Consider the following 144,179-nt stretch of genomic DNA (forward strand, 5'->3'; position numbering starts at 1 on the left):
ATTTGACAAAGGATAAAGGCATTTGAAGCAGGAGCTAATTTTACTTTTCCATTGTCTTAAGAACATCAAGGAGAAAATGTACAGGAAAAGAATTTGCTGCCAAGGAAATTCAGAATAGCCATAGTCCCTGGTACATTCTTCTGGCTCTTCTTCCATGAAGATGGTAGCAAGTCATAGAGAATTAACTGTGAGGTGATTAGGTGTGAGAAGAAGAGAGTGAAATGGGAAATGTATGAACCAATGTTAATAAAATAATTAAGGGACTCCATTTTAACATAAAGCGTGGGAATACCTTTAGGAGCCTCCTGCAGTTTTGGTATGTTTTCTGCCACTTTGAACAGAATGGATATTGGTCCTTGCTTCCATTCTAATCCAATCTAGCCCTTCGAGACTCATTTTTTAATTCTAACCTCCATAACTATAAGACAACAAATTTGTTCTTTTAAGGTACCAAGTTTTTGGTAACCATTAAGTCTGTGGTAATTTATTATAGTAGCAATTGAAAACTGACCAGTTAGGTCATTCAAGAAATGCAGATGAAAACAACGCTGAGATTCCACCTCACTCCAGAAAGAATGGCTGCTATCATGAAATCAACCAATAACAAATGCTGGCAGGGGGTGTGGGGAGAAAGGAGCCCTTCTCTATTGCTGGTCGGAGTGCAGACTGGTGCAACCACTGTGGAAATCAGTGTGGAGATACCTCAAAGAACTAGGATTGAAAGTCCCAGCTATTCCTCTACTGGGTATCTTCCCAAAAGAGTTAAAAGAATCATACCACAGTGATATATGCACACCCATGTTTATAGTGGCACAGTTTGTAATAGCTAAAACTTGGAAACAGCCCAATTGCCCATCAACTGGAGACTGGATAAAAAAGATGTGGTTTTTATTATATAAAATGGAGTACTACTCAGCCATAAAGAATGAGAAACTAGAGACTTATAGCTAAGTGGATGCACATTGAAGCCATACTCTTAAGTGAAATAAATAGGATACACATGTAAATACCGAATACTTTTGTGTGAAAAACTAAAAGTGTAAATAAGAATCAAAATGTATAATTGATACTGTGAAATAGGAAGAAAATGTCTAAAGGAACAGGGGAGTGGGAGGGGAAGGGAAAAGAAAAAATACGAGAAAAGGAAAAACATGGAAACAAAGTCTTTCTAAATAGGGAAGGGTGGAGGGGGTGAAGGGAGGGCAGGGGAATGGGGAAAAAATAAGAGTCACGATACATCATGTAAAGGTACGAGATCCCAATGATTAATGTAACTGTATTGTATAGCTAAAATATACGAATAAACTAAATGGAAAAAACCCAAAAATCTATAAAGTAAAAAAAAAAAAGAAAACTAACCAGTTAGCTAAGCTTAAAGGAGACTGACTGCTCATAAAGTGACACAATAGTAATTGTGTGTACTGCCTAAACAAAATATTGTCTGGGGAAAAAACCAGTCCCAGCATAGAAATATGATGCATGTCTGGACCAATGAGTACATCAGATTCCAATACCTGGAGTGATTGATTGAACGGTGGTCACATGATCAAGCCCTGCAATCAGAGTAACTCTCAAAACTTCCATAGAAGCTACTGAACAAAAGATCACTTTTTTCCATTGGACTTGAAGTTGGAAGAATATAGTCATTTTCATATACTTATGAATCTCCTGTTAGAATTTTACCAACAGAGATGAAGCAGAACTAAAAGTCAAAGAAAAGGCAAATCTCAATGTAACTGTTTGAAGTTCCTGTGCTCAAATTTTTCAGTTTTGTTACATCAGTTGTCTGTTGCTGTGAAAAAATAACCTCAAAATTCAATTGTTTAAAATAATAGTCACTTATGAGCTTATGAGTCCCCTCGGTTCTTTTGCTAGTCTGGTCAGGATGGCTTGTTTCAACTGGGCTTACTTACAGGTTTGTGGTCATCTGGGCACTAACTGGGCTAGGATAGCTTCATTTATAGACCTAGTAGTTAGCTGCCTGTAGCCTAGAAAAAAGAACAATACAACTAGTCTGTTGTCATTTAGCAAAGCTACTCTATGCCTGTATTCCAAGAGAATGTCAATGACAATGCCAGTCTTTCAGGAAAAGTAACAAAAATATGTGAGGACTCTATGCTTAGAGATAGAGCATCACTTCTGCTAAATTCTCTTGGCCAAACCAATTCATAACAGAAACCCAGATTCAAGTGAGACTAAAATAGATTCTGTGTCTTCATGGAAGGTACTTCTGGTCACATTGGAAAGGAAATAGACACAGGGAGGGATAAAGAATAGGGTGAGTTTTTAAATCAACTTACCATATGGGCCTAAAGTGAGTTTTACTCTTACATGTCTCTGTTATATGAACAAACGAATTCACTTTTTAATTGAGTTTAAGTCTACTTTCTGATCTTTCATATAGTTATAGAATTCTAACTAGTGAAATGATTGTCTGACCTTTGTAGCCAGAGTTTGTTCTCCTACAGGGTGACAATTACACATACATTTATGTCTTTCAAAGTTACTGGTGGTCAGTGCTTTGGAAATTTCACTATTTTAAACTACTACATTTGAGGAAATATCATATCAGAATTGCTAAATAGTGGCTACTAGTTACATGTGACTATTAAGTACTGAAATATGGCTGATTTGTACAACGTAATGCCTGAAAATTTTAAGATTTAAATAGACACATGTGACTAATAGGTGGCATAGGTCCAGACTGAAAATCTCTCCAATGTCCCTAACAGAATGACGAAAGCATGAAACATGAATGAGCCTTTTAATATCAGGTCCCCAATCCTTTAGATGAGGAGGTTAGGCAAACTGTTACCTAGAAATCCTCTTGTCTTTAAAACTCTGATTCTATATATCCATCCAATAATTTTTGCTAAAAGTTTGCAAACTTACGTAGGAAGTTTGATGTTTTGTTAGGATATACAAATAGTATGAAGGGTTTTATTTTGTTGTTTCATTTTGTTTTGTTTCTTTTTTAAAGTAATCTTTGTGGCCTGGGATGTAGCTCAGTAGCGCCCTGCCTGCCTGGCAAGCTCAAGGTCCTGAGTCCTGAGGTCATCCCCCATACAGAAAAAAAGTAACTTTTGTTACTTTTTCTGAATTAAATAGTATGTAAGAGTCTTAGTCACTTTCCAGCGGCTAAAATACAATACCAGATACCCACAGTTTGAAGGAGGAAAAGTTTATTTTGGCTCACAGTTTGTAGAGGTTTCAGTCCATATGGGCTGGCTCCAAGGCAGAGGGACATAGAAGAGGCTTGCTTATGGTAAGGCTGCAAAACTGAGAGAGCTCAAGGGAGGAATGGAGAAGAGATACATCCAGGCCACACCCTAGTGACCCACCTCTTCCAACAAGATCCCACCTCCTAACTACAAGTCAGCCATAATCCCCCGTAATCCAGTAACCTTCAAAAGCCTTGCCTGTGTGTGCATGAGGCTTTGGGGAACATTTTAGATATAAACCACAACAGTAAGCATGCTCTAGATTGACTACCATCCCCATATTTATATGTTAACCCTGGGGCCAGGGATTTAGCTCAGTGGCACCATGCCTGCCTCGAAAGCCCAAGGTCCTGAGTTCGATCCCCGGTACAAGAGAAGGAAAAAAAAAAAAAAGATGGCTATGTTAACCCTAACTCCCAATGTGATGGGACAGTAGTTGGCAGTTGAGCCTTTGGGAGGTGATGAAGTCATGGAGGCTAAGCTTTCATGAATGTGATAAGTGCCTTTGTGAAAGAAGTATCAGAGAGCTCCTTCACCTCTTCTTCCATGCGAGAACACAGTGAGGAGGTGCCTTCTATCAACCAGAAAGCAGGACCTCAGAAACCAACTCTTCCAGCACCTTGATCTTGGATTTTCCACCCTTCAAACTGTGAAAAATAATCTCCTGTGGTTTATAAGCCACCCAGTCCATAGTATTTTATTATAGAAGTTCCAACAGTCTAAGACAGAACAGGAGAAAAAATCGACAATACAGGAAAGAAAAATATAAAGCTCACCTAAAACCAGGGTGATCATAATTTATTGTCTAAATGAGACATTTCTGAGAGTGAAAAGGACACTAATGACAATCATAATGGGACAACAAGTAGAAACCAAAACTGTCCCAAACTCTGTGGACAGCCCACAATGTGCAAGAATGCAAACTAACAGCAGAAAATGAGGCCAACATGATATGGTCTGGAGTATATGCTCTTTGATGTCATATTACAGAGATAGATTTTTTAGTACGTAAAAAAAAAAAGATGAATGGCACTGCTTTCAATTAACTCTTCAAAAATAACTGTTTCCTCTAGAAAGAGCTGTGAAAGCTATGAATTGTGAGTAACAATCAATTGAAGATTAGGACATAGGAGCATACTTCTATTGGTTATTATAGATTAAAAAGAGACCCATGAGTTTTTGTAGTCAAAGTAAGGGTAAGATTTGCATCGTCAGCTCCTAAAATTCAGTGTCTATGAAGTTATTTACTATCACTTTAATTCAAGAAAAATAGAAAAAATAATCTATTTTTTATGTGAATAATAATTTTCTTACAAAATCGGAAATCAGTTTAGCTACAACTTAATGGTATTTTATACCACTGCAGTAAAACATTGGCAAGTAATTTTACTTCGAAAATGAAATAGATTTTAAAAGATAAAATATTATCATTTTAATGGCATTTGAATCAATATTATTTCTTTTTCTTTTCCTGCTGAACCTAACTATGTCTCCACATTGTTTTTGGTGGACAGTGTTGAATTGGTTCTGCTTTTTGTCAAAGCTAATACCATATGTTTATTTGTAGTGTTTATACCATTAATATTTATCATCTTTTATATAATTGGATTTACCACCTAGTTTTTTCCTTTATTATCCTGTTTCTTTACTTCCTTTTTATTTTCTTACCTTCTTTTGAATTAATTGATATTTTTATAGCACCATTGTATCTTCCCTATTGGCCTCATGATTATTACCCTTTGCTGTATTTTTATAGTGATAACTGTAGATTTTAGAGTAAGCATCTTTGCCTGATTATAATATCCCTTTAAATAATATTATAACACTTCCTGTGTAATATAAGAAACTTACATGTATCTTTTTCTTAATCTCCTTCTCTCCAACAGGTTATCATTGTCATATATTTACTTCTACACATATTATTCATATTTTTTCACTACAACATTGGGAAATAATTTTATTCTGAAAATAAAGGCAATACAAAAACATCAAGAATCATTTTCTTAGAGTATTTCAAACAATATTAATCACTTTCTTTTAATACATATTAAATTTATAACTTCCATTTTAGTCAACTGTATTTTGAAGCAATAAAAATGAAAAATGGTATTAAATTAACCTATATTTGCTTTTCCAGCCCTCTTCATTGTTTTATGAAGATTCAATTTCCCATCTAGTACAATATAATTTTCCTTTTACCCAAAGAACATTTCTTATAGCTTTTGTTCTTCTGAAAAATAATTTTTTCCTTTATTTTGGAAAGATATTTTCTCTGAATATAGAATTTTTATGCCCGCCATATTGCATTTTTTCCTTATGAGAAGTCCATGACCAATTTTATCTTTATTTCCTTTGACTGCTTTTAAAATTTTCTCTTTATCACTGGTTCTCAGCAATTTGATTATAATGTGGCCTCACATGATTTTGTGTATGTGTTTATCATGTTAGTTGAGTCCTTATATCTGTGGCTTTATAATTTTCATCAAATCTAGTGGAAAACATCTTTTATTTTGTAGTGTACAAACTCCATTAAATTCATTCAGTATTTTTTTCATTTCTGATATTATCTTTTTTACCCTTAAAAATCTTGTTACTTTAAAAAATATATCTTGTTGTGTACATAATACCATTTAGTATAATAGTATATCATTTATATCTTTTATGTTTTTCTTTAAATTTTGGAATATATATATATATATCTATATGTATCTGCTAAAACCCATGATGCCTATAATTTGGGGGTATATTCCTATTCATTGACACTACTTGTGGATGTGTGTCTCATTTTGTTTTTTTACTTCTTTGGATGTTGTATGATTTTATGTTGAGTTATTGTATGTTTTTGTATGTTCTTGTGTGTTTTCTTCTTCCTTCTTTCCTCCTACCCGCTGCTGCCTCCCAGTACTAGGGATAGAACTCAGAGGCACTCTACCACTGAGTTGCAATTTCAGCCCTTTGTTTTATGTTTTATTTTGAGACAGGATCTAAATTACACAGGCTGGCCTCAAATATGTGATGTTTAGTTTAAGGACCAGTGTAAGAAGATAGCAATCTTAGAAGAAAAAAAGATGTAAAGCAGCCTGCTCCCTGCAGCCATTATTTTTGCTGTAACTCAAGGACCTTGTTTCTGGTCCAACTGGGCAAAATGTCCAGAGTGTGGCAAACCTTATGCTACCAGAAACTCACTCAGGATCTTGGCCATTATTTCTCAACCCAGGTGGTATTAATTTAATTGATATTCTTTATACTATTTATGAACATGTATGTACAATATGTATAAAATATTTCACAATAAAATTGAGTATTGCTTAGAGTAAGATTGAAACTTTATAATTATGAAATTCATGTTTTATATTTTAGCTTTTGTGAAGTGGACACATTTCTGGATGCAATATTACCAGAAAACAACAAGCCAGAACACAAACCAGAGATTAAAAACACACTTGCCAATGGACCATCAACTCTAAAGATAAGCTATTTAAAGAAAAACATTTTAATTGTATAAGGAACTTAGTTAAAGTTAAGTATATGCCAGTATTGCAGTACCATAAAAATTGGTTTATCAAGCTGAATAAATGCAGTTTTTACTATCAAGGAACTAAGAGATGTGTAGCAATGAAATGGGGGAAGCATAGGCTTAAGTAGATAAGTAGAAAATAATTAGAGAATGGCTGACAGAGAATCAAAGGATATTATTAAAGCACAAAGGGAAATATTTTTAGGTGAACTGACACAGTACTTGACTCCAATAAAGTAAGAATTAATTAAAGAAAGCATATGTATGATATGATGTGGTGTAGCATAGTATGCAAAAATGGGAAGATCTTAGACATAAACAAGGGCTCTAAAGCAAGAAGTGATATGGAGGATGCTGGAACTATTAACATTATATTTATCTACAACATAAACTGGGAGACCAGGGAATGAGGTTCAACAGGGAATGAGGTTCAACACTGAAGAGCTTACATATGGTATGATTTGGATTTGAGATGTCCTCCAAAAGCTCATGTGTTGAAGACTTGATCTTCAGTGCAGCCATGTTCAGAATTGGGGCCTTTGGAATGTGAATGGAACATAAGGGCTCTGACTTCATTAGTGGATTGATGCATTTATGGAGTGATAACTTAATGAACTTTTAGAAGGTGGTGGAAACTTTGGGAGTGGGACCAACTGGAGGAAGTCTGTCATTGGCCATGTGTCCATGAAGGATATATTTTGCCCCCAGCCACTTCCACTTTATCTGAATTATTCAATAGGTAAGAGATCTGCAAGTTAATAGACTTTGTACCTCAGAGCTTCAGTGTTCTCAATGAAGGTGGCAATGAATTTGATAGAGATTTGTGTGGATTTAGAATAGTAGTTGAAGGAGAAGAGCCGAAGTACAAGGCAAAGGATTAATAGCAGAAGCTGAAAATCTAGCTGAGGTTTAGAAATATGATTTATGGATGGTAGCAGCATCAATAAGACTGGAAGATTTTTCGCTAGTGGCACAAAATTGCTTAAGTGTAGGAAAGAGAAGAAGACAGATTAGAGCCCTGATTGAGGGTTTGTTAGGCTAGGTTGGAAGGATAGGGTTTCAGAGTTTTTCTGAGTAGGAGTCAAAAGTTTTGTTAGGTAATAAAAACCTGTATTTTTCCCAGTACTGCAAGTAAACAAATAGCCTATATTTTAAAACTTCTGGGGGGGAGTTGTATTTATCATATTTTTTTCTTGGGAAAAACCATGTACAGTGTTATTTGAAGGCATTATTTCTTAGAGTTGAGGGTGAAAACCTCTAACAGCATTTATCACTAAAATGATATATATAAGAAAGGAGAGAAATTTTTTTTCTTCAACAGAGAGAGGAGAAATTACAAAAACAAAAAGGACAAAGGAAGAGAAAGAGACTGCAGAAGTTCAATGCCTGTACAACTTCATCCATCATTGTCAACCCTAAGAATCAGAATAGACTCTGAATATTTGGTAGGAATTTATTTATCACGTAAACTAAGCAAGGAACTGAGTTTTATATACAGGTTAACTCAAAATATACAGATGTAGATCCATAGATACAAAAATTGGAGAAAGAGTGGTTCATGAGAATTTAAGCCCCTGAAGTAGACACTAAGGATCACACCAAGTTTTCCAAGTGTCAAGACAATCCCTCACTACAGCTTTTCAAGGACAGTATTCAAACTGCTTCTGCTCCATATCTTCTGACTCCTAGATATGCCTAACACATAGGAAGCATTCAATACATAAACTGCTTTGAGGCATCCCTCTCAAGGGCACACACTACTTTTTGAAAGAGGAACAAAAGAAAAAGAATGACCGGATCTCTGACCTTTTATTACTTTCAAATAAACAACTCAAAGCACAGCTCACTACTGTCATTTTCATATAACAAGGGCATGACATTTTCAAACGTCAGGGTACTGTGATAGCACCTGAAAATTTTCTGAGAAAGCTCTATAACCAGAAGCATACGTGCATTCAGTAACTACTGTTCTCTGCTGTTGGCTGGGCTACAAAGTAAGGCCATTCAATGCCAAAAGCCATACACTTCTCTTCCTAAATGTAAGTATTGGTTCTCAGGTCTCTTCTAGCTACCCTAAGGCATTGTCTAGGAAAAGCTTGTCAGGTTGGTCAGTTATCACTGTAAACGCCGGACTGACCAATAATCAGAACAAATGTGGGCTCAGTATGCTAGCAAAAAGGCTCTCATTTGGGTTTTTTTTTTGTAATGAAACCCTTCCAAATGTTATGATAGGAAAATGTGTTGGGCAAGGTTTACCATTCTTTTGATTTGGGATTATATCGAGAACTAGATAGATAGAAACCATAGTTTGTCAGCAATTATATCTTCAAAAATTATTCTACTTCTTCTGTTGATGGAAATAGTCAGCACACATAGTGGCATTGGATTCTAAATAAAGAGGTATCAAACAGGTTGAGATAATCATTGTATTGGTCAGCTTTCTATCACCACAACAAAACACCTGGGATAAACAACTTAAAAGAAGAAAGGATTATTTTGGCTCACTGTTTTAGAGGTTTCAGTCTACGATCACTTGGCCCCATCACTTTGGGCCCGGTGATGAGTGAGAATATCATGGTGGGGAGCAAGTGGTGGAGCAAAACTGCTCAGCTTAGTGGCTGGGAAGGAGAGAAACAGAGGAAGGACCAGGGTCCTACTATCTCTTCAAGGAAATGTTGCCAATGACCTAATTTCCTTCCATTAGGTCCTACCTCTTAAAGGTTACCCCAACTCTCAATACCACTACCCTGAGGAACAAGTCTTCAAGATATGGTTCTTTGGAGGCCACTCTAGAGCCAAAATATAGCAGTCACTGAAGAGGAAAGGGAAAATATCCACGTTCATTTGACAACAACAATACTCATTCAGTTATCAAGTCTTAACCAACTCAAACTCTTAGACATGTTGCATAATAAAAGTTCTTAGGAGACTGACTTAAAGCATTGATAATAACTATTCATAAGTTAATCATAGTGCCATAAAAATCATATGTAAATTCAAATCATATGTAAATTCAGTAACTGTATTACTTGAAGGCGAGGAAGGTGCTTACAGTGTGTAGTGTATATTATTCTAAACATTCTGCTTACAAGTAAGTCCTACTGTTAGGAAAGAATTATTTTGGCAAAGATTTATTTCCTTCAAGTCTAGTTCAAGCCCAAGAATTCTAAATTACTATAAAATTTGAATATTTTGGACTTATTAGAAAAGATTTTATTGTGGTTTTCAAATTTTTTTTATCTCCTTTTTCTAATTCTTTTTCTTTTCTTAGGGAAGGAGACTGAGAAGATATGCCTACATTTGACATGAAAGACAAAAGATCTAAAGATAACTTATACAATTATAAAACATTTAAAATTATCTTAAAATATAGCATAATTAGTCTTTTTGCCTTCTGCAGTACATATAACATCAGAGAATCCAAGCTGGTTATCTCTTCTTTAACTATTGCTATGTAAACAATGGGACAAGGCTTTTTGTTGTCAAAACCCAAAAAGCCTCTCTCTGTGTTCATGGAAAATATTAGAAAGGGTTAGCTTTCGATGACTTATTAATAACCTGTGTTTCTTACTAATTTCAAAAGAGTAATCTATTATTTTACCCAAGGTAAAGTTATCATTAATATTAATATCATTGGGAAAATATCTTATTTGTCTAATGAAGCTTCAAATCAGAGAAAGTTTCCAGGTCAAGCAAAGTATCCTTGAGAAGAAACTAAAATTAGGATCTTAGAACTTACATATTTTTATTCTTGTCAATATGGAAACTATAAATGACTTATGATGGCTTTTTGCTCATCTTCTAAGAAGTCAAGTATCTGAAGTGGCCAAGTATTTCATGACATTGTCTTGTAACTTCAAAAAAAGTTAAATTCCAACCATCTACTTTGAATCTCTACCTAAATTTCTCACCTACCTCATCCTTCTTTAGCTTAAAATCTTCCAACAATTTCCTACTGTGTTGCCTTTAAATACAATTTAAATTCATTACCATGGCATATTCAGACTTTCCAGGATTAAGTTTCCTCTATTTTTTAAACTCATATCCTCCACACCAGTGTCATATTTCTTTCTCTCTCTTTTTTTTTTTTTTGGTACCAGGGATCAAACTTAGGACCTTGCGCTTGCAAGGCAGGTAGTGGAACCACTGAGCTAAATCCCTGGCCTAGTGTTATATTTCTATTTATGGGTTCTAAGCATTTCATTTTCTCTCAGGACTCCTTGTTTTGCATATTCATCTGTCTTTAGTGTTCTCTCCTGCTGCACCTACTGGCGATTTGGTGTTTGAAGCTAACCACTCATAAAAGCTGATCATGCACCCCCGTCCACTGCGGTTTGAACGTGCTCCACGAAAGTCCACATGCACAGAACAACCCCCAAACCATGTTCTGGGCATGTGGAGGTTTGTCCTTTAAAGGGCAACTAGGATAAAATGAGGTCAACAGGGTGGTGGCTTCCTGATGGAACTGGTGGCTTTGTAAGAAAAGAGACTTGAACTTGGATATGGTGAAGAAGGCCATCACTGGATGCTAGGTCCTTCATTGATATTGGGCCTCCCAGGCTCCAGAACTGTGAGAAATGAAATTCTTTTCTTTGTACTTTAGTCTGTGTTTTTCTGTCAAAGGAAGAGAGAAACAGAATAAGATACCAAATCTCTTCAACTTGCATCCTAAAAACATTGCATAGGTGCTCTCCCTTGTGCTTCTCTAGGTCTCACTGATACTAAATTACCTCTAAAAGAACACAAACTATTAACACTCCCCAAAAGTGAGTGAGATATAATAATGGCTTTAAGGTACCCAAATCGAAGTCCATAATATATTTGTGAAATCCTAAAACACTCAACATCATAAAACTATTATAATAATTGTTAGAATAATGTGTCAGGTATTAACATGATAATGGTAATGATGACAAAGGGGAAGAGAAAGAGAACTGAGTGAGGAGGAAAAGGAAAAAACACAGAAGGGGGAGAGGGAGAGCAAAAGAGAGGGAGGAAAGGGGGGATTTAAGGATAAGAATACCTAACTGGATCTTGGGAAAGACTGGGATTACGAATTGGGAATCCATTATAGGCAGTCAGGCAGTATGGTCCTTGTCGTTTAAGTCTCTGCAGCTTAGTTTTGTTCTCTTTTTACATAAATTTCATTCTTTTACTCCTTCTTTAGACCCTCTTTGTGCACATGGTGAGAAATATCTGGCCATTACTTCTATATTAAAATATTCTCTTTCTAATCCCGTAAGAAGACCACTTGAGTCTTTTCTTTAAATTTGTGGGTGGAAAAATCTGACTGGCACACTCTGATAAGCTACCTGTTTCTGATCTAATCAGCTACAGGCAAGGAGCATTCAGTCACAAAGTTCAGGCAGGGCTACAGAAAGCCCATCTATGTGAAGAAGGGAAGGAATTAGGAAAAGCATGAATTGGAGAGAAAGATGATTTTGTTCATGGGATAAGTAGCCAAGTGCCCAAATCCACATACTTCATAACAGATTCTAGAAGAGAACGAGACCCAAAAATCACCAAGTCTGATTCATTGCCAAGTGCAAGAATCTCTTCCATCCCTAACAGACACATTCAGCTTCAGCTTGCCCACTCATAAGAGGAAGCTGACTATAGTGGCAGGCAGTTCATTCCAGCACAAGGCAGCTTTATTGTTTGAAGGTTCATTCTTATGCTGAGCTGAAATTTGTCTTTCTATATAACTTTAATCCATTCTGTTTTGTAGAACAAAAAAAATATATGCCCAGCCCATCTTTTTATATGATAGCTCTTCATTTATTGTAGGATAACTAACATGTTTTCCACCAGTTTTCCCCTGGTAAATATCTCTAACTCCTTCAAACATTGTTTCTCTGATATAGATACCTCACCCTTCCTTATTTTAGTAGTTTGCTTTCAATTGTCCAAAAAAGATATTCCTACTGCAAATGTATTAACAATAAGGGAATCACCTTGGCTCCCATCCAGCTAAGTATTTAAAACATGTATGATCCAGCTGCTCATTTATTAATTCATCCTTCCACAATTGTTTAGGCCATACCTACTAAGTACTAGACACTTGTACTAGGCCTTTGAAATACATGAGGGGCAAAACAAACTTCCACTCTGCAGCATTCCACTGAAGAAAGATAGATGGTAAACAATGAATGTTTAAAAATAAATATATAAATGCATATATATATATATATATATATATATAGCATGTTAAATATAATACAGGCTTTGAAAAAAAAAAGTAGAGCACAAGAAAGGAGGGCTTGTTAGGAGATATCACAGGTGGCAGTGCTAATAGTATGATCAGGATGCCCTTATTTAGAAGAGGAGATTTGAATAAATACTTAGAAATGAAGGATTACCTGAGTAGGCGAGAGTCAGGAGAGGCAGAGGGTATTTGAAGGAAGAGAAGAGAGCATCTTAGGCAAAAGGCCCTAAAAGGAGACAGTGTCTGGCATGTTCTGGGAACAGTAAGGGAGGCCAGTACTTTGGGGAGGAGTGAGTGGCAAGGAGAGTTGACAGGGATGTGAAGACAGGGATGGGAAGTCAAGAGAGGACAGAAGGCAGATCATATGGGACTTTTATATCTTTGTAAGGATTTTAGCTTTTCTGCAGAATAAAATCGGGTTTCCTTTCAGGATTCTGAGCAGAGGAGTGACATGGTCTTACATTTTAAAGGACCATCCTGGTTTCTATTAAGAATAGATTGTTGGGACACAAGATTTTCCTTCTTTCTGTAGGTTTTGTGCTTAGGTGAGCTTCTTAGTGTTGAGTGTGGCTGCCAGCACTGATCAGAGCTATGTGCTCCCATTGAATACCACCTTCAAACATAAATATCATGCTCATTGACTCACTTCTGAAACAATTGCTGACTTCAAGGTAATGCCATACTTTGATTGACTTCAAGACTAAGTGGAAATGGAGCAGTTACTTTGATTAGCTTAACGGGAGCTGGGAAAGAGGGTCATACCTACCCTTCGCATGGCTATTCCATAAGGGGAGAATAGAGTGAACATTAAGATGCCAATCATAACACCCTCCACAACCATCCTGACGGAAATATTATTGCTTTCTTAATAATTGTTCTAACTCAACATAATCAGTGAGCAAACTTTGTGTAGAGCACATTGGTACTATGACATCCTTAAATGAATAATAAACTGTCTTGGGTCAATGCCTTATGATTTCTTTATAGGAACTGTTATCAAGCTATGAATCTCCATATACGTATACAGTTATATGCAGGCTGGCCTTAAACTCACTGCAGTCCTCCTGCCTCAGCCTCTCCAGTGCTGGGTTTACAGGCATGTGCCACCCCACCTGGTATGCAATTAAATTTTTAATTAATGAAGGACTTTATATTTGTGTTGTAGCCCTATACTATTATTTTGAATGCAGATTTTTAAATCTTCTCTATATTACATCTCTGTCATTTGCAAATTTGCTAAACATACTTTTTTGTAAATAATAAGTAGAACAAATTATATTTTATTCCCTTTCTTAAAAATATATTTTATTTGTATAGTCAAAAATGGATATAGAGAGTGAAAGGAATCACAGATTGAAATAAAAATACTCCAACAGAGACATCTATTACAAAACAATTAAAAGACAACCAAATTGGAACTATTTTTGGCTCTCATTTTTCAGTTCATCATTGCCATTGTTAAGGATTCAAACTACTCTGAAAACTAAAAATATTAAAGATTTTGAAGTGGCTTCTATTTGTTATGTGGTTCTTTTTTTATAAAGTTATCAAAGTACTTAGTTTGGAAGAGTTACTTGCTCTAGGTGTAAACTTACACCTGTATGTTGACTTAATACTACAGTATTTCTATATGCAAATCACTTGTCCTCAGTTTTAATTTATGTGGCTATTTACATAAAGCCTCATACAATGTGAATTTTATAATATTTCATGGTTTATAATGATATAAAGCAAGATGTTGTTGTTTCCTTTGTATTTAATGCCTCCCCCACTTTATTTTTCTTTGTGTTTACTTTTCTCATTTTCTCCCCTGGTTTAGGTTTTTATGTATGATCATTCTAAAAACTGCTGATCCATTCAAAACTATTGTCCTCTCTCCCAGGAATAATCTTTATTATGTGAACAATATAGGAAGGACAGGCAGTTATGCTGAGCTTTTTTTCAGTGAGCACGTAGATAAGCAGTCACTATTGCTGAATACAAAAGAGGCAATGTTTGTGTTCAAACAGTTCTTTGCTCTCTGCCATCTAATCCCTTCTTTTTTAATGTAAAATTTATTGCTATCAAAGTAAAACATGCACATAACTTAAAAAGTAGTTGTAGAAGATTTACCACAAAATAAACAAAAATCCAAACTATATTCTTCTATTTCACACTTCCTCATCCTCAAGCTCCATGTTCCAGAAGCAACCACTTCCAGTTCTCCCTGATTCTCCTGGAATTGACCTGCATGCCTCTGAATGGTGCTCATTTGCCATTTTCTCACCTATCAATTCTAGACATGAATTATTGACTTCATCCTTCGGAAGATGAGAATTTATAACTCCATCTGCACATATTCATACTTCCATATGCCTACAAAATTATTTCACACATTTATTTTTATTTATAATTACTGGTTATATTATTATAATGATACAGTTTTTTAACAACTGAGCCACAGCGTGTTCTATGACTATATGTCTCTTTGTTGTTTTTTGATTTTATTTGTCGGAATTCCTTCACCCCCTCAGATCCCTTTTTAACAGTAAGAACTGCTAATATTTTTCTCCCAAAGACTCAAGCCCCATGTAAGGTAATGTGATAACATCTTTTAAAATGAAAAGTGTACTCTTCTCAAGAATTTTATTTATTGTATTTATCCGCACATATGTTTACACATATGGACATGACTTAGAAACAAGCATATTCAATGCAAAATTGTTCATAAGAACCAAGATTAGAGGCAATCTAAATGTCCACCAATAAGTTATGATTTACTTATTATGTAGCCATATATAAAGAATGAGCAGTTCTAAATATACTGATAAAGAAAAATTCCTAAGATACATACGAAGTTACAAAATAAGTTGCAGAATAGCATGCATAGTAGTTATCATTTTTTAATAAAAAGAACAAGAATACATGCTATTAGTATGTATGCTGATAAGCTCATAAGATGGATTGCCTCTGGAAAGTGAAACCTGGAAGTTGGAGAGTGAGAACAATGTATATGCTTTTTATTTCTAATAGCTTTATTGATACGTAATTTTAGTGTTTAATACAATGAATTTGAATATATTTACAAAGTTGTACACCCTACCACAATCTAGTTTTGGAATATTTCCATCATTGTAAAAAGAGACTTTATTTATATTTTGGGTTTCTCATATAAGAGAATATTTGAGATATTTAAACTTGTGCCTGATTTATTTCACTTAACATTATGATCTCAAGGTGCATCCATTTATCTACACATGCCTCAAGTTTATCCTTCCTTATAGCAGAGCAGTATGTACTTCATTGTGTATAAATACCACACCTTCTTTATCTATGCATCTGTTGCTGAGCATTAGGCTATTTCCAAGATTTAGCTATTACAAATTGTGCCGCTATAAACATGGGTATGCATGTATCACTGTAATATGATGACTTTAACTCTTTAGGGAAGATTCCTAGAAGAAGAATAGCTGAGCCAAATTAAATTTCCATTTTTAGCTTTTTGAGGAATCTCATGCTGATCTCCATAGTGGTTGTACTAGTTTACATTCCTACCAACAATTTAGAAGGGTTCCTTTTTTCCCCTGCAATCTTGCCAGCATTTGTTACTACTTGAGCAAAATGGAGGATAGCTAACAGGAAGTAGGCAGATCTTTTCCAAATGGAGAGGAGAACAAGAGTTGTAGGGATTAAGTAGGGTTGGGAGAGGAATTAAAATGTGCTACGCACATGTACAAACTCCCCACAATAAATGTAACCATGTTCTGCAGACATGTACTAACAAAAAATTAAATTAAAAAGAGACTTTGTGCTCCTTTACATTTATTAGCATCCCCACTTCCAGCCCTAGGCAGCTACTTATCTATATTCTGTCTCCAAATTTTAGCCTTTTCTGAATATTTTGTACATATTCATATTTCTTTCAATTTGTTTTCCTTTTATATTGAATTTATATAATCTACTTGAAATTAAATATTGAATTTATATAATCTATTTGGAATTATCTAACTGTTTGTATTATTATTCCTCTTTTCATAAAAAGAAACTGCACCATGAAAAAGTGAAGTGATATCTTTAGTACTATAAGTAGACAAGAGGTAGGACTAGAAATTAAATCAAGACTGTAAACATGATTCCATTTCCTATTTTTATTCTGTCAGTATTAGACCTCATTTTGGCTTAGCATACCCTGAAATTTAGATTTAATCATTGTTCACATAAGTGTAAATCTCTTTAAAAGGTCAAAACATTTACCATTCAGATGGGAAAGAACAAATCATTACACTGAAAAAAAATATGGGTATGAAAATAATACTGTACAGGCACCTCACTTTTTATGGCCTTATTTTGTTAGGATTCCATAAACACTGATATAATCTTGTCATGTATTACAAAGGTTTGCCATCTGCTAATGTTGAAATTAATAATCTATTCCATGGTTAATTCATAAAATCATACAAATTTAGATTGGGATGGGGCATTAGAAATTTATCTATGATATTTACCTGGATTTATTCCTCTGGATACCAGCCAATCTAATTACTTTAGTGACATGTTTAACCTTTGTGAAAATTTCTATATAGATTTATTTATATGAATATTGGCAGCTGTTAAAATCTAGGAGCCAAATTTGTGGCCTGTTTCTTCTCTAATAAGTATTAATAGTAATAACAGAAACAGTCAGGATGATGATAGCACTCTTAATTATTTATTGTAGTCAGTCACTGAGCCCAGGGCATGGGGGTGTGTTATATACTTTATGTCATTTAGACCTCACAACCATTTATGATGAAGACTCCATTTTCAGTGAAGTATACTTTTTCCTGCAGAGGTTAATGAACATGCCTAATGTCTCGTAGCACTAAATGAAAGAGCTCAAATGTGAATCCAGGCTCTCATCAATATGCTTTTGTGGCAGATAGCAGTGCCCCATGCAAAGGCAATATACGACTTACAGTGGATGCCTGAAGCTGCAGATAGTACCGAACCCTGCATATATTGTTTCTGTCTACACATCCATATTTATGATAAAGTTTAACTTATGAATTAGGCATAGTAAGAGATTAACATCAATAATAAATAAAAAATAGCACAAGGTTGGGGATATAGCTCAGCAGTAGAGTGCTTGCTTAGTATGCACCAGGCCCTGGGTTTAGTTCCCACCACTGGAAAGAAAAAGGAAAAAAGAACAATTGTTCTCTAAGTAAAGTAAGGGTTACTTATGTTATGGTTTGGATCTGAAATGTTCCCCAAAGGCTCAAATGTTAAAAGCTTGGCTCCCAATGTAGCAATGTTCAGAGGTGGAGCTTTTGAAAGATTGCAGCATGAGGGCTCTAACTTCATTAGTGGATTAATCTATTAATGGGTTCATTATTTGGTGTCATTATTGTGAGATGATGAACACGTAGAAGGTGAAACCTAGTAGAAAGGAGTGGATCAGGAGGTTGTGCCTTTGGGAACCCTATCTTTTCTCTGGCCCTTTCCTCTCTAGTCTTTTTCTTTTCTCTGTTTCCTGGCTGCCATGAGGTTAGCAGCTTTCCTCTGCCACTTTCTTCTGCCCTGGTATTTCTGCCGTACCACAACACTAAAAGCATCAGAGTCAGCCAACCATGAGCTAAAACCTCTGAAACCATGAGCCAAAATAAAGCTTTCCTCTCTCAAGTTGCTTTTCTAAGGTCTTTTGTCACAGTAATGGCAAGTTGACTAACATTTCTCAACATAAAAACATTGAGATACCATGACAGGCGAATTGATAAGACACAGCTACTGAGTGACTAACTGGAGGATAGTATATATACACTAAATATGCTGGAAAAAAGTATGATTTCACTATATTTCACTCAGAACAGTGTGGGGTTTAACTTAAAAATTTTTTATTTCTAAATTTTCTATTTAATATTTCCAGCCCATGGTTGACTGCTTGCTGCAAAATACAAAAAGCAAAACCTTCCATAAGCAGGGAAGGGAGCCTACTGCTGTACATTGTTGCATTGGCCTCATTCCTTATTCATGTTATGTTTTGTCCACCTATGTAATTCTCAGCTCCCCTGATTTTTAACCTATTATTTTATGTGCCTTGATTCATAAACTAACTTGTCTCTAAAAAGTGTTTAAATAAGCAAGCTTATTGACTATTGTATGTTTGCACTTTTTTAGGAGGAAAAAATAAGGAAAAATGTGTGTGAACACCACAATTTCTTCTGCTACCTCACAGAAGATATTCTATACCCCCTCGTGGTACAGTTTGCTTTTGCCATGATCAAACAAGAAACAATCAATATTGATTGAGCCAATGTGAGGGAATATAGAGGATTAGGTAGTTTCTGTCCTTTGAAGCTTACATATTAAACTGTTGAGTGAAAATACATGTATAAAACCACAAATATATAAAATTAATGGTACTAATAGTAGATCCTTTATATATCTTAAATCAATGTTTAAAGAGGAGAGACATTATAGGAAATTGGATGTTATTTTATTTTTTTAAGGATTGACAATCCCTAGGGCAAATCAAGAATATTTAAACATTTGGGTGCTTTGAAGAGCTCCATGACAAAGTTTTGTACCGTTATTTGTTTTTGAGGTAGGGTCTCACTAAAGCTGGCCTCCAACTCTTGGGGTCAAGTCAACCCCTGCTAACCTCCCCAGAAGCTAGGACTTACAGGCACGCACCACCCTGAGTAGCTAATAACAAAATATTGGGCCAAGATACTCTTTGTTTTTTTGGTACTGGGGATCAAACTCAGGACTTTGCGATTGCGAGGCAGACAGGGTCCCCCAAGACACTCTTTAAGGTTCTGTCCTATTTAAAAGTAATATTTTAAAAATTATACAGAAACTACCATCTTCTATGGTGAAATTCCAATTAATAAAGAGTAAGAGGTTTGCCAGAAGGGAGATACAGGAAAATATAGAGTCCTCATTGAGAGTAACTGGAGAAATGTGGCAATATTAGTTATTTCCCAAAACCGCTGGTGTGTGTTGGGAGTAGTGATGGAGGACGGTGGAGAGAGAAGGATGCTGGTAAAGGAGTAACATATTGAGATTTTCCAAAAGTGAGTGCCTTGTGAAACTTTGTCAAGCCTCTACTAAAAAACACGTTAAAGTCAGCTATGCTGTTAAATTTGAGACCCTGAGGCATATGGAAAAGGGAGTCAATTTGGGTAGCCCAATTTAATGTTTCTAGCCTAACCAAAGGTGCAGATTCAACTGTCCCCACTCCCATCCACACTTTCTCTTTCACATCCCCAAATGTTAGACACTAGCTATAGGTGGTATTTTTTTTGTATAAACTCAAAGGCTTCAATCATTCCACCCAGGGTATTGTAAATATTTTCCACAGCCGTCCACTATTAACTGAAATGAGGATCGTGTTTTCTCCTACTTTGCCTGATTGAGTTCAGCCTTGGAAACCAAAGTCTTATCTTTCAGTGATGAGTTTTTACTTGCTTTAGAAAGTACTGTTTCTACTAAGCAGTGGTCTTGTTCAAGGGTAATCGTTTGAGGCTGGAGAAGGTCTGTAATAAAAAATGGCACACGGGGCAAGCTATAAAATTTTCCTTGGTCCGCACCCGGGGAGGTAGCGCAGCTGGGAAGTGGACTGGAGGGAAAAGTGGAGAGTGCCTGGGGGTGTCCTGCAGTCCGGGGCCCATCCAGAGGCAGAAGGCGCGGGGGTTGGGGCGGGCGGCGAGTGTCTCACTCACACCGCCCCGGGTGGGAACGCGGGAGGCCAGGTCCAGCAGTCCCGACAGATTGGGTACCCAAGGGCGGCGGAGGAAGGCACTCAGCGTGAGGTGTCGCCCACTCCCCTTAGTCTCAGCGTTTAGCCGCTCGTCTTCGGCGGCTGGGAGCCAGCGCGCTCGGCTCTTTCCGTCGCTGCCGTTGCCGCGCGCTGCCCCTTGCGCTCCGGCACCTTCGGTAATTTCCGTCTGGCCCTGGCCGCCATTTTCTCGCCGCTTGTGTGGCTGCGTGGCTCGGTTCTTGAGAGCGAAGCTTTGTCCGGTTCGGCAATGGACGGGTATGTAATCGAGCCAGAGAGAAGATGTGTGTGAGAGAGGAGTTGGGGCGTCCTTCGGCTAGGTCCGGGGTCGAGGAGAAGCCCTCCGCGGCCCCTCCCAGGGCTGGGCTGCCGTTACCCAACCCCCGCCCCATCGCACACACCCCTCCCTTGGCTTCCCCCGGCGGGCTCCGGGCGAGAAAAGGCGAAGAAAGCGGGCTCCGAGGCCGGGGAGCCCCCCCTGGGGGGGGGCGGTAGCGAGGGGAGCACCCTCTGGGAGGAGAGACGGGTACCCTTCGGCGGCGGGGACCCCAGAATGTCTCTCCCGTCCCTGCCCCCTCCAGAAGCCATTTCGATCGGTTTTCTGGGACCCGAACCCTAGGGTGGCGGCGGCGCGCGGCGGGGGGCCGAGGACCGGGCTGCTGGACTGGGGGCCCGTCGGGGCCGGCGTTCGTGGCGAGCCCGCCCGACCCCCCCAAGCCGGTGGCGGGAGCGCCCGGGAAAGCCGAGAGGGAGCCGCGGGGAAGGCGGGAGGAGGGGGAGGGCAGATGTCACACTCCTTTGTTTTCATCCTAGTCTGGTCGTGGGGGCGGGAGGCATTAAAAAAATGCCATTTTGTGAGGCCTAAGAACATCCAAGAGGCTTGGCAAAAAGGCCGAGAAATTAAATCATCAAAAAAACAAAGTATTTGAGGTCGGCGTCAGTCACATGGGTAAAGGCCAACAGCCATGGCAGAAACAAGAGCAGATAGTATAGGGCCATCGTTTTAGCCACTTTGGTCAGTTTCTGGGAACAAACCAAGAGCTACAAAGAGGTAGAACCGTGCTGCATGTTTGAGAGCCTGGGGAAAGATGGAATTGCTGAGTGAGGTGAGACACGGCCTCTGGGAAATGATACGGACCAGTCTCTCTGGTACTAATGCTCCACATCTGAAATGACTCAGTTTAACTCATTGTTAGGAGGTGGGCCACACCAAAGGGTGAGGATTGAGAAGTACACAGCCAGTTTAGGGAGACAGAGAACTGTTAACAAGTACGGTTACTGAAATCAGTGACAGTTTTTGAAGAATCAAAAGTAAAACTGGAGTCTAGTGTTTCGTATTTTTTAAAGACACTAAATGACTAAAGGATCATGTAAAATTAACAGAACTATAAAAGTTAAAGCATCCTAGAAGTTATCTTAGAGATTATTTTCCGGATGAAACATAGATTCAAAGTTCAGTATTCCCCTAGATCAGTACTGGAAATTAATGGCAAAACTTGGCCTTGAATTCGTGTTTTCTGGTTCCTACATTTTATCTCATTACTAGAATAGTACAAGAGTTAAATTATTCTAGCATTGCAGAAATGGCATTATGGTGATTTGGACTTTTATCTTTTTATGAAAAATGTTTAAAAAATACTTTTAAGTTTACTGCATTTCGTTTTATGTTTGAAAGTTATTTCTAGGAAACCAGATTGATGATAGTACAAAGAAGTATCATTGACTATCTGTGTATTCCTTTCCCATGATTACTGTGGGTGTCTGGAAGAATTATGAATTTTCAACAATTTTAGAAAGTTTTTAGAGTCAGGCAGTAATCATTAGAAGAACAAGAGGTTGAAACCGTTTTTTTTTTCTTTGCAGAATTGTCACTGAGGTTGCTGTTGGTGTGAAGGTAAGAAAGATTGTACAGTATTTGAAAGAAATAAAACTGGGCTTGTTGGATCTACTATCATAATAAGTGGAAAGTTTCAGTTTTGAAAACTAATATAGATAATAACAAAGCTCAAGCATATAATATTTCATTTGTAAAATCGAGTTACATAAACAACCATAAAGTTGGGTAATATAAATCAACAGCAGTCATAAGCTGTTCTGGAACTGACAGCCTGTAAGAATAACATTTTGAAGTAATTCTAAATGGTGTTCAAAGAATTAATGCTTTGCACACATGACTTGTAATACAAAATTATATCACAGTTTTTTGAGGTTAAATAATAGTTCCAAATGGAAATGCAATTTTTTACTTAAATCATGTAATTTTGTTAATGTAAGTTATTTTTACTCTTTGGTCTTATGAAAATGTAAATATTTTTGTAGGTAAGAAGGCACACTAGAAAAAGTTATTCTGGTCCTTGAAAAAGAAAGTTTAGGCAATTAGCTTTAAATTCAAGCCAGAAGTTAAGAGCTGTTTTAAGCCAGAAGTTAAGAGCTGTTTTGTCTGGTAAGGAAAATACCTTTCTCACTTCTTCCACTCATCCTTTAAACTTTAAATCTAATGCTTAGGTCTTTGCTTTCCTTTACTTAATACCTTTTAACTTTGTGATATACTATCATTTTTTATTTGCAAACCTGTCTGCCCTGTGGGATGTCCTTGTCTTTTAATTTTTAAATTCTAAACATGCCCAAAACAATGAGATCCTCACCTCCACCTCTTTCAACCTTTCCCCTTTCAAATGTGAGTAGTCTTGGGAAGGCTGTATGCTTATTCTCAGTGAGGCTGACAGTTCACTGTGCTTTTGGAATTCTTAAAATTGCATCAGTGGTGATGTGTGAATAATTTTTTAGAATACCTTTGAAGATGTGTTGTTTTCCTATCAGATGGTGAAGTAGATAATTGTCTTGAGTTTGTGTTACAGAAATTAGGGGAGGAAAAAATTGGGAGAGGGCGTATTTAACATTATTTTGTGTGATAATGAGATTAGAAGTTGAGAATAGCTCAAGAGTGCAAAATGTTGATGCTATCCAAATAGACTTTTGTCTCTGAATTTTCTAAAAAGAATAAATGATACAAGATTTCTTTTGTAAAAGAAGAAATGATGCAAGTCTGAGTTGTGTACTGTTGGTGCATGAAAAGTTCATAGACCTAGAATGAGTAGGCAAAAAAAAAGTGAGGAGACTTGGAAGAGGTGTCCAGAAATGATATATTGCTTGTATCAGTTTTCTGTTAGTTTCAAGATAAAACATTAGAAAATGTTTAAAAATATAACTAACCCTTTTAAAAACCATTAAAAGTTTGAGTAGCTAAAGTTAATTTTACACAGTTTTTTTTTAGGATAATTAAGAATTTTTGCCTTGGTGTCAGAACTGTGTACAAGTAATGTAATTTTCTTTAAAAAATGAAAAAAAATTTTAAGGAAATAATAAAACAATGTGTTTTAAAAATTCGAAGTGAAATATTTCTCCTTTTCAGTTCTTAGATGTAAATAATTGCTGTAAAATATTTTGTGCATTTGTCTGAAATTATCTTACCATATATGAATATTTTTATTTACACAAAAGGATTAAAGCTATGTTGTGCCTCACATCTTGACCTTTTAAAAAAAATAACTATTGAGATATAATTTCACATTACCCATATTTAAGGTACGCAATGTTTTTACATCTGTATACGCCTTTGAAAAACATCACCAGGATCAAAATAGTATAAGTATCTGTCACTTTGAAAAATATCATGTTGCCCCCGGTAATTTTCCTTCTGCCTTTCTTCTTCCAAGCAGCCACCAGTCTCTTGTAACTAGATCAGTTTACATTTTTTTAGAAGTTCAAGTAACTGAAATCATACATTACAAGCTCTTCTTTTGTATGGTTTGTTGTGTAATTTTTTTTGAGATTTGTTTATTAGTAGTCCTTTTCTGTTGATGAGTAACATTACATTATATGGTTGTGTGGCAGTTTATTTATTCACCTCTTAATTTGTGTTGCCAGTTTATGGCTATTATAAATAAGTTTGCTGTGAACATTTCTGTTCTCTTAGGGGGCATATGACTAGAAACTGGAAACTTTTCCACAGTGGTTGTACCATTGTACATTGACATTAGTGGAGTATGAAATGTTCAGTTCCTCCATATCCTCTAATGCCTATATCTAATGTCTATGTGAATTTTTTGATCATCAACATTTTAGTGGGTATGAAACAATCCTTAGTGTAATTTTAATTGGTATTTCTACAGTGTCTGTTGAACATCTTTCGTGTGCTTTTCGTCAACACTTTTCATGTTTATTTTGTGAAGTGTCTGATTAAATCTTTTGCCTACTTAATTGGGTTATTTTTTATTGAATTTTGAGGGAATGTTTATTCTGGATATAGCCTTTTTCACATACATAACTTGCAAATGTTTTCTGTACTTGTCCTTTTAAACAGTGTCTTTTGAAGAACAGTTACTCTGATGAACTCCATCTGGCTTACCTTTTTTTTTTTCTTTTATAGATGATACTTGGTGGCATATCATTGTTGCCTAGTCTAAAGTAGAAGAAAAACTTTTAAAATTTTATATTTTGGCTCAATACAGTACTTGGATCTGTGTTTCATTTAAAGATTTTGAATATAGTTTAGTTTTCAGTGTATAGGTTTTTTACATCTTTTGTTAGAATCATCCCTCTTATTTCATATCTTTTGATTTTAACAAAGATAGTTTTAAAAATTCAGCTTCCAATTCTTTGGTGCTCATGTTTAGAACTACAATTTTTTGGGCCGGGGATTTAGCTCAGTGGTTCCGCCGCCTGCCTTGCAAGCGCAAGGTCCCCAGTTCGATCCAAGAACTACAATTTTTTTCATTTTACTCTTGTGTACTGTACCCTTACTAAGCCTATTTCATAGATCAGATAGCTTTTTTGTAGATTCCATCAGATTTTCCCCTTAGACCATTTATACCCAGTTGTCTTTAGAGCATTTTCTTCTTTCCTATTGGGGTGCCATTTTTTTCTTTCTTGCATGTGCCTTCTAGTATAGTGTTAAAATTGTGAGAATGCACAGGCAGCTTTACCTTTTCTTTTTTTTTGGTACTGGGGATCAAACTCAGGACCTTGCCCCTGCGAGGCAGGTGGCGGAACCGCTGAACTAAATCCCCGGCCCACTTCTTTCTGATACTAAGGTGAACACACTATAAATTGTGTTCTTTTTATCTCTCTTAACCATGAATTGTGAATTCATGAAGTTAAGAAAGGAATAATACTGTTATTAAGTAATTTGAAAACAAAGCTGTGTAGGCTTGATATTTGTTTTCTTTGTGAGAAAGTTTTATGCAATGTGTTTAATCTTTTTGATAAAATATAGTACAGGGCTATTTGGGTTACCTGTTATTTCTTGGTGATCTTTGTGTCTTACGTAGAATTAGTCCATTTCCTCTTAAGTTGCTGGATTTATTTGCATAGAGGAGTTCATGATAAAGTATTCACTTTTAATACTTTTGATTTCTTTAGAGGAGGTAGTGACATCAACCCAAACCTGATACTGAAAATTTTTTAGTATCTTGTCAGTCTTGATAGAAGTTTTTTTCTTATTAATCTTTTCCAAAAGATCAGCTTTTGGCTTCATGTTGTTTTTCTTTTCCTATTTTATTGATTTGTTTTTATTTTCTTTTACTTTTGTTTAGTTTGTACTTTTTGATACTTAGTTTACATTGAAACTGATGTCATTAATGTGATCCTTTTGTACTAGGGAATTAGTGCTGTGTGTTTCCTTATTAGTGCTTCCATGACATCTCTCAGATTTTAACATGTACTTATTTTCATTCAATTCAGATTTTTAATACTTATTTATTTCTTTGGTTTATGCTATTCTAGTAAAATAGTAATATTTTTAGGTGCAGATTTTAAGTGGTAAATTTTGTAGCAGTTTTTTTAGTAAGTTAACTAAATGAAAATGTTTTAACTGGACAGTTAATAATATTTACCTATTTTTAAATTTAAGCTAGATTTTTTTCAAGTTGGGTTTTATTATTCTGTTATGTGCCCACTAAGTGACAGCATTATATTAGTAACTGGTGATTGAGAAACACTGGAAATAGAATATATGCTACTTGAGAGACCTTATTGGTTTTATTTACTGTTCCTCTATTAATCATGCAAATAGTAAATACTCAGTATTTAATTACTCTAGAAGTATCTCAGACTTCAGTCTGTTCATACTGTGTGAACCATTTATCAATAAAAAGATAAATGCCACTTTCTGTACTATATTCCTTTTTACTGGAGCTCCAAAAGAGACTGTGTTTTTAGGGGGTCTTCATCTGATTGGAGAGAGAGTTATTTCAACTTTTCAGTAAATGCCATGTTGCTACAGCAAGAGAGATTACTTTTAGTTGATTGGGTCAGAGTAGGTTTCATCAGAGTAGTAGAGTGTGACATGTGCATTATAGATAGGTTGAGAGATGGAGAAAGGGATGAAGAGCAGTACATACTGAGGGATTAACAAAAATTAAGTTGTGTTTGTGCTCTGGTATAAATTTATAGCCATTGAACAGTAAGTTGAACAGTTTTGCCTTTGCTTTTCTTTAATATGGATAGGCAGGTGCTTCGGCGCACAAACTATGCTTAGCACAAACAAGGTGAAACAAAACATGTAAGAAATAGCATCTGTCAGCTTTCTGTCACTGACACAGTACCTGAGAAAACACAGAGGAGGAAAGATTTATTTTGGCTTATGATTTTAGAGATTTTGATCTTCAGTCCGTGGTTGGTTGGCTCAATTGCTTTTAGGTCTGTGGCAAGGCAGAAACATAGCAAAAGGGCATGGTGGAAGAAAGATGCTCACCTCATGGCAGCTAGGAAGTAGAGAGAGAAAGAGACTGGGGACAGGATATAGACCCAAAGGCACACCCCATGCATGACCCTCTCCCTTCAAGTAAACCCTAGTTTCTAAATTCCATCACCTTCTAAGATTGCTGTCAAACTGTCTTTGATTAATCCACTGATGAAGTTAGAGACCTCATGAACAAGTCACCTTCCAAAAACCTTACCTCTAAACACATGAGCCTTTTGCGGGAAATTTTTATATTTAAAACATAACAAATACTCTTGGGAACATAGCTTTTCTAGTGGAAAAGCACACCTGGAAATACAGACAGCCTATTAAAATTACATCATCAGAATAGAATCAGATGGAAGAGCTAGAAGTTGCATGGTGCCAGACTCTGAGCAACTCTATAAAACCAAAAGCCAGTTGTCTGCAACAAATAAATTGTAATTTTAAAAAAGGATAGAGAACTTACAAAGAAACTGTGAAATGCTGTCTGGAATTTGTCACAGTAAAGGGACAAGTTATTTTTAGCTGTGGACTGTTGATGTTTATTGACATTGATCATAGATACATTATGGTTTGTGAGGCTTTTGTGTCTGAAATTCACTGTAATATAAAAGGAATTGTTACTGGAAACTCTTACTTTTTGAGATACTCTATTGCTTTTAAAGTAAAAATATTACTTAACCATTTTATCCTCTAACATAGTATGCCTAAAAGTAAATTACGAGTATTTCTGGAATTTAGTCATACAAATAGACCAGTGCTTTTTTCCACTTTAAATAGATCTTTGTTTTGTGACAAGGTCTCACAATGTAGCCTAGGCTGACCTCAAACTTGCAGCAGTCCTCCTCAAGAGGACCGCCTCAAGAGCTGGGATTACAGGCCTACCACGCCCTCAGTAGATCTTGAACTTTTTTCTATTGTGCAGAAATGCTTTCAGATTTAAAGATGATCTCTTGTAGCAGTTATTTTTGACTTTATAGAGTTCTGTTTTTATTTTTAAAATTTCATTATAAAAGTTCAAGAGATAGAAGAGGGAATGTTATAATACTTTTTTAAAACTTTCTGTTGGAGAATTTTAAAGTTATGGAATTTTAAAGTTATTTCCTATCATCCCCAGATATTTTAGTAGGTACAAGATGGGATCAGAAAATACCATGAATGTTTAAATTTTAAAATTTTTATTGTAATAAAAGATACATTGCCATTATCCCCTTCAGGACACTTTGTTTCCTTTCATACACTTTTATCTCACTATTCTTGCCTCTTACTGAAGCAGGTTTGGAAGTCCTCTTTCCTGGATGTTTTTAGTTACATTGTGATGACTGTTTTGATGTCCTGAACAGATTCAAAATGTGTACCTTTCATGGCCATTTTGACTTTGTGGAAGAGCCAGAAGTTTCATGGTGCCAGATCCAGTGGATGAGGACACACCATAATGATTTTATGAGCCTGTCTTTCCATTGAATGATAATTCAACAGCGTTATTCACTATTTTCAGTCATACCTCATAAAGGTACTTGAGAAAGAGAACTTCCAGAACTGCTTCAGAAAGTGGCGAGAACAGTGGGATAAGCATATTTGTAGGGAGAAGGAGTTTTTTGAGGGGGATTAGTGGCAGTCTTTTACTTTAATAAATTTTTATTTTGATCACCTATTATATCTCTAACAGATGTACTCTCGCCTAAAGGTGACATTGATAGCATCACTATACCCACTAAAATTTAAGGTAATTAATTTCATGTACAACAGTAAATAACTTTCTTTTCCTTTTATGTCAGGGACCAAGGAAATCAGCGTGTTAATTTGGTTAATGTCTCTTAGTCTCTTTTATCAATAAACCACTTTACCTTCTCCTTTTATTTACTTTTCTTTGTTAGCAAACCTGAGTCATCAGTATAGTTTCCACTTTACTGGATTCTGCTTATTGTACTTCATTTCATTTCGTATATTCCTCATATCCTTTGGGTTTCTGTAAATTTATAGTTAGATGAAGGTTTGTTCAGATGCAGGTTTAATTTTTAGCAAGGGTATTTTGTAAGTGTAGTCAGTGTAATTCTTGTATCACTGCAAGAGAAACAATAATTATCTCTGTAATGTTAACATTTATGAATAGGTTGAGGTGATTTTTGCTGATGTATCCATTCTAGAATGTTCTATTCTTTCAATTAATAGTTTGTAGTAGCTAGTGATTACATAATTTTATGGGTTATAGCAAAGATATTTTAAATCAATATATATTAGTTAGGATTCCTCCCTTAAGAAAGAAAATTTCCATGAACTAATCACACTGAAGTACTTTTTTTTCATCAGAGAAGCAAGACATTGTGAGTTTTTAAAAAAAATTTCCTGATAAGTTGATCTCTTACCCATCTCCAGTGTAACTAGTATGGCTTTCTTACTGTGGTTGTTAGTGTTGTGAAAGCAAGGGTTTTAAAGTTTATTTTCTAGTTGAATACAGTGATCATTTCTTTCAGAATGCTTAAATTATTTCATCTTAGGCCAACTGGAACATAAAATACCAGTTAATTTGTTCCTTCTTGAAGTGTTCTTTCTTGTTCCAGACCTTACATCAGCCATTTTTTTTTTAAAAAAAGTTTTGGTTTCTTTGATTTGGAAAAAAAAATGGTTCTTAGAGACCACAATAATGTGAGTTCCAAGGTGCTGATTGCTTTTAGTGTTATTGCTTACAGGCCCTCTCCATGGACAGATAGCATTTCTTTTTTTGATAGAAATACATTATGAGCTCATTTGTTTACAATTCACATTTAAGGTTCCACAGTTTTGGCTTTGATTTTTATATTTACATCTCTTGTACACTGAAAATCTTGTTGGCTAACATTGAGTATGTATAAACGCTTAGTTTTTCAAAAAGCAATATCAGTATTGCACTGATGATTATTAGTGAATGAAGTTTGTTTACTTTAGACTCATTTTTGTCTTCAACATATATCCCACAAATAATGTATATAGTACAGTCATGAAACTTGAAAGTTTATTGAAAATTCCTTGTGTAGTTCTGACACCAAAGTGATTAAGTTTGTTTCATTTTTGGTTTCAAATTTTTAGGGATTACTTTTTTCACTTTTAAGTAAGTTTTCCAAAGTCAAACCTGTTAAGCTAGATTCAGAAAAGTCTAGTCAGCCTATTCCTGTCAGCTATACTTTCTTTCCTTATAGTGCCTCATTTAATTAATTTTAAATTTATCCCTCATTGAGTCAATATAAGCAAATGGGAATTTCTTCCTACCATCTCATTCCCACCATAGATTAAAGGTAGGACAGTATATAGAGTATTTTGTAGCTTTACATTTTAGTTAATGATAAATCCTTAAAATCATTTCATGATTGTATATGGAAGCTTTTTTTGTTACTTTCTACTGCTGCATAGTTCTTTGTAGGCAAATCTGCACTTGAATCTTTTATTACTACAGATCATGTTTTAGTGAATAAATAGCCTAGTATGTATGCACTGGTCAGTATATTTAACAAATGGCAGTATTTCTTTAGAATAGCTGCCAGTTTGAAATTACTGATTAATATATAAATATAAATGTAATTTTGCTGTATATAAGTTGCTAAATTCTTGTTAGTGTAGGGATTGTATTTTGCTATCTAGAAAACATGGGTCTGTTTTCTATAGCTTACCCAACTTGACACAGGTTTGGAGTTTAGTCAGTCTGTAGGTAAGATAGTATCCAAACTTAGTATTGATTTGGATTTGTCCTACTATACGCAAAATTAAAGAGATTTTCAGTTTAAGGATAGTTTCTGACAAACTATTAATCATTTGCTTTGTTTTCCATAGAGTAACTGGTTTTAGAAAAATATTTTTATATGCTTGTATTTGAAATTTAGTTTAGATTACCTTTTTCATCTAGTGACTTAAAAATTATTTCAAAATTTCATCTGCTAAAACTAGAACAATTGAACTTTGTTGTTTTTCTTTTCCGTTTCATTGAAATTGTCTCACTGCATTTGACCAAATACTGTATAGTGGAATTTATTACAGCGTTCATCATTTAGATTTTCTTATTTTTTATGATTTTCATGGACATTTAAGTATAGTGAGTAACATGCTGTAATAGGGGATTTAAAAACCTGGCACATGGATAGTAGAACTAGGTACAGCTGTTGAAAGAATGAAAAAGATTTTCATGTACTGATTTTAAAGTCTCTAAACTATAGTAAATGAAGAGAGGATAATACCTGTTTCCTTGTCATTTGGTAGGAATATTTAAAACATACCTGCAAATTTTAGGGAAAAGAATTGTATGAAACTTAATGAGTTTTGGAGTGAGAGAACTTACGCTTTTTTTCTGTTTTTTTGTAGTTGAAGTTTTCTAATTTTTTTTTTTTTTTTTTGAATTGGGGTCACACTGTGTAGTTCTGGCTGGCCTTGAACTCATTATGAAGCCCAGGCTGGGCTTAAACTTGTAATGATCCTTCTGCCTCAGCCTCCCAAGTGCTCCCAACCTAACTTAATGTTTGATTTTTTTTTTTTTTTCATTTTGCAATACCAACAAGGGTTATCTGGCCAGAAAGATTATCACCCATGTTTTCTTTCTCTATATGTTTGTATTAAAATATGTAGAATATATTATTTTAAAAGACAAGGCTATGAGACAGAATTCTTTGATTGATTCTTCTGGTCTCATATCCTAGTCACTGAAGATTAGAAAGCAGAACAAGTACATCTAGGTAAAACTTTTGATTGAAGGAGATGTCGTGTTGTAGGCTCGATTTCAGTAAATGGTAAAAGTCACATTTATATGTGTAATAAAGTCACATTTATATGTGTAATGTTTCTAAGTTAAGTTATCCTTATTATTTGTGAACATTGCTTTTGAGATAATTTATGTGATAATCTTAATGTATCGTACATTTGATAAATAAGATTCTAACAATACATATATTGGTTTTTTTATTTTTTTGGTACCGCGGATCGAACTCAGGACCCTGTGCTTGCTAGGCAGGCAGTGACACCACTGAGCTAAATCCCTGGCAATACATATATTCTTTTACTTGATGGTTTTAAACTTTGATCTTGTTACTTCTTGGGTTTAATGATAAGGTTCTTTTACAGAAGTGTTTCATTTTTGGTTATATTTTGCCAACCTGGCCTTATTGTTTTCTCCTTAAAATCTTGTGATATGTTTTTCAAGATGTGTGAAAATATTGTTAATTCCATAAATCTGCCTCTCTAATAAAAAACTTGAATGTTACTAATATTGTCACATGTACCTTTGTACTTTATATTCTGTTCCTTACCCTGTCACAGGTATCTAATGCCATGAGTTTTTTCTTACTCTTTCCATTATGATTTTTTCATGTAAATAGAAAGACATTTAGCTTCCTATATCCATAGGTTTTGTCTACATTGGCATTTCTGTTTTGAAATTATGAATTTGAAATTTGAAATTATGAAATGTCTATGTTTTTCATTTAATACAAATTTACATTAACTAATTTTGTAATTTTAAATAAATTTTTAATTTTTTTTTTTTATACTGGGGATGGAATTCGGGTCCTTGCGCTTGCGAGTCAGGCGGCGGAACCACTGAGCTAAATCCTTGGCAATTTTAAATAAATTGTGGTTACTGGTTCTTTATTGTCTGCTTGTGTTGCCAGTGTTTTTCCAGTTTGTAGCTAGTCTTATTTTTTTTTTTTTTTAAACCAGTGGTAGACAATATTTATTCAGGCAATGAAACATGGAAAAAATATATTAGTAATCATTATAATAATTTCATTTGTGTGAGTATAACTTTTACAAATATTTACATGACATATAAAAAGGGAAATTACTATGTATATAAAATTTATGTAGATGGTTATTCCACACAACACAATCCTGAAAGCAGTAAGTAGTCAATGCGGCACTCACCCCTCTAGATGAGGGGCTCCTCACATGACCTGGGGTGCTGTAGCTAGTCTTACTACTTTATGCTATTTTTTGATGAGAGATTACTTTACAAGTATACTTTTAATATGGCCACAAGTTCTCTTTGCATCCTAGTTAAAAATCATTTGTGATCTCATTCCTTAAATATTTTAATGTTTTCAATGTTTTTCTGGACATCTTTGTTAATTGTTGGAAGACTTAGTTTAAAGCAGTCTGTGTTGGAGTAACAAACTGCTTTTCCTTTCTTTTCACACACTATAGCAGTCAACATCGAAAACTTCGGTGACCCCAAAAGATGTGGAGATTTCTCCCCATCAGCAAGCAGGCAGTTGATTCTGCAGTAGCAGACACCAACTATTGGTCTCTAATTCAGTTTGATTCTTACATTCATTATTTACCTGGAGATAGCCTCAGATTCCACAAGACTTCCCTCCAGATGGGTGATGAGGGCAAGAAGTGTACATAGTTAAGCACTCTTGGTCTAGCTGTGGTCTGGTTGATCATTATATGTGGCCTATAGGATCCTGCTGGCTCTGGGGAAGTCTTTATCCCTGGAGGTTCCCATCATGAGATGATTGCTCTTACCTGTGGTCTTTGTTTCTATCATGGGACAATTGCTCCTACTTAGGTAGACAGTTCAAATCATGAAGTGATCTACGTGTAAGGGACCTGGTTTCCTTTTCTTAATTTCATTAATTTCTTAATGTTTTATCTTGGTGTCTTTAGTCTTGAAGCAGGGAGAGGAGGTTAGATAAATGTAGGGCTAATCAAATCACCTTAATATTGGGAATTTTTAGACAGATACTCCTTAATTAATTCATATGTCTATATACAGAGCTGAATAGGAATCTGACCCAAAGTTTAAGGTAATAAGGAGATAGATACTGTACAAAATGAATGGAAAAGAGGCCAAGCCTTTGTCTTTGCCTTTAGTTACCCCTAAGATGTCTGTAGGCACAAATAAAGAATCATTGCTTACCAAAAGCAGCCTCTAAGTCCCTATTACAGAACCTCTACAAAGCTATTCAGAAGCTTTCCAAACCCCATCTTTTTGGATTTTTACAGAGGCTTTAGGACGGGCACGACTGGTGAAATTATTGGCCATTGCTGACCAATTTAAACTTTCTCCCTTCCCTTCCCTGGATCTTGGACTGTGAGACTGAAAGTTGCATCCCTCTTACCTTGCTTGATTTTCTTCCAGTGACCAACCCCCACTCTGAAGTTAATCTAGACTCTCAGTTATAAGTCAACTCATTAGCATATAAAAAGGTTCTGTCAGTTTGGATTTTAGGAGTTAAATGTCAGAAAACAGGGATAAGGACCAAATATATATTTCAAAATATCACAGATCTTAATAGTTTTCAGTTATTGTTGAGATAGTTTCTTACATAGACATTTGTGACTGCTTTGTAGAATTTATCAGTATTTCCCTTTATGAGAAGTTTCCTTGGTTTTTTGTCTGTTTGTTGTTTTGAGACAGGGTCTCACTATGTAGTTTAGGCTGGCCTTGAACTCACTCTGTAGCCCAGGTTGGCCTCTCACTCACTGGGATCCTCCTGCCTCAATCTCCTGGAAGTGATTACAGGTGTTTGTCGCCATGCCTAGCCTTCCTTGTGTTTTAAAAGTCGACATACAAATAATTTTAAAGTATTTTATATATTTTTTGGGGAAAAGTTTTAAAAGTTTTCCTGTTTATATTAATCTCTATTGTAAAATTCTATTTTGTCAATTTCATAGCAATCCATTTTCCTTTTGCTGACCCTATAGAGTTAACCAATTAAGTTAAAATCACCAGTGCCATTTTCTCCCCATGTTACAAGTACACATATCTTAGAATAAAGGCTAAGCTACAAAATTCAGAGCACATTGGCATAAGTAGACTAGACGTTGATTTCTCACTTACAAGCAAAAATCCTGCTGATGTAAGAAAATGGCATTAATCTACTCCATAATACTATGCCTAGTTTCTTTCATCTTGTTGCTTCACTGGTCCCTAAGCTTTTGTTCTTGGCTGCCTGGGCTGATGTATAATTGTGTGATCACCCCCTCTTTTTTTTCTTCCAGGGAGGGGGTTAGTCTCCCTAGAGGTTTTTTTGTTTTTTTGTTTTTTGTTTTTTGTTTGTTTTGCTTTTTTATGTCACCTTGGTTTTATTGCTCCTCTTCAGCATATCATTTGTGTGTGTCTTTTGTGTTTATTGTATATGTTTGCAATATGGAGACTTGACACCATGGTCTTTGCACTGAGCTACGTCCCTAGCCCTTTTTCAAATTTTTTATTTTGAGACAGGGTCTTGCCAAGTTGCTCAGGTTGCCTCAGCCTCCCAGATTGCTGGGATTATAGGCATGTGCCAATATGTTCTTAAGCTTTGTTTTGTATATTTTGATTGGTCCTATGAGTTAGTGCTTTCCTGTTTCCCAGTAGGTAGGTGGTACTCAGGTGTACCTATTCACATCCTTGGTCTGTTTCATAGATCACAGATACTCCCATGGCTTTGTATCTTCTCTTTGTATTTTCCTCAGAAACTTGATATTTGTGTCTTTGCCCCATGTCTGTTATGATTTCCTAGATTTCTTCAGAGAAGAAAGTTTATGACAAGATCTCAGTCTGGAATTCTAGAGCAATCCAGGGACTCATCATCTTCAGTGCAACAGTTCTTGGTTGCCTGCTAGATAGCTCTAGCAACTTTCTACCCGGGAATAACAGCTGGATGGTAGTTGTATTGAACAAGTACAATGAAAAGAAAATGTAGTAAATATGACAAAAACAGTATTGAAATACCTCTAATCTGTACTTTTACACATCTGCACATGTGATCTCCTTAACTTTCTTTAGATTTATAAATTGTGTCATCCTTTGTGGACATTTTCCTAATTATTTCTTTGGGATGCTAGTTTTTTTTGAAACAGTTATTGATACTACATGGGAGGAAAAGTTTCTGTGGTCAGAGTTAGCAAGAGACATGCCAGTCTTAATATTTAATTTTTTTTCTCAGTTGAATATAAGATGAATTAATTTTTTTAAAGAATACATACTCTTTGTAAAGATTTTCTTTTTAAATTTAAGTACTGCTAATATGATTTGTATCCACAGGCACTAATGTGGTACAGCCATCAATTACCATTAACTCATTCATTTCATGTGTACTCTAATTTAAACAAATAGGCATTAATATTTCCTGTAAAATTTTTCCATTGGTCAATGTGGTCAGTAGTGTTTGGGTATAGTAGTTGTGAACTTTTTAATGCAGTAAAGAGGCAAACATAATTGCTTTTTTTATAAAAATGTAGTTGATAAAAAATATTCTTCAGTAATCCTTGAAAATTCTCCAAATTATAAATAAATAATTAGATACTAATTTTTCTGACTCAGTTGTACTGGCAATTAAATGTACTCTCAGCAGATATGAAATAATTTAAAGAACAGAATAGACCACATATGCAAAAAAAGTAAGACTTTGCCACACATATAGATTCATTGTAGGAAGGAGAATGTCTTATACCTTAAGTCACATTTCCCACCCATCATCTTTCAGAATTACTTATGATCTACTGGAGTGCAAAGATTGATTCATAACAAAGCAAAAAGCTAGAGAATATCTGGGTGATATACACTTCAAAAGAGGTCAAATATGCTTTTGAAAACTGGTCAGGGAGGAGTCAGATTGGTTTTGGCAAACTAAGGTGGTGTAAGATGTTGGATATCAAGGGGTTATGACTTTGGTGCAAGTGAGTAAAGAATGAATGGTCATTGTTTTTTCTTTTAACTTTACAATATCTTGATTTGTAGTTCTATTGATTTATAGATGGGCTGATTTTATTCACTCTGTTTAAGAAACTTTTCCATTCTATGCTGCGTACAAAGTGATTTTGTAGTTATTTGATAGAAAAACAAAAGCCAAAAAATATACAGTAATCTTCCCTTGCCTGTGGTTTTATTTTCTGTGGTTTATTTACCCGTGGTCATTCTTAGTTTGAAAATACAAAATGAATATTCTAGAAATAAACAGTTCATCAGTTTTAATGTGGTGAAGTCTCTTGGTGCTCTGCTTTATCCTGCCTATGGACATGAGTCATCCCTTTGTCTAGACTATCTACAATGTATATGATACCTACTTAATAGTCACTTAGTATCTATTTTAGATGACAGACATCGGGTGGACAGTTGTGGCATTGCCACAGGTTTATTTTACTTAAAATGGCTCCAAAGAATAGTGATGCAGAGGAGGTGCCAGGGTATAAAACATGAAGGGACAGATTACTTTTAGTATTACATGGCAATACTATGGAGTATATAGGAAAAAAACATAGTATGTGCGGGGTTTGGTATCTCTTGAGTTTTCAAGAATCTACTGAAGATCTGGAACACACTCCTGTTTAAGGGGCATGTAATATGTACCTGAGGTAACACAGTACTTAATAACCGTGGCAGAGGCCTGTTCATGTCATGGCTGGGAAGCAGAAGAGAGAAGAGAAAGGGTGTGAAGTCCTAGTATCCCCTGTAAGTGCAAGCCCCCAGAGATTAGAAGACTTCCCACAAGTCTCCCCCTTTTAAAATTCCACCACCTCCCAGTAGTGCCATAGGCTGGGGATCAAAGCTTTACCACATGGGGGCACTTACCCAAACCATAGCATTTACTGACAAGTATGTGTGGACTTCGTGTTATATTTCAGTGAACTCTAGTAATGTGGGCCAGGCACTTTGGTAATCGCTGTACATACATTATCACATTTAATTCTAAGGACTGTGATACAGATATTATCAATATTTTACAAATGAAGAATTTAAGGCTTAGAATGCTTAAATATAGTTACACAGTTGATAAATGAAAAGTGAACTACAGAGCTTTTTTTTTTTTTTACACCATATTAAGTACTTAACATGAAAACAAAAAATAGCTAGAATAAGATTTTTTATTGATAGTGAACCAGTAATACAGATCAGTGGTTCCTAAATTTTAGCATGTTAAAATTGGATTGCTGGGCCCACTCTCAGAATTTCTTATTTAGTAGGTCTGGGTTACATCTAAGAATAAATTGCCTACAGATTTCCAGGTCTGATGTTAGACTAAGAGGCAACACTTTGAAAAAAATCTATAAAATATTCAGTTACATCCCTGAATATGTCACACCAAACCTTCCATACCTTGATTACAAATTAGACTTGGTGTATTATATTAATGTGGCTTGAAACATTTTTATTTTCTTGTAGTTCTCTGAATATTTGAGGCTAAGGAAGAGAAAGCTTTAAAAACATTTAAGGGAGATGACCTATGAGTTTTGTTTGCCATTTTCATATTGGGAGCTTAAACACAGCAGATAATTTAAATGCAAATCAGCATACATTTTAGGGTTAACTTGGATTTTTGGACTTCTTTAAATGTTTTGATAAATTATCTTTAATATATATTTTTCACTTTAATAGTTACATTTCCTTCTTTATACTGATAAGTTGTTTAGATCAGCTAGTATAAATATATTTTCAAAATATTGGTAGCTAAAACATGAATGGCTGGTTTGAATAACTGCAGTTTGTAAACATAAGAATTTATTATAACTGTCTCTAAAGGATTTTAGGACATGATTCAGTCATTTTATTTTTGCAAAAACTTCTCATTCCATACATTTTCTTCTTTTTTTTTTTGGCACTGGGGATTGAACTCGGGACCTTGTGCTTGTGAGGCAGGCGGTGGAACCTCTGAGCTAAATCCCCGGCCCTAATTTCCCTCTTTCAATTTTTTAAATCACTGGTGGATATACCTGTTTAATTTTGGTGGTGATGACACTCATCTGTATGAATTTCAAATTTTAAAGACCTGAGTTATCTGGATAAAGGCTACTGGGATGGAAAACAACAAAATATTTTTTGAGAAAATCTTGGTGCTGTGTTTTGAGTTTTTTGTAAAAAATTGAGGTAGCTTTCCAAAACATTTTGATTATGGGATCTAATAATTTTTTCTTACATATATTGCCAGAAGTGTAACATTTAACATTTATTTTAAAGTAAATATTTGAAAAGTTACATGTAAGTGACAAGTTTTTAGATTAATATTTTTAAATTTAAAGATGACTTAATGCTTATGTTTTTGTGTGTTTATAGAGAGGATCTGACGAACTACTCTCAGGCAGTGTTCTCAGTAGTCCAAACTCTAATATGAGCGGCATGGTAGTTACAGGTAAGCATTGTTCTCTTAACAACCTATCATTTGCTCTCTTATGGGGCAGAAAATTAAGACTAAAATTAATCTATACCACTATAGTCTTTACTTTTAAATGCTGTATTGAAACATTGTACAGGAAATTAAATATATGTCCGGTGACCTCACGCATGGCTACACAAGCATTCTACCACTGAGCTATGCCCTTAACCCTAAAATTTTGTATTTTTGTTTTTTGACTGCATGATTATTTAATCTTTTTAAATTAAAATATATTTGACACATAATTTTATATATTTATGGGGTATAGTGTAACAGTTCAATAAAGCTGTAATGTATAATAATCAGATGGGGGTAATTGGCATATCTGTCACCCCAGACATTACATTTATTACTCCATTGTATTTAAAATACATTCAAAATCCTTGATTTTTTTTTTTTTTTGTGGTACCGGGGATCGAACTTGGGACCTTGCGCTTTCAAGGCAGGCAGCGGAATTGCTGAGCTAAATCCCCCCCACTTTTTTTTTGAGATAAAGTCTCACAGTGATGTCCAGGTTGTCCTTAACTCCTGGCTCAAGTGATCTCCTTTGTCAGCCTCTAAATAGCTGGGACTGTAGGCCCATTCTGCCATGGGGAGCTCTTGATTGCTTTCTTTAACCACAAAAAATACTACTTTCTTTCATGTTAAAATCTCTTCTTGTTCCTGTTGTGTTTGTGCGTCATGTATTTTTAAGTATTCTTTATGTCATAAACTTTAAAGTATAAACTTATCTAAAGTATTAAAGTATATAGTTGTTTCATCCATTTTTCTTTGCTGTGACAATATTATAATTGTTTCAGTTTATTTCATTTATGTTATCTACTATAAATTAAAGGTGATTTGTTTAGTCTTTAAAGTTCATAGTTTCTTTGAATTCTATATATATACACACACACATATATCTGAAATGTCAATTGTTTTAACATCTGATAACAATTTATCAAGCTTTAGACTTTAGTTTATGACTGATCGACCAAATCTTTAGTCTGATTATTAATTGATAAATTTACCTTATAAATCCTACATTTCACACTGTTTACCTGAAGCCAAAGTTCTTTTTTTTCTATATGCTTTTTTGAATTACTTGCTTAAGGAACTAACTATATTATGTAGTAGAAGGATCATGAAAGACTAGAAGACATTTTAGTTTCCCTCAGGTAGCCATTGCTGTATATGTGTACATCTTGGAATACACGTATACATTTCTGTTAAATAAAAATTACAATGAAGTACTTACCAGATAGGTATAATGATGTAAAGATGAATTTGTTAATACATATTACTAAGTATTAGTTTTTCTGTGTAGGGATTACAAAGCAAAAATGACAAGGATGTGATTTTGATAATCAGGGTATCATGTTCAAGTAATTGAGAAAATAGGCTTAAACGTCTACAACTCAGCTTTGTTTCTTCTGCTTTTTTGTTAGTACATAATAGTAGATATTTGAAATGTTTTTAAAAATTACATTCAGATTTTTGAGAATAACTGGTCCAGCCTTGGTCCCTTTTCCAGTTTCTTCCCCTAAACCCAAAAACTGTATAATTAAATAAAGCACACATTACAGCTCATGTCTGGAATTGATGAGCAGAAACTATGAGATGATTATCCTTGAGTGAAGGGAAGCATGAGGTGAATTTCCTAATTATTCATTGGGATACCGTACTGTTGTAGCTCAGGGTGGCGGAGCTCAAGCAAAGTGTAGAGGTCTCACTGAACTGAAGAGACTTGAGATAGGGATTTAGACCACTTTAAACATCTTTGTTTTGTGGAGAAGGATCCTGGAGAAAAGGAAACTGTCCAGAAGTTTGGGTATTGTGCAAAGGGCAGAGTTTGGTTTGGATAATGACTAGATTACGTGTGCAGATTAAGACTTTTTGCAAGATCTGTCAGAAATCACCTTCTCTGTGGCTGAGGTAAATGGTGATTGGATAGGTTGAACAGTGCTGAGACATTTGAGTTCTGGGCAGTCAAAATGCAGACATCTTGATGTGTACCTCAGGCTATAAAGATAGACTACAGAAAGCTCAAGACTTAAAGTAATTATAAAAGAAATTTTTTTTAAAGAATCTTTTTAATGAGTCCCACTTATCAAAGAAACCGAAAGTCTAGAGTCAGAAGATGTGAGGTCTTTATCAGTAATTGCCTGCCAGAACTAAAGAACAACCCTTAAAGAAGTCAGCATGATTCAGTCTTCCTACAGCTATTATCCATAATATCAATAGTCTGCCATCAAAAATCGCAAGTCATATGAAAAAGTTGGAAAATACAATCCATAAACTATAGAAGCAGCATGCAATACTCATTTTCCACAGTACCCTATACATTAGAATTAGACAGGACTATATATATTTTCATACTCTTAGGGAAAAGATGAAATAATGAGGAAATAGATGGAAGAATGTGTTTGGAAATTTTAAAAATATAAAACATATAGAAACATAACAGAAAAGTAGGATATTTGAAATAAAACACTGAAATTACAGCAAAATGAGGACAACAGAAGAAGTTTGATGAACTTGAATACAGATTACTATATATATTTAGTCTGCTAGAGGGAACAAAATATATTTAAAGGATAATCAAGCAGTCTAAAGAGTTCCAAAGTGAATAGAGAATGAGTTGAGGAAAAATTGTATGTGTGTATATTTGTAGTTGGGATGACTGAAAATTTCTAAAATTTGGAAGAAATACAAACATACAGTTCCAAGAAGCTCAGTTAAACCTCCCATGTAGGCTATATTTTAAAACCATGTTTAGGCACACAATAAAATACTGAAAACTAATGATAAAGAGTAAATCTTAAAAAAGGGTAAAAGAAGAATAACTAAAAGCCAGTAGTAAAAAAGTCAGAACATTCTTGCCTAGTTTCAAGAATTATTGTAAAGCTGCAGTAATCAGACAGCATGATATTGGTATAAAGAAATACAACTTGATCAGTTAAAGACTTTAGAAGTTAATCCAGGGCTGGGGATTTAGCTCAGTGGTTCCACTGCCTGCCTCCCAAGGGCAAGGTCCCGAGTTTGATCCCCATTACCAAAAAAAGAAAAAGTTTATCCACACAGTTATGGACCACTGAATTTTGATAAAGGTGAAAAGTTCATTCAGTGGCAGACTTTGTAACAGTGCTATAAATATTGGATATGATGCCAGAAAAAAAATTTTGGCACTGTATCTCCCAATGCATACAAAACTTAGTCCTAAATGGATCATAACCTAAAATGTATAATCAAAAATTTTAACACTTTCAGAAAAAAATGCAGTGTAAAAATCTTTGTGACTTTGAATTAGGCAGACATTTCTTAGAAATGTACAATCTATATGACTTGCTTTCATAAGTAAATATTTCTGCTCTTCAAGCAAAATTTAATAAAACAGGCCATTGAGGGGCAGAACATGTTTATAAAGCATATAGCTGATAAAGTATTTATATTCAAAATGTATATAACATCAGAATATATAAAAAACTCAGCAACAAGGTACTAACAAGTATAAATTGGCCAAAATACTTAAACTGATAGTTCAGCGGAAAAGATAATTATATGGCATATAAGCATGAAAAAGATGCTTAGCATCTAATTATTTATTAAATGTAAATTGAAACTGGGAGATGGCATGCATACATACCCATTAGAAAGACTGAAATGTAAAAAGGCTATACTAGGTTTTGGAGAGAATGTGGAAGAACTGTGACACTCAAGCACTTTTGGGAATGTGAAATTATAGGAGTACTTTGGAAAACAGTTTGGCAGTTTCTTAAAAAAATTAATATACTTACTGTGGGACCTTGCTGTTTGTCTCCTAGACTTTTATTTACCTAATAAAAATGAAGACATTTGTTTATTTAAAAACTCTTATATGAATGTTCTTAGCAGCTTTATTTGTAATAACTCAAAACTGGACAAACCCAAAGGTCCATCAACAGATGAATAAATAGTTTGCTGTTTTGACATGTGGTATTTACATACAATGGAATACATGCAGTCATAGAATGAGTTATTGATTACAACAACAAAATTATGTGAAAGATGGGTAGAAAAAGAGTCCTTTGTGATTCTATTAAATGTAAAACTCCAGGAAATTAAAACTAATCTAAAGCACATTGGTGGTTACTAGGAGTTTTGAGGGTAAGAACAGTGGAGTGTGGAGTAGCAAGGGGCACAGGGAAACTTTGGGAGTGATAGATACATATATATACACAGCCATCCCTTGCGATCAGAGGGTTTGGTTATAGGAGTCCTCTTCACCAAGAATGCCAAAATTTGAGAATGCGCGAGTCCTTTTATATAAAATGGCACAGTATTTACACATAAACTATGCACATCCTCCTATATATATTATTTCATTTATTCATGATACCTATTTCATTGCCCACACAACAGTTCATTTTCATGAATTCAATGTAGTACTCAGGGCATGTCAAATTCAAGTTTTGCTTTTTGGAATTTACTTAAATAGTCTTTCAGAAACTTTAAATCAGGGATAAATTGCATACACAGTTAAGAGCCCTGCTGATCCAGAGGATCATCTGTGCTCTTTTTTGGAGTTGGTTTTATAGATATATATACATATGTCAAATTCTGTCAAGTTGTACAAATTAAATATATACATCTTAAAGAGACCAAGATTCAGTACGCTGTCATCAAATGTTGACAGTAAATGTAGATCAACTCATTTGTTGGTAGGAATGCTAAACCTAATTTAGCAGACTCTTTCATCTTTTCTTGCAAAACTAATTATACTCTTACTATACAGTGTCAGCAGTTGTGCTCTGTGGTATTTATTGAAAGGAGTTGAAAACTTAAGCTCATAAAAAAATTCTGCAAAATGTTCACAGCAGTTTTCTTCATAATTTCGAAAACTTGGGGAAAGAACCGAGATGTCCTGCAGTAGGTAAATGGATGAACAACTCTGGTACATGTGGACAGTGGACTGTATTATTCTGTGTTAAAAAGAAATGGGCTAAGAAGCCAATGAAGAGATAAGGAAGAACCTTAAATGCCTACTAAGTGAAAGAAGCCAATCTGAAAAGTCTACATACCATATGAGTCCAGCTACAGTATGTAACATTCTGGAAAAGGCAAAAATACAGAGATGGTAAAAAAGATCAGTAGTTGCTAGGGATTGGGGTGGAGTGGAACCACAGAATTTCTAGGGCAGTGACAATACTTTGTATGATGCTATAATGATAAACACTCATTATACAAATCCAAGAATGTATGACAATAGTAGTGAACTCACTGTAAACTATGAGCTTTGTGTGCTTCTGATGTGTCAACATTAGTTCATCATTTATAATAAATTTGCCACTCTGGTGGTAAATATTGATGATGTGGGAGAGTCTATGCATTTGTGGGGGCAAGGAGTACATATATGAAAAACCTTCTCAGTTTTGCTTTGAATTTAAAATTATTCTGAAAAATGAAGTTTTATATTAGGTGGCTTTATGTTACCTTTTTTTGGATATTATGGTCTAGACAATTGAGTTAAAAGGCAGAGATTTCAGACTGGAAAAAAAAGGATCTAACTACACCATCTCTGCCTTAGGTTAAAATATAAAGACAAGTAAAAGGAAAATTTTATTCCATGAAAACAGAAAGCGCAAGAAAATTGTCATTATATTAACGTGAAATAGTAACAGTCAAGACAAAGGGGTATTACTGATGTAAAAACATATTTCATAATGCTGAAAGTGTCAGTTTATTAAACAACTAACATCCTTAATTTGCATGCTAGTAATAACCCAGCTTTGAAATACATGAAGAGAAACATCCCAGCTAAAGAGACATCCAGGAAGTTGATTATTTTTCACGTTCTTCATAGTAATAGAAGATTTGAACACCGCTTAGTCATCTTGACTTAACTCACATTTAGGAAACTACATCCAGAAACTGGAAACTGGAAATTACACCCAGAAACTCGAAAGTATCAAGTATACATACGATACTCATCATGATATAGCCTATATTGGATCATAAGCTAACTCAAATGGTTGAAAACTCACATGATTATACTGGAATTAAATTAGAAAATAAAAAATGTAAGAAAGCACAAGATATTTAGAAATCAAAATACATCGTTCTGAACAGTTAAGGAATCGGAGGCTATCACAAGGGACATATTTCTCACTGGATGAAAATACTGTATGTGTCAAAATTTGGTAGGTACAACCCTAGAGGTATGTGTGTGTGGAGGGGTGGATAGTGTCTTCAGATTGCTATATTAGGAAAAAAAATACAGATGAAGTGTGTGAAGTTTTGAAGTGTTTGACTTCATGTTTGTATTCAGTTGAAAATACATGTGATGGTAAATGAGTGGGGTTAAAATAAAAGATTTACAAATTAAATGAGGTTATTGTTGAAACTCAGGTACTGAATCAAGTAAATATAGGAAGAACCTTAAGGTCAGAACAGCTTAGGAAATTCCAACAGTGTTCAGGAATAAATAGATTCCAAGGAGATACTGAGTCAAGGAAGTTGAGAATGTAAAAGTGGAACTTGTTGGGGGTTTTATGAGAATAGAGAACTTCAGTAAGGAAGAGGAAGATAATAGTTCTGGATCACTGATGGATATGATTTAACAAAGTACTTAGGATTTTAGCAAGATCCATTTATGTGAAAAACTGCAAGAAAAACCTGTGAAGAGCAAAGATCACTCAGGAAATGAAAAGTGATAAACTGATCAAAGGTAAAGGTGATAATTTTAGAGTTGAGACAGAAAACTGGATTTTGAGTTTGGAAGATAAGTACTTGAGTAGAAACAGTTTTTAAGTTTTGTGTTTAATTTGTAAGTAGATGAACATCCTCCATAACTAAAAGGCTTTAAAAGGACTGATTAATAGAGAAAATGGTGTAAAGATTTTTGCTATGTGTATGGAACTTGTATGCATAAGTAAAAGCATTACTATATATCTTGTTAATTGAGCTGAAGTCCTAAAATCATTTGAATTATTACTAGTTTTATATATACTAACAAAAGTTTCTGGGTTTAAATGAAGGGAAAGAAACATGGGGAGAAGTCCAGATTTCTCTGGACTACTAAATAATCATAGATCATTTAAGTAAGATAGACCTAATTCGACTTACTTCTCTGCTGGAGTAATAAGTAGCCTAAACAGTAAGTTGAGGTCTACACTCCCCCTGCCTCAGATTCAGATTTTTTAATATGTGAAAATAGACTTCATTGTATGATTGAAAAAGTCCCCATTTCCCATTTTCATAGTACTGGTTATTGAAAATGAAGATTTTCATAGAATTAAGGATGAATACTTAGTAGTTACTCTCTTGAGGCTCTTAACTGAGTGAAGAGAGGATATAAATTTTGATGGTTACTTGATAGCTGGCTTGGTCTTTGGGGGGAAAAAGGAAGATCTCATACATTTTGATGGTTAAACTGTAGGTGGCTGGTCTTTGGGAGAAAAGGAAAGATCTCTTCAGGCCATCATATGAAAGGTGAAGTTTGTCTTTGGGATCTTCCTATAGAGTAGTGATTGAAGAACAGAGATGATGGAGTCATACTACTCTTACTCCATGAGTTTTAATCCCATTTCTATTATTTCTTATTTTTACCAGTTAGTAACTGTCTGACCTTGAACATTTAGCCACCCACCATCCACTGTCCAAAGAGCATCTGACATCTAAGATAAATTCTCTTAACATAGGTGTAGTCAGGCTTTTGTTTTTTGGTAGGGCTTATATTCTGAAAATCATTTGAAAGGGGAAGCCTTTTTTCTGTATAGGTACAATGGTAATGTCTTTATTGTGGGATATTTTTTCCTCCTTGCCTTTCTCCCAGAAGGGAAAGGACAAACCAAAATAAGAGAAACTGAAATTTGCTGAATTGAGTATCCTAAAATTGTAACTCATGGGGTGTTGATTGTGATGTATTTGTCCTTGTTATTCAAACAAATTAATGAATAATAACTTACCAACTTTCTGTACTCAAAACTGCTTTTCTGAGAAGAGGCCTCAGTCCTACATTAGAAGAATATGTCTGTAAATGCCAGTTATATGTTTTAAAAGGTATATGTATATATTGTAGATTATTTGGTTTAATTTACACAGACTCGATTTTTGTTAGAAGCTATTACAAAATAGAAAGTTTAGGTGCCTATGTATGTAAAATCTTCCTCGGTAATGAAAGGCAGTAGATAGTTTCCCATAGGGTTATATGGTTTTTGTTGTTGTAGTTGTTTGTTTGTTATAAATTTCTGGCGAGTAGAAGAGCTAGTTAGCCAAAATTGGCAGGCTAATTATTCAAAAGCTGCAGCTTAATGTTTTGCTGTACAAAGTCAACATAAGGGAATGATGCATTGTGTGATCCTTCAATTGTATATGTCTATTTGACTCTCTCAAAGTAAGATATGACTTACATATAGTTTAACAAATAAATTATCAGTAAGTTTACATATTATCTTTTAGATATATCTTCTCTGGTCATCTAATAAAATCATTGCTAACACTCTCTTAAAGCCCTTCACTAAATCATTTTTAATCACATCATTCTACTTTCTTAACAGCACTTATAAGAAATTATCTGGTTCATGTATTAGCCTTCCTCTTCCACTAGACTGTAGAGCCTCAGGCATCAGACTCATAATGTTCATTCTGTATTTCCATAGCCTAAAACAGTCCGAGACAAATCCCTGAGTCTCAATAAATATATCAAGAATCAGTATGTGGATGATGGCACTTAAGAGATCAAGTTTTATAGATAATGTTGAGTGTTTTAGGGGTATCATAAAGTACTTAAAATTTTATATAAAATGAAGTATACATGTGTATTCTTGGTTGTATAACAATTCGTCATTTTAGCATTTAAAAAATATCCTTGAGTGTATAGACTATTGTGATTGATCTGGCATTGTGTCTTTCAAACAGTTCTGCATAAAAGATTCCTTTTTTTACAGACATCCTTAATAAGATTATTTTAGGTCAGCTGAGAAATGAAGGCAAATAAATAATCTGTTGATTGAAATATATTTACTTTAAGGCTCAGAGTGATAATACCTTAATGAGTAATTTAGAGGATGGTGATACTAATAGCTACAAAATATTTAAATAGATTATGTAGTAATGTAGGGAACAGGGGAAGGGGACGTTACTAGAACCTCTGCAGTAAGTCCTAGTCTCCTGTGAGCCATGGCAGCACAGGGCGAATTACAGGAAAGGTAGAAAAATGAGACTGAGAAGAAGCTGAGCTTTGGGTCTGATCAGTGCTGCTCTGGGCAGCAAAGACAAAGACCCCCTAGCTTGCAGCACCTTTTATTCAGTACATGGGAAAACAAATGTAACAAGTGAAATGCAGAGTTCAGTACTTCACTTTGGGATAAACAAGGTGTAACAAAAGACTGGGGGGGCAGTGGAAATCTAAGAACCATGAGAAACTACGCAGATGAAGATTTGGTTCCTCCCTGGCTCCCGGAGGTGTGGTCTTGTCCTGGAGCTTTACAGCATTGCAGGATCACTGAGATCTCAGTTGTGACCCGAGGCCAAAATGCATTTTTTTCTGGAATGTCATAGCTGGCCTGTAGGCTGGAGAACTAGGCCTACTCAAATTATTTTTCCCTAGAATTATGTAGCATTGCTCCCAACATAGTAATACTAACAAATTAAGAGATTCATTTGTAGATAAGCTGTAGTGTGGATTGGCCACATAATCTTTTTTATGGTATTGCAGCATGACAACATTTTCCAAATTGAACAATTTATAATTTCTTAGGTAAAATTTATAATCTAATTTTTGCCAAACCAGTTTTTTCAGAAAAAAATTCTATATAGTAGACCTGCCTTATGCATCATTTTGCTTTTTGTAGCTTCATTTACCTTCGATAAACCTCAGCTGAAAATATTTCATCGGAAATGCCAGGTCTTGCTGTGGCTAATACTCTTTCCCTTGTCTGGTAGATAGATTCTGTATAAGCTAGCCCTGTCAGTTTACACGCGTAGTAGTTTTAAGATTGACTGTCATGGTATTGAAATGCTTGTGTTGAAGTAACCCTTAATTTTACTTAATAGTATTCTCAAAGTACAAGCTTTTATTTCAGTATACTGTTTTAGTTCTATTTTACCATTTTATCATTTTATCTATTTTGTCAGTTTTTATTAACCTCTTACTATGCCTAGGTTATAAATTAAGCTATCATATATATATGTATAGGAAAAGAAAATGTATATGTAGGATTTGGTGTACTATCCATGGTTTCTGGATCTTTGGATGTATCGCCTTTGGATAAGAAGAAATCTGTATTTCCATTAGTCTGAATAGATGATTAATTTACAATGTAATTATATTATTTAGTGATTGGATAGTTTTTTAATGATACTGCATTTTAATGTTTTTCCAAATCACTTATTACTCTCTGCATATACTGTTCAGAAATATATTTCACAGCAATTTTAAGTGATAACTTAATTTTACTTAATAATTAATGGTATTCTCCATTACTTTGAAAACTTAGTTTTGAACTTTTAGGAGTTGATGGTCAACTATATATATATATTCCCCCCCCATTAAGTTTATTGATACATTTTCAGTATAAAATACAGTTACATTCATCATTAGGATCTTGTACCATTACATGAGTCTCTTGGTTCTTATTTTTTTTCCCCTTCTCTTGCTCTCCCTTCACCCCCTCCACCCTTCCCTATTTTCAAAGACCTTGTTTCCATTTTTTTCCTCTTCTCATATTTTTTCCTTACCCTTTTTTCCCTTCCCCTACCCCCTCCCAATTCCCCTGCTCTTTTAGACCTTTTCTTCCTTCAACTATATTTTTAAGCTTTGTTTTGTAGCTCTTATATAAATGACAAGAATTAATTTATTCTTAACATAATAAAGACTATTTTTAAAATGTCTTTCAGCCAATGGTAATGACAGCAAGAAATTTAAAGGAGAAGATAAAATGGACGGTGCTCCTTCTCGTGTACTTCACATTCGAAAATTACCTGGTGAAGTGACAGAAACTGAAGTTATTGCTTTAGGCTTACCTTTTGGTAAGGTGACCAACATCCTTATGCTGAAAGGAAAAAACCAGGTACAGTTCTTTCAAAGCTTATAAAATGATAAACCCCAAATTGTACTATATGTATGAGTTGTAATAAAAGTATTAATTTTCTGAAAAAACTTGAAGACTTTTCTTAGTAGGTGAGTGTAGGAAACTAATCCTAGTTACCCAAAACAAATGAGTTGCCATAGTTCAAATTTTATCTTTTGTATTCACTTTAGGACTTTTAATGATTTTTGAAAAGTAGTAGTGGAAAATACAAATGAAGTGTTCTTTTATGGTGGCTCTGTTGTTTGTGGTATCAGAGATCAGTAGAGGCACTATTAGCATCTTATTCTTAAGTTTATTTCAGGTAAATACTGATCTGGTAGCAGAAATTAATCATTGAGTCTGAATATCTTTTATTCAGTAGGTATAACTATACCGGAAAAGCATAGGTATATTGAGTATGCAATATTGTTTTAAAATTTCTAATGATACTATTTAACAGAATATATGAAATTTAACATAATAGTGTTGTAGTTAATCTGACAGTTAATGTTTAAATTTTTTTCTGTGTGTTGTATTACTTTTTAAATTCTCTAGAGTAATCATGGTAAAATTCTGATGCTAGAAAATGTTTATTTTTTCTAGCTTTTGTTGAGGGAAATATATTTGTGGGGTATAGGAAATCATAGGTGGAATGCAGAAGCACTGTTATTCAAAAAGTTTTTTTGAAGTTAGCTTTAATTGCATACTTAAATTCCAGTAAGAGATTTCTAATTCTACTTACTAGAACATTTAAATGTAATTTGAAGTTTATATTCTGAGTAATTGATTTTTTAAAACTAGATGAATAGATTATACAGATAGTTACAATTCCTAATTTGTTTATTTGATTTTAATGCATAGTATTAAAATTTGCTATTTAAAATTTCAGGCATTTTTGGAACTAGCAACAGAGGAAGCCGCTATTACTATGGTTAATTACTATTCTGCTGTGACACCTCATCTTCGTAACCAACCAATTTATATCCAGTACTCTAATCACAAAGAACTAAAGACAGATAATACATTAAACCAAGTGAGTATGTATAGCTATGTACAGTGACATAGAACATATTAAGAGTTTCATAAATATATTAACAGAAAGAAAATGTTTAACCACTCGGTATGCATTTTCTTTTTTAAAAGGTATCTTTGTGTATTATATACTATTAAATATTGCCTTCATTTACTGAAACTATATGTAGTTTATTATTTTCATGTTCTAAAATAGTACTGGATGAATTAATTTTAAAAGCCCTGGTCAGAAGTTTTTTTTCCTGATGCAAGTTAAAATTTGTATATAGAATCTTTATAGGAGTAGAACTTATTGCATAAATTGTACAACTTTGCTGTTTAGACTTTAGATTTTGAAATGCACTGCTGTTAGTTGACTCTTTATAGGTCTTAATTTCTTTTGAAAGTACTCCTTTTGAGAATGTGTTAATGATTTCCCAGGGGAAAGAAATCTTAAGAATAAAGAGTATATAAGTATAATTGATGTTTTAAACATGTAATATAAAAAAATTGTTTAAATTTAATGTGTTAAAAAATAATACAAGCATGTTTTTAAAACTAAATATTTAAGATTACCGTGTGGTCTAAAACTATCTCTTTTAAAATACTATTTAAGCTAATTATTTCTGATAGTTTTAGTGAAACATACACATCACCTGGTTCTTTTTTGTTTTTAATGGAGATAATCAGATTTTCATTACTTTTTTTTTTCTTTTAAAGAAAAGGTCACCTGAAATGATTGTTTGTGAAAAATACAGTTGTAAAACTTTTTGTCCAGAAGATGGGGGTTAGCATTTCAGCTGTCTTTGTTGGTTGAATTTGATAATAAAGTTCAATCCTTTTGAACAAGAAAATTACTTTTTTCATTAAGTGCTGGGTGTGGTGGCCTACCGTTGTAGTCCCAGCACTTGGGAGACTGAGGCAAAAGAGTCACTTGTGAGTTTGAGGCCAGCCTGGGGTACATAGTTCAAGACTGGCCTGAATTACGAAACAAGACCCTGTCTCAGGAAAAAGAATTTATCATGAAGTATACCAAAAGAAATTTTATTCTCTATTTTTCCTTTAATAAAAAATATATACATTTATGTGTAGGTACATTGTGATGTTTTGATACACTTAAAATATTGTCAAATCAAATTAATTACTGTATCTACCACCTCCAGTACTTAGCATTTCTCTGTGGTGAGAACATTTAACACATTCATGATGGGCCATAATTTGTCTGGCTGCTGGGCAGCTGTGATTTGAACATGTTTCATTCCTGCCAGCTCGAACCACCAAATGGTACAAGAGGCCTGATGAAACAGTCAGCAGTCAATGCATGTACCACCAGTGGTTCAAGCTAACGGGAACGTGTTAAAATCTGTTGTTTTAGCTGTTTTGAAATATATAATAAATTATTTTAACTGTAACTCCCCTGTTGTACAGTAGATCACAGAAAACTGTCCCTTCTCTTAGGACCCCTCCCCCCCAGTCCCCTACTTCCTACTCCCATAGCCACAATCGTGTCTAGTTTCATGAGTTCCATGTTTTTTAGAGTGTACATTTAAGGTAGATTATGTGGTATTTGACTTTGTTTCTTTGTGCCTGATTCATTTAGCTTACCATACTGTTCAATTAAAATGGCATTTTATATCCTGATTGTATTTTTTTTCTTTTTTTACTAATTCATGAGTACATTCTCATTTTATTCTGCTTTAGTGGTACTGGGGATCAAACCTAGGGTCTCACACATACTAGGCAAGTGCTATATCCTGAGCTGAATCACCAGCCCCATATTCTCATTTTAGATTCAAAAGAAAGTAACATAAAAATAAAAATAGGTAATCTGTGAGGAGATGTAAGTTGGAGAGAGGAACTTGTAATTTTAAATTTGGATAGCCCCTGGAAACCCTATTGAGAAGGAACATTAGAATAATAATTTCAAAGTGGTTAGAGAATAAGCCACACCATCTAATTTGGGTTATTCCAGACAGAGAAAACAATCAATGCAAATTTCCTTCTGTTGCAAAGTTTTTTTGAAGTCAGATTTTTAATTTTCAAATGCCATTCAGTATTCTTTAATCATCCTTTTTACGTTATAGTTGATCATGTCTTTCGATTTCATAGTTCAAGGATTGTAATTATAGTATTTTATTTTTTTATTTTTATTTTTACTTTTTTTCCCCCATTAAGTTTATTGGTACATTTTCGGTATAAAATACAGTTACATTCATCATTGGGATCTTGTACCTTTACATGAGTATCTTGGTTCTTATTTTTTTCCCCTTCCCTTGCCCTCCCTTCACCCCCTCCACCCTTCCCTATTTGCAGACTTTGTTTCCATTTTTTTCCTTTTCTCATATTTTTTATTTTCCCTTTGTAATTATAGTATTTTAAAACTACCTCAGTGTACTATAAATTGTCAGTTTTTCTCACTATTAACTTTTGTGTTTATCTTGTTCTCACTTCCCTCTCTGCCCATATGAGTTGTCTGTTGTACATAGGTCAGAATGTACAATGGTGGATTCTTCTACAGTATTGTGGAGTTGGATGCTGATCTGGTCCTCCCAGCCAGTGCCAAAGATAAATTTATTTACATTTATTCTGAGCCCCCCCAAAAAACGCCCTTTAGAACTTGTTTTAAGGGAGGGATTTTGTGCTTGCTTGTTTTTTTTATGGTGAAAGTGGTTTGTCAGTCCTTTAGAGAAGAAAGAGGAGAGATGTTTAGCCGTTTGTTCATCAGCTATACTTTCTTTTTAATCCTTTATTTTCACTCTCCTTTCTGTGAACTTGCCAGTTCCTTACCTGGTTCCTGTGACTTCCACCGATACAGCCCATTTGCTGTGTATTTACTGAGTCTTCTTTCCATTTGGTTCCATTTATTTTCTCCATTTCAGGAATTTGATAATATTATTCTCAACTAAAGATGACTACCTGTCCAGTGTTTGAGTTGATTCTATTTTGTATTCTATTTTGTACACATTTTCATAAGATTTCATTATAGGAGACAAATAAGTGAATGTATTTTATCCAAAAATAGTAACCCTTATATTGTTATCAATTCATTCTTCCTAACTAGCTACCTCATTTTCTCTATCTGTGCTACTTGTGTTGCTCAGAAATATTCATTTTTTGTCTCTATTATTGTGATAGCTCCTCCACTAACCTACTTATTTTCTGTCTTGAATTCTTTTACCCTACTAGAGCCAAGTATGTATCTTGCTAAAGTACACAAGTCCAACTAAATTACTCCCATGAAAGCCCATTTGAAGATGACTGCTGCTAGTTTTTGTCTTACGATCATCTATTTGCCTATGCTTCCGTCTTTAAAAGTAGGGCTAGATTCTCTAATCTGATTTCTCTTGATTTCAATCTTTTGCTGCCACTTCCTTCTTATTTACTGATGGAATATTCTGTCCTGCCTGCTTTTGCACCACTGTTCTACTCATACTTCTCATGGCCAGTTGTTAAATAATACCAAGTGTTGGTGTTAATGTAGGGAAGCTTGAACTCTTATATACAAGTGAATGGAATGTAAATTGAAAGAATAATTTTTCAGAACTTAGAAGAAGTATCTACTAAAGTGGAGCATATGCATTTTCCTTAACTTAGTCCATTCATTCCTAGTTTTGTACTTGGAAAAGCATACGTGTATGTTCATGAAAAGATACATATAAGAAAGTTCACAGGAGACTATATGTATTATCCCAAAGCTGGAAATGATCTAAGTATTCAGTAGCCGTTGAATAAGTTGTGATGTATTCATTCAGTGGAATGCTGTATGACAATAATAATGAACAAGCTACTTGATAGCTGTGAAACACTACTGTATATCATAAAATAATGTTCATTGACAGAAACCAGACCAAAGAAGAACACGTAAGACAAAATTACATTTAATAATTGGGAGGATACAATTCCATTAATATAACTGAAAGGAAACATGAGTATAGGTTCTAGAGCACTGATAATGTTTTTATGGGAGAGAAATAATTTCATAGAGATGTCCAGTTTGTGGTATTTTATTGAGCTCTATTCACAGAATTTGTTTTCTCTGTGTATATGTAATTATTTTGATATGAGGTTCAGTTAAAATGTAGGTTGGCAGGCCAGTAATATGGTGAACAAAGTATGGAATAGATATGTGTACATAGGTTTCATATTTAGATGGTGACTCTGGAAGGGTACCCAAAATTAATATCTGTGCTGAGTCAGTAAGGAAAAGCAAACTTGGGTGACTAAGATTTACGGGAAGAACTTTCTTCTTTGTATTGATTAGATTGGATATCATGATCAAGTGATTCCTGTTTTTTAAAGACATCATTTCTTTGGGGGGTGGGGTACCGATGATTGAACTCAGGACCTTGCACGTGGGAGACAGGTGTGGTGCCCCTGAGCCAAATTCCCAGCCCCTTAAAGACATCATTTCTAACAGTAGCCTTGTTAGTGTTTTTCTAAGTTGTGATTGTTATTGTGGATGAATATATGTAAGAAAATCCAAAATCCAAATCAGGTAGAAAGGAGTATGGAAAACTCAGCCGATGTTTTCTGATCTCTGGGTTGTGCTCCAGACATGGCACAACCCAAGAAGGCACAATACCTACCCAAGGCCCAGCCTAACTGCTGGCCACCACAGTCTATACTATGAGTACTGCACCTAGTTCCTTACCCCCAAACATCTGAGATGGAAGCCTGAGCCAGGTGGATACAACCATGCCGTGGCTGAGGTGTGTTTGCTTGGCTTATAGTGCTACCCGAACCCGCACAAGGCAGGCTTAGCTGTTAAGGGAGGCTGAGGGTCATAAACCTACGTAGCATTGCTTTGCCAAGTGAGTTGTGCAGCTCAGCTTGGAGGAATTAAAAGAGTTTCTGTTGACCTTGGGCCATAATGAAGTCCAGGTTCACTACAAAGAAAATTCTACTAAATATTTTCAAACATTTAGGTAGATAAATGTTGCTCTAGAAATCTTTTTTTACCTATTTTGTTTGCAACTATTTTTTCAATAGTACTAAATTGCCTTATATTGTTTCTCTGTTGGGTTTAAATGATGAGATTTGTTTAAATGCAAATGTGGATTTTTGAGTCTCAAGCGACATGATCCCTGGCTATATTTTAATATAATGACCATTCTTTTTTCTTCTCATAAGTGTCCTAATTCTTTTCTATTCTTTCATTTGTCATTGTACTATGTATATATTCTTACTTATCTGCAAATACAGATATTTCAGACTCTAAACTAATGTCAAGATATATGTTATTGTTGTATTTCACACACACACACTACACACACACACACACACACACACACATACACATATAGTTATCCTTACATTTGTTTTCTGGCCCCAGAAGAGGTAGAAAGAAGTGTATCAGAGTCTGTCATAGTAAGAAAGGCACAGTAATGATGAGGGCAGTCTTTTGGAGCATTTAACATTTGATAGGCAAAATTCTTAGAAAATACTATAAATTCTTTCAATTTTGTGTGTTGATTTTTTTTCACCTTTAAAGATATAAGAAATCAAGGTGTCTTATAATATTTACAATAATTTAATTGGTAACATCTTATTACTAATATAAAATAAAACTGCATTTTATAATTGTTGGTGTATTAAATACCATAAATGTGTGCAAAATATCATTCATATTGCAGCTTGAAAATTTCCTGGAAAATTTAAACTTTATGGTAGTTTTTTTTTTTTGATAATCCATATCTTGTTGAGATTTGCCATGTGCCTATTTTTGGAGAAAATAGTGGTAGTTTAAAGTTTCATTCTCTAAAAGTTTTTGTTTAAAACATTTTTTGGTTATATAGATCTGTCAGACTATGCCTTGTTCTTTCAAGCATAAGTCACATTGCCTGTCTTTGCTCTGTCAGTATTCATGCCAAATCCTAGTTCACTTTTTTGAATAATATCAGTAGAATACTTGAATTACAAACCAACAATATTATAACATATAGCAAAGTATGTGATGAGTGTGTTTTTCAACTCTTTTTCCTTTTAATTTTCAGCGTGCTCAAGCAGTTCTTCAAGCTGTGACTGCTGTCCAGACAGCAAATACTCCTCTTAGTGGCACCACAGTTAGTGAGAGTGCAGTGACTCCAGCCCAGAGTCCAGTACTTAGAATAATTATTGACAATATGTACTACCCTGTAACACTTGATGTTCTTCACCAAGTAAGTTTTAATTTAATTTGCATACTCACATGTAAATTGAATAAATAATACAGTAAATAATACTTTGGTCTCATGTTTTAACAGATATTTTCTAAGTTTGGTGCTGTATTGAAGATAATCACATTTACAAAAAATAACCAGTTTCAAGCTTTGCTCCAGTATGGTGATCCAGTAAATGCTCAACAAGCAAAACTAGTAAGTCTAGAGTGTCTTTTGAGATAGTAATATTTTTTCGTGGAGATGTAACTTAATCTGGATTTAAGTTAGTAATGCCATGTAGCATTGTAGATGGTGGAAATTCATGTCATTAAGATAATTTTAGGAAACCATTTTAATTGTCAGAAAAAAATGTTTATTTTTAAAGAACAGTGATGCCTATAGTTATCTGTAACATAAGCTTGTATTTTACACTTTAAATTTAGGTGCAAAGTTTTGTACTTTTGAGAAGATAGTGGAATTTTAAGAAGCTTGCAGGGAGTCTCAAAGTAATTTATTGGTTTGGTTGAAAGAACATCAACATAGATGGTAGAAATATGTCAGTGAGATAATTTTAGGAAACAGTAATTGTCATGAAAAAGGAATGTGTATTTTTTAAGAATAATCATGACTTTGCCAGAGATTTAGCTCAGTGGCACCATGTCTCCTTTGCAAGCACAAGGTCCTGAGTTCAATCCCCCGTACCACACACACAAAATTAATAATAATCATCATGATGTAGCTGTCTATAGCATAGGCTTGTATTAGTTTACATTTTTGTTAATTTGGGAAATTTTGTGCTTTTGAGAAGATAGCTGAATAGTATATTGTCCATGGATATCTTTATAAGATTTTTAAATAGCTTGAAATGGGAATCAAAGTAATCTGTTTTTGAGATAGTATGGTTGAATATATCAATACAGATAATAGCTCAAATGCTGTGACAAGCGCTAGTGTAAAACTACCTTTTATTCTTTTTTTAAAGGCATGTTTTCTGAATAGGTTTGTGATCTGTTTTTTATTCAGATCATTCACATTTTTTGTCATTGCTATATATGGAAGTTAAGAGACTTTTAGAAGAAGAAAAATTTTCCCATGTCATGACCACTACTGAAAATTATATACCAAAGCTTTGCTTCAAAATGTCTTCCAGTGCCTAAGTTAATGTATCTTAATTCTGTTTTCACTGTCTCTTTTACTTGTACCATATTCTTATTATTCCATTATATAGTAAACATTCATTATTAAACCATTATTATTAAATCTGCTGTTTTTACTTACCTTTGTCTTACCTCTTGGTTTTTTCTTTTTTATTTTTTTTTAACTTTCAGACTAATTGTAGTTTCTAGCCCGTTAGTGCTTCCTCTAGATCAAGATTCCTTATGGAATGCCGACCATTTTTCATTATTGCTTAATAGCATTTCTTTCCTCACTATCTCATTTGGAGATTACTGAAATCTTTAAGTAGCAGAAAGGCTATACTGGTTGTAACAACATAATTGTTAATAGTTTACCAGGTACCCTTATCTCACTTTTATTTATTGACTAGTACTCTGTCTTGTAAAGAGAACAGGTTGTTTTTTTTTTTTTGGTGTTGTTTTTTTTGGTACCGGGGATTGAACTCGGGTCCTTGCACTTGCAAGGCAGGCGGCAGAACCACTGAGCTAAATCCCCGGCCCAAGAGAACAGGTTTTTTTCTCCCTTTGTTAAAAAGGATGCCAAGATTTAAAGAGGTAAATTACTTATAATGCATAGTCTGTGAGATAGACATTTTTTTCAGTCTGCCTTTTATATAGTCTATTTCTCTAGTGTATTGCTATTCATTACTTCTCAGGTGATATAATCTCATTGTGTGTTATTTTTCCAGTGTAGGTAAATAATTGGAGTTCTTTTTTTTCTAAAAATAATTATTCTTCACAGTTTTTGGCCTCCCAGCTTTGGAAATACAAACTTTATGGAGTTTCCAAAAATTAATGTGGTATGAGATTTTATCATTATATAGTATCTAGAAGTCATGGTTTGTATGACATTTTTCACAACTTCAAACGTATTTTAAAATGATACACATTTTTCTTGATGTATGATATTTTCTTTATTCTTATTCCCTAGAAGAAAAGGGCTTGGTAAAGGACCAGTGAAATGGAGTATACTGCTAATTCTTACATGGGAAATAGCTTATGTGTACATCTTATTTGAAATAATTTATAGGTACATTTAATCTCATAAAATAAAAGATGTAATACTTCAATTACACTGTATACTTGAGAATTTCATTTTACCAGCCTGTGTACTGATAATGAGCATCAAGCTATAAGTGTTCATGAATGTTTAATATACAATTATCACTCGTTCAGGTCCTCTCAACAAAGAGGTAAAATTCTAAGAGAATAGATAATTGTTTTATCATATATATATATATATATATATATATTTTTTTTTTTTTTTTTTTTTTTTTTTTTTCCTAATAGTTGAGCACAACTTTATTTCACTTACTACTTCCCAGACTTGCTCTGCCATTATCTTGTAATCTAGACTGCTTGGTAGAACTTTTTTTTTTTTTTTTGGATACCGGGGATCAAACTCGGGATCAAACCTTGTGCTTCCGAGGCAGGCGCAGAACCACTGAGGTAAATCCCCGGCCCCATTGGTAGAACTTTTGATGACTCCAGTAATCTGCATTCTTCATGTCACTATGTTGTACCTAGAGATTATCAAAAAGTCTGACAATTGGTAACAGTTTTAAATTCATGAGCATTGCCTACAAGTAGCCCCCTCCACTTGAAAAATTTCTTTGCTATTTTTTCAGTCAGCATGTTCTGCTTTTCACAGTGACTGTCAGAAATTTCCCCTTCCACCATGTCTTTCTTCATTCTTGCTTAATTGCAGGAAAATATCAGATGGACTCTCCATTAGTTTTTCTTGCAAAGCGTATAATCCAAGTCCTTTTCCTCTAATAAAAGTCACATTTTTTTTTTTTAGTCTAAGAGCAGTAAACAACAGATCCCATCCTCTGTTGCTTCCTAAGAGTTGGCACTGTCATCTCTACTTTCTTTTATTTTTCTCTTACATTCACTACCTCTCATTAATACTTCAAGTGTGCTCAAGCCTCCGATGTCTCTCAACTCCATCTGTAACTATAATCTTCCCATCTCTCACTCTACCTCTCTTTTGCCCTTTAAAATTTATAACCTGATTTGTTAATTACGGTGTCTTTATTTTTTATTATCTTTTAGAGCTTGCTTATTTATCTTCTGTAATTTGATTTCAGCCCTGTTTACACAGATTATTCTTCAGAATTTCACCAATGATTAATAATGAAGTGCCAGTAGTATTATTTAGTCTTAACCTTACTTAACATATAGGTAACATTTGGCACTGTGGAATACTCTAAAAAATTTTCATTTGATCTCTTGACATTTCTCATCTAGATTTATCTCGCTTTGATGGTTTCTTCCTTGCTACACATTCTTCCCCTACTACCTGGGAAACCTCACCTACTGCCATGTTCAGTTACACTTAGTGTTCTTACCACTTTTTATAGCTCAGACCCAGACCAAGAGTCCAGTAGAATATTGGACACCTTCAAACTTAGGTTTAGTTCAGCTTGTTTCAGGTGTTTCTTGTGTGTCTCTGCAAGGTACCAATGTCAGTCTCATTAGCAAGCCAGAAAACATGAAATTATTATTCTATCAAATATTCATTCTAGCAGCTAAATTGCTATGGAATATATCCTTTTTTGACTCCATCTCTCTTGCTACCATCCTGAATAGATATTGTTAAAAAATACTGACCTCTGAGACCTTAAAGTTGTTGTGCCAAACTACAGATCAGCATATTTCTAACTGCAATATGTTAGTCTTGATGCAGATACAAATTCTGACATAAAGTTTTTATCTTCATGCATAGTGACCCAAGAATGCTGGTCTGTGAACAACTGTTTTGAGCAAATCTGTACTTCGTTGGTCTTCTGACTAAACTCCCCACTCTGACATCTTCCCTTACCCCTATTATTTATCCACAAAGTACTAAGAATGATTTCAGTTTAAAGCAACATTATTTCCATTCTACTCAGTGTCTGACTTTTGTTCAAATAAAGTCCACCAGTCATTAATATGGCTTAGGAAACTATCTCTGCTGTATTGAAATTATTTAAATAGCTTGCATATACTGTGGCTTCTTTGATCTCTCAGGCTTCCAGCTTGCTGTTCCAATTGTTAATACTGTGTTTTCTCTTCATCTTCTTATGTCATACTTCTTGCTATCTTCCTCTTTTTTTTTTTGGTTCCAGGGATCAAACTGAGGACCTTGTGCTTGCAAGGCAGGCAGCAGCACAACTGAGCTAAATCCTCGGCCCCATATCGTCCTCTTTTAAGTATCCATTTAGAAGTACCCTTTCAGAGATCTTCCTTTTCCTTTCAACTAGATTAAAATTTTTGTGATTATTTGTTAATTTTTCTAGACTCACTTATATGAGAGTGAATACCATGTCTGCTTTGTTCTTTGCTGCAGTTTTTGAGTATTGACATTTATGGTGATAATCAAAAGTATTTGTAACAATTCTGATTATCAAAACGTAAATGATTCTCATGTTTATGAAAGGAAACGCCCCAATATCTTTTAGAAAATCTTGTTGATATTTATTGGCACACAGTGTATCAGGCACATAAAGATGTTTTCCTTTGGCATTTTAATACATCTTTTATATTTTTAAGGAAAAAATTGGTACATAGAAATAGCCACCTCTTCTTAATAGTAGGACACAGTAATTATTCACTGGGCCTTTAAAAGACTTTGTTTTGTTTTAGGGTTTTTGTTCTTGTTGTGTGTGATACTGGGGATTGGACATAGGGCTTTGGCACTGAATACACACAACCCTTTTTAAGTTTTAAGTTTTAGACATAGTCTTGAGTTGCCCATGTTGGTTTGGAGATCCTCTTGTCTTACCCTCCTAGAGTGCTGGGATTACAGGCAAGCACCGCTATACCCAGTTGAAAGTTGTTTCATACAGCTAAATTTTAATATATGTATATAAGTTGGAAATGACACTTTTTCTGTTTTTATTATTAGAAACAGCATTTCATGAACATTATCTCCTGCTAGGAATATCTATAATAGACACAGGATACTGATAGTTTGTGTTTAGAATTATGTCATTTTAATTTAGTGTACATGTGGATTGTTTTTAATTTCTTTTAGATTTTATATCATGTTAAAAAATGAGGTAAAACAAATATTTTGCAGCAGTAAGATCTTCTCATATATTATTTTTTACAGCCTACTTACTACTTTATGGAGAATTTTGAGAGATCTAATGTAATCACTGTTTACTACTTTTTTGTACATTCTCTTTGCAATCTGCTTAATTGTACTTACCTTTCAGCATTTGTAATTTTTGTATTCCACATTAATATGAATAGGGGATTTATGGTGAAACCAGTGGTGTTAGAATGTTTTACAAAAATCCTGCATAATCTAACGTGAAGTTTTATGTTGGTTAATAATTTCTAAAGTATTTTATTAGTGTTACAAACCTAATTTATGTTCTTGGTTTTGATGTGTTTTCCTGACTTGCTAAATATTAGACAGTAAGATACTTAAAGAATTTGGAGCTTTCAGGTTTCTCTACGCACCTGTTAAATCAGATCCCCAACCATCTCTTCAAAAAAGTAAGTCATGGAAAGAAATAGTAAACATTGACATAAAAATAGAAATACTATTGTGACTTTTATCTTTTTAATCTATATAGGATACGTCATTGTGCATTTTGTGTTTAAACATCTTTCCTACTTTTTTTTTATTCATTAAGTTTATTGGTACATTTTAGGTATACAATATGATGACATTCATCATTGGGAATATGTACCTTTCATGATATATCTTGGTTCTTATTTTTTTCCCCATTCCCCTGCCCTCCCTTTGTCCCTTCCACCCCTCCCTATTTACAAAGACTTTGTTTCCACTTTTTCCTTTTCTCATATTTATTCCTTTCCCTTCTTTCCTTTCCCCTACCCCTCCCACTTCCTCTTTCTTGATGATGATATTTTAGCCATAAATTTTAAATTACTGTTTACAGTTTTTTTTCTGATTGTTTTTGCTTGCTATGGAAATAAGCACATTCAAAAGGTCTTGGTGCAAATTATATGGAGCTTTTGTTATCAGAAATCTTTGCTTCAGTATGATCACTGCATTCCTGATTACCAAACCACAGTTTGTGTGCTGTTCTTATCTCCTGAGATTGTATAAATACATGAATTTAATTTGATTTTTATCCCTACTTTACTTGCAGTGATGTTATTTCAGCCAACTATTGAAAATGCCTGGATTTCTGTTTTCATGTATATTTAGCTCTTATTTTTTGTGTTCTCTGTTGTTAAACTATTTTAATTGACATCTTGTTTGCTCATTTCTCCAGCTCTTGTACCTTACATGTAATTGTATATCTTCCACTTACATGAAGCTGTTTTTCTAAAAGTTAAAAAGGAAAATGGCAAATGTCTCTATAGGACTTTTTTATTGTGTATAATTTGACAGTCTGCTTGAGTATTGTTTGGAAATAACTCAGCTTAGAAAAGACTATTTATTGAGGAGTTAGTAGTTTCTTGTCAATACTTTTAGCCTTAACCTGGATACTATTTTCAGACCCATGTCTTCTTTTACAAGATAGCATTTTCTTTTTGATGTTACCCAAAATATAATGAAATAAAAGGTTGATAACTGGGAAGGGCACCAAGAAATGGAGCCGGGTTGTTTAAAAAAGAATTAAGATCTATTATGTACATATACCAACTGACTATGGGGAATGTAATCATGTTCTACAAACATGTACAATTGAAAAAATACTAAAACAATTAATAATAAATTTTGCTTTTCATCTTTTGACATTTCATATAGTGTGTTGAAACAGATTGTTTCTTGACTCATGTTTTCCCTATAGGAATGTTACATGAGTAAATGGATGCCTATTTTCAGTGTTTTGTTTGCCTTTAAAACTGAGTATTGACTTAGTTTCTGTCAGTGGTGGCAAACCTGTGGCACATGTGCCACAGTGGGCTGTTTATATCATTGAAAGCTCTAAAAGGTTCACCATCACTGGTTTATATTATATAGGCTGATAAAATTGATACTTGGCTTCTACTTTTGTGTGATGATAAGTACCTTGCTTAACCCAAATGTAATTCAGATCCTGATATCTATGAAGTCCTGTGAGTTTTTGCAAACACTGTGTTATAATGGATGAACTTCTGTTGAGTTATTTTTAGGTTAGTTTTCAACTTGGTAAGTATAATCAAAGAAAATAATTTTTTATATTAAGGAAAGATATATTTTTCCAGAGAATGAGATTATTGTATTATAAACTTTGTATACTTATGTAACTATAAAGGTTTATTTTTTCCCTAACAGGACGTGTTTATTTTCCTGATGAAAAATTAACCTTGGTTTCCCTGTTTTATAGTTTGTTCCTAGCTTATATCCAGACGGACTAATGATGATGATACAGCAGCAGAAAAACATGATAACCATAACAGCAGTATAGTTTTTTTATAATTCATGGTGTACTTTCACATATGCTGTCCTTTATTTAATCCTCATAATAACCTTGTACATGGTAGCCATTATTATTTGTTTTCCATATTAAGAAATTGAGTATTAGAGAGTTATATAACTTCCTTAGAATGACCTAACTAATCCTAGGCTTTCAGCTCTAGGGCTGAAACTCTTCTATTCCAGAAATTTCCTGGAGTTGAGTTTGCTAATTTCATGAAGGGATTCTGATTCAGGCTGAATATTTCATCTTAAGATACTAGTTTTTACCACATTTCGTGGGAATTGCTGTTACACATTATGATGATACATTTTGGTCTGAGCCAACTTCATTACAATGTGACACCCAACAACAATTACCTTATAAAGCTGTCAATTCATAAAAGTGCTGTCATCCAGCATATGAATAATAAGGTTATCTTTTTTATGTAAATTAGTAAATACTAGCTTTGTAGACATACTGTACTTGTGACCCTTACAAGTTTTTTAAAGATTACACATTTATATCTTTTTAATTAAAATTATGAGCATGAATTATTAAATTTTTAAGAGTTAAGTAACATTTTCTCTTTAAAGAAGATCATATTTATTGGAAACTTATGCATTTATAGCAGGAACAGTACAGTATGATGTATGAATTTGAAACCTTTTCCCATTTTTGCTAATTCTCATGCCTTAACATTGCTAATACACTTCATTCACTTTTACAGGCCCTAGATGGTCAGAATATTTATAATGCTTGCTGTACTCTAAGGATTGATTTTTCCAAACTTGTGAATTTGAATGTAAAATACAACAATGATAAGAGTAGGGATTATACTCGACCTGATCTCCCATCTGGAGATGGACAACCTGCATTGGACCCAGCTATTGCTGCAGCATTTGCCAAGGAGACATCCCTTTTAGGTATGATTTTTATTGTCTAATACCACTTTTCTCCCATTTTTGCTAAATGGGAAAGTGCTTGTTTAACTTTAGTAAGTATGATGAATCCTTCATTTTGGACCTTAACAAGCTTTTCAGTTTCATGAGTTTTGTTCTTCTCAGGTGAAAAAGCATATGAATGCTATTAAAAACCAAAAGTGTTCTTCGTAAATGTAATCAATTAGTTTTGTCCTTTTCACTACTTCACCTTGTTTTGTATACCGCTGTCCCAAAACAAAGTAAGAAAAGCTGTAGTGAAAAAATACTTTTTGAGTTTTGAGTGAAATATTTTCATTTCAGATTTGTTGTCATACCTAAGTCTGGTCCTGAGGCCCTTGTGCCTTTTCATTAGGGTTAACGTGATTGCTTTAATTTAGCACTGCATACAAACAGGGAAGTGTTAACAGACAAAACAGGTAATGGGAGTTAGATAATGGTTTTTTTCAAAGCCCATATTATATCCTCTTTTAAGTAATTTCAATTAGAAATTTTCTATAAAATTTATTTTGCTATTCATGTATTATCTTTTTATTTATATTTTACTTTGTCCTATGGTGGAGTTGAGCCACCTGATAAAAATACAATGTGAAGGGCTGGTGATTTATAGCTCAGTGATGCTGCCTGCCTCGCAAGCACAGGGTTCTAAGTTCAATCCCCAGTACCAAAAAAAAAAAATACAGTGTAAAAATATACAATTGATTGTTGATAAAGATGAAGAAAATATAAGGGAAAATGGTATTTTATAAGTAAAATGAGCAAAGGTATGTACAAGTTCAGGTGGAATTTTACAGGGTCTTTTTATTTGATGTGTTTGAGAAATTATTTCTTGTTTACTGGTATTGATAGTGTAAGATTTTCTTTAAATCAGGGTTTCTATCCATATAGAATCCAAGATTGATGGTTGACAAACTAGTTCTTTAAGTTTATGTCCAAAATTTTTTTTTAGAAAGCATTATAATGCAGTAATTCGTGGAAATACTTGCTTTGAATATTTAACAATCACTATTCATTTGTAAGTATTTAATCATTTCATTCCATATATATATATATATACACACACACACACACACACACAGTATGAAACAACTGTGCAAGAGCAGTTGGTATTTGAAATTACAGTGATAACTCCTTTCATGAACTCAATTCTTTCCACAGTTATGGTCACAAACCGAATTGGATGAGAACTGAATGAAATTCAATGGTTATAATGCTTCAGTGTTGACCTCGTGGGGAAATTTGATTTGGTTTTCATCCAGTTCAGTTTACAACCAGAATCATGGAGAGAATTGAGTTCGTGAACCGAGGTACCACTGTAACCGACCCTTTATTCTAATTTTCTAGTATATTTGGCACCAATCATAGCTGTTTGTTGTTGCTGTAATAGATGCTTTAGGTTGCTAATACTTTCTTCTGACAGAATGTCTGTTGGTCTATAGTTGAAACTTTAATTCCCTCAATTCACCTTGCAATTAGTAACATTGACTGTTTCTTAGTGTACAAATTTTTAAGGCAAAGTTAAGATTGAAAGAATAATGATACATGTTTTTTGCTTTTAATTCTTGCTATAGATTATTAAACTCTTTACTGAGAAAATTTATATTACAGAAGAGAGTAACAGTGAGTAGTTTCTAGGTCTTTGACATATTCCTAAACAACTTGGCAGATACATTATTGAACCTTTTAAATAACCAAATCAAGTAGATGATGTGTCAAGATTTTATACTTGCTGAAAAGTTTAAAACTTAATTTGCAGCTCATTAAAAAAACAATTTAAAAACAAAATACCGAAACTATTAGGCATCAAACAACAGACCTTTGTAATTACTTCCTTTGACCTTAGGCAGTTGTGTGTGTTTGCTCATCTATTTATACTTGAATGTGTTTGGGTCCTTGCAGAGGCATATTTAGAATTCCTGTAGGGAATTCATCACTATTTTTTATTGTGGTCTTAAGGCTTTGGTGAAACTTTTAAAGACATAGTAATAAAATATTCTTCATAAAAGATTATGAAGCCCTAGCTATGCTTTTTTTTCTTTTCAGTGTATTACATTTTTCCATTGAAAGCTTGTATGTTGCTCAGTTTTTCTGTTTTGCATGTGCTGTAGATAAAAGCCAAGGACTTGAGAATGCTAGGCAGTCACTCTGACACTGAGCTAAGCCTTCAGCCCTTGCTCGGTTCTTAATTTATCTAATGTATTCTTCCAAATCTGTGTTAAACTTTTTAATGTAATGTATTTTATATCTGGATTTCTGCCTGTTAAGTAAAAGGAAAATACTTAGGAAAATATGGTGAATTCATATTTGTTTACTAAATAATTTCATCTTTTACATGTTTTAAATGGTTGAGCATCTTGTTAAAACTGGCTTTTTATTTTAAACATCCTCATATAGTTTTTGAAAATAAGTGAGCTGTAACTGAAAAATCAAATAGGGTTTGGAGCTGTAGCTCAGTCAAAGAACACTTGCCTGGCATGTCTAAGGGTCTGGTTCAATCCCTAGCACCATAACTTAAAATAAAATAAATAAAATAAAATACTCTCTAGTTTTGATATCCAGTCATATATTTTGATGCAATTCTTCTTTTCTATGTACACTTTTTGTACTAAGTTAAAATCATACTGTATTTGTAATTTTGTTATGATGAATTGCCGTTGTCTTTTACTTAGAGCTTTTTTGAAAAAATGCTAATGAATATATATTTGAAAGTGGATATTTAGTCTCATGAATTTTTATTTAAATTCCTGTGGATTAGATTGTTGAAACTAGAAATTTTGAGTCAAAGAAAATGTTAGACTGTTGATATTGCCAACTTTATCCTAGAAAGATGGTAGTTATTAATTTAAACTAATATAAATTAAATTGGCCAATTTTCATAGGATTGTAAGTTGATAGGAAAGTGTTAATTTCTGTTAGGAGGTACTTTGTAGTTTTTAAAAGGTTGTTTGATGTTACAATTTCTGAATTAGTTGTGTAGATTCTTTTAATTGGAATGTATAATGCTTTTAAAAGATTTATGTTCATATTTGATATGAGCTGAGCCTTCAGCTTTATTCACTTTAAAATAACTTTCAGAAAAGTATTTTTAAGTAATTCATCTCTTTAAATTCATCTTAATCCCTTTAAAATATCCATTTGTAAGGCATGAAGTTTTTTTCCTACAAATTTGCTGCATATTATTTTTGAGTAACTACTTAATGCTTTGGTTTTAAAGTTGAGTTCAGAGACCCTTTACGGGACATCCAGTATTGCATTAGTGAAGTCATGTCTTTTGAAATAAAAACTAAATCTTTTCTTTGCTTCTAATTGATAATAGGTGATTTCAAAGTACAACCAATCTAGTATTGATAGCATTCATTTTTTGCTCAGTCTTTCTCAAACAGTACTTGTTCAGAATGAAATAATTGATAATGCACCCCTTTATTTCAAAGATTTTTATAAAAACACAAAAAATACTACTCTCCTCAATATTGGGAGAGGGGGTTCATTTTACCTTTTTTTAAACTAGCCATTTGGTTAAAATTCATTACTTTAGAATCAGTATTACAAATTTTATTTGAACAGTAATTTTTTAAGACTATCATTCATAACTTGACTTCTCTGCTGCTTTCTTAAAAGTTCTAGGAATCATAGTGTTTCAGGATATGTAATTTATTCAAAGAAAAGAGATCAAATGCTTTGTAATTAGTTAGAAATCTGACATTGAAATACATAATCACAAACCTGGCAGACTATTAATCGTTCACATAGTCTATTTCAAAGAACAAGGTGGTCATAAATTCTTGAGATTATAAATTGAGACATAATGATCACTTTGTCATGTTAAAAAGTGTAGTTAATTAAGGGGTGTATTAGAGAAAAATTGCTAGAAATAATTTTTCATGATCGTGATCATGAATCGAAGGTGGTTTTACTGTATAGTGAGATTTGGAAATCACTACTAAAGAAAAAGTTCGTAAGTTTTTATATGCTAAATTTTAGCCTTTTAGTAAAGTTATTAGTGGTAGCCTCAAAAAGACATTCATTATAGTCATTGAGCTATATTTTAATGTTTTCTTCACATTTAAATGTGTATAATTCTGTTGAGCTCAGTTTACTTTTACTTTCCTCCCTACATGTGCTGCATATGATTAGCAAAACCTAAGTGAGTTTTTTTTTGTTACTTATGAATGGTAATTTAGATTTTTTTTTACCGCAGATTTCAGCTACTGTATACTGATAGAATAAATCTCACATACTCATCATTTTGGTTCAGCAGTGTTCACACTCACTAGTTGTTTTCTATTTTTTTTGTTGTTGTTGTTTTTGTTTTTGGTACTGGGGATTGAACTCTGATCCTTGCACTTTCGAGGCAGGAGGTGGAACAACTGAGCTAAATCACTGGCCCTCTGTTGTATTTTAAAGTATATCCTTGACATTATGACATGTCATCTCAAATATTACCGTAAGATCTCTAAAACACATTTTCTTACAAAAGTTATATGATTATTGCACTGAATCAAAAATGATTAGTTAAGGTCATCAAAAAACCCAATCCATTTTAAAATTCCCCATTACTGAAAGATGTTTTTTAAGGGTTGATTTGTTCAGAAGAGAATCCTATCAAGGGTAATGCTAAATCTTTTTTAATCTTTAACTTCTTCTCCCTCTACCCCACACCTCAGTTCCATTCTTAATGGAGACACTTAGTTACACTTTTAGAAAATTCTGAAGTTTAGCTTGGTTTGATTGCTTTCTTGTAGTCATGTTAATTGGTTTTTCTATTCACTACATTAAAAAAAATGTAGACTAGAAATTAGCTCCAAAGGTTTAATAAGCATCCTAGTTACTCCTGACATTGCTGAGACAAAATACCTGATATCCAAAGTAAAAAGAGGAGAGGTTTATTGTAGCTTACAGTTTGTAGATTTCAGTACATAATTGGCTGACTGCAAGGCATGGTGGCATGCCAGAGGGAAATCGAAGAGGAGAAAACAGTTCATGGTGGACAGAAGACAGCAAAGCAGCAAAGAAGCAGAAAGCAACTAAGCAGTGAACAGCAGGTTGCAGTGGCTGGCTGTATCTCCCTTTATCCTTTCCAGACTACCCCCCTTTTGAGTGGGATTATCCACACCCAGAACTATCCAGACCAATCAGTGGACTAAGTTAGCAATCATGTACCCTTAATCCTAGCACAAGCATTGCACACCCTAGATCCAACCTCCACTAAAAAGCCCCACCTATGACCCTGTGAGGCTTTAGGGGGACAGGTAGACACAAGCCATAACAATTAGTTTCAGATGGTTATGTTTTTACCTGCTTAACAGTTTACCCCAAGCATCACTCTGGTATCACCTTTAGGTATGATATTAATTGTTTTTGTAGATACCCTTCATTAGTTTAAGAAAGTTCTCTATCATTCTTAATTTGGTAAGTATATGTGTGTGTTTATGTGTGTATATTATGAAGGAGTTTTCATTGCTTGGGGCAGGTGTCATTTCAACCCATCAATTCTTGTATTGAATTAATTTGATAAATTGTCATTTTTGTATTTCCTGTTACAAATCTTATAAAAATTAATGAAAAAGATGTAATTTTTGGTCATCCTATGTTTAAATAACTGGACTAGTAAGTAGTTAAAACATTTTATGTGTTCTTTGTAGTTTCTCAGTGAATAAGGATAGATGATAGAGGGCTGGGGATTTAAGCTCAGTGGTTCTGCCACCTGCCTTGCAAGCATAAGGTCCCAAGTTCAATCCCCGGTACCAAAAAAAAAAATTGCAAAAAAAAAAAAGAATAGATGATATACTCCTCTCATGGCTATTTGTGAAGAGAAAAGAAAGTATGACTGAGTTATTGAGTCACTTCAGGTGTTCTTCTTGTACAAATAAATCTGTAGTCTGTGCCTGTTTAGTCTTTTTGACCATTCTATAAGATATGGGGTAAACCCAAATACCTTTTGTGAAATATTATAAATGCTGTTATATTTCATTACGGTGGAGTATGTGAGAAAAAACTATAAGTCCATATAAACTTGAAATTAGCATTATAGCAGTGAGATAGTAAAGCAGTACCCTTCTATTTTTAAAATAAATGTAGGTGATACCTATGTATTTTCATTTTTGTGTGTGTTCAGAAAACATTATTCATTATTGTCCTTTAGATATTATTTAATAAACTAGGGTTGTTCAGAATTTCGATATCCTAAAAAGATAAGTGCCATTTCTTAAGTTTTCTTTTTTCCCTGAACCACTCAGTAACCTGAGAGCTTAGAAAGAAAAGCAATGATGTTTAGTTATTTTCAAGAGTAGTAAGGCTACTTTGATTTAATGTTATGTGGGCAATTGAGTACTTTTCCAAAAAGAAACCCCAGTTAAAAAGTTATGAAGATGCAAAAATACCAGTTTCTAAGAAATGGTATCTTGTTGGATCATTGGTAATGATAGAAGGGATTAGCTGATCTTCATATAAATGACTCCACTATCAAAATTCCTAGATAGATTCCTTTTGGAATAGTTTCCACCCTCAGAATAACTAGAAAACTACTAGTTTAAAAGTAATTACTTAGATTCCACATCTGTTTCTTAAAGTTGTTTATGTCATTTATTTTGTGCAGAAAGTCTGAATTCAGCAAGTCAACAGTGTTTCAGTCACTACTTGACATGTATGTAAGTCCTTAAATTGTAATGGTGATAAGAAATTCCTATCCTCTAGTAACTGTAGCACAGTGCATTACTCATATTGTGATGATGCTGAAATAAATAAACTTTCTATGTGTCTTTTACTATAATTTTAAAAATTTGAATGTTCATTGTTTCTTTAAATTATACCTCATGTTCTGTATCCAGAATCTTAGTTATTTAGCAAAACCCTAGTCTATAATATTCCATTACTAAGACGAATTACAGCAAAAAAAAAAAATAATAATAATGGCTGTGTGGTCAGACCAAATAACTATTCTGCTGCAGACATATTTGAAAGCTGTCCTCTACAAAAAGCAAGAATAATCACACATCCAAACATATTATAAATATTTCCCAGAAATTTTAAACTACATATATTTTAGAACACATCACTGAATGCCATAGTAGCTTCAAAATATATACACACATAATATTCATCATACATATATAACGTTAAAAGCTGTTATTGTCATGTTCATCATAAATCACATATTTGGTTAGAAGTAACATGAAAATATCTGTCCTGATTCATTGTTTAATAACTTAAGAAACTATATTAATATACCTCCTTCTCCATGTCCACAGGCTTAGAAAATGATGTTGAGTTCTTTGGATTATTAAACTGTCTTGTACTTTGGCTGAATTTTTAGAATGTTAATTTTTAAGTTGTAAAATTTTTTTTTAGAAAAGTTATAAGAGCTCAGCAGATAGAATTGTCCACTTTAAAAGAGTTTATTCAACTGGTTTCAAATAATTGAATGAATGGTTTTAAATTTTTTTTCTCTTCTGATTGAAGGAAATATGTTTTGTGGTAGTTGAGTACTTGAAATGTTATGGGCTACAGACAGGACTTAAAACAAGGGAAAAAAAGCTTAAAGACATTCCTAATTTAACAACTGAGTTATATGCCTGCAGCTAGGTAATTAAATTAATTGATTGGAATAGAATATAGTGTGTACATTACAATACTGTATTCAGCACAAAAAAATTGTCAACGGAAACTCCAGCTTGATAACTTTGCTTTTATTTGTATAATAACAGTGTAAAACTATAGTACTGTACAGTACAATCAACAAAAATTACAGTACAGTACAGACAAGGTGTACTGTCCAAAGAAAGACATTTAGGCTTTATAAACAAGCTGTTGTAAGGCACTGCACGCACAAAGAAAGGGTTATAAGTCTCAATAGTCAGTAAACAGGTCATTAAACAAGGAATATCTATGTCAGTACAAGAGTTTATAATTACTCATTCTCTATAAAGTAAGGTTGTTAGGATAGAACAATGATGGCAAACCTTTTAGAGCATTCAATGATATAAACAACCCACTGTGGCATATGTGCCATAGGTTCACCATCACTGGCTATAGAACCTAAATGTTCTTCATAAGTCCTTAGCTATCTAGGACAGAAGTTTTGTAAAGTTCTGATCATATGGTCTTGATCACACCAGATTTATTATTTTTACTTGTTAAATTGTTCTTAACTGTAGTTTTAAGAAATTTGCTGTTTATTAATTTTGTATTACTTTACCCCTTCCCCTTTTCTGACAGTTACTTGAAGACCCTCTCTTATATTTACCCAACACTTCTTATTTTTTAGGCCAAGCAGTCTTAATTCTGTAACTCTAACTTTTCAATAGAAGATAATCAAATCGTAGATTTTACTCAGAAGAAATTTTGTGTTTTTAAGAGTTAACAGTTATATGTGGTATGGATAATATAAAGAAAAGCTTTCTAAAGAAGACCATTCCTGTTATTTCCTTAATAATAGACTTTGGATGCAGGAACTTTTATACTACAGTTAAATATGTACATAGTTTTCCTCCTAACTGAAGAGAATAGAATAGAGGGTGAGATATGGTTTCAGAAAACAGTAGCAGTTGTCTTCTTTGTAAAAGTAAATTTTTTACCTTCAAATCAGTAGATAAAATGTAAGGACTGTGTCTGTCACCTTGGACCCCCATGCTTTTTAAGAATTAGAAAGACCTTGGAATCCCACCACAGGCCTTCTGTGTAGAAGTAATGCATAAGATTATTAACTACTACATGTTTTGAACAGTGAAGTGAAAAAAGACCAAAAGAAATCATGTAATTGACTTGGAAGAAACTTTCAGAATAGGAAATAAAGGGATTAAACAAATTGTACATCTTTCAGAATCACAGTAAACTTTTACATTGAAGAGTTCCCTGAGGAGTTATGGTGACTAAATAGAATTTAAGATCCTAGAATCCAAAAAAAGAAACATTAAGTGTGCTCTAAAGAAATGTGTGAATGGTGGACTTTAGTTAATACGTCTGTATTGGTTGGTTAATCGTAACAGCTATACTATGCTAATGTATAATGTTAATAATGAAATGGAGAATAGAGTGCTTAATTTATATAAGAACTCTTCAGTTTTCTTATAAATCTAAAACTTTCAAAAAGTTAATTAGAAACCATAAGTGGTAAGATAAATTAAGAAAAATAGTTTCATTCTTCAGTTGAAATGTGCAAGGTTTGGTATGCCTGTAGTTTCAGTGAAACATGGCCTGAAGGGAAGAAGGATAGATAAATAATTTATATAATTTCTCTCTACGTGAGTGGATGTCTATCATCAGTTTCAGTGGAGAAAGAGTTAATAATAATATTGTGTCAGAACTAATAGTGAAAATTTAACAGAATTGCTGTATTACTCAAAATGTCTGGGTGGCCCAGCTGATGAGAATGTTTTCATATGGGAAAGATTCGTGTGACATTTTCCTTCTCTTAAGCGTATGTCTGTTTATGAAGAAGCTGTTTTACATCACTTTATTGTTACACTGATTCTGGAATAGAACAAGTACTTATGTACCTGATCATCCATATTCATAAGTACTATTTTTTCCTAGCGTATCTGCTGCCTTAGTGATGGTTTGGATGTGGTTTTTCCCCAAGGGTTAGTGTGTTGAAAAGTTAGTCCTCATTATGGCAATGTTCAGAGGTGGAGACTGGTGGGAGATTGTTGGGTTTTTGAGAGTACTGTCCTCTGAAAGAACGGATGTATTTCTCATGGGATCTTTGATTGGTTCTTGAAAGAAGGTTGTTGTAAAAGATTAGGACTGATCCTTCCCCACAGGGCTTCCTGTCTCACCCTGTGATCTCTCCCTCTTCCATGGACTTCCACCCTGATGCCATCAGATGCCAAACAAATGAGGCCATCCAGTTTTGGACTTTTCAGTTTCCAAAACTGAGCTAAACTTCTTTTGTTTGTAAGTTTGCGGGTTTTGGTATTTTGTTATAGTAACAGAAAATGGACACTTACCTAAAGATATAAATAATTAAATTTACTATTTTTTAGGTAAAAATAACCTATTGGGGATGATATATATATATTATACATATATAATATATATCATATGTATATATGTGTATATGTGTGTATATATACACATATACACATATATATCACATATAGTAAGTTTCACAAAGGGACAATGATAAAATTATTTTACAGTGGAGAATTATATCATGTAAAAATTATAATACAGAAGTATTACAGAATTTATGGTAAAAATGGTGCATTTTGAAATATTTCAGGTATTTATATTCAAATTTTTTACTTTATATAATTTTTCAAAGAAGACTATATTGAAGGATAATTTTGGAACTTAATCTCAGAGGCTTTGAGAAGTCCAATAAAAACTTACAATACTTCAATGATTTAGAACTATGTAAAGGCAATATAGGTTTTTTCTAAGTTATGAGTCCAAGGGAAGAAATAATGGAAGAAAAAAACACCAGCAGCATTAAGGACAGATGATGACTGCCCCATGTCTGTCTCTCCCTCTCCCTCTCCCTCTCCCTCTCCCTCTCTCTCTGTCTCTCTCTCTGTCTCTCTCTCTGTCTGCCCCCCCCCTTTCCTGGGGATTGAAACCAGGGCTTTCACACTAAACTAACACCCTGACCCTTATTTTGAGACAAGGTCTTGATTAGTTGTAGGCTTGAATTTGGGATAATCCTGCCTCAGCTTCCTAGATTTCTGAAATTCCCAGCAAAGTGTGTTTACATTATGTTACACACTGTTGAAAATGTAGAAAGATCCTTTGTCATATGGATCACCTGACTTAGTAACATAGTAGTCTAGAATGGTGGTAACAAATGGAAAAATGATGGGATTTTGGGTTAGCATTTTTATCCAATTGTACAGACACTGGAGGCTGCACAATTTATGTTCCATTTTCTGGTAAGATTTTTATTATCTTTTTTTTTTTTGGTACCAGGGATCGAACTCGGGACCTTGCGCTTGCAAGGCAGGTGGTGGCACCACTGAGCTAAATCCCTGGCCCTTATTATCTCCTTAATATAAGGAAATAAATTGCATGTGTTTTGAGTCTACCGTATAGCAAAGTTAGGGATCTTTTTACTAAAGGACAGTATCATTTATTAAAATACAGCTTTTTCTGGCATTTGGGGGCTTTACACTAAGGTTTAACCTAGACTACTTTAACCCAGTGAAGGAAAAACATGGTATTTTTAAAACAATTGTGCCTTAAATATTTAAAGTATTTTTTTAACAAGTTTTCCACTACCTTTGAATTTTCTGGTAAGTAGTTTTCATTAGATTATTTAACTGAATATTGATAATGTAGAAATGTATGTTATAAAAAAATAGATGTTTACATAAATAAGCTGTGTTAACCTGAGGCTGGTATATTTAGATCGATACTAAATTTAAATAGATAATTTTGTAGGTGTTTAATGAATTAGTAACTTTATGAGAGGTGAACAGGAAATAAATTAGTAATAGATAACTTAGAACTGTAAATTTTAGAAGTTTCACTAATATATAACTTAAGCACATACTTTAAAAAAAGTATCACATATTACAGTATTTTTTGAGCAATCTACATGTGCAAAGCATCACTCGTGAACTCTATAAAGTCAGTTATTTTCTTCTCAATGATATTAAAATATACTTTGCCTTTCTTACTCTTATTTATCATACAGTGGAGTTTCTTTGTTACTCTGAAAGCTAGTAGAATGTGTGATTGTTTGTTCTTGTGCTTTATAAAAGTTCTTCATTTTTTCAATTATGGCAAATACCAGTAGATACAACCAGAAAAGCCCTTTTGGTTCTTAGAAAAGAGTATTATAAAAGGATTCCTTATGCCAAAACGTTTTAGAACTTCTTTACTGTGGGATACAAAGTTCATACAAAAACATGAAATACTGACTATTTTACTAGATGGTAAGAGCCAAGAGATACACAGAGAAAATGCTAGTGATTTGGTGATTTGCAAGATTGTTTTAATTTTGTACTTAGCTATAATTCTTCAGGTACTTATTTTGTGTTAGTGGACCTTGAGTATCATTTCTTTTTTTTTTGGTATTGGGGATTGAACTCTGGTCCTTGTGCTTACGCAGCAGGCGCTGAAACCACTGAGCTAAATCCCCGGCCCTGAGTATCATTTCTTAACTGTTAGAATCGAAAAATAGAAGCAATAGTAAAATTGACTTAATCTTTCTGTTGTGGGAAAATGCTGATGATCAAATATCTGTTTTTTTTAAAAAAAAATTTTTTTTGTAAAATGCGCTTTTCAGGCTTGGAACTGAAGTCTTTTGCATATCATGTATTGTAGTTGGTGCTTTTGCTTTTTGTTTGGTTTTTGCCATCAACTCTGGATCTTATAAAGGCCATGGAGTTTAACTGAATTTTAAGTTACTTTTTTCTGCTTAAGAGATAGCCAATTAAAGGCAAGGCAGGAAAACAAATTTGACTACATCTGAAATTTCCCCTATTAAATAATTGTGTTGTCAACTTAAATTGAATGCCATGTGCATTCAGCCAAAGCTGTCTAAAAATGCTGCAATACATTTAAAACAAAAAGTATAAGGTTACTTTCCAAGAGAATGCAAGAAAAAAATTAGTGAGTGCTCTCCTAGGAATTAAACATGTATCTTTACTTGTGTGCAAAATAATGGAAATACCCATTGAATGTGAAATGGAAGTAAGCTATGAAGTATAATGAGGACTACAGTATTTAACATGGAGAGGCTAGTAATGTGATTGAATCATTGGTTGAGATATCCACAGAAATAGATCTAAAAAGGCACCAAAGACTTCTGCACATTAATAAACACTAGACATAAGATTTCCTATTTTAAAATAAGATCCTTAATCCTGTGATTTACTTTAAAAATACGTAAAATGGGTGAGTAGATGAGATGGTCCATGAGGTGATCCTTGTTACCCCTGATTAATAGTACATGAAAGTTTGTCATTCAGTCTCTTACTTTTGTTTATTTTTAAGGTTTTCCAAAACTAAAATTAAAAAAAAAGAAAAGAAAAATGGGAAAATAGAGAATGTGTCCTAAAAATGCCATAGGCAAAGAGCTGTACAGTGAACTCATTCAGAGCAAGAATCTAAACAAGAAGCATCATTCCACTGATGGTGTCTGAGAGAACAGATAAAGGCTGAATTAAGTAGAGATTGGAGGGAAAATTTTTATGTCAAAAATTTTAAGAATTATGAATCTTAGACTTCTTCAGACTGCCAGTGAAAGGTCCTAATAGTTTTTGTGAAACTTGACAAAAAGACTGTCTCTGAAACTAAAGGTAACTGTAGATCCTTATGAATGAAAACTAAAAAGAGAGAAAGAATAAAATGTGAACTTACTGAATAACAGGGCTAATGGCCAGCTCTACCCAGTATGTCAGGAAGGTCAGTGTCATTTAAGCTGGCTGTTTTTCCCTTTTTCATAAGTGCCAGAAAAATTACCATATAATTAATTTCTCTAGTGGACTAATATTTATTGAGAAATAACCTAGTATGTAAGAATGTAAGAGATGAGAGTATTCTGATTTCATTGGTAATTGAAAAGTAGATAAAGGATGAAAAGAGTTCTCTTTGGAATGAATGATTGAAGATAGGGGGACTTAATGAAAAAGGACAACTGAAAGGATGGGAACCAAGGCAGTAGAAATAAGGAAATGATAAGGCACATTGTAAACAAAGTCTGTGATAAGAGTGACTTTTTTTGTTCTTTCTCCTGGAGATGGTTGAGTTTCAGGAACTTGTGTTTATTAAGAAGGCAAACATTTTGTTAAATTATTTAGGTCACTTGAATGAATTAAAGATTGAAGGTGATTTGTATCTGGAAAAGGACTTTTAACTGTATTTGTTTCGTAAGCAGTAACTGATTTCAGGTGTGAGCTTCTGAAGAAGATGATGGCACTAGTAGAAAAAGGATGGTTTACCGTTATATCAAAGGCAACATTTTTGATGCTTGACTTTTCATATATGACTTCTCAGTGTAAACCATGGAAATGAATTTGTCAAGTCTTTTGACTTGGAAATACATTCTTCATGCTTTGTTTGCTTTTCCATAGGAGATGGAGTATTGCATATTTAATTTTTTAACATACCATAGGTAAGTATATTAGTTCAAATAATTAATAACTTTGTTCAAATCAGTTACTTTCCTTTAACTGCTGCACATCAGCAAACCATTTTTCTAAAAATTATAAAAATTAATTTTCAGGAACCTTTTGGAGTGGTCAGCCGTATGCCACGTGGCCATCGCACTTAAATTGGTTTTTGTAAACGACTTGTGTGTGTTTCGTAAAATATGCTTTATTTTAAAATTAGGGCTTCCTGTTGCAGCTGTTCCAGGAGCTCTCAGTCCTTTGGCTATTCCAAATGCTGCTGCAGCCGCTGCTGCAGCCGCTGCTGGCCGAGTGGGTATGCCCGGAGTCTCAGCTGGTGGCAATACAGTCCTGTTGGTTAGCAATTTAAATGAAGAGGTTAGTAAAATCATTTTCTAATGTTATTCTTTAACTCCATTTCATTTGTGGAAGTTTTTCATGTTTATTTCATTTTGCACTTGCCTTTTATTTTTTATGTACATTCATTAGCCAAAGTATTTTCTGTATGTTTATTTCTGAATAAAATCTGTGTACTTGTTTAGGTAATATTTTGTTTCCTTAGACAGTCATATCTCTTTATGTATGTATATATATTTTAACCTAGCTACCTATTTTTCCTAAGAAAAATATGGTGAAGTACTATAGTTTGGCTTTGTATCATTTTGTTGTTCACAAAGGCAAATGTTATCTAATTTGCAAATTTAACTGTAAAACAATTTTGCTCTTTGCCTTTTCTAATTATTTGCTTGTTCATTTCATGCTTATGTGTCATTGCATTTTTTTTTAAATCTTATTTTATGTGAACTACTCTAATACATTTTTCTTTGAAGGTTCTTCCAAAGATCTTGACGAGGCACTCTTCCAGTCTTTCTTAGTAATTTTTTCTTTGCAGTTATTAGTCATTGTCTTCTAAAAATATTTTTCAACTTTTTATCTCCCTCCCTTTCTTGTTAAATAAAATTGCTGTTATTTTCTTTAGTTGTACATTTTATGTCTGATATATTTTATTTTGATTGCTATGAAAGCTGGTATGAAATGTGGTAAGCTCAATGTATTAGTTAATGATGTCTAATTTAAATGTTTTATTTTTAATTGGCCTTTGTTGATATGAACATTAAGCATATTTTATCATTTAATACTATTATCATTCACAGTTCTGCATGCTAAAATGATTGGATCAGAGTTTAATTTTTAAGACTTGCCTGCATTTCATAACCAGCCATGCTTATGCAGTTAAAGTTCAAAGTTTAAAATTCCTATGCATGCTTTCCTTCCCTATGTTGAGATGAAATGCTGTAATTTACTCTTTGATATAGATGTACTTTACCCATATTTGTCTTGGATGACTACATTTTACTCAGTTTTTCTTGTACAGTACATAAACCAACCATTTTTCTGACCAAATTCCTGCATTTCCTATGTACTGACCTATATTTTATTTTTTTTTTGTTTCCCCAATTCCTTATTTTTTTCTTCTGCATTGCTGTTTCCCTTCCCCATTTCATCCTTTTCCCTGTGTGTTCACCTTCCCTTTCCTTGTCTTTTCCCAAATGCCCATTCCCTTCCCTGTCTTATCCTTTATTTTCCTTGTCCTTGTCTTCATTCCCCGTCTCCATTCCCTATGTTCATGCTTCTGTGCTTGAACAAATGTTCCTCGGACCAACTTGCCCCAATTAACCGCCTTGAACCATGATCCATGACCACCTCACCATTCTGCGGGAACCACCCTTCGTTATGGATGATCTGTTCATCTCCGCTCTTCCTCGACTCTTCTCTCTTCTTGTCTTACGCTGCTTGCTCTTCTCTCCTTCTAAAGATGGTTACGCCCCAAAGTCTGTTTACCCTCTTCGGTATGTTATTGTTAGCACTATACTTTTATTATTGATTTGATTTTTGTTTCACCTTAATTCTTATTTGTAGCTAGCACTTTGGCTTAAAGTTGAATAGTAAATCTTTTGCTATTTTTCTTTGCTATTTAAAACTCTCCATAGACACAAAATTTGTTTTAATGCATGCTGATTTATTTTGCATGGTCTTTAATTTAATATCATTCACATAGCTTTGAGGGTTTATCAGAAATTATTCTTTTCAAAATTCACTGTTCAAAATCTTGATCTTCTTTATTCATTTGTGAGAATGATGAGATTGAATGAATGATCATGTTGGTGTCTGAATGTTTCATTGATATGTCAGAAAGATAGTTTTCAGCTTTCACATAAAATTAATTCCATTTTTGGATTACCTCTCTGTGACTCCAAAAAAGGTGTTTATGGAGATGTGCAGCGCGTGAAGATTTTGTACAATAAGAAAGACAGTGCTCTAATACAGATGGCTGATGGAAACCAATCACAACTTGGTAAGATTAAGCTTCATGTACCTATACATTTTCAGTTCTCAATTCAAACATAGCATAAACCTTGAATAAAAATAAGCCAGTTTATTTATATGAGTAAGAAATCATTTATTAATGGCCAGTGCTCAAAATCTCATTTTAATTTTACGGGTTTTTTTGTTTTGGTACCAGGGATTGAACTCAGGATCTTGCGCTTGTGAGGCAGGCGTAGTGCCACTGAGTTAAATCCCTGGCCTCATTTTTACGTTTTTTGGTTTGGTTTGGTTTGGTTTTTAGTTTTCTTGAGATAAAGTCCAGCTATGTAATATAGGCTGGCCAACATCCTGCCTCAGCCACCACGGTGCTGAGATTACAGGTGTCCACCACCATGCCCAGCTTTTAATTTTCATATTTTAATGTCAGTGATTGGCCATGATGAATGCATTTGGTTTTTCTGCTTTCATTTGTGTTTAGTGTATCTCTTCAATTTGTGTACACAGAATTCTGTGCTCTGGTGAGCATAGTCCTTACTCTTGTTTTCATGTACACTGTAAGTAGCATTTGTCATAGTCAACAAAGTGGTCTCAACCGTTTGACTTTTTTCCACATCATTGTTGAGGTATGGGTGGCCTTACCTTTTTATAAATTAGGGATGCTGAATCATCATGATGGAGAATTACCTGAGGTAAAATTTCAAAAGTTGTTGGTTTTGTTTTATGTAAAAACTATTTTAAGTGAGTGATACTTTGATTTTTATCATAACAGTATACTTGTACTGCCCATAACAAAATATTGTGGGGCTTACACAGTAGAAATTAAAGCTTTAGATGCTAGAGTCCCAGAGGTTACAAGCAGATTTGTATTTTGGAGAAGCTTCTAGTCTCTTCTTCCTTTTCCCCTTTTCCTTGCTTGGCTCTCTGCTGTGTAAGCATAATGAAAAAGATTCCTTCCTCTTGTAAGGACACTTCTTTTAGATTGTGACATCACCACTATGAACTCATTTTACCTTCATTATCTCCTTAAAGGTCTGGCTTTGCATAGAATCACTACAATTTTTATATGTGTAAATCCTGTATCCTCAATTTCATAAGATATTGTCACCAAATTTCACTTAATTTTTGTACTGTGTAGTGTTGTTTTTATCACTGCTCCTAGGATTTTGTTTTCTTGGAAATGCCTTTAAAAAATACACTCTGATCCTACACAAAACTAGGATTAGGTTGGGGATTTAGCTCAGTGGTTCTGTCGCTTGCCTTGCAAGCACAAGGACCCGAGTTCGATCCCCGCTACCAAAAAAAAAAAAGGGCCGAGGGTTTAGCTCAGTGTTTCCACCACCTGCCTCGCAAGCTAGGGACCTGAGTTTGATCCCCGGTACCAAAAAACAAACAAAAAAACCTAGGATTTGCTATGGAGGAAAATAAATGAGACTTACAGAATTAAATATACTTTGCTTCTGTGCTCTGTTCTTACCCTTTTTGGTTTTTATGGAACTGTATTTAGAAATACTTACTATTTTATAGGCAGATATCTTCATTAAGAAATAACCAGCAAAAGAAATTAAGACATAGAGTTGGTAATTTTTAAATTATGAATGGGATTATTTTATGTTAGAAGTTATGCTAAATTGTTTTACAGTTTGCAAACATTAAGATATTTCTCTGATGAACTTTATACCATAAACCTATTTAACTGATCAGTATTTTTAATTGGATATTTTAAGAACATTATTTGTAAATTCTCACTCTTTAGAAATAGTGCACTGATTTCCAAAGATTAAGTGAATTCTAGTAAAATATGAGAGTAGTTCCTTTATGGTAGTTGCCTAGTTTCCCATTCATGTTTTCAAGAATTACTTTTTAAAACATCCATTTTTATTTAATGTACAACTGTCATCTAAAAAGTTACTTAGTTCTTGATTATAACACACCTTTATGTACTAAATTATATCAAAAAATGCTGTAAAGTAAGTGGAAATTACTCTTGTGTTTATGATATGTGAGCAATTTTAAAGTATGTGTATGTATTGGCTTTCATTTCCACTGTTAAAAGTATTGGCAGCTCTAAGTTACACTTTAAGGTACTATTGCTGGTCCCTTACGAGAGGCTCAAGAGACCTTTTTCCCCAAAACAAATAAGGAAAGGAAGGGAAAAAAAAGCAAATGATTGGGATAGAAATATAGTATAATAATTATGATAAAATAAATTGCAAATGCATCAAGAATAATAGCAAATATTAAAAAGCAAGTTTTATCAGTTAAAAAGTTTATCAGGTTTGACTTTTTAACACATTCCCACTGACTTCAGCCACTGGTGGTACATGTGTGACTATCCCATTGGGCAGCTTGAACCACCAATGGGACTGTCCCACGTGCCCAATGGCCTAGTCTTGCCTGTATTACTGGTAGTTTGAGCCAGCGAGAACATAACACTTCCAAATCAGAGCCACCTGGTAGTGAGGCATATGAATTATGATCCCGTCGTGAAGATATTTAAAAGCTACTTGTATGATATTTATAGGAAGCACATGCACAAAGATGTGGAAAGATTAAAAGTGATGTAGATATTAGACAAATAGTGATCTAGATATTGTGATAAGTGGTACAGATATTGGGCAAATAGTAATCTAAAGAAACTTAAATTTAGCATGAAAAATATTAAAAGCTTTAGTTCACTAGGAAGATAGAACAGTTTTATATATGTGTGTGCCTGGTGAAATACACTTAAACTACATACTGTAAATCATAAGTGGTAGAACTGTAGGTAGACTTCAGCAACTCTGTCTTAGTGGTGGCTTTCATCCTACCTTTTTCTTATGTGGAGCAGATCAAAACAACAAAGATACCAGTGATTAAACAATTGTGCAGTTTTTTTTTAAGCAAATATGGCACATTTTAAAATTTGATCACTTAAACTATCGAGTAAGCTTCAATTAATATCAGTATCATAGTCTCTTTCACAAATTAGAATTAATACCATATTTAAAATCTCCATGGTCCAAAGAAGTTATTTTAATAATAGCTTAAAAATACTTAAAAGTATATGGCAATGAATGTAGCATACACAAACTAGGTATGTGTGGCGCAGTGAAAATAGTGTTTGATGGAAAGATTTTACTTTATAGCAATTGAAACCCCAAAGAATGGAGAAATTAAAGACAAGACTAGAAATCAGTAGTACATGTGACAAATAATTGAGAGGGAAAAACAAATCCAAAAGTTGGGTCCCTTGAAAAGACTAATAAAAAATAGAACTGTCCTTACGGATTGATATTGTTTAAAAAATGAGAGCAGCAGTACAGTATTTTGATATATAACACAGTGAACTATAAACTCCTTTTCCTTATTATCTGAAATAATGTGTAAACATTATAAACATTAAATTTTCTTAAATTTCCTGTCTTTTGAATTTTCATTATTGATTAACATCTTCTTAAAGTTGGATTAAAGGAAAGGCAAAAATAATATTTAGCCAAAACTGCCATTTCTACTCTGTAACACTTTTTCCTTATCATTGCTTTATCCATTTATGCCATATTTTTGGAACAGTAGACTTCAAAGTATAAGATTCTCATCCCCCCCATTAAGTTTATTGGTACATTTTAGGTATAAAATACAGTTACATACATCATTAGGATCTTGTACCATTACATGAGTGTCTTGGTTCTTATTTTTTTCCCCTTCCCCTGCCCTCCCTTCACTCCCTCCACCCTTCCCTATTTGCAAAGACTTGTTTCCATTGTTTTCCTTTTCTCATATTTTTTCTTTTCTCTTCTTTCCTTTCCCCTACCCCTCCCACTTCCCCTACTCCTTTAGACCTTTTCTTCCTGTTACACAATATCAATTATACATTTTTAAAATTACAGTATCAAGATCTAGGAGACATTACCACAGATTTTACAGAATTTAAAAGGATATATAGAAAGCATATTACAAAAATCTGTCTTGAAATAAATTTAACAACTTCTCTAAGAAGTACCTTGGAAGACAAATTAATGAAACTAACTCTGGAGGAAATATAAAATTTGAATAGCACCTATTAAAGTATATTCCTAGCTTGAAAACCTACCTATAGGACAACAACAGGCTCATATACATTTTTACTGATAAATTATGTCAAACATTTAAAGCAGAAAAGAAAGGAACACTTCTCCCCTCATTTTAGGAAATCAACATTGTGCTAATCCTAAAATTGGATAAAGATAATAGAAGAAAAAAATATGAACATAGATAGAATTTGTTTAACAAAATAAACTGTTAGAAGTCAGATCTGGCAGAATGTAGAAAGTGGTTTCATTATAGGGCTGCCAGTGTTGGTTCAGCTTTGGAAGATCCACCCCAAAAAGTCATCATTTTAACAGAGGAAAGAAGCCATATGATCCTGTCACTAGTTGAAGAAAAAGTATCAGACTAAATTCTACAGGTGTTCATGGTAAAAGGTATCAGGAGACTAGAAGTAGAACAGAACCTTCTCAACAGATTAAAGACATGAACTCCATGCTTCCAGCAAAAATGCCTTATATGAATGGAGAAGATACAATGCTTTCTCCCTAAGGTGGGGAGCAAGGACAGATATGCTTACTGTTCATCTGTCCATTAAACTTTGAAACATAGGCCCCAACCAAAATAGTCTGGCAATAAAATGACACAATTAGGATAGGATTGGCAAGGTAGAAGCAAAATCTTTATATGTAGATGAAATGATCTTCTACAGAGAAAATACTAGAAATCTCTAGGAGCCCCGAGAACTTGTATTTGAATTTAGCAGGATTAGAAAACACAAGATATATGTAAAAATTCAGGTCTGTGTATACTTGCTATAAATGAAGAATTGGAAATTGAAATTTGAAAGCTATGTAGCAGTACAAAGGACCTAGAAAAGTAAAAAGAAAATAAAAAACAGCATTGAAAGATGTTTAGTACCTAATTTTAAGACTTCCTCTAAAGCTACAGTAATCAAGGCAGTGTTGGTGTAAGGAAAGACATATAGATCATTGGAACAAAACAGAATCTAGAAATAGTTTTGCAGGGTACATCAATCTGGGTTGGAGGCTGTTTTCCTTTAGGGCTTGAAATACATCACTCCAAGCTCTTCTTGCCTTGAGGGTTTGCACTGAGAAGTCTGCTGTGATTCTGATGGGCTTTCCTTTGTATGTGATTTGTTTCTTTCCTCTCACTGCTTGTCGAATTTTGTTCTTATGTCAGGTTTCTGGAATCCTATTATATGCCTATGTGTAGATTTTTTTTTTTTTGATCATGGCTAGTTGGAGTCCTATATGCCTCCCTCATCTGTATGTCAGGTTCTTTTCCCCTGCTTGGAAAGTTTTCTGCCATCACTTCTGTGAACAGTTTTTTTATGTCATCTGCACTCTCTCTTGTTTCTCTTCATTGAGAATCAGTCTTATGTTATTCTTCTTTGTATTGTCTAGCAGCTACTGGATTGCTTTCTTGTGGTCTCTTACAATTTTAAAGCAATTTTTCTTTTCCTGTTTACTACTTGCAGTCTTATCTTCTATATCTGAAATTCTGTCCTCACATTGGCTCATTCTGCTGCATAAGCTTTCAATGGAGTTTTTCATCTCCTGGAAATCTGTTTGCATCTGTTTTATGGATTCCATTTGTTTCCTATGTTGGGATTCCATCATGTTCCTCCAATTTTTTATCTTCATCCTCTCTAGTTGTATTAATCATGTGTTGCACAATGGGCACAATCTCTGGTGTTATCTGAGAACTTATTTCTGATTTCATTTTTTCCAGTTCCTCTTGTGTTGCCAGTTCTGGGCGTCCAAGTGGTTGAGTATCAGAATGTTCCATCTCGTTTCCCTGTGGTGTTACTGTAGGTGATCTGGAAGTCTGTTTTTGAGGCTTCTTTATGTTTCTTCTCATTTCCACAGGGGAGGTATACTGCTGGTGCCAGCGTGGCTCACCACCTCTGCCCAGCTCACCTCCTCTAGCCCTGGGAGCGGTGGAATGTCGGCGGGGGAGCCTCTTCCTGGGCACTGGGATTGGCTCACCTCTGCCCTAGGAGGGATGGAATGGCCGCGGTGAGCCTCCTCCTGGGTGCTGGGATTGGCTCACCACCTCTGCCCTAGGAGCGGTGGAATGACGGCCAAAATTCTCTATGAAAAACCTGATTCATTTGAAATTACTAATTTTGATAATTCTTTGTTTAATCATTGTCTTTTAAACTTCGCTATTCTCATTATCCCTCTTCAGTGTCCCCTATTAGATCACTTTAGATTTGGAGAGTGTTTTTTTTTTTTTTGGTCAACAGTCACCTGACCAGAATTTGTTGCAGTACTTCTGAGGTAGCTCTTTGGTTATTTTGCTTTATTTTACTCTTTTTCTTCTATTACCATCTCTCCTTTCCATGCTTACTATACCTGGAATTTTTATTCTTTTCTTATTCTTGCCTTTCATATCTCAAAGTTCAGTTATTTATACAGTCTTCTCATTTAGATACCTTTCTTATGACAACTTTAATCAAAACATAATGCTTTTTATCTGATGTAAAACATTTAGAACTTTAAAAACATTTTACAAGTCAGTGGTTTCATTATAAATGTATTTCAGATACCATCACTATAGATAATTAAGAGTTGGCTTTGTATGTATAAGTATAAATTTTAACTTTTATATGACAGGTATAAATTTTATATAAAAATACACTGTAAGAAACTATGGAGAGAAAAGCTAGGCTTGGGATATAAAATCTTTGTTTTTTCTGTTGCCTCTATTGAAATTCTAAGAAAATGGTTTCAAATATGTAACACTGTAGTGTTTTTACAAAATAGGGAAATGGTAAAAAAAAAAAAAATACTTCTGTTTCTTTTTTGAATGGTAACTCATACAGCATTATCCTTTTGTGTTTATTTGGAATATTCTGTACAAGACCAAATTCATGGATTTAACAGATCCTAATGTGTACTGTGCCCACCAATTATTTTAGATACTTTTAAGAATAGAGATTTTGTTTTCAGTTTTCCACTCTTCCATATTGTCTTCTCTGCTGTTAATATTTGTATCTGGTTTAAGTATAGTTAGATAATCAGTTCAGTTCAAACATGACTTCTCAAAATAATCTTTTTTAGTTCTTAATATTTATGAATAAAAAATAAAACATGTAACTCTTCTATAATTTAGACCAGTTTATTTCATTTAAAAATAGCATACCAGCTACCTCCAGAAATAGCTACATAGTGTTCTGTGTTGACACACCACTGTATCCTGGCATGGAGATGATGGTTCCTGTCTTTATGTACCTTAGAGTCTGATGTAAGAAATAATAGATAATTGCAGTAAATTATGATAATCTTTAAAAAGTTAAAGAGTACTACATGGGGAATATCTAGTGAAGTTATGAACCTTTCCAAATGATGATAAAAAGGCCTTTTTGGAGAAGTGACCTTGAAGAACCAGTGGATTAAGAAAGTGAAAGGCGGGCCCGGGGATTTAGCTCAGTGGTTCCTGCACCTGCCTCGCAGTGCAAGGACCTGAGTTCAGTTCCCGGTGCCCAAAAAAAAAAAAAAGAAAAAGTGAAAGATACAGGAAATTGTTAGAGAAAAGCATGTACACAACAGTATAGGTAAGAGAAACTAGTGTCAGGCTATGTATTTTCTGTAGCCAGAGCATAAGTGCAAGGAGTACAGTGCTAAAATATTTCTTCCATAGTGCCTGGGATGGTGTCTTACTGCTTTATTCCCAATGCTGATATAGTGGTTCATATTGCATATCATTGATAAATACCTTATTGTTCAGAGAAATATACTGTTCAGAGAGACTGGGAGATATACAAGGTTCATTCTGGGAAAGGCATAAGCTATGATAAAGAATGAGTTTAGACTTTAACCCTAGGGATTTTAAGCAAATAGTAACATAATCAGATTTGTAATTTATGAAAGTCATTTAACTGCTGTATGTATAGAATGAATTGGAGAAAAGTACAGATACACCCAACAGGAAGACAAATGAAAGTGAGTTATCCAGATTTTTTTAAATTTGAGAGATAATTAGGAAGAAAGACATGCCAAGACTTAATGATTAGAATGTGGAACAGCAGAGGTAATAAAAAAGGAATGACTACTAAGTTTCTTTCTTGGGTGTCTAAAAATATGATTTAGAAGCAGAATTGGGGAAGATAGGCATAATCTGGGTTTTGTTGTATGAAAGTAGCTGGTTTTTTGGCCAGTAACACCTTGTCTTACAGAAATGAAAATAGAATTTTAAGTCTTAATCATCAGTGACTATGATAAATTCATGGTTTGTTTTAAAATCCTAAGAAAGTACAGATTTTAAGCTATTTTAAAGAGAATTATTTCTGTTTTGAGAGTTGATACTTTTTTAATAGGCATTCTTTCTTCTTATAGCCATGAATCATCTTAATGGACAGAAAATGTATGGAAAAATTATTCGTGTTACTCTCTCTAAACATCAGACTGTACAACTACCTCGAGAGGGGCTTGATGATCAAGGGCTAACAAAAGATTTTGGTAATTCCCCATTGCATCGTTTTAAGAAGCCTGGATCCAAAAATTTTCAGAACATTTTTCCTCCTTCTGCCACCCTCCACCTATCTAATATCCCGTAAGTTTTTAAACTGGTGTTTACTAAGAATATACATTTTAAGAAAATATAAAATGTATTATTAACCTTTACTTTTTTTTCCTATCCAATTTTCCTAGTCCTTCAGTAGCAGAAGAGGATCTCCGAACACTGTTTGCTAACACTGGGGGCACTGTGAAAGCATTTAAATTTTTTCAGTAAGCAATCTTTCTTATCTTTTAAGTTAGTGACTTGGTAGACATAAAAATTTTCTTCCAAGTATTTATAGTCTTTTTGATTTTACAAATTTCTTAATCTAGAATGAACACAGTTCAAGTATTTAAGCCCTTCCTACTTTTATGAAGTATCTAATTTCATAATTTTGTTTCAGAAGAGATCACAAAATGGCTCTTCTTCAAATGGCAACAGTGGAAGAAGCTATTCAGGCCTTGATTGATCTGCATAATTATAACCTTGGTGAAAACCATCATCTGAGAGTGTCTTTCTCCAAGTCAACAATTTAAGAGAGGGAAGAAGATTGGGGGTGAATCACATTGTTTGGTGTCATCACCTATTGACTGTTCAGAAAAGTGGGGACCAGAGTTTGATTTTCTTTTTGTTGTTTCTTGTTTGTTTTTACATGCTGTTATCATTCCTTGGTTATAAAATGAAATGGCATATGTAAAGGCAGAGTTATGAACTGCTATACGTCATCTGTTCAATAGGGAAGCCATTTTTATTGTCTGTTTAAAATTTCAGTTTAATTTTGCTTTATTTTTTCAACTTAGTTGACATACGTGCCTTAAAAAGGAAAACTAGTGTTGCTATTGTGCATTTACTAGAAAAAAGGAATTGGTTGTCTAGGGCACATTGTTATATGGGAATTAAAATATGTTTAGGCAGGGGTGTGTAAAAAGGTTAAGTTTTTGTTTCTCCTGCTTGGAACTTATTTTGAATTATTGGCTTATTGCATTTCTTTCTGTTTAATCAAATAAGATACTGGATATTGAAAGAATAAAGCAGCATTTTTAGTTTTTACTACCTTAGGCTTTGTTGCTTTTTAAAAAACATTGGCCTTTTGTATCTCACAATTCTGGTCTAGATTCAGTTATGAATGTAGGCATTAGTTAAAGTTAACAAGATGCAGAGTATTAATTTCTTAAGACAACAAAGTGAATTCTGTAAGTTTGAGCCCTATGTGGAAAGCATTGTGGAATCTTAACCTTTTTGTACACACTCTTGTGGGACGTATCATATAAATGTCAGCACTAAGTAATGTCTTGTTTGTGGCTGAATATTTTTCGTAGATGTTTTTGAAGTTGACATGACTTACGTGCATTTAAATATATATTGCCATCCTTAGTTTGTAATTAAGATTTGGAATATGGTTGTGGATTTCTGAGCATGTGCAGACTGGTCTAGCTAGTTCAGGAACTGGTGCATGTATTTTTCAAAGACAAAGAAAGTGTACTGCGAAAATTTGCAGGAAGATTAATTTTGTGGCAGTTTTCGAAACTGACAACCAGGTGGGACCAAAGTTTATGTGCCTTTAGTCTTAATTTACCTTGCATTGTAATATTCAGTTTTAATAAATCTTCAAAATATTTTGTATTTAGGAATAGATCTGACTTTAATAAAAACATGGCTCAGAATCTACAGGTCAAATTTATTTGAACAGTTCTTGTCAATCTGAATTGTTGATTCTGTTAAATGACCAATACTTTTTGAAATTGATGTACTTAGTTTCAAGATTCATAGATTCTGTTATCTATGTAGACAGAATGGTCATGTATATTTTCTATTAGTTGAGTTTTTACATCTTTAGAAATGTAAAATTCAGTATAGTTTGAAAGCGGCACAATTAAAAATTAATTTTCTAACAAAGTTGGGAGGTTTGATGGTTGTTTAATTTCATTTTGTGTGTACTCTGCTTACCTCTGTAGCATGCTCAATAAACACTTCTGTAGCTCTGTATTCACCTTTTCTGTCTTTCTCTGCTGCCTTTTCTCTCTCTTTGTTTTCACTCCACTGTGCTTCTGAATTCATGTTTATCCTCTGCCAGGGTGGGAAAGGAGTAATAATATTACAATTCTATGGCTTTATACCATAAATAAATCTAGATGCTGTGAAAATACACCAGCTGTTTTTTTTTTAATGTAAAAGATAACTGCTCTTCAGGAGGACACATATTAAACATTTCCCACCCTGTTTATAATCTACTGCTTCAAACACATAACTTTCTATTGTAGCTTGTTAATTCTTTCTATCTCTTTTGTTCTTGTTGTTGTTGTTTTTCCAGTAGATTATGCACTAGTAGATCTTTTGGACTTGCCATGCTCTTTTGCTGCAGTTTCATCTTTCATCTTTTGTGTCCGCTAAAGATTTCCTACTAATCTTAGACTACCTTGTGAGTTGCAACAAAGAATACTTGATGTATCTATTGGAAAGAAGAATAGCATATCATCTGTTTTTGTTTGGGAAAGAAACACATTCAGGTATTTAAAAACAAAGAGCTATTTACATTTGATAATAATATATTACTATCATTTTTCATATGGTTACAATTAGGGTGCTATTAAAATTCAGAATATTTTTGGTCACTTTCTAAACAGATGTATGGATGTCAGATAAATATGTAGTGACACATTCCTTTGTTCTTATAAAACATGAAAAATTTTTTTTTTTTTTTTTTTTTTTTTTTGGCATCAGGGATTGAACTCAGGTCCTTGCTCTTGCAAGGCAAGCCACGGAACCACTGAGCTAAATCCTTGGCCCCATCTCATGAATAATTTAGTAAGATGTTTTCAAAAATGAAGGCACATAAGATACATGTAAATATACTGTACATAATTATTCGGTCACTTTGAAAAAATGTGTATCTTAAAAATAATTTTGTTTACATTAGAGTCAGCAATTTAAAGATGATTTGAAAGTTAGATGATCTCCCGTGGTTTTTTTTTTTTGTTCTTTGAATACCAGTGTAGTACAGAGGTACTCTAGCAGTATCCAAGAATGTCTTTAAGTCTATAAAAAAAAACCAATAACATCTATTGGTTAATGAATAGTAATTGAACACAGCTTTAAGTGGAATTTTTCTCAATATTGCTTGGTAGTTATAATACTTGAAAGTAGGTTTTCTCCCCTTTACAGGTAGATTGGGGGGAGTGAGGGTTTCTTAAGAGGGACAGAGTCTAGGAGCAATGTGTGAAAACTGAAGTTACTCTAGTTGCTGAACTGGACACAAGTTAACAGTATCTCCTGGGTGGGGTCGGGGGTCAGGGAGTTGACCAAAACCCAAAGTTCTTGCTGCATAAAGATGTCGCAGATCATGGTTTCTTACTCTGTTCCTGTATAGCCTTTGAAAGCACCAGGGTAGTGAAGTGAGAATTTTAACACATTAAATTAACCCAAGCCATGGAATATAGTAAATTGTGTAATAGTAATGGTGGATACATAAAAGTACCATCAGTTTTGTCATTACAGCTGTTTTGTGCCTTGGAGTCTTATCTCTAACAGCAATCTATCCAACATTGGACTCTAACAAAGTATAATTCAGCTGCTCTATTAATAGAGACTTTGAATATTTAGAAATTACTAGATTTTTTTCTGTGACTGATGGCAAAACACTTTTTACATTATTTATTTTGGAAATGTTTCAAAGCTCCTTAAGGAATAGATTCATGTTCTTGTAGTTCTATTCGGATTACCATAAAGTTTTCCAGGGAAATTCACTTCTTCAAGGCTCAGTGTCTAAAATGGAGGCAATAAATTCAGCTCTGCTCACTTTAAAGGAGGGATATTGTGAGGCTCAAATAGGGTACATGCAAGAATGCTGTGCAGTTGGTAAACTATAAATAAAAATCACAATGCCAAAGTTTGCAGCTTGCCAGATTTTCCTAAATTAAGTTTAATTGTCCATAATAAATATCCTAATCTTTTTCATATAAAAAAAGTCTTGTTTAATTATTTAAATACTGGTCTGGTAAAGTAGAAAGATGTATAATGCAGTTACATATTGCATCCCAGAGCCAAAGGATAGAGCCTTTGGATTTGGCCTTGTATATCTGAACTATTTGACAACTTAATGTACATATTTATTTACAGACTTCATAAAAAATTGGATTAAGTATTTATAAATCTTAAGGAAATTGTAAAACTTGACCTTTCAAGGTAAGGTAGGAAAAATGATCATCAAATAAGATGCCTTGCCCACCTTACATTTAAAAGAAACAAATTTGAAATTGTCAACATGTCTAACAGTGAAATTGAGTGCACAGGTTTCTGTTTAAACATCAGATTCTACAAAGTCTGCCAAGAATTCACTAGAAAATTTTTGAAACAGTGTTAGAATATGTTCACTCTTAATCTTACAGACGGGATATAGCTCAGTGGCACTGCACCTATCTGGCAAGTGCAAAGTCCATTTCTGTTACTGAAAAAAACATATAGTTATTCTTTGTTTCCATTAAATTCTTTCTTAGTTTTAGATTTTGCAAATAGTATAAATTTTGTACTTAAGAGCGGGAGTTTTCAACCCCATGGAACAGGCCATAGACCAATAGCTTTGCATTGGCCTGTTAGAATCAGGCCACATGGGACACAAGCAGTAGGGAAGCTTGTCCTGTATTTACAGCTGCTCATCACTTGCATTAGCACCTGAGGTCTACCTCCTTCAGATCAGTGGTGGCATTAGTCTCAAGAAGCATAAACTGTCTTCCATGAACCCAGTCTCTACAAAAAAAGGTTGGGGAGGGCCAAGAATTTAGCTCAGAGGTACAGCATCTGCCTGTCAAGTGCAAGGTCCTGAGTTCAATCCCCAGTACCCCCCAAAAAAGTTGGGGACCTTAGTATCAATTACAAGAGGTCTTCAAATTTGTAGGAAAATAGGGAAAAAGTGAATACCATACCAAGTTGCTTACACTGAGCTGTATCACCACTTAATATTTTCAGTACCTTAACTGATTTTTTATGTGTGACTTCATAGAACGTTACAGATTGAACTAAAGCCCCATGCGTACCTCTTCTTTACCTCTTTTTTTTCTCCAGGGGTAATCATTACCCTAAATTTAGCATGTTTTTATTCAGTGATTCCTTTTCAAAGTGGGGAATGACCTCTTTTCAGTAGTCTAAATTTTTCTGTCTGGTTAACAAAAATACTGCAGCTATTGTAATACTTAGCTGTTCGGTAAAGTACTTTGTTGTCCAGATTCTTAAACATAACTTTTTTGCTACACATAGCCACCACTCTTGCAACTTCCTCCCTTTCTTCCATTCTTACCTTTCTCTGCTTCTCATTCCCACTTCAGTGGACAAAAAGAGCATTTGGCATCTCCCTTTTAACCTGGTACAAGGGTTGTGCAGTGTTTTTGAATCCAGAAATTGTTTTTTTAATAGAATGCAACATACCTCTGTCAGCTTTAGTTACCAACTTACCACCTTTTGTGTTTCCTGCACCCATTCTTCATCCCCCATATTAATGCATGTCTAGACATTACAGTATTTCATCAAAACTTTGCAGCATATTTTCCTTACGTTTTACTCCCAGACATGGTCCCTATTCTCTGATAATATCTAGACTGGCTTCGCTTGCCAATATGTCTTCAACTCCTACAATTTTGCTACTCAAACAGCAGTCAGCAGACTAGGACCAATGAGTAACACTTGGGAATTTACTAGCCTCGAGACTGCTCCATTTCTGACCTGCTGAATCTATATTTTGACAAGATTGGCAGTTAACAGTTTAAGAAAGCACTGTAGTAGAACACAAATTTTAGTTTTGATGATTTTTTTCTCTTAGTCATTTCATTGATAATTTTAAGTTACTTATATGCACAATAGTAAGGAGTACTTGAAAAACTGAAAATGACTAGCTTTAACCTCTTAGTTTTAAAGATAATTCTAGTGAGGCAACATGAATAGTTTTAGCAACATTCTCATAGTGAATTAAAACAACTAGGATTCAGATTTATGAGTTTCCAGCCCAGTCTTCCAGTGTGTTATCACTGAGTCAAGGAAATAGACACCTGCTGTTAGGATTCATAAAGCAATTATAATGTGCAGGTTGATAGGAAAACAGCTAATAATTGAAATCAGTTTGGTTTTGTTTTTTTTTTTACTTACAACTAAATATCAAATTTAGCTTAACAGGAAAAGAATTTCCATTTGAATTTACTTTTTAAAAATAACAAATTAACACTCTTCGAGCCCTGAATTCTATATTGGGTGGTATCATAAAATGATACTCGGGTCATTTTGGTAAATAGTGTTTCTTTTAACACCAGTGCTTTTCCTCACTCCACTTGGATAGCAGTCTTAGATAGTTTAAAAGACCTAAGTCTTCCTGAGTGATGACTCTGATATCTGAGTTAGAACTGTGCAGTAAATATAAATTGAGCTGTGTTAGTAGGCCTTCAGGGCAATTCCCCATACCTTTGGTACCGATTTTTGTTTTTGTTTTTAAATCTTATGGCTTGCAATTTTCTCTACTGTCGTGTCTGTTTCTTGTGTACTACCCCTATTGCTGTCTAAACCTTGCTGCTGTAGCTGTCCATTACATAGCTTTGTAATTGTTTATTTCTCCATTTTTCCTCAACCTCCTTAGCAATTAAGTTTCCTACTCCCGTGGCTTAATTTTTATAAGCCTAACCAACAAATTAGATTGTTCTTTTTTATTTCTGGTTAATGAACTGTTAACATGATTTACTATATTTTTAATTTATGTTAAAATCAGTAAAGTTTTCTTTTTCCTGCCTTTTTTTTTAATCCTGAAATTTTAGCAGTTCAGAAGTCTCCAGAAATTTAAAGCATCCATGTATCGTGCCATTAATGTATTTTAAGTTTAGTGGAGGGAATATTGTTAAAGAGCTCCTTTTGAAAGACTTGCAGAATTCTAAAAGATAATTCCAATTCACATAGCCATGATTTGGAGAAATTAGCTGCAGGGAGAGCATACCAACATTGCTGTAGTTGTCTCCTGTCTTCCCTAAGTCTGGAATTTTCTAATGTAAAATATACCTAAATATATTTAATATTTTCTCGTGGAAAGAACAAGCATTGAAAGTGCAAGGACCTGAGTTCGGTCTCCGGTACCAAAAAAAAAAAACAACAAGCCTTGATATGAAACTAAACTTACAGTTAAGCCAGATTCCTCTATTCATCAGCAGTGCAAGATCTTTAAAAGCCTTATATTTCTTATTTGTAAAATGGAGACACATCATCTGTTTACTTATGAATAAATGTGAAATACAGCTTCATTCCATTGGTAGTTTACTTCTTGGAGGGAAAATTTCGGACATTCCAGTTATGAAAGTTTGTTTCCCTAGAAATTAGTGTTGGGCTATTTTAAATCTTCAAAAGTCATATATTGGACCTTTGCTGTGTGGACTGTAGGGAGTATAAAGACAAACAGAACCACAGCCCAGTTTGTTTTCTGTAACACTTAAAAACCTAAATTCATGTATGTGTGATTTCTTCATGAGAAGCTGCAGATGAAAGCAGAAAACTGCACCCAGTTAAACTTTGCTGTGTAGGAATATACAGAATGCACATATATATGCACCTCAGACATTTGCTGGCTTCCACAGTTTTCCATGTGTTAAGAGCCACACATCCATATCTGATGTCTACAGCTTTGCATCTAATTTCAAATAGCCCTCCTTCCAGTACTTCCTGGTAAGTGAACCAACCTAACTCTTCTGACACTCTTCCTCAAGCAAACTTTGGGTCTTTTTTGCCAAGTAGAGTGTCATAATATGTATTTCTTAACCATTTAACATTTAAAACTGCTGCTTTTAAATTTTTTTGTGTCACTAATGAAGATTTGAGGGTTGTTTCCCCAGCTTTTATCAATTTCCCTGAAAGTCCTGTGTCATGTTAATAAGCAGTTTTGAGTAGTGTGGTGTCGGGGGATGCCTGAACAGGTCTGAGGGTACAGCAGAGGATGAAAGAATGTGCAAAGAATAAAGAACTAATGATAGTTTATTACTTGGGGAGCAGGTATCTATCTTAGCTCTTCCTGGCTAAGACACCTGATCTTTCCTGGCTAAGACTGGGATCTCCAGACTTGTCAACATTTATTGTGTACACAACACAGCAGGGGCCATAAAGGCAGATGTAAGGAATAGTGGGACTTAAGCACTAATGAGCCAGGTTATAAAAGGGAAGAAAGACTCCATTCTTTCAAAGGATAGATCACAGTTAACAAGCTACTTGCAGGTTGTAGTTAAGCTACCTGTGTTATCTTTAGCTAAAGTTTGATCTTTAGCAAAAGTTTTATTTCTTTATGCATAACTGCATAGATTAATTACCTTGAGTTTTAATTTTTTTCTTTAAAATAATTATATCTACAAAATTAACTGTGATAAAGCACCAAAAGTGGCAGATTTTTTAAACATTCTGTGTCAGAGTAAAACATCTAGTATGCTTTCAGTTGAAATAACTCCTAAAAGTAAAAAGGATTACTGACTATAAACATGTTATAATAAAATAGATTTTAGACTTTATTTACTAGCATCTACTTTGAACCTCTTTAGAATATTTCATTCCAGAATATTTCATTCAGTAAATATTTACCCATTAACTGTGTTCCAGCCTAGATACTGAGGGGTTAATCAGCCACTAAAACAATTATATCTTAGGGCTTTCGGTTCATTGTGAGATCAGTAAACAGTTATGTAGTTTAATACAATTTATGGAGAAACTATTAAATGCTGTTGTAGTATGCTCAACTTTTAGCAGTTAGGAAAGAATTTGGGGGTAATTATTTGAATTATCTAAGTTTAAGGGAAGGGTGGGAGGCACAAATATTTAAAAAGACTGAAATCAAGGTTATGACATCCTGGAAAAACCAAAATGAGTTTAGAAGAGACAGAGTTGAAGAGACAATGGTGAATTTATGTTCTAAATTATTTTTTGAATTTACTTGGTTTGTATGTTCCTCTTTAATTCTAAAAATATCACAATAAAATAGTAAATTTAAGTGTGTCCATTTAGGAAGTGAAACAAAACTTATCCTAAATGTTACAAAATTAAGGTTTCTAAAAGAATATTGTAGAATGCCATTAGAGGAAGATCCTTTTGGAGATGCATTATCCTAACAGTTTAAACCTCAGGACTGTGCTTCTCTGTGTGGTAGGGATAGACAAAGCCATGTTTTAGATCATCTCTTTATGGTGATTTAAAGTACTTTCCTTCTAACACAAGACTATCACTGGATGATTGCAAAATATAAAGATAGTAAGTTAAGATTTAAGATTAAATTTCTAAGTCATTTAAGCCATTTGTTTTTAGGGCCATTTTAGGATATGCTTCAGGGTCCCCCAGGAATATTAATTTACTCTCTTATGTTTTCTAGGCTACTATTTTGGCTTGAAAATTTAAGCATTAAGTAATAGAAATATTCGAAGTAATACAGAAATTTGAAAAAAATGTCTTGAAGCAAAAAATGAGTAAAACTCCTTTGTAAAAATATCATTTTAAATTATAAGACAGTAAGATTAAATACCACTTATGAAAGTACCTGTTTATATACATATTAGACAATTCAGGTAGAATTATGCATGTAGCATATTTTTAAATTCACAATCATATACAAAACCAGTTTAATGATTGAAATTTTAACATACTTTACTAGCTGTGCCTCTCAATTTGTTGTCTTCCTCAACTTGTCATTTTATATATAAAACCCATTGGTAGATTGAGTTTAATGAAAATTATTTGAAATCAAGTAAACAGTGTGTCTAAGGTAATAGTGAGCTTTATAGTGGGTACATAGAATCTCTGTGTCCCAAGAATATTTGTGTTAGCATTTGCTTTATTCTGATCATTGCATTCTTGTAGTTAACCTAGAACTTCAGAGGTTCCATACCACTATATTCTCTCTTCCTTGAACATTTTTTCTCTTTTTAAAATAAATAATCATTCATAGCTAGGATGATGTATGGAATTGATACCTAGTTCAAATCTCAGTTTAGTAACTCTTTAAAGACTGTCAAATTTTGGCATGCACTTTAAATGAATGTTGTGAATAGATGTGTGTAAATTTCTGTTTGACCTGTCTGTGCAGATCAAAGAAATACCATTTTACTCGTTCCATATTTAGTATATTTGTTATATACATTTTAGACCACACTTGTCTACACATGGCCCTCATAAATGTAAAGTAAATGGAAATTAATATATCTTATATTTTGTCATCTCATTTTCACTAAATTCTAAATCTCAACACTTGTGCATACCTGTGAATATACTAGTGTTCTGTCTTTTTTCAAGAATAGTTAGAATATTCTGTTAGGGTTGGACAGCTCAAGAATATAATTATAGATTATTTGAAGCAAATGATAGGAATTCAGATGATAAATGACACAAAAAGTCATGTGTATCAGGATATCTGAAAGAACACAGACATGGTTAGATGTATCATTTTCCTCCTGTGTCTACACTATACTTAGCAATCGACTCCTTCATGCATTTGGATCGGGAATCATAATGAACAATTTTGTTTCCCTTAGCTTCCTTCCAAAAAAACCCCGTTATTTTATATAGTGTCAGTAACAGCTGTTTTGTGGGCTAAGGTGGCACACATCTGCAATATCAGCACTCAGGGTTGAAGTAAGAGGACTGCCTTGAATTTGAGGCCAGCCTGGGCTACCTAGTGAGTTCAAGGCCAGCCTGAACTAGATAGACCCTATCTTTTAAAAGTCACCAAAGGAAGCTCAATTTATGTTGTTTCCTTTGGTATGATAAAGACACAACTAAAATCAATTATGGTGTCTGCCATGGACCTAATCTAACACTGCTAGGTTGGCAATTTAAGAAGGGAACATACTCCTTTAATTGATTTATACAACCAACACTAAAAGTTAACTACCCATGCAAAGGAAGGAGAAAAGAACTTTCTTGAATCTTTTTGGTCCTGCCCCTTTATATAACTCTTACCTCTGACACAACTTTACTTAACATTTCTTCTGACCTTTAGATATAAATCTTGTACATTTTAATTAAGATGTAAGATTTAAATGATTTTTGCACTGGAGAGCCAGAATTTTCAGCTGTCTCCCATCTTTGTCCTATAGGATGACCATGTAAACTTCCCTTTTCCGACAATTCAAGTTTAGTAAATCTTTAGGAAATAACATACTTATGTAGGAGCAGTGACAACAGGAAAACAATCTGATGTCCAATAGATCTAGATTTATAGATGTGTTCCAGCAGTATGTAATAATTAAAATAGTTTATTTTTTAATAATGCAAATGCTGAATTCTGATTGCATTTGGTGATTTAATTTACGGCTGCAGTGTGAGGCAAATACTACTTTTTTAGAGGAAATTGAGACTTGGGAGATGTTACAACTATCATATTGTAAAACAAACAAAACCAACCTGAACCCATGTTTTAAATACTAATCCTACCACTATCCTACCCAGGAGGTTTTAATGGTAATATTTTATGTCTCCATAAATATGCATAAGTTTTTGGACACTTTTTTTCATCCTGCCTCAGTGCCCTACCTATCTCAAGCTCTAGAGTTCAGAGTCAAGTGATGGGACAAATGAACCAGTGCTAGGCTCACATTCTAATAGGTGTGGATTAATTGCAATTACTACTGAGTCTTCACCTTGGTTAGGTACATCAAAATCGTGACCTTATCTTCTTTTGCCTAAAAGGGGTGTGTGTGTGTGCGTGTGTGTGTGTGTGTATGTGTATGTGTGTGTAAAGTAATTGCTACCTGCTTTAGCTAGACCAGCTACCTTCTAACAACATATATACATTTTTTATCCCTTGGGGTTAGGTTTTCATTTGTGTTTCTCCTTCAAGGGTTCTCTCTAGTTCTACATCTTCCCAGCATCATCATTAAGTACCTTCTCTTCTGTAATCACTTCTCTGATATTTAGAGACCACATGCATTTCTCCCTGTACTATTTACTTGACCACATTTTTCATTCAAAATAAACCTTTTATTACTGACATTTGATTGCCAGGGATGTATAGCCAAAGTTTAGGGTTCTATTGGACCAGCATTATCTTTAGTTGAGATCTTGATGTAGATGTATATTCTCAAGGCTCATTCTACATCTACTGAATTAGAAACTAGGATGGGTAGGACCCAGCAATCTTTTTAAACAAGCCCACCAGATGACTACGATGGACATTAAAGTTTGAGATCATTGTCCTAAAAACTAGGGCACTAATTATTTGTGCCCTTTTTAGCCACCATGCCTCTGATCACTCAATGTTTGTTTTTATTGATTTCAATGTAGCAGACCTCAGGTCACAAATTTCTCAATCCACTGGTCTCACTTCCATGGGGAAGGTTCCATGGGGATCCTATTCTTGCAACTAACTTTAGCAACTACAGATCAGAACTGTGATTTCCCTGGGTTTCAGCAATTAATAATAACATATTTAAGAATTGATATATGCAAGTTCTGCACAAAATACTGTATGCAGTTTACAAAGTCAGAGTCTGTAAGTGGTAGAACTAGAATTCTACCTAAGGAAGTCTGTCTCTAGAATCTGCCCTCATCTGCTGCACTGTATTTTGTAGCAGTTGATTTGGCAACATCTATTCTTAGATTATTGTTCAGTGTAAGTTCTTCAAGTCATTTGTTACTCTTTCCCTTACATTCACTTCATACTTTTCTGTCCTTTGTCTTTTCTTAACCACCTTGTCCTTGTCACTTTTTCCATGTCTTTTATACTGACCCTTACTCCTTCGTAAACAAAGCCCTCTATATCCTTAGTGTCCTATAATTCATTTTCTACCATTGTCTTATCTAAAACTTTATTCTTATTTTAATGTGCATCCTGCAGAAGGGAGTGCATTTCCTTTTTTCTCAATGGCTTCTACTTACCAGTTTCCACTTTCAAGTAAAAATTGCTACTTCAGTGTAGTCTTAGCATCTGACTACTTTCCTCTACCTATTTTTATTTCATCTTTCTAGCAACCTCCTGTTCACATCATCAAAACGTTTGTACCTGGCTTTTCCCCCTTTATCACCCAAGTACTGACATCCTGATTAATGGCCTGTCATTTTCGTGATTATGTGGAATATGTTCTCCTTGGAGTTTCTTGTTCTTCAAAATTCAAGAGATCCAGACCTCTACTATTCTTGTCATCCTTTGCCATTGAAATATATGGTCTTTGTATTTTCCAGAACTTCTTTACCTCTGAAAACTTAAACTTCAACAGTTTTTGTCCTTTTATTCCCTTCACTGGAGCCCCAAGCTATTTGACACCTAATAAATGCTTATTCAATCCTATTGGATCCATGAATTAAAACTTTGAATCCCTCCATCTTGGTCTATCTGATTTTTGAGAACAACTTGTGTTCCTTGGAACCTGGTTCTTTTACATGGCCTGAAACAAAGAACTGGTTGTGTGAATCACTCTCCCACTAAAATCTTAATTTTCTTTGTACTTGACTGTTTATGACAAAACTGTCCAAAGAAATCCAAACCCAGATCAATATCAAAATCTATATTCTTTGCTTGAATTACTTAGTTGAAAAAAATCTTAAATCCTAGTAAATTAGCTCAACTCCTCTGAGACCCTGACAACTTCTTTTGATCATTTTAAGAACCAAGTTCAATTCCCATTTCCCTTTGCCTACACAAACAAATTCCTGTTATCACTAGCAAATACTATAGACCCCTGAACATAAGTTTTAGTATGTGTTTGTCTTTCTGCATGGAATATCCTTCCCTCTTTCATAGTCTGCTGATTTCTACTTATCCCTAGGACTGAATTGTATTACTGGAATCTTTCCCTGATTTGTACTCTGCTAACAAACTCTGTTATCAGTATCATAGCTAGCCAAGTTTGTTCGAGCTAAAATGGAAAACTGACTCATAACACTGGCATGCAAAGAAAGCATAAAATGACCGTCTTCACCATGGTTATAATAGAAATGTATACATAATTATGCTGTGGTGGCCCATGAAAAAGATAACTAGGGCTGTGAAGGAAGTGATACTCACTAGCATTGAAGGTAAATAGGCATTTGCCAGAGGAAGAAATGGTTGAAGTGAGTATCTTAGGTGCAGTAAAAAATGTGTGCAGATGTGCAGAATAATGGCAAGACTTACCTTTCTCAGCTCAAATGAACAGTTCAGTATGGTGGGTGAGGAGTGGCGAGAGGTAACACTAGAAAAGTTGGTAGGACTTGTTTGTTAGGCTGAGAATTTTAGTCTTTCCTATAGACAGAAATAGAAAATGTTTAAATGACTTTGTAGTCAAATTTGTGTTCGGAAGATAATTACTAAGAATGAGGATGGATTGCCATGAAGAGAACTGGGAGTGATTGAGATCTGCTGGAGAAATTTATTTTTCATTTTCAGTACTGGAGATTGAACCTAGGGCCTTCACAATGAGTTAACCCCCCTCCCCTTTTAAAATTTTGAAACAGGGTCTCACTAAATTGCTAAATTGCCCGAGCTGGGCTCAAACTCACTATCATCTTGCCCTCAACCTCTTGAATAGCTGGAATTATAGACATGTGCTACTGTGCCCGGCTGAAATTATTAAAAATCTCGCAAGACAAATATAATACTGTGAGCTCAGGAAATGCAAATGGAGAGAATTTGTGGACTATTTTATAAATGGGCTGGGGGACTGACTAAATGAGAGGATGTAGTTGAAAAAGAAGTGTTACCCAGGAAGTTATGCTATTTATGTTAGAAAAAAAAGTATGGTGTATGATTAAAAAAAGTATGTTGTAAGATAATGAACGATAGTAAATTTACACATCAGTTTAAAATTTTGCTGAAACATTCACATAGGTTCTAAAAGCATATACAAATCACAGAAAAGAGTGGGAGTGGAGATCATATTCGGGGAGTCTTTTTGCAAACCACAGAAATAATGGATTATGCAGTGAGAATGGATTAGATTATCTATCTATCTAGAGTGGGTAAATACTTATTTGTTTCATATCCTATCTGTCCTGTCTGTCCATCTAGACTATGTGCTCATTGAAGGGTGGAATTGAATCATATTTTGTTTACCTTGAAAAGCTCAGTAGGAGAAAATGATACTTTTAACCTGAATGGGTATTTGCTTAAGAACAGTTCTCCCTCTTTGTTCTTTTATGTTTAAGGTACCTTTCTTTCTTTGCTTACACATACTCTGTTCATTTTAGCCCAGAGAGTAATTTAGAAAGTAATTTCTGGCAAGGTGCATAATGTGATGAAATTCCACCAGAGGGAAAAATCTTAATGCTCTGTGGAACTTACTGTATAACTCTAGACAGTTTCTTTTTACCTTAGAAACTCTTAAAGAACATAGAAAACTTTTTTCTTTGTGGAAAGTGATGTTGAAGATATATTGTAATATCTATTGTTCTGCTTTGGAGTTTAAATATATGCTAATTAGAAAGACTACAACATACAAATAGGCCTGGGTACTACTATGTGTTTTTTACCATATATATATATATGGGCTTAGAATACCATTCTCATTCTAGAATGATATATATTATAGATATACTACTGTAAAGAAATTACACAATTCTACATCTACACATATACTTTGTTGATGGGATGAATCTGTATTTGTAGATTCTTGTTAAAATCTTATTCCTTTATATTTGACTTTGACCTTCTTTTATACTTTTTCTGGCTTAGTGAGTTTATGCTCGCTCTGTCTCTGTCTCTGTCTCTCCTTCCCTCCTTCCCTCCCTCCCTCCTTTCTTCTCTCTTCTCTCTCCTTGTTTCATTAAAATCTCAGAGTTAAATAAGCAATTTTCTAAGATGCCCTTGTCAGGTGACATTATGGAAATTATTTGAATATCATTGCTAAGCCAGGTGAGCCATTTAAAAATGTAAATAATTTGCAATACCATGAATCTAGCTGATGAAGAGCAACCTTAATGCTGATTGATTTATTAGAATCTTTTCCTGATTAGTAATTGCTTCAGAATCTCTTTTCTGTGGTTCAGCTTATCATTTTAGTGCCATTTGTTAATACTGTATATAGCTGTATAACTATCAAATCTGTACTAAGAATTTGACATCATTAGTTACCCTATACTTTTCTAGTCAGGAATAGAGGGCCAGTGACTACATTTCTTACAGCTATTGACTGTGCACGAAGAGTTGGCTTGATAGTATTAATGATCTGATTTATAAATATTTAAAAGTTTTGCACTGGTCCTACTCAACATGATGTCTTTCCCAGGATGCTCTTTTAAAATACATATTATGGCAATAAAACAACATTCAGGTCACAAGCTTTTAGGTTGTTGCCTATTCTTTAAAATTATTTTTAAAAAAGACATACTCATGACCTTGAGGCATTTTGAACTTGTGCTTTGCTTGAAATTCACAAACATGATTATAATTTTAAGAAGCACTGTCTTAAAGTTGTCTTACTGCAGTAATGAAGCTGCTGGAAATTTCATTTATTCTCAAGTTAAATCTCAGGAAACCTATTTTATCATAGGAAATCAGTCAGTGCTAAAATATTGTTTTGACTCCAGAGTTCAAATTTATTCCTATAACTCTTGAGAAATGCCTCTCAGTCAATCACAGAAATTTTATTGCCTATCATATTTATTTTTAATATAAATTTCAATTTAGCATTCTCGGAGGGTAAGTACTCTGTGTATTGCAACTTCTATCGTGTGTATCTTTACTTATTTAACTTATTTAACTATCAGAAAGTTTGGTCTATTCTACATGTCATGATTTTGGTTGTGTTGTGATCATAGGACTTGAGAGTGAGTACATACTAACTAAAATCTGTGACTATGACTGATTTTCAGTCTTCTGTTTAACAATTATAAGACATATAATATGTCCTACTTAAGAACATTTTCCACTTTGGAATTAACATGACTGTGACATTAGTTTGGCAGTATGATTATCATAACAAACATGATCTACAGATGCAAATCTAATACTATATTCCTGATAATGTGGGGAGAAGTTGTTTACTATAATAACAACAAATGCATATCTTTGTAAAAATGTTCATTAGTAGCTCAAAATCTTAAAATCAATATTGTTTTGTTCCAAAAAATTCTATCATGAAAACAAAAATCCAAGTTTTATTAATTTCTCAAAATGTAACTTATTTTTAAAAAACATAGCTTTATAAAAAATTTGTGTGCCATATCTATTATTTTGAAAGAAACTATCTTATTCTTCAATCAAGGAATTGAACATGTTGCATAAACCAAAAGGTTATATACACCACAGTATTGCAGATAACATATTTCTCTGTGTAATCTAAATATTGTTTTTGCACCTAGAGGCAGATATAAATTTTATTTGTTAAGTTCTATATCCTTCCTTATGAGGTCCAGGTTAATTCCACACCATTTATGTTTGCTTTGGCAAGAATTCAGAGGCTTAGGTAGATCACTGTTTTTGGAAGCAATATATCACAGTTTAAAATGAGCATATTACTTCTGACATCATTAGAGGAGAACTGACAAACTGAAAGGATCCCACCTACAGTAAATAGTTAAAGCATTTTCCCCAGATAACTTTATTAAACTAGGTTTTCTTTTTTTTCTCAATTGATTAGAAAAATTACAGCTCAAAAGTATGCAATGGGTATTTAAAAGTAGATAAGTACTTCTTAAGTAAAAATAAAAAATTTATTTATCTATTTTATTTACGGTAAAACCTGTTTGTACAACCTGCAGACTCATAAACTGATTCATTACACTTATATTTTTTATCTAGAAAATTTTCATTCTATCATGAAATATACTTTGATTTAAAGTTAAAATTTAATATTTAAGGAAACACAACAAAAAGTCCAGGAGAGCAAACTGTATGGACTCTGATTTAAATCTGACCTTCGATAAATCACTTAACCATTTAACAGATAAATTTTCCCCTTAATAAATTTAATCTGATTAATTGATACAATTTCAGAGAAACTAAAGTATCTTCCCATCCAGAAAAAAATATCATTCCATCTCTCTTTCCATTTCCATTGCAAAATTATGCTACACATTTTTTTAAGATTTGAAAACAAATAATGTGCTTAATTGTAAATTAATTGGAGATTTGATCTCTAGGAAGAAAAGCACTTAAAAGATTTAGTAAATGAGGAAGAAAATCAGAATCTAGTTGGAAAAACACTAATCTAGATCGAATAATCTGGGTTCCTGAAATAGTCTCCTCCCTTACCTAGTTTTTGGTACCAGGGATCAAACTCGGGTCATTGCGCTTGTGCAGCAGGTGACAAACCACTGAGCTAAATCCCTGGCCCTCTCCTCCCTTATCTAGTTTAAGGACACAGCATGAGTGCTTTTATCTTAAAAATAATGGTTAGCCTGGGGCATCTCTATAGAATTTTACAATCTAACATCTGTGATTTCAGGTCATCATGGGCTTAGAATATGTTAAATATGAACTGTTAATGGACAGCTCCTTGGACTATTACCATCATTGTTTAAATGGATAAGATCTGTTAAAGAATACATTATGCAGGATCCAAATGGCAAGTCTCTCCAAAAGTTCCTGTGAATATCAGTTACTTGGTAGTGTGTTTGCCTACACTGCTAATGTAGCCTGACTTCTTCATTTACATGTGTGAGCTCCAGATCCAAAGATGAAGATAGGCTCACAACTCTCAGCTTGAGGTCATCATAAATTTGGGCTTTCCAGTCTCACTTTGCTCTCAGTGCTCCCTCCCCATCAGACGTTTTAACTGACCTCAGTGAACTCCTACTCCTCCACCTCTTGACGCATTACTTAAGCTCCTACCATTTCCCACTCAAATTTATAATTGAAATAAAATCCATCACATGAAAACTTTGAAATCTATTTGCCAACACAACCGTCATATATTGCCCTCTTCTGCTGTTTCAGAGAATTAGTCCTATTCAAGAATAATTTCCCTCAATGACCTTTCTCCTACCCTTTTGATAACTTTTCCTGAATTACCCTTTTTTCTTCAATTGTTTGAATTCTGTCTCAACCCTGAAACATCTTCAGACTGCCTAAATTACAGACATGAAACACAGACATTCTTTTTTTGATCTTATGTCCTCTTCTAAATGCTATTTAATCGCATCTTCCCTTCTCATTCAAACTGCTTACAGGTAGAACTGATGCTAAATATTTCACAGTTCTTATTCCTTTTTCAGTCAACTGCAGTATGACTTCTGGCTCTAGAATGCTACAGAAACTACTCTCATAAGATTATTAATGACTTTCCAATTGGCAAATTTACTATGCAAATGATTTATATATATATATATCACTTAATGCAATCCTCTAATGTCCTATTATATATATATTCTTATCCTACTGTTGCAGATAAAGAACTATACTTCAAGCTGCAAAACTTATCCTGATAGGATCAGTATGCCATATGCTAATTCTTGAGTTAATCCTTGTGGCCAGGGTGTACAAAATTTTTGACTGGGTAAATTTGGGTCATATGCCTGTTCTGAAATAATCAAAACAGCCAGAAGCATTTGATGCTTGGTTGGTTAAGATTGCACCCTTTCTCTACTTTTGTACTCCAGAGCACATAAACTAATGGGGAAAAGGTGCTTCCCCAAAGGAAAACCCTTCTACTACCATTGCATCTGGTAAGATTTTTTTCCCACTAAAAAACTTTTCTGCACATTTTATGGTAGCAGATTATCTTTAATAATAATCCTTCTTAATTATATATCTATATTAATCTTTTTTTTTTTTTTTGGTACTGGGGATTGAACTCAGGTCCTTGTGCTTGCGCAGCAGGCAGCGAAACCACTGAGCTAAATCCCTGGCCCAATCTATATTAATCTTAAAATGCACAGGTATTACACTAGGTTCCAGGGGTACAACATGTAAATCAGATATACATAGCCCTTAGAAAAGAGCTCATAGTATACAATTGTGATCTTCAGTATTTTCTGCTTGTGTATCTCCTAAAAAACTTTGAAAAAGAATGTACTTCTTAATATATCTTAATCTGACATCAAAAATTTCTCATCAATTTGAATTATCATAAATTATTTAATTTATAGAATATTATAAATGTTAGCTTTTAGCATAAAATTATTCATTACTTTTAAATCAAACTGATAAAAAATAATTATTTGATGTGTGGTCTTCAATTTAAAATCTGCTTGTCAGACCTTTCAACATTAAAAAAATTTGTACCTTTATGAGCTGCAGAGGAGATTTAGCTCAGTGGTGCTGCTACCTGCCTCGCAAGCGCAAGGTCCCAAGTTCGATCCCTGGTACCAAAAAGAAAAAGTTTATACCTTTAATCCCTCAGTTTAATTTTCATTTTTTTTCAAAATATTTTTATCCTTTTTATCGATTACCTTTACATGTGAACAAAGTCTGAATGAAAACTGAAATATCAACTCATTTTCTATTGCTATATAAAAAATTATCACAAGGTTAGGAACTTAATACGTAATACAGTGTCCACAACCAAGAGTCCAGGTTGGTTCTCTTCATTTGGTTCTCTGCTTAGGGTTTCACAAGGGTGCAGTCCAGGTGTGGACTGAGACATGTTCTCATATGAAGGGTCAAGGGTAGAATCGTCTTCCAAGGTTATTCATGTTGTTGGTAGACTTCATTTCCTTGCAACCATACGACTGAAGGCCTTAGCTGTCTGCTGGTTTTTGGCTGGGAGCCTCTTACAGTTTGCCTGCAGTTCATTGCCCTATGCATTTTTTTCAACATAGCTGCCTACTTTATTGTGTCAGCAAAGAGAATCTCTCCTTAGGGTCTGCTACGAAGAAGTCTTAATGTCAAGTGGTGTAGTCATGTGAGTGACATCACCTTTGCCATATTCTGTTGGTTTGTAGCAAGTTGCAGCTTTTGCCCATACTCAGAGAATGAGAATTATACAAAATGTGGAACCAGAAAGAACAAAGTCCTTGCGGGGAGATCACCTTACAGTCTGTCTGGGACATGTCCATTTCACTACTTCTTACCAATGCTCTTTTTGCTGTATTGCCTTGGGAACTTTTCCCTCCTTACGCGTGTATGCATCTGAACTCAGGATATTCCAGAATGGGAACAAATTCTACATTTCTAATGCCAGCTTTATCCATTGGGCAATATGGAGGTTTTCAATGCTTCAATAATAAAACATAGTAACAATGAATATGTGGGAGAGGTATTTCTTAAATAGTAAGGGGGAGAACGTCTAGTGTAAACCTTGGCAAGTCCTCAAGCAAACCAGTATTTAAAAAGAATTCTATGGAAGTTAAGGATGATTTCCTTAAGACCATCTGTGATCATTTCCCTTAGAAATCTTGGTATACCATAAGTATTCCTGCCAAGCTTACATTGCAGTGATTTAGTTAAAGATCTTCTATCTTACTTGAGCTGAGAAGGCCAGGGCATAATGTGTTGAAAAGGAATCTGGGCTAATCATGGAAATGGTTGTGGTAATCAGTTTTGAAAAGAAGGTGCTACGATTGCCTATTTTTGAACTTTGTAGTGGGCCTATTTAGCAACCTTAATAGCTTCTTGTGTCTGATACACATCCCGTCTCCTTTATATCCTATTTGTTAACATATCCTGTTTCATTGCTTATCATTCCATTCTGTTTCCTTTGGCAGTAACAGCTACTAAGTAATAGCTGTAAGGTATAGCTTGTAATAGCAAAAACTTAAATTTTCAACAGGAGACTGATTCAATTGTGGTGTATATAATATAATATGATGAAATATTATACAGCTATTAAAATGATATTTGTCTGCTCAAGCCTTAAAGCACTTTGTACCTCTAGTCATAATAGCAGTGAGCAGGCTGCCTGTGTCAAAACTCACCACCCAGTGTAGGTTTTTCACGAAAAAGTTTTCTATTGAAATACTTAAGTTTGAGAATATATCCATTCCAAAAGTCTAGCTTTGTGGTTAAAGAATACATATTGTATCATCCATGTTATATTTCAAAACTATAGTCCCTCTGTGGTGGTATCACCCTTTAAACCCTCTCTCCTGTTACACAGGATCCTGCAGAGCTGATGGCTTTGCCACTCACTGTGTTTCCTGAGTCCCACATTTAGGGTATGAAACTAAAAGTTCCAAATTAGTATCCTATACACAAATCTATTGGACCTTCCATGCACCAATCTAGTTTAATAGTTATTCTTCAAATATTCTTCAATAGAAACAAAGATGTGCCCCTCTGAAAAGTCTATCTATTCCTACAAAATCTCTCCAATCTTTTGAGGTTTAAGGACCTTTCATTTTATCAAAAGTAATCTAGATTTCATGAAAATTCTACTTGTACCACTTTCTGATTGAAGGAGTACATCATAATGGAAAACTATGATTTTTAAATGGATCTTCTATTTTATGGATTGCACATAATTAAAAACATTTCAGTATGGCCTCAGCCAGTACTTGCATAGTATCAAAGTTTGTAGACCCCTTGTAATAACTATAGAACTTTGCTGAACAGAATTGGAACCACTGATTTACCCACTTCCAGAAGGACTTGAAACAAATAAGCAATGACATGTTGGTTAAACCAGAGAAGAGCATATTGTATTGATTTATTGTTGCTACATTTTGTTCCAGAAAGGCATACAGTTAGTGTATAAGGGCATACAACATAAAAAACACCAGAAATTAAAGTGTAGAAAAATAAAATCAAAGATAAGGTAAAAGTAGAAGTTGCATTGTCCATTTACGTATCTCCCTCTCTAGCTCCTCTTAGATTTACAGTTATTTCTTGATAAGAGTTACTAATTTTCTTTTCCAGTTGTCACATTGATTGGTTCAAATAGCTTGTTCTTGGCATTTGGTCTTGTTATCCTTCTGAAAAATCTATCACTTTCGTTTCTGCTTTCTAAATTTTCCCACTTGTAACTTTCTTTTCTGGTAGCTTCCCCCAACCTTCTGATTGCCTTCTGTAATATTCATTTGGGAAGATACTCTGCACATTAATTTTTTTAAATCCCAGACCTTTCACCCATTTGCATGCATGTCTATCTCTCTCTAGTTATGAGATAAATTTGTCCAGTGAGCATAGATAAGGAAGTAACCTGGAAATCCTAAAACACTATAAATGTGAGATAGGTTCTGTACCCCAGTTATTTACCAAACAGGCTACTGCTGTGATTATTTCCAAGGGGAGCGAGTCACTGTTTGTGACATATAACATTAAACTCACATGATAGATTTAGGCACATGTATAATAAACTTTCGTTGTTCATGTTAGAGAATTCACATTAATTTTTCACCAGCCCAACCATACTCTGCTGGTTTTACCGAACAGTTGGTCTGTCACTATCCAGTTTCAATCTTGAATAAAATGAGCAGTGTCTGGATGATGTCATCTCCGAGCCCCCACGTGTCCCTTTCATCTTGGTACCACCCCTGAGACAAGTCAAAGTTATCTTTTTTTTTAATTCAATAAGTGCATGTAATTCAATAAGTAAATGTTTTGGTACATTTTAGGTATATAGTATGGTGGCATTCATCATTGGGAATTTGTACCTTTACATGACATATCTTGGTTCTTATTTTTTTCCCCATTCCCCTGCCCTCCCTTCCACCCTCCACCCCTCCTTATTTACAAAGACTTCGTTTCCATTTTTTCCTTTTCTCATATTTATTCCTTTTCTTTCTCCTACCCCTCCCATTCGCCTTCCCCTTTGGGCCTTATCTTCCTATTTCACATTATCTATTATACATGTATGTCCTATTTATTTCACTTAAGAAATAAGTGGGCTCACTCTTAAGTGAAATAAATAGGATATGCATGTGTAAATACAGAATAGTTTCTCTTGTGTGAGAAACTAAAAGGATAAATGAGGATCAAAATGTATAAGGTCTCTTCTTGTTCTGAATGAATTTTTGGATTGTTTTCTCTAGTTCTGTAAAGTATGCTATTGGAATTTCAATTGGGATTGCATTGAATCTATATAGCAGTATGGGAAGTATGGCCATTTTCACTATAGTTGTTCTTCCTACGCAAGTGCAAGGAATGTCTTTCCATTTTCTGGTATCCTCTTTGATCTCTTTTTTCAGAGTGCTGTAGTTTTCAGAGTAGAGGTCTTTGATTTCTTTCCTTAGGTTGATTCCTTGGTATTTCATTTTTTGGGATATTATTGTGAAAGGAGTTGTTTCTCCAGTTCCTCTGTTAGCGAGTCTGTTGTTTGTGTACAGGAAGTTATCTTCTCTTCCTTCCTTCCTCCCTCCCTCCCTCTCTTTCTCTTTCTTTCTTTCTCTCTTTTTGTACTGGGGATTGAACTGAGGACTTTGCACTTGCCAGGCAGGCGAGGTGCCACTGAGCTACATATCCTCTGACTCAAAGTTATGTTCTCGTCTAAGCTCACACCTAGTTTCTTTCATCATTTTGAATGGCAGATAAGCTGTTGGCCCCAACCTTACTGACTTAGTGAGAAACTTGTTCTGTGATGTTTCATGGTAGCTTTTGTGAAAGTTGTCACAATCAAAATAGAGTTACTTTTGCTGAACCATAATGAAATGTAGTCAGGAGACTATGAAATGTGTGTGGAACCTTTGCAAAAGACTCTGCCAAAACCTTAACCTAGCAGCTAAGGCCACTTGAACTGGGGACATCTTTCTGGTAACAACCAGCCCTAACTGCAACTTACCCTTGCCAAAGTGCGATCTGTAATTTTTTGAAGACTCTCTTCTAGCAATAGCTAGTGCACACATCAGTGCCTGCAATAAGCCCCTAGAACAGTGGTGGTGAACCTATGGCATGCATGCTGCAGCAGGCTGTTTGTATATTTGAAACCTCTAAAAGGTTTGCCATCACTGTCCTAGAATAAATGAAGTTTTGTTTCAAAACAACTTTCAGGAGGGCTGGAATATAGCTTAGTGGTTTAATGCTTATCTAGCATGTGTAAGGCCATGGGTTTGATCCCTAGCACCAACCAGCATGCACTTTTTTTTTTTTTTTTTTTGGTACCGGGGATTGAACTCGGGACCTTGCGCTTGCAAGGAAGGCACCAGAACCACTGAGCTAAATCCCAGGCCCCTGCACTTCTTTTTATTTATCTCACAATGGCAGAGTTGATCAACTGCAGCAGAGACCTTAGGACTTGTACAGACCTGGCCCAAGGCATAGGCAAATTCCAGACCCCCAAGCCTGGCATTGTATGAGAGCAATGGTTACTGTGTTCAGGGCACACGAGCTTGAAACAACAAGTATAGCATATCATAATCAAATTCTTTTCCATGCCCTCAACATGGCAAATGTTGGAGAAAAGCCAAAGACAGTCTGATGAGTTTTCACAGCATATGCGTGGCATGGAAGCAAGAGAATGATGATTGTAGGAATAAAGAAGAATACCATCAGTGCCTCATGGAGCCAGCAAAGACAGGTACAGCACAGACAAGGAAGGCTCCATTAACGTCCTTTGATACAATGGCCAAGGACCAAAGGGCCCAATAGATGTCCTTATAGGTAGTCTACACTTAGAACACATAGCACAGACAAGATGTTCCCCACTTTCCCTACCAAGGCATAAAATTCCTTCAGTGAACAGGAGTGAGGGGGGGTAGAGACCTTATATCCATTCATTCATTCATTCATCCATTCAACAAAGACTCATAGGTCATTTATTATTTTTCTGGCATTGGTACAGAAATGGGTGACAAAAAGTTAAAACTATTTGTGTGTAATTGTTTTCACTCCTAAAGATAACAGATGAGTGTTCAAACAATGCCAAATTTCCCCAAAACATCACCAGACAACCTGTTAGTAAAGCAAAAGTAAATTATTAGAATTTACTGGAATAAAGAACCCCACCATATCCATTTTCAAGAATGTCTCAGAAAAAAGTAAAAAATGAAATGTTATATGAGTTTAGGATTTGAGTTTGAGTAGAATAAGGTGGATTTTTCAAAGTGAAGAGTGAAAGTGAGGATATTGACTTGGGTCTTGACAGGTAAGCTTTGTTTGGTAAGTAAACTCTTTGTCCAAAATGAGAAGTTGATCATCTCTTTTCAGTGGTTCTCATGGGATTTCCAAAAGAAAATAATGAAGTTATTTATTGGTTTGTAGTTTTGGCCCTTTCCAGCAAAACTTACCTGGGAAAGTTTATGACAGCAGGTGGTTTACTGTCACCTAAATCATGTTTCCACATACTGTCAGTTCTCAGCAAAGCCCTTATGGGGTTTCCGTTCTAGGGGTCAGAGGTACCTCTGTCTATATATCTAAACCTTTATCTAAATCAGTCTATCTGTCTGTCTGTCTGTCTATCAATCATCTATCTCCCTATCATCTCAAATAGTGACTAGTGTTATGGAGAGAAAAAATACAGCAAACAGGAGGGCACAGGTGGGAATGGAGGAGGAAGGTGCCTGCCTGTCTTATATAATGTATTTAGAAGAGGCTTCATGGATCAGAGAGCATGTGAGTAGTATCCTGAAGGATGTGTGACAGGCTGAGACTGGAATTCCTTGAGAATTTAGAAAATAAAGAATAAAATAAATTTAGAAATAAGGGCTCAATAATTAGTACAGTCAGAAAAAATGCAGTTATATTTCTTTCTCATCCAAGATTAAACTTTTTCCTGCCCTATCAATAAAATAGACAACTAACATTTTTCTGTTTTTTCTGCCCTGCTGCATTAATCTCCCACCATCCTATGTCAACTGTTGATAGTTTGGGGGAGTATGTCACCCCCTCCCCAGGTGTGCTGCAAGGAGAGCAGCTTTATGCTTTCCGACCTCCAAATTTCTCTCCTTCATCACACCATGCTCCAGATCTCCTCTTCCACCTGCTGAACTTGCCAGAGCCTTCAGTGCACAGGAAATGTTCTCTCTCAGTGAGAAACTAAACTAGTAGTCTAGTTTATTCTTTTAAATATTCTGTTGCTCACTATAGTCTTTATGAGCACATATACTTACTATGCAGCACCCTGAGCAGCTGAAATAAAGTGAATGCAAAGTATATGGAATAATATATTGCACATCTCATCCTGCTATCTCTTTGCTGAGTCCTTTTGCTAACAAATAGAAATACTATATTTGCCCAATTTCATTCTTAAAGAATAGTTTTGAACAATTAGTCAGCTTTCCATCACTGGGAAAATATACCTGAGGAGTCCGGTAGGTGGCCCATCCCTGTAATCCCTGCTGCTTGGGAGGCTGAGGCAAGAAGGTCTCAAATTTGAGGCCAGGCTGGGCAATTTAGCAAGGTCCTGTCTCAAGATAAAGAATTGGGTGTCGGGAGCAATGCTACATAATTTTAGGGAAAAATCATTTGGTTAGCCTAGTTCTCCTGCCTACAGCCCAGCTATGGGATTCTGAGACATAATTGCGTTTTGGCTTCGGGTCACAACTGAAACCTCAGTGATCTGGTGATGCTGTGATTCTCCAGGACGGACGCAAAACATCCTCTCAGTTCCTCATTGTTCTTGGACCTTTACCATCTTGTTTACGCGGATGTACTGAACTCTCTGCAAGCCATTTGTTACCTTTGTTTCTCCCGATGTACTGAATAAAAGGTGCAGTAAACTGGGTGCTTTTGTCTTTGCTGCCCTGAGCAGCACTGATCAGACCTAAACCTCAGCTTCTTCTCAGTCTCATTTTCCTACCTTTCCTGTAATTCGCCGTGTGCTGCCGTGGCTCGCAGGAGACCAGGACTCACTGCAGAGCTTCTGGTAACGTCCCCTTCCCCTGTTCCCTACAATTGGGAGTAAAAAATGGTTCATGGTAGAGGACTTGCCTAGCATGTGTTAGGACCTGGGTTCAAGTACCAAAGCTGACAAAAGGAAAAGAAAAGAATCACAAATCAAGAGATGACCAATTTTTAAGGAGGAAAAATTCATTTTAGCTCAGGATTTCAGAGGTTTCAGTCCAACGTCTGTGTTGCTTTTGGGCCTGCTGTGAGGGAGAACATTGCAGCAGGTCATGAGAGACAGAGAGAGAGAGAGAGAGAGAGAGAGAGAGAGAGAGAGAGAGAGAGAGAGAGAGAGAGAGAGAGAGAGAGAGAGAGCACACGCGCGCGCCCCAGGGGCTGGTGTCCCAATATCCTCTTAAAGTCACAGCCTCAGTGACCTCACTTCCTTCCACTAAACCCCGCCTCCTAAAGGTTCATCCACCTCCCAAGCACCACAGGGTGGGAACTAAACTTAACACACTCTTTGGGAGACAGTTCCAAACTGTGACAGTTGATAATCTTTATAACCCTCTTTACAACTTTACTATCTGTCTTTTATAGAAGAAATTGAAGTAGCAAAGTCAGAAAGTTAAGGCAATTGCTAAATGCTAAGGAGGATGCTCTATGAGAGTTGAGATTAAGATGAGGCCAGATCTTTGCCTCAGGTTCTGTGTTCACAGTTCTCTTTCTCCATGAAAAATACACGCTATTTAAATATTTACATTTTACTAACAGTAGCAGAAATAATGCCACCAAATGTTAATTAAGCAGCCACAAGATGATTAAAACACGCCTGACCTCCTCAGCAAGAGTAAATCTATTAACATTTTCTTGTTGACTCTCAGATGTCTCACTGTGATCTGTGTCCATGAGGTGAAACAAAACAATTTTTCTTTTAGATCAAAAGGATTGTCTCAGGAGATCAACTTTGCCAGTAGATGCTCATCACATGGCTGGTACAGAGTGGATGCTTATCTGAGGGCAACCAGAAAGGGCAGCATGGCTCCTTGAATGCATTTGTCATCAGAATAGTGACTCTCTGGGGATCAGGGATGACCTAGGACTTCTCAGCTCCAGTCATTACCTACTTCTATTTCTTGAACAAAGGCCCATTTCTGCTTCCTGTGCCAACTGATATCCTAAAGCTTGGCCGGGTTGTGTTCTTTGCCCAGCTGCAGGCCCTGTAGTCACAGATGCCAGTGAGTGGATATGCCTCCGTGTGTTTCTTCTCAGGCCAGCTAGCTCCTTCCCTGCCAGGTTGGGGTTGTCAGTCAGGAACAGCTGCAAAAAGTCAGGCTAAGTACAGTCAGCTCCTGTCTAGGAATCATTCCCTGGTCCTTCCCTTTGCCTTCCACCTGCTTTAATATTGTCCTCTTTGCTGTCCTGCTCCCTCCTGCTCTCCTTGGTAAGGGAACCACAGGAAACTTTGCTTTGCTTATTAAAGCAACTAATTCCTATGGACATCACTGGATGAGGCCCCTTTATTGGCCAGGTTTTCCCTCAGTTCTGGCTCACTTGATCTCCCTCACTTGCATTGTCTTTTCATTTTTTTTCCCTAGAGTCTCTTCTTTGTGACTTTGTTGCTGCCCCAAGAATTTAGGTCTGCTTTTGGAAGATGGATGGCCCCCAGTTTTTACACCCGGGGTTGACATAAAGCTTGGTTTTCTAGTATCTTCAGGGTCCATAGGCTCTTGTCATTAAAGAATGGGGAGCTCTTCTACCAGAAAGATTTCAATTACAGGAAAGAATTTATAGGAATAGGAGGCCCAAAACAAGAAATACCTAATTTATTCAGTCTGAAAATATTCTCATGAGTGTTGGGACTATAGGAATCCATGATGTAACAGCAGAGGCATAAGGAAATCAATGTTCAACACCATGAGATAAATACTTTGACAGGTGTATACATACGGAGCTTATATAATTAGTTTAAGAATGCCTGCATGGAGGAAGTGGGGCTGAAGTTTAGTTGTAGAGGATAAAGGGTAAATGTGAATGAGATGGCTCTTACAGTGGTGAGGTACGTACTCCACATGAGCAGGTGACAGCACTATGGAGAAGGAGTATGTAGATCTCCTGAGTCACTGGCTCAGAAAGGAAGTGGCCTTAGCAGTGAGAGAGGGAGAGAGAAAACAGCTGTCTCATCTCTCTGAGAGCCCTGCTGGCTGGGAGTGCCAGCTGTGGTCACTGAGCTGGGGATGCAGGGAGGGAATGGCTTTATCAGAAAGGAAAGGAGTTTGTTTTTGGACAGGTCACCTTTCAGGTGCTTGTAAGTCATCCAAGTGAAAATGAACAGTCCACTTGCCCGTGTGTTTCATTTGCCTATTTGCATACTCAAAGGTATGGACACATGACCAAGGCCTGCCAGGGCAATGTCCCAGTAGCAGGGAGTCTTAGCATTTTCTGAGCTGCAGAAATATTTTACAAGATCTTCATGGATACATAGACTTTCAGAACAGGGGATACCTCTTGAGAACAATGACTGTTTTCCTTATTTTGAATGTTTGTTCGACCTTAGCAGCAAGCTTTGTGCACCATTAGAAGAAACAAGTGCTGCAGTTGGCTGCTGTAGGAAGAATGAAAAAGGCCAAAGAAAGATTCTGCTGCCCTTAACAGAATTGCTAAGGATTAAGAGGCTTTTCTCTTGGCACTAATTCTAAGACTACTGTATTCATATCTGAAGGGGAATCTAAAAGGAGCATGCGTATCGAATCACGTTGAAACAGAAGAGGCCCTTCTTTCCCTCAAAGCTTTGAGTCAGAAATACTTGGTAGCCTAGGATATCTCAGTTTCCTTAAATCCTCCTGGACAAGGTCTAGGAGAACTGGAATTAGGATCCTAATGACAAGTACAATCCCCCTTGACATATCTCTCTCAGGCTTGATTCTATCAAATAGAAAAATTCAACATTTATTGAGTTTCCTGGACCAAGGATTGCTAAGTTACTATGAACCAAAGACAAAAAGAAAAATTATAAACTATGACCTCAATCTTCAGATTGTTCATAGCCTAGCAAAAGAAATGTATTAAAGGAAACATTATGACATAAATTGTTGACTTGTTCTATTGACAGATTTATCTCTCAAGCAAAGAGAGGAGCCAATGGTTAAGTCTACCTGTGAAAGGGAAGCAGGAAGGAAGCATTAAACTCACATTTTGCTTTTCTTTCAAAGTGCCATGTTTAGGAGAAACACTATGTTAGACATTAGGAAGAAGGAATTAGATTTACAGAGAGGAAAATTTCACGAGCCCTGGTATGGATGAACTCCATCACAGGCTGCTCTCAGAACTTACAGGTGCTGCCCTCCCTCAAATGCTGCTTAGTGACTTTTGAGGAAATAATCATTCCTAGAAAGATAACCTCAAAATGAAGGCAATAGTTCTGATTTGAGAGAGAGAGACAGAGAGAGAGAGAGGGAGGAGAATCTTTCTTTTTCAAACTGTCTGCAGATAAATTTAATAACAGTGCAGAACAACATTCTAGACTAGGTTGCTTTCAGAAAAGCCCTCTACAAATACTTAGAAAAGGAAGCACAATTAACATGTATTGACCTTGTTAATTAAGAGTAAATCATGCCAAACTCATCCATTTCCCCTTTTTATATGGCCACTACACTGACACATCATGTAAACTAACTTATTTGGGGACATCATATGTGGTTTTACAGCCACAATTCCAAAGATATTGCAAGAACATTAAAAATTCTCAGAATCTAGCCTTTCAGCCCTTACTTCAGGTATAATTAAATTTTCATGTATTTGCAATGTCCTGGTGCCCGATCAGTAGAAAGCCATTTCATAGCCCTGGAGGCTGTTAGAGAGAACTCAGCAGTTACATTTTAGTTATTTATTCACTTTATCTCATGCTATCCTCTCTCTCAACTCTTCAACCTTTCCATTAATCTGCTAGTCTGTCTTCAGACTCTGCTTTAAGTTGCTTTTCTCAAGCCCTGGGATCTGATTAAGGAAAATATCTATGAAATTCATCAAAGCCAAAGGAAAACCCAGGCAGTCTTTTAAGTTTTGAGTATAATGTAACCTTTCACTTCACTGTCATATTTATTAATTAGATCAAGCAGTGGACATGGGCCCCTGAGGGTCCTCTCTTTGACCTTGATTTGGACCTGGGTGCCTTGAGAAAGTAACATGGTCTAAGAAAATAGATTGTTTCTAATTTTGCTGGCATGGGATCAGTGGCTTTCTAATTTTTTTGGCCATGACTCATATTACGATGGTTTTTCTAAGTGCACCGCTCTCAAGAATATAACCAGATTGTGGGGTACAGCAAAGACCAGATTGGATGCAGTTTATGTGTAATTCTTGACAGCCTCATTCTAAGTCCACCTTTTCCTTATTCACTTAGAATATACTGAGCTGCGAGTAAAATTCATGTTATCATCAGGACATAATCTTGATTCTGGCCTAATGCTTATGAAAAACACTTTGTTCTTATATCTTGGCATATATTAAAGATGACAAGTTACTCACAACTTTATAACTGATGGTACAGCCCCAGTAGGTCATTATTCTAGTAGTGAGAACTGGACTCACTGATAAGGATGCAGCCAGTGCTCGACCCAAGGCACTCACGACACTGGGAAAAACAGAGTTTGTAAAGGCCTTTGTGCTGCTGATAACTGAGCATGTTCCAGGCAGGTAGGTCTTTGTTTTCCATGTCTCAGCTAATTGTTTCTCAGATTAAACACACACACACACACACACACACACACACACACACACACACACCTCTTCACTGATAGACTTTACCTGAGTTAAGTACCAAATATTTTGGCTCTCTTTTTTTCCACCTATCAAAATCCACACTCACCATAAGGTCTGGCACCAGTCATTAATGCCACTGTATAAATTTACAGAAATGTACTTTGTATTTCCAAAATAATTATATGATTTTGGGGTCTTATTTCATCTGAGGAGTTAAAAGTGTTTCTCCACAGATGTAATTTTAAGTACTTGCCCTAAAAGCAGATAGTTTGGTGGTAAGATGAAATCATAGAAAAATGGCAATTGCCAAGGGAGATGATACTGATTCACGGCCTCCTCTGCTGGTACTTGAGGAGTTTGAGGCCTATACTTGTTACTCCTCTCCACCGGCCTCAGAAAGGACCCATTTCACTGAAATTGAAAAATTACCTTTCTTTATGGGGAGAACAGTTTGAGGCAGCCCATTTTCACAGATTAATTCTTTTTGATAAGAATACTATAAATTGGAGTCTAAAAACGGATTTCAAAGAGAAAGGAAAAAAAGAAAATTAAGGGTTCATATCAACCATAATCCATACATCGTCATAGGATCTCTCCTCAGGAATTCTTTTAAAATTCTGTCTATACCTTTTTGAGTTAGTTAAGAACACGTGGTAACCAACTAATCAGGGTTTTGTTTTTTAATTAAAAATTAGGCCTCCATACTGTGGGAAAAATTCCCATTGACTAATCTAAGTGCTTAGGCATTTAAATTCAGTTAAAACAAACCATATCCCTGATTAGGTATTTGCTACATTTCAGTTTCTTTAATTTGAAAAGTCAAATTGAGGATAATAACTGCCATTTAAAATAAAAGCATCTAAAATATACCACAGACATTTGAGAAGAAGACAGTCACACGTGGAATTTGAGGTGGTAGACATTAAATTTCTCTTCTTGTGTGTTAAGCAGCAGGCTGGCTTTACTGTTCACCATCAAGTAAACAAAGAATTGTTTTCCCAGCAGCGTTGCTAATCTGTAAAGTCCAGTGTAACTGAGGGCCTTCTCTTACTTGAGCCTATGACCAGATCCTCAAAGAGGTTGAAGGCCTGTGAGGTTTCTCTACTCATCGTGTCAGTGCCAGGATGAGCTTCTAAAGCACAACTACACCCACTGCCCTATTCTAGGCAGCTTCAGCTGCTATAATAAAACACTGTAGACTGAGCAGCTTAAGCCACAGACACTTTCTCATAGTTCTGGAGGCCAAAAATCTGAGATCAGGGTGCCAGCATGGTTAGATTTTGGTGAGGGCTTTCCTCCTGACGTACAGGTGTTTCAATATAGCAAAGAGAGAGGAAGTTCTGGTGTCTCTTCCACTTCTTATAAGGGCACTGACCCACCAAGAGGGCCTCACCCTCATGACCTGATGTTACCCTGGTTACGTCCCAAAGCTTTCATCTCCTGTGATCATTACATTCCAAGTAGGATGTCAACATATGAATCTTTTGCTCAGATTCTTTTGCTTACCGCTGACCAAATCAAAGGAGGCCATATATTTTTGTTAAAAACAAAAGATTTATTCCAATCTAGCTCTGAGATGGAGGGGCCTATTTGCCTCAAAGCACCATTTTACTGAGTACAGGTGGGTAAGGGTCTTTTATAGTAGAGAACAGAGGGGAGGGGGCAAAAAGACACAGTACACATCTCTGTGCTGGCTTGATCACCGCCTGCCACCTTCAGCTCGTCCTCTTTCTTGTGAAAGGAAAGTGGGCTCTGGTTCCCTGGGGCCCACATCTGTACATTCTGTCACTTCCTCTGGCTGAGGAGTGGAAGAGGTATTGGTTACAAGCTCATCGGGATGAAGTTTGGAGAAATTGTTTTTCCAAAAGAAAAAAAAAAAAATCTAACTTTTAAAGTTCCATTTTGCACTATGGGTTGCAATGTATTCTCAACAGTGTGCCTTGTGCTTTTTGATGACACTTTACATGCCATATGTCCCGTGGGCCGAGTCTCTGCCTTGTCTATCTGCATAATTCTTACTCTTTCAACCATCGCCAGTGTAGCCTCTCTCCTCTCCCCCATTTACCCTATGGTCTTCCTTCGTTCAGGCAACTGGGGGAATTGGTCTCTGTTTCTTGTCTCAGAAAAAGCAGAAAGCAGAAGACAAAGAAGTCTTTTTTTTAAAAAGCCTTAGGTCCCCAGGGAAAGAAAGGCCGTGAATTTGAGAAAATAATGAGGCATAAAAGCAGTTTTTCTACCACATGGAGAAAAGCACCAGAGATGCATTTTCTATGCATTTGGGAAGGAGGAGTTGAAGGAGAGGGGAGGGATGAGGAAGGGATGTGTGCTGGGGGTGGAGGAAGCCTGGAGAGGAAGATCCCTGGAGAAGTGGTGGGAGGGGGGGGGGGAGGCTGTGTCTTTCCCCTGGAGGAGGAGACCCGGACCACGAATGGGCTGCTTGCACAGCAGGAGGGCAAGTTGCTGAAAGGAGTTGGCGGATTTCAGTTGACCTTTTGCTGTGTGAGGCCCAAGTGGGTAAGAACCAAGGGGAAGGTGGGAAGATGGATGTGACAAAGCTGACAGCCCCCACCCCGCTGCTGCTACCTGCACAATGCCTAAGCACTACAGACACCTCCAGAATCTGGATGCAACCCCAACTCACTGAAGTGAAGTTAAAAAATTAAGTTGAATTCTTTCAAATATAATGCATAGCTTCTCAGAATTTCTTGATAGAGATTCAAACTCGTGCAAGTCTTTTTTATCTCACCATGAACCTTTTGGTACCCCTTTAAAGAAAGTTAGAGGATCCCCATTTTTTTTTTTTTTTGGTACCGGGGATCGAACTCTGGTCCTTGCGCTTGCGCAGCAGGTGGCGAAACCACTGAGCTAAATCCCCGGCCCTTGGATCCCCACTTTTTAAAAAAAGGGAAGCTGGGAATGTTGGAATATGAACAGCAATGTTGTAATCCCAGCACTTGGGAGGCTGAGGCAGGAGGATCAAGAGTTGGAGGCCAGCCTGGGCTAGAGAGTTCAAGGTCAGCCTGGACTATATAGTGAGACCCTGTCTCAAAAATTAAAAAATGAGGGAAATATTCTTCTTCATAGGTTAATATAAGGTTTAATGATAGCATATTTGTAAAAGACAGCACAGTGCATGAAAATTTGTAATTTATTCCAATTTGTCTTGTTCGTCTTTGTTTGCACAGTGTCTAGACAAAGCAGATATTCACATGTGCTTGTCAAAATAAATCCTGACCTATGATCTAGTTTATAGAAAATATTAGTACCCATAAATACCAATATTTATAAATTATGTCCCATACTTTCTATATTTATAGAATGGTAAATAATCTAACAAAGCTATAGCAGTGCAGAAGGGAGAAAGACATCACTTTTGTTAAGAGTCTAGTTTAAAAAATCTGAAATGCAAGTAGTAAGAAATATTGCTTGACAAATAGATCAAGTACCCTTATCCAGACCATGAGATCAATTATTTCCCATCCCTTGGACCACTGCAAATTTTAGTTCTGATTCCAGCTTAAAGAGTGTACAATAACTTTCAATGCTACTCTGCCCTCATATTAATCTAAACTCCATCAAAATTCTTCATGGCATTTGATTAAACTGAAAATAATACTTAGGCTACTGAACATAGCTACATCACAGTGGGACGTGTCAGAGGCTGTGATAAGATGACAGGAAGCAAAGTTGTATTCTTACTGGAGAAAGGAAAGGAGAAACTGAGGATCACAGGAGGAGAGAGCTGGAAACATCTCTCCTGGCTCAGAACAACAGGCCACCCCACCTTTGTGGCCTGCTGCAGGGACCTCAGGACACAGTGCGGTGTATTCCACTCCTAGGAGGGGTCTGTGGCTGACTGCTTGGCAGTATTGAGGAAAGTGATAACAACACGACTGACCAGATACCTGGTAAGTGTCTTTATCTGCGTGAGGTAGGAAATTAATTGGAGAACAGACCTACCACAAAGGTGCGAGACAACCAAGAGGTTGACTAGATATATGCTGCAATTGGCTGGAAAAAAAAGTAATTCTGTAAATTAATTGCCAGATAAGAATGAAATGAAATGTTCTACTGGATCCAGCAGTCTTTCCTTCCCACCCATCTTCTCTCTCTTCCTCCTCCTCCTCCTTCCTGTATCTCCCTGTGCACCCTCATCCCCCACACTTGGAACCATTTTAAGACAGTCACAGGTTAGAAAACTTTTTTTTTTCCAAATAGGATATAACATCCCCAAACCTTCAAAGGGAGCCAAAAAGAAAAGGCAAATAGAAACAGAGAAATGGTAATGGAGGAACTGTTAATGATGCTTTGGTGCTAGGAAAGCTTGTGAGCATACAGAGGAGTGGCAGCTGTTTTCTTCCATTAACAACAGAGTGGAATTAATAGTCAAACTAGAGCAGTGATGGGGAGAATGATTGGGGAAAATTCCTAAAATTTATTGATAAATACTGAGACAAAGGGAACCTACTTACATAGATTCATTTCATTTGGTTTAATGAGTCTCTATCTCTCTGTCTCTCCCGCCCCACCCCATGTGTGTGTGTGTGTGTGTGTGTGTGTGATGTAGAAAAGACATTAGATCCCACCAAGGTTTCTCTTCTCTGGCATTCTTGATGCTTTAGGCTGGAGGGGTGTCCTGGGCAGTGTAGGATGTTTAGCAGCATCCCTGGCTTCTACCGACTAGATGCAGTTGGCACCGTCCCATGTTATGATAACCAAAAAATGTCACCAGACATTCCCAAATGTTCTCTTGGAGGCACAGTTGATCCTGGTTGAGAACCACTGCATTTAGGGTAGACAAGCTGGACACTCACTGATGTTATTTGTTCTGTGATTTTGCTCCTCTATAAGTGGAGCAAAACCTCAATAGTGAAATGACAATAATTCCAGTTGATCCAAGTTGAGAATTTCTGACTTCTTTGGGTATAATATGCATACTAATAGCATTCACTTGCGGATGCATTTCTACCTAAATAATCCTTTAAAAAGCTTTAGAAAAAATGTTTCTGAGATGCTAAAGAGATGGTTATTAATGGAGGAATAAAGTTAAAAATTTTAACTTTAAAAGCCATTTCATTTCTGTTGTCCAAAATTATAAATCAATCCATATAAACTAAAAACACTTCAAAATCGACCTTAGTGACAATCTGCAGAAAGTGCCCTCATTGCAGAGAAGTAAGGATGAAAATGACAAAATGAAATGAGGCCACAGCAATACCCAATTGCTGTGTCCTACCTTTACTCATCCAGCCACTGATCCCGGACCAGAGCCCTGCTTTCCATGCAAGGAATTTACACTTGCACATTATTCTCTGAAGTCCAAACATACAGGGGAAGAGTACTTGGACTGGGTATGAAAATTTTTAAAAAGACAGTTAAAAATATGTCTGTAGTAGATTGGTGATCTCAGGTGAATATATCTAGGGAGTGACACATCTGGGGAGTGACACATCTGGAGAGTGACATAGTGTAAGTAAATTTCATGATGGGCTTAAGAAGAAAAAACTGCAGATATTGGGATGCAAAAGCAGAAGAGTAGATTTAAAACACCCAGCACACAAAGTTGTGGATAAAACCTTCTTTGGCTCTTAACTAATGATGTGTGTTTTTATAATACCTGCATTTGAGAGGTTAAAAAAGTTTGGATGTTGTGTTCCATTTTGCCCTTTTCTAGCCTGGTGCTTACAATAATCCTGATGCTTTTCTATTTTTCCCATGGAACTTGACCCCCTGATCACACAGAACTCAGTGAGAGATTAGAGAAGTATTGTCCAGAGAATAATCAGAGTTGGTGGATAAATGGGATGGCTTACAAAGAGGGTACAAAGAGTGGTTATCGCAGGCATCGTACAGGATCGAGATACAGGTCATGGGCTCCATCAGTGTATGGGCTTCAGTCCACCATTAGCATCCAAGCCTTTTTTTTTTTTTTTTACCTTGAAAAGGAGGTTAATGCAGTGTTGACCAAATTTGCAAATAGCACAAAACTTGCGGGTAGTGGAGATAAAGAAGATGGCATATTATAGACCCAGCAGGATGTAGATAATTCAGGGCACTGGATGAACAAAAGTGAGATGAGGTTTAATATACAGTAAAGACATGCAAGATAATATATGCATCTGAGAGAAAATAACTCTCAGTACAGATTCAAATTATGGGGATATTACTCAGGAAGCTGTCACGCTGAGTGAGATTTGGGGAGGATGGTGAATAACAAATTGAATAGGAGTTCATAGTGCAGTGTCACAGCTAAGAAGGGCAGTGCTATTTTGAGGTATATAGACGATATAAAGTGATCTTTGAAAATACAAGAGGGGATGGAATGTTGCTTTACACCATGTCGGTACCATCTCACCTTGAACTCTGGTGCCCTGACTTTAACAAAGATGCAATAAGATGGAAGATTTAGCAAAGATTTGAATGCTGTTCAACATGATGCACGGGTCTCCCTAGGAGAAGCAGAGTTGTCTTCTCATGCCAGGCAGACAAACATTTATAAAAAAGTTTTCTTGTGATAAGATCCTCCTGCTATTACATTTCCTTTAATACTTTTTTGACTTTCAGGAAGGAGAAAATAATGATGGGAAAAAAAGACAGCAGGAAGGAAACAACATATAAATTCTTTTAGGGATCAGAAAAATGACAGTATTTTGTATGCTCAGCAATATGTATTGGATCTAAATTCTTGCTAAAATGTTGTGACTCTAATAAGAAAAAAGATGACAAAATTATTCAAGGACAAACATAACTAGAACAATGTTAATCTACAGAGTATATAAGTTACAATGTTTCAGAAGAGAGATCTTGTCTCATGAGCCAGTGAGGGGGATTTTGCAAAGAGCTCTTTCTCCCATTCCCAGTGCTGACAGATCCACACGATGGAACGAGAAAGTTGAGCTAATGGGGATGCATTGGACCCCAGAAGCTGGTGAGAGGGCCTAGGGTGACAGGTGCTTGAATTAGCTAGGGGAACTTTGGCAATGGAAAAAAGTGGAAGGATACAAAGGTTGGGTTTGGGTGTTAGGTAGTTGGTAGTTGGTAGTTAATAGTTTGGAATACCAAACCTTTGGACAGACATATTGGATATTCATCTGGACTCTAGCATCTAGTAGATACACATAATTTATTTAATCTCTCTAAAATTAAGATTTTTTAGTCAATTAAATTTAAGAAAGTACTCTGCAAGGTTTCAACAAGAATTAAAAAATAATGTTTGTGAAGCATTTAAAAGTTAAAAACCTGTAGAATGCTCCTGATAGATATTTAGATTAGTTGTTGACAGGGGAAAAAAGAACAAAAGGCGGTAAAGCTTTGTACCTGGAGTGGATTTTAGGAGTATTTTTAGAAATACAGAAAACAGGAGGAGTTATTAACTTGGCAATGTGTTTAAACTGAGTTTTACCCATGTTGAGTCTGAAAAGAAGATAAAACACCCTGGCTTTTACCCTTGCCAGATATTTTCTCTTCAGATATTTCATATTTCTGAATATGTCTGAGAGTGGACTCACGACAATAGTACAGTTTGATAAAAATTATGAACACAGTTTTCACCACTTCAAGAGAGAAATAACAATTTCTCTGTTAACATTTCTGTAGAACAGATTCTGAACATTTCCATGGGCCCTACATTAAACTGAAAAAGAACTCAGGGTAAAGAATTCTCTGCTCACTGGACCAAATATTAGTTTTTTAAACATAAGAACCTAAAGTTATAGTAAATGCTTTTACTCAGTTTTTAATTTACATTTATTTTTTAAAATTTCTTTTTATTTATTAAATTCTTTTATTGGTACATTGTAGGTATACAACACAATTACATTTCTCATTGGGAAGTGTACCTTTACATAATGCATCTTGGCTCCTATTTTTACCCCATTCCTAGCCCTCCCTTCACCCCCTCCACCCTTCCCTATTTACAAAGAATTTATTTCCATTTTTTCCATTTCTCATCATTTTTCCTTTCCCTTCTTTACTTTCCCCAGCCCCTCTCACTACCCCTACCCCTTTGGACCTTTTCTTCCTATTTTGGATTATCGATTATTCATTTTAATCATTGGTACGTTTTAGGTATACAATATAATGACATTCATCATTGGAAATTTGCACCTTTACATAGTCTCTCTTGGTTCTTATTTTTCACCCTTGCCCAGCCCTCCCTTCAACCCCTCCAGTCCTCCCTATTTACAAAGATTTTGTTTCGATTTTTCCATTTTCTTATATTAATCCCATTCCCTTCTATCCTTTCCCCTAGTCCTCCCACTTCCTTCTCCTTTGCCCCTTTTCTTCCTATTTCCCATTACCTATTATACACTTAGTCCATATTTTAGTTCTCCTTTTCGGTTGGCTCTTTCTCTGCTTTGGAGATCAAGGTGATGCTTGCTTCCAGGAATGAATTTGGGAGTATTGCTTCCCTTTCAATTTCATTGAAGAGTTTCAACAGTAGTGGCAGCAGTTCCTCTCTAAATGTCTTGTAGAATTCAGCAGTGAAGCCATCAGGGCCCGGGCTTTTCTTAGTTGATAAATTTTTAATTACATTTTTAATTTCATTCGTTGATATTGGATTGTTCAGAATTTTTAGGTCTTCTTCGTTCAACTTTGGTAATTCATATGTATCTAGGAATCTGTCCATTTCTTCTGTGTTGTCCAACTTATTGGAGTATAGGTTCTGGAAGTAGGTATTGATGATCATCTGGATTTCTGCTGGGTCTGTTGTAATTTCACCCTTTTCATTCCTAATTTCATGGATTTGGGCCTTTTCTTTCCTTTTTCTGATAAGGTTGGCTAAGGGTTTGTCAATTTTGTTGATTCTTTCAAAGAACCAACTCTTGGCTTCATTGATTTTTTTGTATCATTCTCTTAGTCTCCATTGCATTGATTTCTCCTCTGATGTTTATAATTTCTTCCCTTGTATGAGCTCTGGGGTTGTCCTGTTCTTCTTTCTCTAGGAGCTTGAGGTTCAGCATCAGGTTGTTTAATTGGGCTCGTTCTGTTTTCCTAATATGCAAATTCACTGCTATGAATTTCCCTCATTAAGACTGCTTTCATTGTGTCCCATAGATTCCGATATGTAGTATTGTCATTGTCATTTAATTGAAGGAACTGTCTGATTTCTTCTTTAATTTCCTCTGTGACCCATTGGTTCTTCAGAAGTGTGTTGTTCAATTTCCACATGTTTATGAAATTTTTTGTTTCTTTTGCTATAGATCTCCAATTTTACTGCACTATGGTCTGATAATATACAGGGGATAAATTCAATTCCTTTGCACTTACTTAAACATTTTCTATGTGTGAGTATGTGGTCTATTTTGGAGAATGACCCATGTGCAGCTGAGAAGAATGTGTATTCTGATTTTGTGGGGTGGAAGAGTCTGTAAGCATCTGTTCAGTTCATTTGTTCAAGAGTTCAATTGAGTTCTAGTATTTAATTACTTATTTTTAGTCTAGCTGATCTATCTATTTGTGACAGTGGGGTGTTGAGGTCCCCCACTACAATTGTATTAGTGCATATATGACTTTTCATGTCCGTTAATATTTGTTTTATATAGTTGGGCACACTAGTGTTTGGTGCATAGATATTTATGATTGTCATCTCTTCCTCTTGGATTCTTCCCTTTACAAGGATGTAGTGTCCTTCTTCATCTCTGTTAATCAGTGTTGGTTTGAAATCTACTTGATCTGCAAAGAGGATAGCTACTCCTGCTTTTTTTCGGGTTCCTGTCACATGGAGTATTGTTTTCCACCCTTTCACTTTCAGTCTATGAGTTTCCTTTTGAATTAAGTGTGTTTCTTGTATGCAGCATATTGTTGGATTTTGCTTCTTGACCCATTCTGCCAGTCTATTTCTTTTGACTGGTGAATTGAGACCATTAACATTGATGGTTATAACTGAAACGTATTGACTTGTCATTGCCATGACTTTTTCTTTTTGTTGGGTTCTCTCCCTTTACATTTAATTTCTGGTCATGCCAGTTGGGTTCATTCTGTTTTGCTTCCTGGGGTTGTGATCCTCAATGTCTGTTCCTAGGATATTGTGTAAAATTCTTTGGAGTGCTGGTTTGGTATTCACAAAGTTCCTAAGGTGCTCTTTGTCATGAAAGTATCTTATTTCCCCATCAATTTTGAAAGATAGTTTTTCAGGGTACATCAATCTGGGTTGGAGGCTGTTTTCTTTTAGGGCTTGGAATATGTCACTCAAAGCTCTTCTTGCCTTGATGGTTTGTGTTGAGAAGTCTACTGTGATTCTGATGGGCTTTCCTTTGTATGTGATTTATTTCTTTTCTCTAACTGCTTGTAGAACTTTGTTCTTCTGTTGAGTTTCTGGAATCTTAACAATTATATGCCTGTGTGTAGATTTTTTTGATCAAGGCTATTTGGAGTCCTCTATGCCTCACTTATCTGTATGTCAAGGTCTTTTCCCCTGCTTGGGAAGTTTTCTGCCATTATTTCTGTGAAGAGATCTTTTATGTCATCTGCACTCTCTCCTGTTTCTTCATTGAGCCCAATCAGTCTTATGTTATTCTTCTTTGCATCATCTAGCAGCTGCTGGATTGATTTCTCATGTTCCCTTATAAGTTTGAAGCAATTTTTCTTTTCCTGGTCACTAATTGCAATCTTATCTTCTATATCTGAAATTCTGTCCCCACGTTGGCTCATTCTGCTGTGTAGACTTTCAATGGAGTTTTTCATGTCCTGGAAATCTATTTGCATCTGTTTTATGGATTCCATTTGTTTCCTATGTTGGGATTCCATCATGTTCCTGAGATCCTCTCTAGATTTATTAGTCATGTCTTGCACTAGGGACACAATTTCTCCTGTTACCTGAGAAATTATTTCTGATTTCATTTTTTCCAGATCCCCTTTTGTTGCCAGTTCAGTGGGTCCAGGTTGGTTGAGTATCAGAGTGTTCCATCTCATTTCCCTTTGGGGTTGCTGTAGGTGATCTGGGAGTCTGGTTTTGAGACTTATTTATGTGTTTTCTCATTTTGACTGTGTGTGTGGGGGTGCTGTTGGTGCCTGTACAGATTACCTTCTCTGAGCCGGGAGATGTGGGACAGGGGCCAGGAGCAGCGGTAGGGATGGTGGCCCAAAAGCCCTTTCCTGTGGGCTGGGAGCAGTGGGATGGTGGCTCAGAAGCCCCTTCCTCTGGGCTGGGAGCAGTGGGACTCAGTACCATGGTCTGGTCATCCGGTGTCCTCTGCGTCTTTGTAGTGTGGAAACAGGTGGCTGTACAGAATAGCGGATGGTGGTGGGGTCCAGTGGATTGTTGCCAGGGCCCGGGCTGATTCGGCATCTTCAGCGTGACTCAGGACCTCGGTAGGGCATGTGCAGACCTGCCTCTAATTTACATTTAATTTCACACAAAGAATTAACAATATTTTTCTTCATGAAAATTAAGAGTACGTACGGTAGGGAAGTTTCCATATGGAGTAATCCAGATAAATGAATAAGCAAAACAGTAAATTAACAACAATCAAAATATTCAGCCAGAATATCTGCCATGGGCGTGTGTCACCTTGCACTAGAACAGTTGTTATCTTTACCTTAGGTGCCTATGAAATGCTACCTATTGTCATTCCATTGCCTCATGGCTACAGAACAAAATGTGAACATCTGGTTAAAACAGTCACTGTATGATGCTTCTTTGAACACTTATTTATTCCATTTTGTCTTCATTTAAAAGACATTTTTATTTCTGCCATTCAAAGAACAATCACTTCTTAAACTTAAAATAATCTATTGAAATTTAAAATATAATTACCATCAATAATGGCTGAAATGTATCTAATTTTGCTGATGATAACTTGCTAATAAAGGAAAGAAAGGTTAATATTAATGGTTACAATCATCTTTCCAGTCACCCAATTTATTTTCACATTTAATATTATGGAGTAGGGGTCAGCAGACCTTTTCTGTAAAAGAGCAGAGAGTAAGTATTTTTGGGCTTTGTGGATCCACAGGCAAAATCTAGGGCAGTATGTAGATACTTACATAAAAGAGAGAAAACAAATGTCCACAAATTTTAAATTAATAATCGAATACTATTAATCAATATAGCACAGAACAATGATAATTTCATATAATTTGTGGTAATAGAACCCAAGGAGAACTGGATTCTTTAGGATAAAATAACATTTTACCCAATTGGGGTCCAGAGTTAGTGTTCTCTGTCATCATGCCAGAGACTCCACTCTCCTACAGAGCCATCCCTTGCATCTTTGAAACTGAGCAATTTTTTTTTTTCCCAAGGAACAAAACCAAATGTGCTGTCTGCACCTCTCTTTTGGCAGTTCTGCACTACCATTATAGCATTTCCTCCTTTTTAACATAGGAAAGGCAGGTTAGGAGCAGAGAACTGAAATTCATAAGTTGTGTGATCTTGACTGCTTACTTCAGTTTGCTCATCTATAAAACAAATGACTACTTAGTTTACAGGTCTTTTGTAAAAATAAAATTTTATTAAATGCAAAGATTTAGAAGAATGCATGACATTGTGAAGCACTCAATGTAAATGTTATTTTTTTATTAAAAAACCCCATATAATAATGTAAAATGATCCTTAGCTCATGGTTGGTATGAAAAGAGGCTGGATTTGGATCATGAACTATATTTTGCTAATTTTTCCCCTTAAGTGATCATATCAAAATTTAAAAGCCTTAAATTATTCCTGTTCTATGAAAAACTATCTTACTCATTACACAAAGAAACTGAGACCCAATGGTTGATTGACTTGCCCTCACCAACCGGTTCCCTAGCAATAGGTCTCATATTAGAACTCAAGTTTCTGGGACTTTCTATAATTTTAAATCACAAAGTGCACCCTAAATTGGTTCTGAGAACAGCATGGCAGGAGTTGCCCTGAGTGAGAATTGATGAATTCAGATATCTTAAATCTGGCTGATCTTTAAAAGGAGACCTAATACTCTGGCTTCCTGCCTCAGTCATAAAAGTTATGAGGACTTAGTAATTTCTTCTACAGAGTATGAGTCTAGGGAGAAGACAGAATTTGGTCTAAGAGTCAAACTTTGAGGATCTGAATTTGCTCAATAGAGTTGTCCAAACGAAATATCATAGACTGGGTCGTTTACACATCGGAAATCCAAGATCAAAGTTTGAGGAGGATTGGTTTCTTCTGAGAGCTTTCTCTTTGGTTTGCAGATGACTGAATTCTCCCTGTCTCTTCCCATGGTCTTCTTCTGTCCATGTCTCTGTCATAATATCTTCTTGTCATAATCATATAAGACATACTGGATTAGGGCCCACTTTATTAACCTCTTTTTAACTGAACTACTTCTTTAAAGGTCCTGTCTCCAGATAATCACATTCTGAAATATTGGGTGGTAGCACTTGAACATATGAATTTAGGGGGATATAATTCTGCTCATAATAGAATCCCAACTCTGATACCTTAGGTATGTTATCATACCTATCAATTTCTGTAACAATCACATTGAGCATAGGAGAGGGAAGTGGGAAGAGATGGACGGTAAGGAATTCTGTATAATCCTCCCCTTTTACAGTGTGTCAAGGTGGACTTTCATGGTCAAATTTCCCATTTACTGCATGAATCTTACTTTTCTCACCCATAAAGCAAAAATTCTGACCTGACTCTCAAAAGCAAAGCAGAAGTGAGTAAATATTTGCCAAGTATTTCAGGATCCTAGAGAAATGTAATTCCATCTGCCCAAAGAATTCAGGGTATGAAGCATAGCTTCAGAGTTATATTTTTAACTAAGTGTACTTAATGAGAATAACATAATCACCTAACAAGGCCCTTTTGAATGTTAATTATAGACAGGTATTAAAATGTAAGGATATATTTGGTCTGAAATATTCTTTACTTTTCCATACATTGTAAGTTAGGTAGTATTATGCCTTCAGCATTCCATTCAAAGTCACCTTACCCCTTCACAAACTTTTTAAATACATTTAAATTAATGACTGGTACACAAATTTTTTTTTTACCTTACAGAAATTTCTGAGAATTTCTTATTAAAAATATGACCAAGGATAATTATTTCTAGGAAGAGTATCAAAAGGTAGAATTTTCTATGTTAATTTGTCCTCCATTAATGAGAATCCTTTTTTTCTGGTTTTCAAATAAAGCACATTTCCTTTCATTTGAAATAGACATGTGAAATATCTTATAGATGAGGAAACTGACAGAGCTGTTTAGTAATTAGCCCAAAGTCACAGAGTTTGTTAGTCCTGGAGTGAAAATGCATCCAAGCTTGTCTCACTGACTATTCCAGGACTCTTACAATCACATATTGCTTTCTCTTTCAGCATCCTTTTTGCCATAAAAATTTGATAACCTGAAGTACAAAGAGTTCTGAATAACATACTTGGTATATCTATTAGTCCCCATTGTCTTCAAGTAAAATTAAAAAGAGAACTCAAACAGCTTTAGCCTCTTCCCAGTATGGCAGCAGAATGGTTGCCAGTAGCAACAGGACCAAATTGTGCAGAAGAGAGATGGCTCTCTTTTTAAAGAAAATTAGGGAAACTAGTTAAAGAAAACTACTAACTAGGGAAAACTATTTCTAAAGATTCCACTAAACCTTTCCTTTTGTCTTATTTATTATAATTAGTTCACTTTCCCCTTCTTGAACAAGTCAAAGGAATGGGATCAATCTTGGGCCAATGAGGTTCAGCCTCTGAGTTGAGATTAATTTTCTAGTCCACACTGATGCAGCTGCTCTGTGAGATGCTGCAAAATGAAGATTAAAGAGTGAACTGCATTTCTTCTCCCTCCTCAGAGTCAAGTAGAACCAGTTCTAATCTTTTCACATTCCTTTCATACTATGTTTGAATATGCTGTGTCTGCATTTTAGTTCCTCAGAATCCTATGCTTTTATAGGACAGTGAGTTTCAATCCATTAAGAGATGAGTAATCCGATTCCCTTGCTAAAACAACATCATTCCAGTGAAAAGAAGGCCTTAGCCAAGTGGATGAGTGAAATGCAAATACCAGGGAAGCCTAGTCCAAGGGGAATTCTCACTAGGAAAGTCTTTTTAAGCACATCACCTCTGGGGAAATCTATCATTGTCATGTAAGAGAAAAAAGGGAAATTGGGACCTATATTTTAATGTTAATGCTTAAGAGTATAACTTTTTGAGTTTTTAAAGGTAAGGCTTTGCTTTTTAAGCAAATTTTATTCTTTAAATCTTTTAAAACTTTTAATGAAAATACTTGTACTTCGTGGAAGGGTGTTTTGTTATAGGTAATGTTCTGTATGCTGAAAAGGGCAAGAAATTTCCATTGATGGATTATCAAGACCAATAACCCCAATGGGCCGGGGATTTAGCTCAGTGGTTCCAGCACCTGCCTTGCAAGCACAAGGTCCCGAGTTTGACCCCAGGTACCAAAACAAAACAAAACAAGACCAATAAACCCAAAACAATGAACTATGCCAGTTATAGTGTTTTTTAAGATCAACTATAGCTAAATACAAAAAAAAAAGAACACTGACAGTGAAAACACTTATATTTTGAAAAGAATCTTAGATATCTCTTAGAAACCTCATTTACAAAGTTATTTTTAGAATGGTATGATAGGATATTACTTTTTCAAAATATCGAAACTCAGAGTACAATCATTTAATAAAGTTATAACTAATGTTTAACTCATCAAATATCCAATAGTTCTTATCTCCTGAGTATTTCTAAATAACTTCAAATACATCAATTTATTTAATCCTCATTATAACTCAAAGTTTCTTCACTTTATAAATGAGGAACATGGTGCTTAGAGAAATCACATTGCTAGTAGCAAGATCTGTGCCAGTTAATCTAATCGTTAACTTGAGTAGATTAAAAGGATCTTGGAGAGGTCACTGAATTATGGGGTTGCTACACTTATCAGTGGATTAATTTACTGAAATTGATAGTTGTCAGGAGGCAGAACCAGTTGGAGGAGGTGGGTCACTGAAGATATGCCTTTGGAGGATATCTTTCACTGGCTCTCTTCCCTTGTGCACTGCTTCTTATTTACCATGAAGTTCACATTTTGCTCCACCATTCTTTTCTTCTTTCTTTCTTTCTTTCTTTCTTTCTTTCTTTCTTTCTTTCTTTCTTTCTTTCTTTCTTTCTTTCTTTCTTTCTTTCCTTCTTTCTTTCTTTCTTTCTTTCTTTCTTTCTTTCTTTCTTTCTTTCTTCCTTTCTTTCTCTCTCTCTCTCTTTCTCTCTTTCTTTCTCTCTCTCTCTTTCCTTCCTTCCTTTCTTTTTTTTTTTTTTTGTATGGGGGATGGAACTTGGGACCTTGTGCTTGCGAGGCAGGCAATGGAACCACTGAGCTAAATCTACCCTGCCGACTCCACCATTATTTTCTTGCTTTCAAGTCGGCCTACCAGGGACTAAAACGTCTGAAATCATGAGCCAAATTAAACCTTTCCTTCTTTAAGCCTGTGTGTGTCAGATATTTTGGTCACTGCAACAAAAAGCTAACTAATACAGAAAATTGGCACCAGAAAGTGGTATGCTGTGTCCATAATTGATCATGTGATTCATAAGCTTTCAGTAATGGTTTATAGGAAGAGTTTGGAAAAGTTTGGAGAAGCTGACTAGCAAAAGCCTTGAGTACTGTAAGTTGAGATTGATGGGTGATTCTAGTGTGAGATCAGAGGACCAGAGCACTAGTAGAAATGTGGAGTAAAGGCCAGGCTTCAGAGGTTTCAGATGGTAATGGGAACTCTACTGCGAATTGGCCTAGAGGCCACTGCATGATACAAGTTGACCAAAAGTTGGTCTATACATTGCCCATATCCTTGAAGCCTGAGTTTATGGGCTACAGACCAACTCATCTGGTAGAGGAAATTCCAAAGCAGACAGACAACATTCAGGCTGTGGCATGGATACTCCTGGTTGCTTTTAGCTAGATTTATAGCGAGAATTAGCAAAGAGCAGAGCAGAAGGATTTTAAATGCTTAAATTTTGGCTCAAAAGGAACTGTGTGTGAAGTTGGGGCAAAAGGAAGTATGGTTGCTAAAGAAATCAGTGCCATTAGAAAGATGGGACAAGATAAAAAATGTCTTAAGGGCATCTCAGTAATACACAAAACCCCACTTATCCTAGGCTCAAATGTGTAAATGTGTAAACTTTTCATTTAAGCAGAGAGCGCCTTGGCTCTGTACTCTCTTGTCTCTGCCCAGGGAAGTTATTCCTCAGGATTCATTTCACCAAGCTCAGTTTTCTGGGCATTCATAAGCTTCTGCAGCCTTGATCTAAAGGGCTCTAGCTATTGCTTGAGCTGGTGGTAGATCTTGGGATTGTCGTCATGATGCTGGTTCTACCAACGTGCAGAATGTAAGAGCCGTGGAGTCATGGACGTTTCCGTTCACATTTTTTATTTTTTTTGGTATCGGAGATAGAACTTGGGATCTTGCGTTTGCAAGGCAGATGGAGGAACCACTGAGCTAAATCCCTGGTGATCCACTCACATTTTAAAGGAAGGTCTGGTAGGTCAGGCAAATTGCCCTTGAGGAGTGGGTATGTGAAGCTGTGAGAATAAAGCTGAAGGTGTAGTGGAGACTCCAGTAAGTCAGACATGCCGGGAACGTGAAACATCTGTCAAGGAAACTTCATATAGTGAGTAAAGCCAGCCCAAGGAAAAGGCTATGTGGTCTGCAATCAGCAAGGACATAGGAGTGGGCCTACCCAAGCTTTCTGAAACTCATATATTACCACCTTGTGCCTTGGACAGATAAGGAGCTATCAGACTTAATGTTTGCCTTGCTAGGCTTCATTCTTGCTGTGGGACTATTCTTTTCTATATCATTATTCTTCCTTTTTGAAATAGGAATGTTTGCTCTGTGTCATTTTATCTTGGGAATATGAAACTTGCTTTTGATTTTTACAGCAGTTCGCAGCCAAGGGTTTTCTTTGAGTCTCAGAGGAGACTTTGACTTGAACTTTTAAGCAATGCTGGAACTGTTGAGATATTGGGTAAATGATTATTGTTGTTTTGGTTGTATGCAGGATAGTTAAATTACATTGATCAGAATTATTAAGTTGTTATTCTGTTTATTTGGAGATTAAGTATGATTTAAGGAGTTGTGAGTAGGTGTCAAGTTGACAAGGGGTGGACTTGTACTCGGTATTCTTAGTTGTCAACTTGACTAGATTAAGATACTCCTGGAAAAGTGATTGGATCATGGGAGTGCTACACTCCTCAGTAGATTCATTCACCAATGTCCATAGCTGAGTGTATTAAGATAGTGGGGCCCGGGTGGAGGTGGTCACTGAGAGCATGCCTTTGAAAAGTGTATCTCTCATCAGCACTCTTCCCCTATGCTCTGCTTCCTAGCCATTATCAGCCTACCATGGACTAAAATCTCTGAATCTGTGAACCAAATTAAAGCATTTTTCTTTGAGTTATGTATGTTAAGTGTCTTGATTACAGCAACAAAAAGTGGACTAATGCAAGATCCAAACTCACAATATCTGGTCCAAAGCATTGCACTTTTCTGCAATCCTGTACCATTTTTCCAGTTTGCAGGGTCTTTCCAGAAGTATCCCACAGGCTTTCTTCACTAAACAACACTTCCCTCAATTGTTAATCCTCCTAATCTTATCCTTCATCTCATAATCTGCTTTTCCTTCTTATTAAAAAATATGGTATTTAATTGGGTTACCAAATATACATACTGACATGATATTTTAATTACAAAGTGGGTGTCATTCATATCTTTATTTTGCAGAGAAGAAACAGGTAAACTTTTATGTCCAAAATCTTTCAGCTATGAGGAGGAAGAGATTGTGACATAAAGTCTTATTTTTTTCTGCTTTGTGATAATGCCTTTACCTCAGCATCAGAAGATGTTCTTCAATAAAGAAGAGGATTGTCCTTTGGGTTATCATGGATGAAAGGTATACAGTGGAGCAGATGTCACAGAAATTTGAAATCAAAGGAAGCTATACGTAGAAGGTGATTCATGCCATCTTTTCGTATAAGCCCTGCACTGTCTGCAGGAACCCTCAGGAGCCAGAAAGAGAGGATGAGCCGAAGAGCCTTCAAGCATTCCCATTAACCAGAGGCTATACACTTTCATCTCTTTTACACATTGCAAGTTTGCTGAATATTATTTTAAATATAATATTCTCCATTTTAAAAACTATTGCTAAAAAAACCCAAGCAAAATGAAAACTGTATGAAAAAATCCTATTCTCTTCCAACTTCAGACAAGGTAAATAAATAATTTCAAATCACACATTTCATAGCAACATACACTGGTAAAACCATAACACAGTTCTCCCAAGTCCCCGTCCCAGGGCTCTCTCTACCACACCATGATAAGTGCTACCTTCCTGAAGAAAAAAATCATTTAAGAGCCCATTACAGAAATGACAAACTGGGAGCCAGAAACAAAATCTTAAGAAAAAAAAGTAGGGCAAGTGCTGTATTGAGGTCTGAAAAGGCCATTTTAGTTTACTCTGGCACTGATTCAATTTTTCATTTTGACATCATTTGAGCTTTCTTCTTTCTTATATCCAGGTACAACTCTTTTTTCAAGAAACTCACTATGGACAATTAAATCTACTTGGGGAAGTAAATGAGGCATTTTTTAATGGTTCTCCTTGCCCTGCTATGCAGAAAAATAAATCAAAATTTACCCCCCCAACTTACCAAAGATACGAAAAATATACTTTAACATTCACACATAGTCCTAGGTAAATAAAAGAATAAAACAAATACATGATAAGTCTGGAAAATATGAGTGGTTCAAATGTTTTTTAAAATGTAGTTGGCTATATTCATAGCACCTTCTGCTGACCTTATAATTTGTCCCATGTATTCTTTTTTTTTTTTTGGTTATTTTTCTTGTTAATATATTTCTATTATTGATGAGCATAAGGACAAAGATGATGAACTAAGCAACCATGTTACTACCAGCAGTTTCTTTGAAACAATTGGAGCAGCCATGTATTCTTAACTGTTTCTTTGGCTTTGTCTCCTCCAGACTCAAAGCTGTACAGCTACCAAGATGACAATGCCTGGCACATATCGAAGGCCTTTAGATAGACCCTCTGTACAGTAACGCTGACTGCTGATCACAACTATGACCTTCTTCAGCTGGAAGTAGCCAGAATGGTCTTCTTCGCCCTTTGCCCCCTCACAGCAGTTAGGGGAATTTCTTCAGAGGGGGGACTATTGCAGATAGGTAAGTTCATTAGATATCTCATAGGCAGTTAGATAGGCTCAGCCCACAAGGAGCCAACATGAAGGAGAGTGAAGACACTTTCACTGAACGCTAGCATTGTAAAAGGAGAGAAATTAGCACACCCAAGGAGGATGAATAGCAGTGACTGATAATCTAAAAAGGCATCAATCACCTGGGTGCATGGTCAAGATCTTAACCCAGCCTCTCCAGGAAATATCCCTGACCCTCACCCTTACTGAAAATCCTTGTACGCTTGCTATGTGACTTGCTCTCCCATTTGACCCCCATTTAATCAATATTACCTAGGTGACTGTACTTGTAATCTTATTAGTTGGTCATGGTTTTGTCCCACTTCATGCCTACCTTGTAAATTTCCATTGGGTCTTACAGTTTTGTCCCACTTTGTACCCGCCTCACCACCTGGCTTTGCTGTATAAAACATCTTTGAACCGTGGGGTGGGTGGGCAACCTACTTTCTGGTCCTTCTTCTGTCCCTCTTAGACAGAAGCTTTCTTTCTCTCAATAAATTTTTCCTACTCTTAAAAAAAATAAATAAAATGTAATAAAACACATAATTTACCAGAATATTTAAGTAATGGAGTGGTATAAGAATATAATTTTCTATTGAACCAAAACAACCAAAAATGATCATTTCAGCCC

General features: G+C 35.1%; 1 protein-coding gene across 7 annotated transcripts; it reads left to right on the forward strand.

Moving 5' to 3' along the window:
• The first annotated feature begins 20,645 nt into the window (after positions 1-20,645).
• On the forward strand, positions 20,646-93,054 carry Ptbp2 (polypyrimidine tract binding protein 2). 7 transcript variants are annotated; one of them, XM_004841219.4, is made up of 14 exons: positions 20,646-20,939; positions 22,545-22,575; positions 39,422-39,497; positions 50,379-50,551; positions 51,441-51,584; positions 57,556-57,720; positions 57,805-57,915; positions 65,949-66,144; positions 80,446-80,585; positions 82,024-82,057; positions 82,471-82,563; positions 90,902-91,118; positions 91,217-91,294; positions 91,468-93,054. In XM_004841219.4, exons 1-14 carry the CDS (start codon positions 20,932-20,934, stop codon positions 91,598-91,600), a joined length of 1,599 nt encoding a protein of 532 aa, XP_004841276.1. In that variant the 5' UTR covers positions 20,646-20,931; the 3' UTR covers positions 91,601-93,054. The 7 variants fall into 7 exon arrangements, with proteins under 7 accessions (XP_004841276.1, XP_004841274.1, XP_004841275.1 ...); XM_004841217.4 differs by having other exon boundaries at positions 91,471-93,054; XM_004841218.4 differs by having other exon boundaries at positions 20,650-20,939; positions 80,431-80,585.
• Positions 93,055-144,179: the final 51,125 nt, after the last annotated feature.

This window comes from Heterocephalus glaber, unplaced genomic scaffold (assembly GCF_053883595.1).
Source record: "Heterocephalus glaber isolate CG9 unplaced genomic scaffold, H.glaber_assembly_v1.0 deba00001442, whole genome shotgun sequence".
NCBI classification, from domain to species: domain Eukaryota; kingdom Metazoa; phylum Chordata; class Mammalia; order Rodentia; family Bathyergidae; genus Heterocephalus; species Heterocephalus glaber.

Excerpts from the sequence above, each read along its gene's own strand:
- Ptbp2 (XM_004841218.4), top strand. Across the intron at positions 39,498-50,378 it reads GAGCGGCATGGTAGTTACAG|CCAATGGTAATGACAGCAAG; the intron begins GTAAGCATTGTT and ends AATGTCTTTCAG. Across the intron at positions 66,145-80,430 it reads CAAGGAGACATCCCTTTTAG|GGCTTCCTGTTGCAGCTGTT; the intron begins GTATGATTTTTA and ends TTTTAAAATTAG.